At 45.5% G+C, this 144,179-nt stretch overlaps 2 protein-coding genes, 1 long non-coding RNA gene and 1 pseudogene across 3 annotated transcripts; 3 read left to right on the forward strand and 1 right to left on the reverse strand.

Annotated features, from left to right (window-relative positions):
* The first annotated feature begins 7,172 nt into the window (after window positions 1-7,172).
* LOC114770597 (double-strand-break repair protein rad21 homolog A-like) lies at window positions 7,173-22,433 on the forward strand (annotated as a pseudogene).
* LOC114770145 (rRNA-processing protein UTP23 homolog) lies at window positions 21,101-23,679 on the reverse strand. The gene is made up of 3 exons (XM_028963793.1): window positions 23,376-23,679; window positions 22,958-23,132; window positions 21,101-21,542 (listed from the first exon to the last, which is right to left on the reverse strand). Exons 1-3 carry the CDS (start codon window positions 23,651-23,653, stop codon window positions 21,135-21,137), a joined length of 861 nt encoding a protein of 286 aa, XP_028819626.1. The 5' UTR covers window positions 23,654-23,679; the 3' UTR covers window positions 21,101-21,134.
* A 246-nt stretch (window positions 23,680-23,925) lies between these two features.
* Window positions 23,926-70,700, forward strand: LOC114770186 (eukaryotic translation initiation factor 3 subunit H-B). The gene is made up of 8 exons (XM_028963887.1): window positions 23,926-24,049; window positions 31,299-31,455; window positions 51,055-51,222; window positions 55,994-56,093; window positions 57,147-57,296; window positions 62,867-62,990; window positions 67,591-67,723; window positions 70,402-70,700. The coding sequence occupies exons 1-8, from the start codon at window positions 23,969-23,971 to the stop codon at window positions 70,497-70,499; spliced, it is 1,011 nt and encodes a 336-aa protein (XP_028819720.1). The 5' UTR covers window positions 23,926-23,968; the 3' UTR covers window positions 70,500-70,700.
* Window positions 70,701-80,166: 9,466 nt separating this feature from the next.
* Window positions 80,167-96,003, forward strand: LOC114770576 (uncharacterized). The gene is made up of 3 exons (XR_003743364.1): window positions 80,167-80,196; window positions 95,766-95,862; window positions 95,981-96,003. It is a non-coding gene; the product is annotated as an uncharacterized LOC114770576 (long non-coding RNA).
* The last annotated feature ends 48,176 nt before the right edge of the window (window positions 96,004-144,179 follow it).

Consider the following 144,179-nt stretch of genomic DNA (forward strand, 5'->3'; position numbering starts at 1 on the left):
CCTGTTGTCTCTCCAGATCTGCATGGACTATTACTTCTGTTTGTAATGCATTTTCCTGATCAACAGTCTCTTGGAGTTGGCAGATCTGTTCTGCTTCTTCTCTGTTCTGACCTTCTATCTCTAATTGTTTCTCACCTTCTCGTCCCTGACTTCATTGTGAGTTTATTTATTATTTTAGTTCTTCATTTTTAAGTCTTAAATAGATTATTTTGTTCATTCAGCCTAAAGAACATAGATGTTGAAGAGCTGTTCATAATTCAATCAGCCTGCATTGAAGCTCAGGCACAAGAATCATGAAGTACAGCAGGGCTCTAGAGTGCAACAAAATGGTGGGACAACTACGACTTCCTGAACCTCGCGAGTGTTGTATGTTGTGTCTGTATTTTTTATAAAAAAATGTTTAACATTATTGGGTCTGTCAGGAAGACAGACCATTTATTATTGTGCTGAGAATGGCAAAAAAGAACATGTCTTACGTTAAAGACCGCCACGCGAAGACCGTCAAACGTAAAGAAACAACGGAGTGGTCAGGCCGAATGGGAATTCTTTGAAGTGATACTGCAGTACCACATTAAAGAATTCCCATTTTACAAATTCCATGCCCGCAGCTGTGACCAATGGCCCGGACAGACCCATCAAAATTTCCCCTGGAATTTTGGCTTCTAGTTGGGTCTGTCAGGAAGACAGACCATTTATTATTGTGCTGAGAATGGCAAAAAAGAACATTAAAGAACATTAAAGACCGCCACGCGAAGACCGTCAAACGTAAAGAAACAACGGATTTGTAAAATAAAACTTACCACAGTAAAGAAGCCCCATTTTACAAATTCCATGCCCGCAGCTGTGACCAATGCCCGGACAGACCCATCAAAATTTCCCCTGGAATTTTGGCTTCTAGTAATTATATTATAATTATATAATATATATAATAATTATATTATTAACATAAGTTTTTTTCCACACCTCATCGTTTGTTTTCGTGATCAGCAGTAGCTAGCCTCCGTTTCACCGCCTCAGCTTCCATTTTAGCTCTAATCGAAACACATCAAATAAGTTACTGCGGAAGCTCGAGATGATAATCAAGTTCAAGCCCTTAAAACACGTGCACTTTTTCTTTTTTATTGAAATAATCTAGTTGGGTCTGTCAGGAAGACAGACCATTTATTATTGTGCTGAGAATGGCAAAAATGAACATTAAAGAATGTTAAAGACCGCCACGCGAAGACCGTCAAACGTAAAGAAACAACGGAGTGGTCAGGCCGAAGGCCTGACCACTCCGCACACGGTGATATATTTTTTGTTTTGGTAGGTCGTACGGCCCGGCCACAAATCGGGTTAAAACGTGTAAAAAGTACCGTTTACCATCGTGCCGGGAACGCGTTTTTGGCTCCCTGAGGCTAACCGTTGAAGCTAGCGACCCGAAAATCGAGGCGAGGCCAAAGGCCTCGCCGAGTCTTACGATCCGACGTATGGGACGAGTCGGTGGCACCAACGGGGGTTTGGAAAACCCGGAAAAAGCGGGAAAACCGGGAAAAAGGCAATAAAAGGACACGTCTTACGTCCAAGGCCGCCACGATAAGACCGTGAAACGCACAGAAACAACGGAGTGGTCAGGCCGAAGGCCTGACCACTCCGCACACGATGATATATTTTTTGTTTTGGTAGGTCGCACGGCCCGCCCACAAATCGGGTTCAAAGCGTAAAAAGTACGGTTTACTGTTGCGCAGAGGAAGAGGTTTTCAGCTCCCTGTGACCATCCGTAAAAGCTAGAGACACGGGAGTCGAGGCGAGGCCGAAGGCCTCGCCGAGACACACGATCTGACATATTGGATGTGTTGCTACCGCCAACAGTGGTCAGGAAAACATGGGAAATAGGGAAGGAGGCCAAAAAGGCCATGTCTCGCATTTGTGGCTGCCACGCTAAGGCCGTGAGACGCACAAAAAAAACGGAGAGGTCAGGCCGAAGGCCTGACCTCTCCACACACAATAACGTATTGGTTGCTTCTTTGGGGATTACAGGAGGGCCACAAATCACGTCCAAAACATTAAAAGTGTGAAAAAAAATGGTTTCCAAGAATTTGCGATGAAACGCTTCACAGCACACACACGATTCTCGTATCAAATCGTGCGGCTTGTCGTTCCGCACGGTTTGACGTATGGCTCGGCTCGGCCGGATTTACGGTCCGCGCGCAATTAGCCAAAAAGCGTTTTCGGAACGCGTTTATTATTCTAGCCCAAAATTGGACTTTTTTGGAGTTTGTGTCCAGACGGTTTGACATACAAAGAAGATATTGATGTCGTCTCGTAGATCTCGCCATGGCCGACGATTTGACGTATGGTTTATCGCCGTCTGACTTACGGATCATGCACAAATTTGGGAAAACAAAAAAGTGTAAATGGGCGAAAAAAAAAATATTTATTTATTATTATTTATTTCGGCAATTAATGCGGGTCGTACCGAAGCACGCACACTCGCGTGCTATATATCAAAAATTAGAACTTTGTTGTGTGAGGTGTGCTATTACTTTTATAAGCGATCGGACTGGGCCTGGCCGAGCTATTAACGCTGAAACAGGGTCATTTCCCATTGGAATGTATTGATCGCTAATTTTAGCATTGGTAGCATTTGTAAAAAAAAACTTCTTTGAAGTGATACTGCAGTACCACTGTAAAGAATTCCCATTTTACAAATAACATGCCCGCAGCTGTGACCAATGCCCGGACAGACCCATCAAAATTTCCCCTGGAATTTTGGCTTCTAGTTTTGATTGCAGCTCAGTGAAACATTTTAAACACCAACATGTTTTCAGTAAATTCTTGTAGAATTCATGGGCTTCAAATAAAGAAGTTTATTAAACTCATTCTTATTTAATCATTTACAAGTCAATATTGCGCATATTGCTCCCTCAGGAATTGGTTTCACAATTCCTGGACAAACCGGTCAGGGCAGTCTGCTCTTTGCTGTCTCAGGAGATGGTTTCACCATTCCTGGACGAACCGGTCTGGGCAGTCTGCTCTTTGCCTTCTCAGGAGTTGGATTCACCATTCCTGGATGTACCGCTATGGGCAGTCTGCTCTTTGCTGTCTCAGGAATTGGTTTCACCATTCCTGGACGAACCGGTCTGGGCAGTCTGCTCTTTGCTGTCTCAGGAGTTTGTTTCACCTCCCTATTTTCAAGTCTCCTCCAGTCTTTCTTGACCTTTTCAGCCGGTTTGGTGTTCAACTCCTCAACACGAATTTCCAGATTAATCCTGGCTTGAGTATCATCGAGAACATCTTGTTTGAGTTTTTCTTCTGTTACCGAAGTTTTGATATTACAGAGTGTTTTAGGGCAACCTATTCTTAGAAGCTCGACCTCGTCTTTGTTAAATGTTTCTTTACTTTCCAGCTCAGCATGGTACTGAGCCTCCATGTTCTTTAAAACCTTCTCTAGTTTTTGCCATTTTTCTTTTTCAGCTTCCAGCTCTGTTTCAACTTTACATAATTTCTTCTTAAGTTCATCCTCCATTATGGCTATCAGGGTTTGGTTTTCCTTTTCGTGAAAAGCCTGTTGTTTCTCCAGCTCATCATGGTACTGAGCCTCCATCTTCTGTAAAACCTCTTGTTCTTGCCTGAATTCTTTTTCAGCTTCCAGCTCTGTTTCAACTTTACATATTTTCTACTTAAATTCATCCTCCATTGTGGCTATCAGTGTTTCCTTTTCGTGAAGAGCCTGTTGTTTCTCCAGCTCAGCATTGTTCTGATCCTCCATCTTCGGTAAAACCTTCTCTTGTTTTTGCTTGGTTTCTTTTTCAGCTTCCAGCTCTGTTTCAACTTTACATAATTTCTTCTTAAGTTCATCCTCCATTATGGCTATCAGGGTTTGGTTTTCCTTTTCGTGAAGAGCCTGTTGTTTCTCCAGCTCAGCATGGTACTGAGCCTCCATCTTCTGTAAAACCTCTTGTTTTTGCTTGGTTTCTTTTTCAGCTTCCAGCTCTGTTTCAACTTTACATATTGTCTTCTTAAATTCATCCTCCATTCTGGTTATCAGTGTTTCCTTTTCCTTTTCGTGGAAAGCCTGTTGTCTCTCCAGTTCTGCATGGACCATTACTTCTGTTTGTAATGCATTTTCCTGATCAACAATCTCTTGGAGTTGGCAGATCTGTTCTGCTTCTTCTCTGTTCTGTCTTTCTATCTCCAACTGTCTCTTTGGCTGTTTGCCACTGTTAAAGATTTTCTTCCACCACTTCATTGTGAGTTTAGTTATTAATTTTAGTTGTTTATAGTCTTAAATAGATTATTTTGTTCATTCAGCCTAAAGAACATTGATGTTGAAGAACTGTTCATAATTCAATCAGCCAATCACATTGAAGCTCAGGCACAAGAATCATGATGTACAGCAGGGCTTTAGAGTGCAACCAAATTGTCAATGGTGCGACCGGTGGGACTACTGGAGGGACAACTACGACTTCCTTAACCGAGTGTTGTATGTTGTGTCTGTATCTTTTATTGTCACTAGCCGAGTTCGGTGACGCATTCGCAGGCATGATTGGAGCGAGTGGAAAAGTCATCGTACTGGGAGAGGAGGGCTGGAGGCGCTTGGCCGGTGGTAGGGCGGCCGGAGGTGAGTTGGAACTGGAGTGTGGCCGTGGAAGTGCCGAAGCGTGGCGAGGAGGGAACTCTGGCTCCGTGGGGGTTAGAAGGGAAGGAGGCGAAGGAAGGAGGCTGGATGGGAGGGCGTCTGGGATGGCAGGAAGCTGGGGTAACAGGAGAGATCGTATTAGCAAAAGGAGGCAGGCAAACTCAAGGTCAAGGTTGCAGAGGCGAGGAGTGAGCTTTATGGAGGTGGGAAACGTGGAACACCGGGCTGACACGCAGCGTGTGTGGGATGGCCACCTGGTATGCCATTGGGTTGACGCGTCGGGTCACCCGGAATGGACCAATGAAGTGGCTTTCTGCTGTCTTTCTAGCTTTCTGGGGCTGAACTATATGGGCAGGCCTCGAGTCAACAATGTCGGTCTGCCTGTCGCTTCATGCACTCGGCTGTTCGGTTGAGGACCCGGTGGACTTGGGACCAGACCTTATGGAGTCGGCTTATTGGCGGAGTCGGCTGTTGACTGCCAACACCGGTCCCTCAACCATGAGCGTGGGGAACCACGTAGGTCTGAGGCCGGTGGCCACCTCGAAGGGGGAACGCTGACTGAGGAGCAGTGTTGGTTCACCCCCAGTTGTCCTCAGAAGTGATGCCAGAACCTTGCGATGAACTGGGGGCCACGGTCCGAGAGGAGGTCCATTGGTGGTCCAAACAGCCACACAACTTCCTGGATGACTATGTCGGCGGTTTGGGCTGCTGTAGGGAGTACCGGCAGGGCAATGAACTCGGCCATCTTGGAAAACTGGTCGACCAGCACCATGGTGATGGTCATACCCCTGGATCTTGGCAGTCCCGTGACAAAATCCAGTGAGACATGGCACCATGGGCGATGGGGGCGAGGCAGGGGAAGTAGAAGGCCTTGTGGTATCAGCATATCAGCCTTGTGTGACGTGCAGGTAGGGCAGGCTGTGACATATGCCTGTACATCCGCGACTAGGCCCGGCCACCAAAATATCCGACAAATATTGGCGAGGGTGCGCTGACGTCCCAGGTGCCCGGCCAGTGGGGTATCATGCCCCCATTGTAGGATGCGTGGACGGAGAGGGGGTCAACAATGTCGTGAGGTTGGTTCGTGAGGTTGGTTCGAGGTGGAGGGTGGTGTGCATGATCAGCAATTACCTCTTGCATGAGGGTCCAGTGCACAGGGGCCAGTAGAAAGGGCTGTGAGAGTATGGGAGAGGACGGATTGTCCTCTGTCTCCGGGATGTTTTGCCGGGACAGGGCATCCACCTTTGCCGGGGATATAGGACACAGTGAACTCGAACCGCGTGAAGAACAGAGCCCAACATGCTTGGCATGGGTTGAGGCGTTGGCCATTTTAGAGATACACCAGATTCTTGTGGTCGGTCAGGACTAAAAAGGGGTGGAATGCCCCCTCCAGCCAATGGCGCCACTTGTCCAGAGCCAGTTTTATTGCCAGGAGTTCCCGATTCCCGACGTCATTGCGTTGTGACAGGACTGCTCCTATCCCTAGACTAGAGGCATCGACTTTAGTCTAGGGATAGGAGCAGTTGGGCCACTTTGCTGAAGTTGCGGATGAATCAGCGGTAGAAGTTGGCGAGTCCCAGGAATTGTTGGAGGTGTCGGATGGTGGTGGGCACAGGCCAATCAGCAACTGCTGTGGTCTTGACCGGGTCTATGACGATTCCTTGGGGACTGATGTGGACCACTGATGTGGTTCTTCTTGGTTACTGCGTTCAGTTTTCTGTAGTCGATGCACGGTCACAGTCCCCCATCCTTCTTCCCCACAAAAAATAATGGGGCAGCGGCTGGAGAGGTGGAAGGACGGATTATGCCACTATCCAGGGATGCTGTAATGTAATCGTCCATCGCCTTTCGCTCCGGAAGTGAGAGCGGGTACAGTCGGCCTTGTGGTGGTAAGGCGCTGGGGAGCAAAATAATAAAAAAAATAAAGTGAAGTGATGTGATACACAGCAGCACAGCACACAGTGAAATTTGTCCTCTGCATTTAACCCATCACCCTGAGTGAGCAGTGGGCAGTCATGACAGGCACTCGGGGAGCAGTGTGTGGGGACGATGCTTTGCTCAGTGGCACCTTGGCAGATCGGGATTTGAACGGCAACGATCGAGCAGGTCGATCGGCAGGTCATAAGGCCTATGGGGGGGCTTCTCGGTCAAGTCGTCTTCAAGGGGCGTGGTTTCGATCGGTGTGCGTGGTTTGGCCATGGTTGCACCTGGAAGCATGGTTAAGGTGGGGCTGGATTAAATAGGGGCAGATTGCTGTCTGTGGGCATGGTCATTCCTTAGCTGGAATCTGGGCATGGTGGTTGCATTTGTGGACTGGGGTTTTGGGCCTAGGCAGGGAGCATGGGGAGTCGTGGTTAGGTAGAATATCATGGTTTCCACATGGTTGGGCTCGAGGCAGACAAGTAGGGGTTCGGTTTGGTAAAGTACTTGCCCTGAGCCCAACGGGCTGCCATCCAGTCCCATAACCGTGCATGGTGGATCACACCGGGAGACTGGGAGCTGGAGTCGGGTGGCCAGGTCAATGTTGATTTGGTTCATGGTATTCGCAGGCATGCTTGGAGCGAGTGGACAAGTCATCGTCCTGGGAGAGGAGGGCCGGAGGCGCTTGGCCGGTGATAGGGCGGCCGGAGGTGAGTTGGAACGGGAGTGTGGCCGTGGAAGCGCCGAAGCGCGGCGAGGAGGGAACTCTGGCTTCGTGGGGGTTAGCGGGGAAAGAGGGAAAGGAAGGAGGCTGGACGGGAGGGCGTCTGGGATGGCAGGAAGCTGGGGTAACAGGAGAGATCGTATTAGCAAAAGGGGGCAGGCAAAATCAAGGTTGATTGGCAGGCGAAGGTCGTGGTCACAATGGAGAATCCGTTTAGAGATCGTCGTCACAAGAGGGACAGGCAAAGTTCTAGGTCGGGGACAGGCAAAGGTCATGGTCATGGATTACAATCAGTCGGGTGTGGGGAAATATGGCTGGCATCTCTGGGAATAAATTCGTCAAAGAGCGGGCAGTGTCTCCTCAGTCTCACCTAGCTTTTATACTTGGCGCTGCACGCTCTCACTTCCGTTTCCGGGTTGCCGTCTCTCCGGCTGGTCTGGCACTCTCTGGTGGGCTGGAGGTGCATTGGCCGTGATATTTATAAAGAAAATGTAACATAATTAAATTATAATTAGATAATATATATAATAATTATATTATTAAGCTATGTGTTTTTCCACTTTAGTAATCAGCAGTAGCTAGCCTCTGTTTCAGCGCCTCAGCTTCCATTTTAGCTCTAATCGAAACGCATCACATCATTTACTGCGCAAGCTCGATATGATAATCCAGTTCAAGCCCTTAAAACACTTGCACTTTTTCTTTTTAGATGAATTAATGTAGTTTTGATTGCAGCTCAGTGAAACATTTTAAACACAGACACGTTTTCAGTAAATTTCAAATAAAGACGTTTATTAACCACATTCTTGTTTAATAATTTACAAGTCAACATTGCGTATATGGATATAATTTTAAAGAGAAGAAAAAGTGAACCTTTAGAATTGCATTGTTAAATGTGAACCAGGCACAGCCCTGTACAGACTGGCCACACACTGGGTCCTATCACAACGCTCTTGTCACGATCCGGTCCGAAATGGGGGTTACTCCGGTCCGGGATCCGGCCCAGAGTTTCATTGTTGTCATGTGTAATGTTCCCTAATCGTTTTCACCTGTGTTAATTGTTTAAAGCTGCCCTGTTCGTTTCTGCCAGTGCCCTGCCCAAGATCCAGTCCATGTTTTTAAAGTTTTCCCAAGCGTGACAGACTCTCGGCGGCCTACGAAAGCTACCGTGGGGTCGAGAGGATCTGTCACGCGGTCCATGTTCCCCCTGGCGATTCAGGAGGCGGGGAGTACCGACGAATCCGTGCGACCGGACCTCGATGGCCTACAAAAGCTACCGTGGGGTCGAGGAGACCGGTCGCGCAGTTCAGGTGCTCCCGGCGTTAACCGAGACGAGGGAGGTGGCGAACTTTCCAGCGGGGCGTGCCGGAGACTGACCGGAGTGACGGTGCCTGCGGACGTCGGACAGGACGCCGGCCTGACGCCGCCGGTGCAGGACTGCCGCCACTCATCCTTATGGACTTCTCCCACCCTTTCATGGACCGTTTTGTGGGCACTCCCAGGTGGTAGTGCTTTTTAGGGGGAGTACTGTCATGATCCGGACCGGCAGGGGTTACTCCGGATCCGGAGTCCGGACCGGAGTTTCATGTTCGTCTTGTGCAATGTTCCCTGATCGTGTTCACCTGCTGTCTAGTTATATAATTGTATAAAACTATCCTGTTCGTGTCTGTTCGCCATCGGGTCATTGTGCGTGTTCATGTTCCCCTGTCTTGTGAAGTTTATATTAAACCCCTGTCCTTTGATCGTTCGTCCTCCTTCACCGCCATGTCCAGCCCATCCGTGACAGTTATGTTCCGTGTTCACCAGTGTCTACGTCTCGGATGTCTCCGTGACAGCTCTATTGCATGGGACTTTTAATTTTTCAGAGCAAAGCCTTTTCTTGCTTTTACCTTCTGGACAATAAGTCTTATTATCAAGTCTATTTCAATATAGACATAAGTCTATTTCAATAATACATTTAGTATCACTCATAATCAGACTGTACCGCAGCACATTCTGATTATGAGTGATGTTAAATGTATTAGCCTTAATGTAAAAGGTATTAACCATGTCAGAAACTTCTTTCTTTTTTTCAGAAGGAGCTTCCGCCCACTTTGAACTTTGAACAAATATTTAATTAACTATTAAAAGAATACACCACCTGATTCATGCAGTTCTTATAGACCTATTAGCCTAATTGGGGTTGATGCTACGATAATTTCTAAGCTGTTGGCAAGAAGACTTGAGGTGGTTCTTTCTAACCTTATAAACCCAGACCAGACAGGCTTTATACAGAATCATTTTTCTATCACAAATATAAGGAGGCTCTTGAATGTCATACAATGTACTAGTCAACAAAAGTGTGAGACAATTCTGTATCTCCGGATGCAGAGGAGGCTTTTGACTGAGTTGAATGGGGTTACCTGTTCTAAGATGGATTCAATCTACTATTCTCCTATGTCTTGTGTTATTACTAATGGCCTGTGGTCAGATCCTTTCCCACTTGCCAGGGCCACCAGACAGGGATGCCCGCTGAGCCCTCTCTTGTTGGTGCTGGCTCTGGGTCAGTCAGAACACAGATATAAAGGGTATATCAATAAGAGGCGATGAGCACAAAATTGAACTGTATGCAGACAACGTCCTGTTGTTTTTATCATCACCTGAATAACATCTATATCAGCAACATTATCGTTATTTAATGAATTTAGTTTATTCTCAGGTTACAAAATTAACTTTAGCAAATCAGAAGCATTACCTTTAGGTAATTTTGATACTGAATATAAAATTAACTTCTCCTTTAAATGGTCGAAAATCTGGATTTTGTTAATTTTGTTCATTAATGTGCCAGTTAATTAAATAAATTATGGAAATTTAATTATGCTCCAATTATTCATACCATTAAATGAGATCTAAGTCGCTGGCAAACACTTCCTCTTTCACTGCTTGGTAGAATAAGTTTAATCATGATGAATATTCTCCCTCGACTACTGTACCCTCTTCAGATGTTACCCTTATGGTTAAGCAGGAAAATCTCTGCTCAACTGGAAAACTTACTTGTTTAGGGTAAAATAGGACATGTAGAACTACTATCAAGTGTTACCTGTCTGGCACAAAACTGTTTTCACTATAGAATTTACCTCGGAACATTCCCATGTACAATATGGACATTTCCTGGAAGGTTATAACTAAGGTTTAAAAGCTTTTGAAATTAGGTGCATTCTTAATGTAGCAATATTTAACATATAGATAGAAAAAAGGTGAACATATAAATAATATAAGTATAAACAAAACAAAACAAAACATTAAAAAGCAGGGAACAGCGACTTGGAAAAAAGTCTTTGCAGATGCAAGTGGAATTTGGTGTATTAGCTACGCCAACATCGTATATACAGGGAGTGCAGAATTATTAGGCAAGTTGTATTTTTGAGGAATAATTTTATTATTGAACAACAACCATGTTCTTAATGAACCCAAAAAACTCATTAATATCAAAGCTGAATGGTTTTGGAAGTATTTTTTAGTTTGTTTTTATTTTTAGCTATTTTAGGGGGATATCTGTGTGTGCAGGTGACTATTACTGTGCATAATTATTAGGCAACTTAACAAAAAACAAATATATACCCATTTCAATTATTTATTTTTACCAGTGAAACCAATATAACATCTCCACATTCACAATATACATTCTGACATTCAAAAACAAAACAAAAACAAATCAGCGACCAATATAGCCACCTTTCTTTGCAAGGACACTCAAAAGCCTGCCATCCATGGATTCTGTCAGTGTTTGATCTGTTCACCATCAACATTGCATGCAGCAGCAACCACAGCCTCCCAGACACTGTTCAGAGAGGTGTACTGTTTTCCCTCCTTGTAAATCTCACATTTGATGATGGACCACAGGTTCTCAATGGGGTTCAGATCAGGTGAACAAGGAGGCCATGTCATTAGTTTTTCTTCTTTTATACCCTTTCTTGCCAGCCACGCTGTGGAGTACTTGGACGCGTGTGATGGAGCATTGTCCTGCATGAAAATCCTGTTTTTCTTGAAGGATGCAGACTTCTTCCTGTACCACTGCTTGAAGGTGTTTTCCAGAAACTGGCAGTAGGACTGGGAGTTGAGCTTGACTCCATCTTCAACCCGAAAAAGGCCCCACAAGCTCATCTTTGATGATACCAGCCCACCTCCACCTTGCTGGCGTCTGAGTCGGACTGGAGCTCTCTGCCCTTTACCAATCCAGCCACGGGCCCATCAAGACTCACTCTCATTTCAGCAGTCCATAAAACCTTAGAAAAATCAGTCTTGAGATATTTCTTGGCCCAGTCTTGACGTTTCAGCTTGTGTGTCTTGTTCAGTGGTGGTCGTCTTTCAGCCTTTCTGACCTTGGCCATGTCTCTGAGTATTGCACATCTTGTGCTTTTGGGCACTCCAGTGATGTTGCAGCTCTGAAATATGGCCAAACTGGTGGCAAGTGGCATCTTAGCAGCTGCACGCTTGACTTTTCTCAGTTCATGGGCAGCTATTTTGCGCCTTGGTTTTTCCACAAGCTTCTTGCGACCCTGTTGACTATTTTGAATGAAACGCTTGATTGTTCGATGATCGCGCTTCAGAAGCTTTGCAATTTTAAGAGTGCTGCATCCCTCTGCAAGATATCTCACTATTTTTTACTTTTCTGAGCCTGTCAAGTCCTTCTTTTGACCCATTTTGCCAAAGGAAAGGAAGTTGCCTAATAATTATGCACACCTGATATAGGGTGTTGATGTCATTAGACCACACCCCTTCTCATTACAGAGATGCACATCACCTAATAAGCTTAATTGGTAGTAGGCTTTCGAGCCTATACAGCTTGGTGTAAGACAACATGCATGAAGAGGATGATGTGGACAAAATACTCATTTGCCTAATAATTCTGCACTCCCTGTATTATAACTGGGTTTGCCTCTCCAGATTCATTTGGGAATGGTTTAGGTCTTATTATGATCTGTGTCCTACTGTAGATTCCTGGGCCTGGTCCCCATTATCTTTCTGGAGCTTGTTTGCCTGTCCCCATAAATATTCAGCAAGGAAAAATCCAATACTCTATAATTCTATAGAAGTTTGGCGACAGATGTCCAGATTCTTTGGGAGAGATGAGTCTATATTTATACTGAATCCATTTTATTCTAATCGGGATCCTGGCGTGGCCTCCTGACCTCTCTTTAAAACACGGTATATGAAGGGGATTCGTGCACTAGGGGACTTATTCCAGGATGGCTCTCTAATGTCCTTCCAACAGTTACAACAGAAGTTTGATCTTCCAAATCAACATCACTTTGGATATCTGCAAATTCGGCACCATGTTATTTCAAAGCAAAATTCCATAGCACCTTCTGGACAGCTGAAGTGGAGAGCCCAATAGACGTGAAGTCATTTCTCCTGGGGAGACTTTCGCTATGGATGTCTGAAAGAGAAATTGTGGATGGGACGAGTTTCGTTTTGACCAGGAAGAATGAAATGATGTGTATTCGCGGCACATGTCCGTTCAAGATGTTAAATGTGTAGACCGCCTGCCATACACGCCATTTTGCTTGTTTTAGTCCATCACCGGGAGGAGCGGAAAATAAAACGAAATCACATTTTTAAAAAAAGGAGCGGGGCACGGGGGACCCGGTTCGAAGCATATATACATATATACATGTGATTTTTTAACACGCGCAATGAATTTCTGTCAGCAGTGTAGTGTTTTCAGCCAATAGGTCTGGGCTCATTTGCATATGGCCATTAGGGTGACATACAGTCATACACGGTATGATGTGCAGTGAAATGCTTTGGCGACTGCTACAGACCACAGTATTGCAAATATTGCAAGTGTACAATGAACCAATATGCAAATATTGCAAACATAACCAAATATTACACGTTTATGTCTTTAACATGAAATATGTGTAACAGCAAGGTATAAAGTGAAAATGTGAAAAACAAATTGTGCAAGAGTAAAAAAGTTTGTTTGTGTGTGTGTGTGTGGGGGGGGGGGGGGGGGGGGGGGGGGTCCAGAGTGAAAGTGAAAGTGCTGGAGTGTATTGGAGTTCTATGAAGTGATGTGGTTGTTGAGAGCTCGAATAGCCTGGAGAAGAAGAAGCTCCTCCTCATTCTCTCTGTGCTGGACTTCAGGAGGCTGAAGCGCTTCCCTGATCGCGACAGCGGGAACAGTCCATTGTTGGGATGGCTGAGGTCCTTCACCATCTTCCTGGACCTGGTCCACCATCGCTTGCTCTAGGTTGATTGAAGGTCAGGTAGCTTGGAACAGATAGTGCGTTCACCCTCTGTAGGGCTCGCCAGTCCTGCATGGTGCTGTTCCCGAACCAGGTCGAGATGTTAGAGTTAGTGGGCTGTTGCCTGGTAACTGGAGGTAATTGGAGCAGGCGTATTATGATCCTAGGTGGATGCCTGCCCTGTTACCCCGCTGCTGTCCTCTTGTTGTGCCGGTTCCTGATGTTAAAGGATCTGGCTAATAAAAGGATTCTCAGAGCCACTCACTGTGTCACCATCTCTTCTCTCCCCGTTACGAAGAACCACATGACACGGGCCAGAAATAACATGGAGAAAATAATCTAGAATCCGATAAATACACCGAAACGGCGGTTCTGGGGTCACAGAATATAGCGTAGCCCCTGTTTTCACGCTGCTTGCCATTGATCAGCTGTGCCGTCTCCTGTCATTTCAGATACAGTTCATGGCACTGGCCGCCAGCGCAACAATAATCGTCTTTTGCTATTTATTGACTGTCACTACTGTTTGCATTGGACTTGTAAAGTCTTAACACGTTCCTTAATCTATATTTAAGCAATACGAACATGTGCTTAATGCACGCCTTAATTATATAAATTATAATTATAATGATGGTTTAGTTTAATTTGAAAGGAGTACAAATGGCACTGCGGACATCGGGACATTTACTCCTGGGTGTGGTGCGGATCTACCACAGGAAAGCCAAGTACCTGCTTGCAGACTGTAATGAAGCTTTCATTAAGATCAAGATGGCCTTCAGGCCAGGTATGGTCTCCTGTAAATGTTTCCTAAATGGAAACGGGGTTTATGAACGGGTCAGGCTGCGAGACTCTGTTCTCAAAATCCAAAATCGTTTCTTTTCTTTTTCGCAGGCGTGGTCGACTTGCCCGAGGAGAATCGTGAAGCTGCATAAAATGCCATCACCTTGCCCGAGGAGTTCCATGATTTCGATCAGCCACTTCCTGACCTCGAGTATGCGTATCCATCTATCCATACATCCATCCATCCATCCTGCCTCTTGCAATCTCACTCCAAAGCCTTTTTGTGTTCTGAAGTACATGAATATGGCTTTGAAAATGACCAATTATAATATTTTATGCATATTTTAAAAAGTATATCATGTATGAGTAATATGGTTTGCCAGACTTATCAATAATGGCATTTATTTACAGTGATATAGACGTTGCACAGCAGTTCACTTTGAACCAGAGTCGTGTGGAGGAGATCACCATGTGACAGGAAGTGGGCGCTTTCGAAGTGGACATCATCCACGGGGCGTCGGCTTCCAACCTGCTCCTGGAGCCCGAGTCGAGCAGCGGGCAGATGGCTGACAAATCGAACCACCTCGAGTACGACCAGAACAAGGACGACTTTGGTGACAATCCCATGGAGAGTAGTGAGGGGGGCATGCTTGGTATGAATCCGTGTGACGTGTGTACAGTACATTTTTTATGAAAAAAAAATACAAAACCATTACATCTTATTATGTCCAGCTGTGAGTTATGGCTCCATCACCTAAACGCGCTGGCGATAAATAACCGCAGATATTCGAGCATAGTGATTCAATGTCCGGCTACGGCAGTTGGAAATAGCTAAAGATAATTTTATAGAGATGCTTGAATTGCCTAAAACGATGTTGGATAAAGTAATCTGTTCTGTTTGAAGTGAAAGTGAAGTGATTGTCATTGTGAAACACAGCAGCACAGCACACGGTGAAATGTGTCCTCTGCATTTAACCATCACCCTTGGTGAGCAGTGGGCAGCCATGACAGGCACCCGGAGAGCAGTGTGTGGGGACGGTGCTTTGCTCAGTGACACCTTTGCAGATACGGATTTGAACCGGCAACCTTCTGATTACAGATCCGCTTCCTTAGCCGCTAGGCCACCACCGGCGTAGCAATGAGACCTGTAGCAGGCTCTAGATAAATCGGGATTTATTAATAACTGGCCAACATTTCGGGGGGAGCCTGTTCTTTTTGGGCGAGATGGCATCCACCCCAACTGGGCCGGGCGCCACTCAGTTATCTGAAAATCTGGCTCATGGTCTTAGAACCAAAAAACATAACTGACACCGTTGCAGCATCTTATTTGGACCTGTCAACACCATTTATTCTTGTGTTGCAGCAGGTTTTTTGGCACCCTGCGGCTAACCATTGGAGCTAGCGACCCAGTCGAGACTCACAATCAAACATGTTGGATGTGTTGGTGCCACCAATGCGGGTCGGAAAAACCTGGAAAACTAGGAAGAGGTCAAAATAACCATGTGTTACGTACAAGGCCGCCATGCTAAGACCCTGCAATGCACAGAAATCATGGAGAGGCCAGGCTTTTGGTCTGATATATTGGTTGCTTTGGAGGGGCCTACTTGTTTGCTACAAAGTTGGAAAAGTCAGTAAATAACGTCGTAAGGCTTTTCTTTTCGCATGGTTTTACATATGGCTGGTGGGGTCTACGTGTTGTGTGCAATTGTGTTTATTATTTTAGTCAGAAAACTGTATTGGTAATAAGACCAACACGGATGCTATCACTCGATAACAAAAAAAAACCAGGTTTGTCGATATTACTTCGGAAAATATACAAGACCACAGATTAGAACGCTTAAGCCTCCTGACAGAGCCTGAACTAATTAAAAAGATCTCATCATCAAATCAATGTGCTTACAAATTGGATCCAAGTCCTATAAGTTTCCTACAACAAGTAGCTCCCGATGTTATAAATCCTATTAAAAATTAATCATTTGTAGCAGTCGTCAGACCCCTGATCAGAAAATCTGATCTTGATCGAACTACAGATCGATATCTAAAATTTTAGAAAGGTTGTAGCCCAGCAGCTATGCTAAACAGCAACAACATTCATGAAAATTCTAGGAGGGATTCTGACCTCAACGCTGGTTAAAGCTTGTTAATGACCTGCTGTTGGCCTCTGAGCAGGGCCAGTAATATATAGTGTGTGTGTGTGTGTGTGTGTGTGTGTGTGTGTGTATATATATATATATACATATATAAACACAAATACATACATACCGAGGATAAATGACTGCATAGTTTCTCTGTTCATTTTTCTCTACGTTTTGTTGTTTGAGGAGGATTGTTCCTGTTTTTCCTCCCAGTTGACAAGCTTCTCAGCAATGAGGATGGCGGTGGTATTTTTGACGATCCCCGGCCATCGCAGAGACTGTAATGATGGCGCCAGATCATGGTGCGGATGACGACGTGCGTTGCTATGATTTTTTTTTTTCTCACATTCTTTACTTTTTAGGCGTTGAAAAAGACTTTAATGAGAGCTGGAGGAGGCCCGGACAGCCCAGACTCGGGTCCCGTGGGGCCGCTCCCCACCATGACCGACCAAACTGAGCAGACCACTCTGGTCCACAATGAGGAAGAAGCTTTTGCTCTGGAGCCGATTGACATCACAGGTTCGTCAGCATTGTATTGTATGCTCATTGTATCATCAATCTGATGAGGTAATTTAGTAGAAAGATGAACCAGAGAAGCAATTATCTGATTTTGTTAGTTAGTAGTGCGTTAATCGTTGAAATGAGTAGGGTGGTAGTAGCCTAGTGGGTAACACACTCGCCAGAAGCCCCAGGTTCAAATCCCACTTCCTACCATTGTGTCCCTGAGCAAGACACTTAACCCTGAGTGTCTCCAGGGGGACTGTCCCTGCAACTACTGATTGTAAGTCGCTCTGGATAAGGGCGTCTGATAAATGCTAAATGTAAATGTCTGCCATGCAGGGAGCACAGAAGCGACAACCCATCATTGTTCCTCGCTCGTTGATATAAGGGGAAAGGTCACCTCCCGTTCCTCATGCTTTTTCCGCACTAAAAAAAAACAAGGCGCAAAATAACTGCCCATGAACAGAGAAAAGTCAAGCGTGCAGCTGCCAAGATGCCACTTGCCACCAGTTTGGCCATATTTCAGAGCTGCAACATTACTGGAGTGCCCAAAAGCACAAGGTGTGCAATACTCAGAGACATGGCCAAGGTCAGAAAGGCTGAACACAAGCTGAAACATCAAGACTGGGCCAAGAAATATCTCAATACTGATTTTTCTAAGGTTTTATGGACTGATGAAATGAGAGTGAGTCTTGATGGGCCAGATAGATGGGCCCGTGGCTGGCTTGGTAAAGGGCAGAGAGCTCCAGTCCGACGCAGATGCCAGCAAGGTGGAGGTGGAGTACTGGTTTGGGCTGGTATCATCAAAGATGAGCTTGTGGGGCCTTTTCGGGTTGAGGATGGAGTCAAGCTCAACTCCCAGTCCTACTGCCAGTTTCTGGAAGACACCTTCTTCAAGCAGTGGTACAGGAAGAAGTCTGCATCCTTCAAGAAAAACATGATTTTCATGCAGGACAATGCTCCATCACACGCGTCCAAGTACTCCACAGCGTGGCTGGCAAGAAAGGGTATAAAAGAAGAAAAACTAATGACATGGCCTCCTTGTTCACCTGATCTGAACCCCATTGAGAACCTGTGGTCCATCATCAAATGTGAGATTTACAAGGAGGGAAAACAGTACACCTCTCTGAACAGTGTCTGGGAGGCTGTGGTTGCTGCTGCACGCAATGTTGATGGTGAACAGATCAAAACACTGACAGAATCCATGGATGGCAGGCTTTTGAGTGTCCTTGCAAAGAAAGGTGGCTATATTGGTTGCTTTGTTTTTGTTTTGATTTTGAATGTCAGAAATGTATATTTGTGAATGTGGAGATGTTATATTGGTTTCACTGGTAAAAATAAATAATTGAAATGGGTGTATATATATTTTTTTTTGTTAAGTTGCCTAATAATTATGCACAGTAATAGTCACCTGCACACACAGATATCCCCCTAAAATAGCTAAAAATAAAAACAAACTAAAAAATACTTCCAAAACCATTCAGCTTTGATATTAATGAGTTTTTTGGGTTCATTAAGAACATGGTTGTTGTTCAATAATAAAATTATTCCTCAAAAATACAACTTGCCTAATAATTCTGCACTCCCTGTATGCACATAATTTGGAAGAACTTAAGGAACATGTTACGTTTCAGACAGATAGGTGAAAAAGGGACTTTTCTGTCAGACTTTAGTTCTAACAGATTAAAGTTTTAACGTTTTACGGATTTTAACAGTGAAGGAGACCAAGGCCAAGAGGAAGAGGAAGCTGATTGTGGACAGTGTGAAGGAGCTGGACAGCAAGACAATTCGCGCCCAGCTCAGTGACTACTCGGACATCGTGACTACCCCCACTGGTAAACCTTGGCCTCCAGTCTCCAGCTGTACTCATAAAGGGCTGGAGTGAACACATGAGTGAAGTTCACATTCACACCTCCACCTCTCTCAGACCAGACAATCCTGGAGGAGCCCAGTGTGCTCCAGCCGTCAGACATGGAGGGGAGCCGAACCATGGACGAGTCGGTCATGCCTCCTCCTTCCACCCACCGTGGCCAGAAGCGCAAGGCCCCAGAGGCGGAGCCAGCCCTGCCTGTAAGTACACAACCTCATCATGAACATTACAGGCAAGGACATGGAGATGTGCGATCAAATGTTTGTGTAACTGGCCAGCTCCTAGATGATGGAAGACTGCTCTTCCATCGTGTCCACAAGGATGCACGTGGAACCAGTGGAACTCCCCCCTGAGGAGCCGACCAGCCTCGCACAACTCATCCCTGAGCTCGACCTGCTGGGAGAGAAGGGAAAGGACAAGAAGGATGACGAGGAGGAAGAGGAGGTACAAAATCCGACCTGTTTCACAGCCCAGACGCATCTAAATAGCTCGCAAAACTTCACAGTGCCTCGTGTCTCCATTTCCATCAGGAGGAAGCGGGTCAGGGTGGAGACCAGGACCAAGAGGAAAGGAGGTGGAACAAGAGGACCCAGCAGATGCTGCATGGTCTTCAGGTACCTTTTTTGGTTGTTGTTGCTGACTTGTCGTGTTTCCGACCGTCCACACGACGCTGCGAATGCGTAACGTCATTGATTAGAAACGCAGTCCTTCCACAAAAATCCAGTTTGTTCCGTTTGTTTCATCGAAGGGGACGATTCACCTCTGTTTTTCCTGTTTTGTCAGTCCATTGGAGAAGAAGGTGTACGGTGTGAAGTCATTGCAAGTGTTGTACGTCCTTTACCGAAAATGAGCCAACTTCAAAGAAATTATTAATTGTAATTGTGAATATTTTTTTAATAAAAATGTTTATAATTTTAATTGCGTTTCTTTTGAAAAAAACAAAAAAAAAACAAAGGGTCTTTTAAATGGGTGAATTATTGTCATATTCGACTTTTTTTCTAATTCCATTTCTAAGTAACAGAGGGTCCTGGCCAAAACAGGAGCAGAATCGATCAGCCTGTTGGCCCTGTGCGAGAACAACAACAAGAAGCAGTTCTACAGCTTCCTGGTGCTGAAGAAGCAGCAGGCCGTGGCGCTCAACCAGGCCGAGCCCTACAGCGACATCATCGCCACCCCGGGTCCGCGCTTTCACATCATCTGAAGAATCGCTCCCCCCGGCCTTCGGAGTAGTCTTCTCGCTTATTTTGCTCGTGTGTGTGTGTGTGTGGCAGTGGTGGCAGTGGTGGCCTAGCGGTTAAGGAAGCTGCCCCATAATCAGAAGGTTGCTGGTTCGAATCCCGATCTGCCGAGGTGCCACTGCCCCCACACACTGCTCCCCGGGCGCCTGTCATGGTGCTCACTCAGGGTGATGGGTTAAATGCAGAGGACAAATTTCACTGTGTGCACCATGTGCTGTGCTGCTGTGTATCACGTGTGACAATCACTTCACTTTACACATAATTTGACAGTAAAGCAGGAGTTTTCACTCTTTTCACTCTAAGTGCAGTACTGGTTGAATAATAAAGATTTCTGATTCAATTACTGGCTTTTTTTTTTTTGCACTAGTTTTGAGCGTGCAGATTTTAATGCCCCTTAGGAATTATTTAACGAAATTAAATATGGTACGTTCAATCGGTGTCATGATGGTAAGCATAAATCTAGTCTGGTCATATTGTCATATCGCATGCTCCATCTATCGTTTGGTTGACTGACTACTAATAGCATTCATTGAAAGAGAGCTAGATCTGAAAACCAGACCACTCTGCGAAAAAACAATGATGATGGGATGGGGGGGGGGGTCTCCTCGTTGCCTCGGCGTACTGAACGACGTCTGTGTGCTGGAGTGGAATGTTTTAAATTATGACAGAAAAAGCAGCTTTGGGAGCCTTTGTGACAACATGACACAAGCCTTAACTCTCCCATTACACCGCAGCGTTGCGATAGTTCAACACGATTGATGGACGTAGATCCATTCCAAGCAGCTAATAACGTAATTCTTCAACCTATCATTGAGAATTGGAGATTTATGTCACGTTTTCTGCATCTTTTAATTGAAATGTGCATGTAACCTCGCCGCCCCCCCCTGACTGATTTGTATGAAACGAATAGAAACTTGATGTTGATAACTTTTTGCCAGTGAAAGCTAATCCTCACATTAAAGACCTGTAGTCTGGAAGATAAAGTACATTTTAGAATAAAATTATTTTAAAATATGTCTGTTGCTCACTATAATAAACCTACGCATGCCAAAACGGGAAAAAAAACAAAAAAAACACAAAAAATGTATAAACGACTTTAATAAAATTGGCTCTTCGAGTCCTTAGGATGCTGCACTGGGGGTGGTGGCGAGGGCAGGAGCGGCGCCTCCAGCAGGTTTGCGCTTCCTGGGTCGGTTCCTTTTCTTTTTCTCACCGTTGGACCTTTTCGGCGTCGCTGCCGCCGCCGTCACCTTCTTCTTCTTCTTCAAGCAGCTTAAAGGGTTGGGGTTGCCGGACTTGCGCTTGCGCTTCCTGCCCGGTCGCGCGGCGCCGTCTGCCCCGATGCCCTGCTCCTCCTTAAGGCTGCGGATGCACTGCTGCTGCGACGGCGTCACCATCTCTCCGGCCTGGACTGCCTGGACGTGTTTTAGCGAGCGCTGGGAGGGCTTGTCCAGCACTGTCGTGTTCTGTATGATGTAGAGCAGCGGCACGCCTGGGATTTCCTTGAGGCCTGAAGTCAACTCCTGGTCCTTTAAGACACCAAAGAGGAAAGTGAAAGTGTAAAGTGATTGTCACTTGTGATACACTGCAGCGCAGCACACGGTGACACAACGTAATGTGTCCTCTGCATTTAACCATCACTCTTGGTCAGCAGTGGGCAGCCATGACAGGCGCCCGGGGAGCAGTTGGTGGCGACGGGACCTTCATCAAGGGCACCTCAGTGGCAACCTCCTGATTACTGGGCCACTTCCTTAACCGCTAGGCCACCAAGTTTTTAAACCAACTCCCAGGGATGTAACGTTATGGTCTTTCCCCCTTTACATTAAATGTTGATTTTTTTTTTATTTGCTTTTAGTGTCCCCCAATACTGTATTTGAAGAATCTTGGTGCAGAATTACAGCCACTTTGTTCCAGTCCCACGATGAGGTTTCCCCAGGACGTGAAGTTTCGAGGAGGAGGGCGGCCTATAGAAGTTGAGCATAAAATCCAGCGAGGTTCTATGAAGAATACTGTCTGTCGAATACTGAACTCCCCACTGACTTCTACACTACATGCAACGACCGCAAACTCGAATCGAGACATCGTGAGCCAAACACCAATTTTGAACACGACATCGTCATTGTCGCCACCCTCCATACACACACATTTACATTTACGCCCTTATCCAGAGCGACTTACAACGTGCTTCCATGTTGTAAGTCGCCAAGAAGGTTACGAGTTCATCTCCACATCGAGAGGAGCCAGTTGAGGTGGTTCAGGCATCTGGTCAGGATGCCTCCTGGACGCCTCCCTGGGGAGGAGTTTCGGGCACGTCCTGCTGGCAGGAGGCCCCCGGGTCGACCCAGGACACGCTAGATAAATGATCTCCAGTCTGGTACCTTGCACAAACCTTTCACTTTATACTTTGACTTCACTCATTTGCACACCTTCACCCTACATGTTCCACACATTTTATGTTTTGTGTTAAAGACATAAAAGTGTAATATTTGGTTACGTTTGCAATATTTGCATATTGGTTTTCATTGTATACTTGCAACATTTGCAATACTGTAGCAGTCGCAAAAAGCACCGTGTATGACTGTGTATGTGACAAATAAAATGAGAATTTTATTTGAATTTTTTTGAAGGGAACGCCTTGGTCTGGGTAGTAGACTAGTGGGTAACACACTCGCCTATGAACCAGAAGACCCAGGTTCGAATTCCACTTACTACCATTGTGTCCCTGAGCAGGACACTTAACCCTGAGTAACTACTGATTGTAAGTCGCTCTGGATAAGGGTGCCTGGATAAATGCTGTAAATGTAAATGCCAGAGGAGCTGGTGAAGGTGGCTGGGGAGAGGGCCGGCCCGGATAAGCAGAGGAAGACAATCTAAATATTCTCCAAAGAGGAAGGTCTTGAGCTGCCGAGGGTAAGTTCACTCCACCACCGAGGTGGACACATACCTGCGTGGCGATGAAGTAATGGTGCGGGTTGGTCTGCTGCAGCATGGACAGCAGACACTCGGAGGCCGACACGGGCTCCTTGGCGTGCGCGCACTTGCGCGTCTGAAACCGCCGCAGGATGAACTTGGCCCCACAAAGCTCCTTCCCCAGGGACTCAAGCTCCTTCAGGGCGCAGCTGCGGAGGAACAGGGGGAGAAGTCGGGAATCCTGAGGCGGCATTTACCAGACGCCCTTATCCAGAGCGACTTACAATCAGTAGTTACAGGGACAGTCCCCCCCTGGAGACACTCAGGGTTAAGTGTCCTGCTCAGGGACACAATGGTAGTAAGTGGGATTTGAACCCGGGTCTTCTGGTTCATAGGCGAGTGTGTTACCCACTAGGCTACTACCACCCACCCCACCCGGTCCGGTCGCTCACCTGGTGGTGCAAAGTTGCACCTCTCCCATCAGGTACTTGGGCATTTGCTCTTTTATCTGGATCTTGCCCTTGAGGGCGGCCTGACAAAACGTCCCGTCGATCAGTATCTGAAAAGGCTCCCGAAAACAGAAGTTGTATTTGTAAAAACCTATGGTCTTCTTAGCCTGCTTCTGACGTTTGATCTTCATCGCGCACGTCGGGAACGCGGAACGACACGACTGTCTGAGAAATGTAGCACGAACGTATAGAATTCGGAAAGGAAACAAAAAAACACACATGCGATCCGTGTACTGACACAACACGCTTGTTCCGACGAGTGACATCCTAATATGTCCGTCAAGAAACAAAAACAAACAGAAATAAATGTGTAACCTTAGCGCTGACAAAAACGTACGCGGTATTATATTTCAGCTTTGTTTCGTATTTCAGATTCAGTTTTACAAAGCACTTGTTGATATTCGTGAGAGAGAGAGAAAAAATATTAGCCTGTTTTGGGGAACCTTTGATTTGTCTTTGCCTTGGGGGGGAGGCAGCTTGAGGTTGCACCGCCACCGGAAGTAGGGCCCTCTCCCCCGCTCCGCACGCGTGAAAAGATGGCGTCCCGCAAAGAATCCGGAGTGAGCTCCAGCAACACTTTGGATTCCCCCGTGAAGCAGATCCAGATCGAAGGCTTGGTGAGATGATGCCCGCTGCCCTCCCGCTCCGTGCGTTCGCCCAGAAACGGGTTGGGTTGGGAAGTGAACGTCGCGACGCTTTTTAACGGGGTGGCCGGCGCCGGTTCGGCTAGCTAGTTATCTGCCTAGCATGCCGTCTTCCCCGCCACACACTCGCAGATCTTGCGTCGTGAAATTGTGTTTAACGCAGTTATTCGATCCGCTGGGTTAAAATACGGGAATTCTGGTCACCTACGTCGCCTGTTCATCCAGGGCCCCATGAAATCCGTTTTCCGCATTTTGAATTACATGCTTTCTGTAATCGTTATTTCTTCACCTAAATATGCAATATGGCAAATCACATTTAATCACCGTCCGTTTACATTTACGGTATTTATCAGACGCCCTTATCCAGATGACTCACAATCAGTAGTTACAGGGACAGTCCCCCCCTGGAGACACTCAGGGTTAAGTGTCTTGCTCAGGGACACGATGGTAGTTAGTGGGGTTTGAACCTGGGTCTTCTGGTCCATAGGCGAGTGTGTTACCTGCTAGGCTACTACTACCGTCCAGCAAAGTGCTTGTTCATTTCGTGCCAAGAATTATTTCATAATATTACACATTGTCCTATTTGTAAAATAAGTGTTACGTTTGATATTAGCCTGAAAACGTGTCAAATAATTAAACATTGAGGAATACATAAAAAGGTTGTGCCCACTTGTATAATTGCATTCTAAGACCAGTTCAGACTGTGCTGCCAGAATCGGTCTTAAACATCATCGCTTCGGATTATACGCCGTTACGCCAAAGGGGCAGTGGTGGCCCAGCTAAGGAAGCGGCCCCGTAATCAGAAGGCTGCTGGTTCGAGTCGTCGAGCAAAGCACCAAAGTTCCTGTCACAGCTGCCCACTTCTCACCAAGGGTGACTGTTAAAAGCAGAGGACTTGTTTCATTGTGTCACCTTTTGCTGCGCTGCGTTGTTTCACAACGACAAACCTTACTGGCGTTTTCATGTCCTTCAGCGAATGGTGCAAAGTAATATCCTAGTGGGTAACACACTCGCCTATGAACCAAAAGACCCAGGTTCAAACCCCACTTACTACCATTGAAAGCAAGACACTTAACCCTGAGTGTCTCCAGGGGGGGACTACTTTGTTGGTCAGACAAACGCCTGTGCCCTTCAGAAGCCTTGGCCACCAACAATCTGTAGGCCCTGAGGTTTAAGTCCACTTATACATGCTGTGACTACAAATTACTCCTTTGTCAAATGTCCACCAATGTCATTTACACATTTCTAACCTTTTCTTGAATCAACAGTAATATTTGTGGCCTCTGGGGAAATCTTGACTTGGCTTCTCTGTGTTGTATGTCCTTACACTAAAGAACATGGGTTTATTTTTGCGTGGCTAAGAAGTAGTAAAAGGTTTTTACCAACAAAAAAAAACCCCTTCTGCTTATTCTGGGTATTGCTACAGCCTGGTAGGGTGACACACTTGCCTGCGAGCCTGAAGACCACAGAGTCACAGGTTCGAACCCCACTTATTACCATTGTGTCTTGGACCCTGAGGGTGTCCATGCGGGACTGTCCCTGTCACTACTGACAGCCGGGTCCTGCTGCGTTTCTACCCCCTTCGGTATGGAGCTGGCGCAGAAACAGTTGTGGGGCAGAGAGTGTGCTGAGCGCAGGGATCATTTAGTCATCTTATCCTGTGAGTGATCAGATGTATTGCATCAAAAGTTGGGCGGGCTTTTGTCATGCCGAAGGAGAGATTTCATCGTCCGTGTTCTGTCTTTCTGTGGCCAAAAGGGGGCAGAAGTGCGCTGCCTTTCTCCCCCCCCCTGACCTCTCTGTGGAACCCCCCCCCCCCCCCCCCCCCCCCCCCCCCCATTTAAAAACATATAAGTAAATGTTTACAGCATCCTGCAACTATCCACGTCTCGGTTCTTTAGTAACATATTTAAATTTCATTTGAATTCAGAATCCGGAGGCTCTTAACGGGGCAACCGGTGACTGAGGATAATGAACTCCGAGCGCGAGGCGTTCGGAGACGAACGGAGGTCATTTCACGGCCGACCTCCCGATCCGGTTTGAAATTTATCCGGGGGACGGCTCAGCTGGCGCTAGCCAAGGCCAGGGACCCTCCACTTCATTACGATGCCGGTTGCTGCGGTTTTTTTAAATCCCTCCCGCCAGCAGCATGACCAATGATTTCGAAGATTATTTCTTTATTCCCTATTCGAATAAAAAAAAAAAAAAAAAAACTGGCAGTAATTTACGGTAACGTTTACGCCCGTGAAGCGAAATTTCTTTTCGGAAGATCAAGGCATTGAACTGCATCTGCTCCACCGTTTACGTTCATGCTCTGCTGAGCCTTTTCCATCGCCTGTTATGATCTGAGGACCGCCGCCCGGTGCTGGAGGCTTCCGGCGCTCCAGCATGCCTACTTCCTGTCCGGATTTGTTGATTGAAATACAGCTTTCTCGCGGTGCGTTTGACGCCCCAAAAGAAGCCTCTGGCCGAGAAAGTTTTTGCTCAAGTTTTGTTCGAGTAAGAGCAGGATGATAAAGGAGAGCTGGTGACTCTTTGAGTAGCAGATTGATAGTCGAACGGAAGGAGTAGATTCCTCGTAAAAAAAAAGTCTATGAACTCGTGAGTCCGATATAAACGAGATTGATTGGTTGCTTTCGCAGACAGGACCCCGGAGAGGCGAGCCGGCGAGCGTTCACCGGCCAAACAGGAAATAAAGCTGAAATTGCGGCGCGTCCTTGGGCCCGGCCTGCCCCTCGTCCCCGCCCTGCAACATGACAACTGCCCATTTTATTTAATCCGGGGCCAATTAATTGTGAATTAATTTCCATAATTGTGCCAGCTGCGTCCGGCAAAAGGCGATTCCAGCTAGAAATGTGTCCACCGTCCACTTGGCAGACGCTTGTGCGCTTTTATCGACAAGAGGACGACACCAGCAATTCTCGTTCGGCTTCTATAGATTTTGAGTTCCAAAACTGAGGGCCCTGATAAGGTCGAACTTGTCAGGAAAAGAACATGCGATGGAGTTGTTAAGTGCTAGACGCAATTTTATTATTATTTTATAATGTTCAGCTGCTTCTTAAAGGTGGTGGAAGTCTCGGCTGTCCCACCAGCCAGGGACAACAAAGGAGAATAGAGTTGATTGGGACCGGAGACCCCGTGAAGAGGGAATTTTCAGTCTGGTTTCGTGTGTAGATCTGAGCGGGCCTGCAGGAGTGTATCTGGCTAGTAGTGTGTTGGTGTAAGAGGGAGAACTTCCATTTACAGCCCTGTAGGCAGCATCAAGGATTTAAACTCGATGCGAACAGCTACCGGGAGCCGATGGAGAGAGGTGAGAAGAGGCGGGACGTGGGTGTGTTTTGGCTGGTTGAAGATGAGGCGGGCTGCCACGTTTTGGACCATCTGGAGGGGTTTTACGGTGACTGCAGAGGCTCTCAGCCAGGAGAGAGTTACAGTAGTCCAGTTTAGAGATGACCGTTGCCTGGACAAGGAGCTGCATAGCCTGTTGTGGAAGAAAAGGTCTAATCTTGCGACTGTTGGAAAGGGTGAAGCTGCAGGAACTGAAGATCGCAGCAACGTGATGGTTCAGACTCAGTTTGCCATCAATCTCAAACCCCAAGGCTTTTCGCAGACGCCGTGGGTGTTAACAGTAGCGAGCCATTTTGAATTGAGTTGAGTATTTCAACACAGAACAGTCCAGCGTTACTTAGTATGTGCGGGAATCTTGGATCCAAACATGGAAACACATCTGTGATACTCAATATGTTGGGGGTCAAAAATGGGGGCGTTTTATTTTTTTTTTTAAGATCTCACATTTACTTTTAAATTTTTTTTTTTTTTTTGCTTGCCACCCTTCTAGAATTTTCTTTGCTTGTTGTGGCCTGGGTGGTGCTGTGGCTGAGCGAGAACGTTTTTGACAACGGGGACTAGCGTCCCTCAGACTCGCTGTCGCTCGGCATCTCCGCTAGCTTGAGGCCGCCGGCTCGCGGAGCCCGGCTTTACCTGTGACAGCCCCCCCTTCCTCCGTCGACACCCCCGTCTCAGCTCTGCCAAAGGGAGGATGGGGGTTTTTCTTAATTTTTTGTACTTTTTAAAAAAATTTTTTTTATTTCAGAGGACGAACTAAATCAAATCAAAGTTGACTGCCTTCCATCTAGATTCAACAATTTGGGTACTGATATACATGAGGGATGTAATTTGAGGGGTTGTTGGTTCTCTGCTCAAGCTGCTTTTCATATGTACAATGTGTACAGAGGGGCTGTCCGTGAGTTTGTCTCGTTTTTGTGGCCTTTGGCGTGTCTCAGCCAATCGGCATTAAGAGCCAGAACAAACCATTTACCATAGCATCAAAGTGACGTGATTGTCACATGTGATACACAGCAGCACAGCACATGGTGCACACCGTGAAATTTGTCCTCTGCATTTAACCCATCACCCTGAGTGAGCAGTGGGCGGCCATGACAGGCGCCCGGGGAGCAGTGTGTGGGGACACACTCAGTGGCACCTTGGCAGATCGGGATTCGAACCGGCAACCTTCTGATTACAATAAATTAGGTAAATTATTAGCACATTGATTGATTGGGCGCTTGCACTCGATTTATTTAGTGCCCTCTTCATTTTTCTCTCTCTCTATTATTGCCCTCCAAGCAACTTATAACTTCTTAAAAAAGTTTTTGTATTGTACTTTTAGTTGAACATATTGATCGAATGCTATAGGCCATGGTCTGTGTGGGATCTGGATGCGCCTCTAGGGTGCCGGAAACCGCCGTTGTACAGTGGCTACCGTTGCCGATATGACTTCTATGGCGGCACCAAGTGCAGACTACCAGCTCATTATCCATGTAAACAGAACTGCCTGGGGAGTACACACACACACACACACACACACACACACACCCCCAGAGTGCCACATATAAACACCGCCATCCCCTCGTCTCTCTTTTTATATCTGCCTCACCTTCGCTTGCTCTGCCCGTGGCTCCCTCGGGGCATTTGGCCCACCGCGATGCCTTTAAGAAGTTATTTCCTTTTTTTTTTTTATTATACTTATGCAGCTTATTATATATATACACACACACACACACACACACACACACTGTGTGTAAACAAGTCATGACAGAGGAGCCCGAGAAACCGATTACGATGAGTTAGAGAGGAGGTAGCCCGGGAGAGCGGTTTTCTTAGCTGTGGAATTTGAAGCTGGGCTTTGTGTCTTTTCTACCCGCAGATACCAGCACTTCCCAACCTGGACATTACGGTGGGGTTTTCATTCATTTTGGGGACCCTTTGCATGAGTCTTGGTGTTTGTGTCAGTGGAGTCACCTGCATTGGTCGTCTGGCATTCAAACAGTTTGGAAACCCTAGTACCCTCGCATCTCGTAAACGGTCCAGCGTCTGTGTGGCAGTTGCATAACGATGTCTGGAGTACGTAGGTCCTTAGACCAATTTTCACTTCATTGGAATTTTTTAATTATTGATTCATCTGTATTAGTGTAAATTCTATAGGCTGAAACATCTTCAGATGTTCCTCATTGGCCACTCACTCCACCTGCGCTCGGTGTCTCAGAATTTTGACTCCTTCCTGATAAGCTTGCCTGTCTGCCAAGCAGCTGGCCACCATTTGCCTGAAGCCAATTCCAATTGTGGATTCCAAGCGAGGGGAGGTGAGCGTTTCCCACGTAGCGGTCGAGCTTCTCCATCCTCTGTTTGGAGGACTGCCTCTAATGGCTGGCTCCCTTCTTGCCGTGTTATTGATAATCAGATGGCAGATCTCCAATTAGAGTCTCAATCGGGTGACCGCTGGTGGTTTTATTTGTTTGGTCAAGTGCCTTGCTGCCACAGTTTTGCACAAGTTAATGCCGTCCAAAAGTCACTCATCAGTTCTTCAATGAAGCGGTGTGACCATGTCCAGACGTCAGCAGATTGCTCGTGTAAATCTGTGTGTACGTGCCGTCCCCTTTACAGATCATGTTCTGTCTCACCCCATGTCTCGTTGGTCCCATTTAGGCAGTTTATCAATTAACTAATGGAAAGAATTGCCAGAGTAGGCAAACATTTGATTGCCTTGGCTCTATACTAGCGTCCAAGCTGGAGGGGGGGAAAAAAAAATAAAATATATATATATATATAAAACACACACACACACACACACAATCTCCAAGACATCAAAGCAGGTCTAAATGAATCCGGTCAGCTTTTCATGCTTTAGTTGTGTGAAGGGCAGGAGGCTTTTCTCTCTCTCAGATTCATGTATTAGTCATTTTTTTTGTCATTTTGGATAAGGTTGAACAGCCCATTCACACAAAATCAATGTTTTGTTTGACATAGACGTTCCTTTTGTGAAAAGGTAGTACTCTTCTTATAAATGGCATTAGGCTAGAGTGGGTTGGAACACTCTTCCAGAGATATTGGATTTTAGTAGTACATAGTTGCTGAGAAGGTGAGCCATTTCAGATGGTGGTACCTCAGCTTGCCGTATTGATTTTTCTTGTGGTTTTCCCGTCCACTGATCCAGGTCAGACCCTCTGTGCGGCATCAAACCTTTTTTTTTTTTTTTTTTTCCCCTCCAGCCCTTCCTTACCTCCACTCTTGACACACTTTCTCCTCCTCCATGTGTGGTTTCATTTAATATCTTGTTCTCTCTTCCTCGCTTTGTTTGCGGTATTTAAATTCCCCTCATTCTTTGTTGTAAACGAGACCTAGCCTGGCGGTCAGACATTAAAGGGAATCTATTATGGGTAATTTTGCTGGCGTACCGGATGCTGCAATCGATAGTGCTGGCTTAGCAGAAATGCTCCTTGGTTTTGTTTGTGTGTGTGTGTGTGTGTGTGTGTGAGAGAGATATGTGTTCATTGTGATGTTCATTCATGTGGGTTTATTTTATTTATTTATTTAAGTCTACTTTAGCCTGTGATTACTCTATCCATTCAGTTGGTCCTGTACATCCATAATGTTTTTCACAGTTGTTATGGACATTCAGAAGAACTGAATTCAGAAGATTAGGATTTGGTGGTTAGAGGCCAAGGTTGTCCCCTTGTGACTTCGTTAGGAACATCTTTAGGGAATTCCTTCAGACGTGGTCCTCATTATTCCTTTTGACTCATCGATTTAGGCTTTACACAATTTTCAGATGGTATACCTTTTATGTGTCTGGTTTATCTTGGCCAAAGTCATTACTGCTTTTGAGCTCGCTCAGCATTCAACTGTCTCCCTTGTCCGCCCTTGTTTCCTCTCTGGATCTCAGGTGGTGCTGAAGATCATTAAGCACTACCAGGAAGAGGGCCAGGGCAGTGAGGTGGTGCAGGGCGTGCTGCTGGGATTGGTGGTCGAGGACCGGCTGGAAATCACCAACTGTTTCCCCTTCCCGCAGCACACTGAGGAAGATGCCGACTTTGACGAAGGTGAGTGGCCGTGGGGGACTTCTTCTTCTCTTTGGGCCAGAAATTGTCTTGTACATAATGTCCTCCTGAGCTGTTTCCATTTAGCCATCGTTGTTAAGTGCATGACTAACGTCCAAGTTGCACTGGCATTCTGGTCATATCATGGCCTTTCAGAGTGCTCTATGAACGTGTATGTCAGTGAAATGACTGTCTTATAGGCTAGCTTTTCGCGCCTTTGGTGTTTTTCTTCAGGTGCATGTGGGGCTGGCCGATTTATACAATCTTGATCACCGCTATATCTCTGTGATCTGCCTTCATTTTTCACGTTCGATAACATGGTAGAAATTGGCATATTTTCAAGGAATCAGGGTTCAAGGAAACATGGTAGAAATTAGCATATTTTCAAGGAATCAGGGTTTCTGTGACTCCTTAAATCAATCAATAAATCTAGCGGTTAAGGAAGCGGCCCCGTAATCAGAAGGTTGCCGGTTCGAATCCCGATCCGCCAAGGTGCCACTGAGCAAAGCACTGCTCCCCACACACTGCTCCCCGGGCGCACTCAGGGTGATGGGTTAAATGCAGAGGACCCATTTCACTGTGTGCACCGTGTGCTTTGCTGCTGTGTATCACAAGTGACAATCACTTTACTTTACTCAATGTGTCAGCAATCCGTTGGTCAATGTAAATGACCAGGGGCGATTGGAGCCGATTCATGTATATGAATTGGTCCATATCAAAAACCGCCATGGCAGTGGTCCCCTAGTGGCTTTCAGCAGTACAGGTAAAATGAGGGTTAATATTGTTATTTTTTAAGCCTATATCAATTTCAAAGGAATCTAATTATATCAAATAATAATATATTACTTTGGATAAGTTTATATTAATGAATTAATATTGAGTGTTTTCCGAGAAAAACGTATTCTGATGAATGTGGGCTTAAAAAAGGTCTTAAGTCTTAAATTTGGCTTCCTTAAAGCTGCAGAAACCCTGTCCACCATCCTGATTGGTTTACTTTACAAAGTTTCAGTATGTGTGGGCTTTTATTTGGAGGTTATAACTTTAAAATCTGTTAACTGTTATTGCGACAGTGGACCATAATGAGCCTGAACCTGAATTTCACAAGTTTAATTTCAGCAAGCTGAATAATATTACACCACTCACAGTAAGTTAGGGATATTGTTACTTACATGAGGGCTTTTCCTATTTGCTCTGTATTTAATGAAATAAGTAAGTGTCCTTTGATACTTGTAATAATGTATGAAAAGAAACATAATTTTCATTATTTAATATTTATTACCCCACAAATTTAGAAAAATAACAGGGAAAGCCTGTATAGCTAAGTATATCCGGATCAGTTTTTTGCCGTATTGCCCAGCCCCAGTTACACTGTATAGACAGAAATCCTCTTTGTGAAATACATTCAATCGTGATGAGCTTAATGGCTCATATTTATGGAACTTTGCTGTAATTCTAATTGCAGACACGTGAAGTGATTGTCATTGTTGAAACACTGCAACACACGGTGCACACAACTGAATGAAGGGACTGCTCTCTCCTCGCGGCATCTCTGGCAACCGCGCTTGATAACTGCACAAGCCGGGTTGGCAATGGCTAAACGAAGAGAGCCTATGGAGAGCGCTTCTGACGTAAGCTGGCGCACTGGGATCAATTGGTCCATTTTTTTGCAGCGCTGAGCTCGAGTGTGTGTGGAGTAATATCTGTATGAGGCAATTGTGATGATGAGATCAGGCCTGGTTTCTCCTTCCGGCGGCGATTTGTCCAGCACAGGTGGGTATCTTTCTCTCAACAATGATGCACCGAGGTTGTGTGCAGTTGTCATTACGTGAGCCTTGAGAGGACAATGTCAACCCTTGTTAGGAGAAACTGAAATAAATCCCAGATCTCAAAATGACAGATTCCCAAGTGGCTATTTTAAGATCACAAATTGTGGAGTTTTTTTGGGTCTGTGATGCTGAATCAAGGCCAGTTCAGAGGCAGCTCATCTGGAGGAACCCGCTTCCGCAAAGCTTGACGCCCTTTTCCTGCAAAATGCACACTTGCTTGAGTGCCAAGCAAATTCATTGCTGGAAATCTTTCCAGACGGGGGGGGGGAATCATCAATCTTGTGAGTCTTCCTCACTGCAGGAGGAGAGGTAGAAAACCCACCATCCAACGTGTCATTACAGCTCGAGATGGGCCGGGTGGGGAAAGAAAGAGAGCAGGAATGAAGGGATTAAGACTTCCTGTCATCTGAACAGTAGTGCCCAAGCCTGCCGGAAGATGAGAAATGAGTAGACTTGGAACACTGGCAAGCCCCATCTCTCTACACACACACACAAACACACATAAAACGAATGGGTCTCTTGTGAGCACGTTTGAAAGTTTACTTCTGGAAGTGCTACACACCTTGTGGAGACTTAAGAATCAGGAGCGAAGGCTTCGATTTCCCGAAATCCTGCATCCTCTTCTTTCTTTCCAACGTCCCTGGTCAACCAGTGCAGGAAATTCATATGGTGGAGCAGTTTTTCCTTCCCTTGAATCCATCCACTCGTAGTCCAGTTAGTGGTTTTTTTTTCCCCCCCAACTCTTAACAACTCCTTGCACCTTCGTGCATTTTATGCAAGCGGTGGTATGTGGAGGTGAGCGCACATTAAAGCGAATGAAAGTGCGTGATGAAATCCTAAGCAAGGATATGTAAGCGTAACTGTCCCGTACTCTGCAAAGCCGAATGTCCGGTTGCATCACCATTCCAACCCCGTGGCCATACACCCACTGGCCACAACATTAAAACCAACTTGCCTAATGTCGTCTGTCCACCTCGTTGTCAAAATCTGACCTCTCAATAGATGTCCAAGATATTGGCATTTTCCATAGCTTCAAGTGTGTAAGCCAAATTGAATAAAATTTATTTTTATTTTTTTTTAGAAACTTTTAAGTCCTAGACTGTGGGTGGTAGTAGCCTAGTGGGTAACACACTCGCCTATGAACCAGAAGACCCAGGTTCAAATCCTGCTTACTACCATTGTGTCCCTGAGCAAGACAAGCTCCAGGGGGACTGTCCCTGTAACTACTGATTGTAAGTCGCTCTGGATAAGGGCGTCTGATAAATGCTGTAAATGTGTAAATGTAGACTAAAAGGACTTTTGCAGACCGTGACTAGGCTTCATCCACAAACCGGAGCCTCCTTTTTCTGCACAGTATGGTGCATTGTTCTGCTGAAAGAAGCCAACACTCTTACCAAGAATTGACCCTCAACTATCTTTTTAGTAGGTGTCAAAAGTACTTGTTAATACATAAATTCAGTAAAGAGAAAAGTGATTGTCACATGGTCGCTTCCTTAACCGCTAGGCCACCACTGCCCCGTGGTGAAATGCCTAAAGTTTTACTACTGGGCATCTGTCCATTTGACTTCTTAGCTGTTTAAGCGCATTTGTAGGGGAAAACGATAATTTTGCGCCACGCATTCAGCCGTATTAGCACAATTCTGGAGTCATCAGAGTCTCAGGTGGAGTTTTCACACCTTCGGTTCCATCCCTGCGGGGCGACTGCTGCCGGAGCTGAGCGGGGAGGGGACGGATGCAGGCAGTGAAGGATATGGATTGATGCAATCAAAGGTGTTATGCCAGACGGTGTTGACAATTGAGAAATGAAAAGCCATTTCATCCCCACCTCTCATTGAAGGGATGAGCAATAAAGAGGTGTTGTGCGATGCCGGGAGAAAATTGATGCCGCGTGACAAACGGGTTTTTTGTGCATTGCGTGTTGAGGTCCAAAATAAAAACAAGCCAGCTATTTTCTCTCTCCGTTTTCAGTCATTTGAGTGACAGCCTTTCAGACACGAAGTTTTCGTGAAACGTGTCCCCACCTCAGACATCTTTCACTACAAACTGGGTTTCCTGAGGGTTGAGCGCAATAAAACAAACTTGTAATACTGCGGTGGCAGTAAACTGACACAATCCTTATGGTACCTGTAATGGAGGAGAACATATATATCCCGGAACACCATGAGCTCACCCCACCACGATGCGGCGTGTCCTCGTTGCCCGTTAATGGAGGCTGCGGGCAACGGGTTTCCAGGTTTATTCTGCTTTTATGGCTCCCCGAGCCTGTCGCCGGAGCAGAAGCTAGCAATGCATCAGATGGGAAGGACACTGAAGGGTGTTATTAAAACCGTAATGGGCTGCGGTGGTGCCGAGTGCCGACGCATCAGTAAAAAGAAGAGGCCTGCGCATCGGACCCGTTCCCTTTTTCTTCCCAGATAACAAAAAAACAAAAAACTGCAGAAACATAAACAAGATGGCTGTTACTGTTTTTGACATCAGGCATGGCTAATCAATGTTAATATCCTCTGTACAATCTATAACATTTTGTAATTCCATAATTATTTTTAATTTTTTTTTGAAAAAATGCAGCACCTAAATTACTCATAGGGGGGCGGTGGTGGCCTAGCGTTTAAGGAAGCGGCCCCGTAATCAGAAGGTTGCCAGTTCGAATCCCGATACGCCGAGGTGCCACTGAGCAAAGCACCGTCCCCACACACTGCTCCCCGGGCGCCTGTCATGGCTGCCCACTGCTCACTCAGGGGGATGGGTTAAATGCAGAGGACAAATTTCACTGTGTACACCGTGTGCTGTGCTGCAGTGTTTCACAATGACAATCACTTCATTTTAATGGATGTTTAAACACACTATATACAGAGTTAAACAGATTTTTTTAATTTTTTTTTTTTTAATGAGCTGACACCTTGCTTTGCTGACACATTTACGGCATTTACCAGACGTCCTGGTCCAGAGCGACTTACAACGTGCTTCCATGTTACCATCTATGAAGTGATGGTAACATGACTAACATGGAACATGGGGTAGTAGTAGCCTAGTGGGTAACACACTCGCCTATGACCCAGAAGACCCGGGTTCAAATCCCACTTACTACCATTGTGTCCCTGAGCAAGACACTTAACCCTAACTTGCTCCAGGGAGACTGTCCCTGTAACTACTGATTGTAAGTCGCTCTGGATAAGGGCGTCTGGTAAATGCTGTAAATGTAAATGATCAGTTCTGACCATGACACTGACTACATCCTGGACTTCTCCAAACCTACAACTGTAGGACTTATTATATCATCAACCCTGCACTGACACAATTTTCAGGCTCACTCTACCCTGGAAGGGGGTCCCTCTCTGTATCACTGAGTTTTTCCTTGTGTGCAGAAGGGTCAAGTGTGGGGGGGTGTCAACTGTAGGGCCTGTCAAAGCCCATTGAGACATACTGTATGTGGTTTTGGGCTATATAAGAAATAAATGTTGTTGGTTCACTTGGACCCCCAACTATGAATACAACCATTTTATTCACTCTTTTGTAGTTTCTATATAGAAGTTTTTAAACTAGCGAGTCAAACCAACTCTGGCTCGGTTTTTGCTTTTAATGAACGTTTTAACTTTGCATGATAACGAAGCCCCTCTGTGACCCAATAGGCCACATCTCACTTGCATCGTGCAGCATTTTCTTTGGAGACCCGGCTCAGCCAGATCAGTGTGTGTGTCTCTTTAGTCTTTCTGGCAACGCTGGAAATGGCAGGGGTTTGGACACAACACACTTTGGACACGTTAGTTACCTGCCTGATTGCTGGAAACACTTGCACCAGGAGTTTATTAGCATTCCTGTCATGCGAGGGTTTCAATTTGAACGGGCCTGCAGCGCCCCTTTCACTTTTTGTGCAGACGTTGCTACATGCCCAGTCATCGGCACCTGACTAGGGTCCTTGGGTCATTCGGCGAGTCCAGCCTCTGCACACGTGCGGCCCATCTCGCAGTCGCTGTGGAATTCACCTCCTCCCCACCTTCATCCCGGAGCAGCTGAGGAGTTGGGTTTATATTATAAAGGAGCACCTGCTCCTGATGTGTGTGTGTGTGTGTGTGTGTGTGTGTGTGTGTGTGTGTTAAAGCTCACCGACGCCGCTTGTTTATGGCTCTGCTGCCTCTAATTATGGTCTCCAGCTCGGGCAGGGCAGGTAGCAGCTGCTTCTGGCTTTCTGTCTCCATCTTCCTTTTTCTTCCGTTCATTTTTCACTTCCCTTCCCTCTACCCCCATCTTTCAGTTTTGCTCTTGTCAAGCATAGGAGTCGTACTTCAGAGGAGGCGGTGGCAGCCATTTTTTCTTCTCCCCTCTTCTTCCCCACTCATAATTTGAATTATTGCCCTTATTTTTGTTCAGTTGCTACATTACACAACAAAATGTGTCGTCTGCATTTAACCCATCATCTTTTTGAGCAGCGGGCAGCCGTGAAAGGTCCCCGTGGAGCAGTGTGTGGGTTTGAACCGGCAAACCCTTCTGTTATGATGAGCGTCTCGGAACGATTGTGGCTCCGTGGTGACGTCGTGCCCAAGCAGATAAAACCGATGAGTCCACCTACTCCGTGTTTCTGCCATGGCACACCGGGAGCTTCTGTTTCTTCCATTCTCCCCATCGCCACGTCCTCACCACCAGTATATTGCAGGAAGGTTCTCCGCTGGTCTTGATCCCGCTGTCTTTTTCATTAGTCAGATTTATGGCCATTGGTAATTACAGAATGCACTTAAACCCCCCCCAGTTGCTGCCATTCCCCCGAGTGCGGGCTTAATTAGCGCCTTCTAATAGACGCTCTCCAGTCGTAAATGTGCTAGAAAGTCATACTTGTGCATAATATTTCTCTCAGAAGCACAGACTTTAGCCACAGATAGTTCTGTGACGTGAAGACACATTTTCACAGCAGCCTTGGCTGAATTTGGCACTGTCGTCAGCGGTGGGTTGCAATCGCTGTGTTGCTTGGGTACGGTGCTTTGTCCACCAGTAGATGGCAGCATTGCACCACTCAGGACTGGACAGACGATGCAGGGGCGGCTCTGATAAACACACAAATAATACAGATCGCAGCTTCCTGCTCTCGAACAGTGAATCCCAATATTTTCTTCATATCTTCCTATTGGGGGTGAAGTCCTTGTAGAAATTTTCTTGCAGATTAACGTGTGCTTGACAGGTTTTTTTTTTTTTTGGCTTTGTGTCTAGTGTTGCCTCTGTGGCAATGGAAGTGAAAACCACAGGATCTGCATTTGATTCAAATGTCATTGCATGAGCTTTGGGAGGAAGGACCTGGGTTTCATTGGTTTTAATTTGCTGATTACTACTACACTCCCGTAGCCAATTGAGTATTTTAATAGCCTGATTTGATCAGCCTGTTGGCTGTAAGGTGACCCATCGTTACCCAAATTGCCGAACGACCCTTCCTGTCCAAAAGTGCCTCGGCTTCATGTCTGCTGGCCCAGTACCATGTAGACTAATAGTCTAAAATAGACATATATTTTCTGAATTCTCCCTCCAAATGCACCATTTAAGGGCACTTTCACACCTTTAGTGTGTGTGTTTGTTTTTATCCGAATAGGTCAGCGAGAACAGTAGTGAATACAGTACGTAGCTATTCTGTTGTGGATTACTACATGTTTATGGGAAATTGTGCATATATGTATATAGTCATCAGACCAATAACTACATTTAATTATACCTATAATTCCTTTTTCAAATCGTGCTTTTGTGACATTTGGTCCTGTCTTTCACCAGGCGGACCGCACAGTTTGATTCGAATTGAGATCACCTTTTTTTTTTTTTTTTTTTTGGTGGCCAAACTTGAGTTTGATTCAAATGGACTAAAGCCTGTGGGTGTGAAAGCCTCTTATATACCTGCCATGTTTGAAACTCCAGCCCTCACTGGCTTTATTTGCACACTGTAACTCATCGCTACTGCAATACCCCTCGTTGTCCCGCAATTTCTTTCGTACATCTACCAGTACAGCATGCCTGTGGTTGTTGGTGAAGATTGGTTAGGTAGTTCTACCGCCTGAATCTTCTTGTAAGTCTTGTAGCTACAATGTAAACGGATCAGCTTGTCAGTGCAGGTTGGGCGATGGACCGGCCAAGTGGCATTTGGCACCGAGCCCACCGCAGCATTGTGAAAGGGCAGCAGAGACGGGCGCCACACCTGATGGCCGGCGAAGATGTCGCTCTGCAGTTTTTTTTTGCTTTTTGTCGGGTAGAAGTTGAACCTCTCTGAACGATTTCAGCTCCTTCGGGTCAGCCCTCTCGGTGCCCTCTGTAACGTCAGCTATGAGAATGTTTTGTTTGTTTGTTTGCACTCGAACGCCTCGGGTCAACTTTGCGCCGAAGGCGTTCCAGTGTCAACCAACGTTACGGTGTCACCCTGTCTGTTGGCATTTAAAGCTTGTGCGGCCCACCCTATGTGACTGCGAGACCTTTTGACCCGTGGCATAGGCGGTTTTCTGGGACGAGGGAGTTCATGCAATGCCCTCTGGCTGCGTGTTTAAAGCCACACTTCTCCAGTTAGATCAGATCACTGCTGTTTCTACTTCCCTTAGGGGGGCTCCGCCTCTCCTAGCTAGCATCTTGCCTCCTCCACCAGTGTACCACACCCTCCAACACCAAGGCCGTAACAGAAATATTAGTCCAGTCCAGTCCTGGTGTGCACATAAGATAAACCTTTATTAGTCCCACAAGTGGGAAATTTGCATTGTCCTACCGCGCACTGCCTACCGCGGTGCAAACTCATTTTTATTTTGCTCTCCGCTTCTCCAGTACTCCCCCAGGCACTCTCTCTCCTCTCCTGTATCCTCCAAATTCCTCAGTCTGCCTATTCTGTTGTGTCTGTGCGGCTGGAGGACAATGGGTTTAATGAGGGTCCCTGCAGTTCGCCTCAGCGCCTGGATGCCACGCTCAACTGGCCAGCCTGCAGTCCGTAGGGCTACTGCTGAGATTTCTGGTAGAGTGCGCACACACGTGTAGTTATACTGGATATTAAAGGTGTCTGATATGTCCAAAAATGCTCTATTAATCAATATCTGTGGAATACAGCACCACGACACGTTGGCAAGGCGTGGCCAAGCAGTTTGTTGATTGAGGAAAAATAGAGGTATTATATTAACGGTGGTACTCTATAGTGTATTTGATGCTACAGGGGGAGAATAAAACACAGGACTTTTTTTTTTTTTTTTTTTTTTAAATGAGTATTTCTGGATAATTCAAGTTAGTAGTTTACACATGCACTAGGACTATTCACTACGTGATGCACGGGACATTTTTATAACACAAGTTACTTTATCCCCATAACTAGTGGTCTATGAACAAGTCTGACATGCATGTAGTACCATGCTGTGCCTTATTATTGGGCCGTCATGGCCTAGTGGTTCAGGAAGCGACCCCGTCTGAGCAAAGCACTGTTCCCACACACTGCTCACCGGGCGCCCTTTATGGCTGTGTGCCCCATGTGCTGTGCTGCAGTGTATCACAATGACAATCACTTTAATTAATTTTAGTTCAATGTAAAATTGACAAATGCCACACAAGCAGTTTGAAAGCTTGCCATGTGATGGACAAGACATAGAAAACCAGTCTCACTTGTTAAAATGAACTTCCGCCATAAAATCTTGTGAACTCTGAAATATTTGCTGCAATAATTTAGTATATTTATAATGTGTAATGGGTGTCAAAATAATGTTTATGTAATACCAATATATGCAGCTAAAATGACAAAGGTGGTGTGCACGGGACTAATGTCACTGGTCTAAAAGCTACACGAGTGCTCATAAGTTTAACATACGATAGCCCGTACTAAGAGTTAAAATGCTTTGCGTTGTATGGATCTTTTAATTAAGCCTGATTCACTATTCAATATAACATATATTATCTGAAATTGAAGTGTCTTGGTTTTGATAATAATTGGTCTTAGTAATTAGTAGGAATTAGTACATTTACATTGTGAGATTTAAAAAAAAAAAAATACATTAAATAAATATTATTAAATATTCCACATTATCTGAGTACCCATCTTAAATATTAGGACTAGTAAAAGTGCAAGTATTACGGAAATTTCTTATGCGTTTTGGTTTCATATTCAAGAGAATAGTCCCCTATATGAATATATAAAGTGTTTTTGTCCGCTGCCATGTTTTAAGTGTGTCTCTCATGTAAACAGTGATCCTTCAAATTTAAAACTGGAATTTTAGGTATTGAAGTGAAAGTGAAGTGATTGTCACACGTGATACACAGCAGCACAGCACACGGTGCACACAGTGAAATTTGTCCTCTGCATTTAACCCATCACCCTGAGTGAGCAGTGGGCAGCCAAGGCAGGCGCCCGGGGAGCAGTGTGTGGGGACGGTGCTTTGCTCAGTGGCACCTCAGTGGTACCTTGGCGGATCGGGATTCGAACCAGCAACCTTCTGATTACGGGGCCGCTTCCTTAACCGCTAGGCCACCACTGCCCCACTGATACCAGTGCTATATGGTATTGTAAAAAAGGACTGTATTTAAACTCATCTGATGTTACCTGGACATACAGAAGCTCGGCACGTGTAAATATTGCATGTTAAATGGTACCAATATTACAGAAAATTCCAAATTAAGCAGAGAAAGAGAGAGACAGGGGAGAAACTCCCCGGGTGGAAGGCCCCCCAATGGAGAAGGAAAAGAAGAGAGTGAAGCCTACAAGAGAAACTGTTATTCTCCGGACTGTGGTAACCTTTTTGGGAGACCAATGCAATCATATTGTCCTTTTCACCTTTTTGACTTGTCCAAACAGGTACAGAAAGCTAGTGGAGGCCACAACTTAATAAAGAAACCAGCAGTGGTCTTCATTAAAGATAAGCATAACATGTCATGGACCTGGAATTTCCTATCTTACTGTATGTAATTGGTACTTAACTGTATCAATTAAACAGTTAATTGAAAGTTCACCTGGCCGCACACACAGGTATACAATGGGATACAAAAATTGCACAGATATTTGTGCTCGTTGTCCATGTTTAGCTATTGGAACAGTCATGCTTGGTGTAAATGTGCAGTCATTGTAGGCATTGTTTCATTGTTTGTAACGTAACACGACTGAAAGAACAGTATCACTTCAGCAGAGCTTATACACCTGCTTAATTGACTTCCTCTTTTGCTTCGAGGGGTTCGGTGTGTGTTGTGTGAGCGCATACACACACTTGAAGGTATTCGGCTGGACCGAGACCTGAGCGTGTCGGTCTGTGTGCATGTCTGTGTAAGAAGATAAACTTATCGCCGTTTGACACACATTGCACTTTTTTTCCCCTATGTGTGGCTTTGGTAGAGCACAGTGTGCTGGTTTGTGCTTTGCTAGTGTGTGTGTTTGTGGCACATGCTGTTGCCTTAGCTAACGGGGTTCATTTTGCACAGAAGCTACAAAGAGGACGACCACACTAATGCCGCTAATGACTTTCCTCGCGCTCTACCCTACTCTCCGTCGGCACGGCAACTGAGACAAAGCTGTTCTCGAGCGATTGTTGCTCGGGAGTCGACATGGCAACGGAGAGATGGGCAGACGCCGTCGCATCTGTCTTAATCAAAAGAGATTTGCTGAATCATCCTCCTCATTCCTGTGTGCTGGGATATTTCATATGCACTGCAATAATCTGCTTTCGGCAGCAGCGGTTTGTTTTGATCAAGCGCGCCGGTGACTGTCACGATGTTCGCTGTTACTTTCTGCATGAATGGCCTCCTCGGAGTTAAAATAGTCCCCTATAAATGAACCCAGGAAGTATCCTTAAAGGCTTCGTTTCAAGGATACGGCATCATTGTATCCTGCCAAAGGACCATTCTGAAATCTAGAACACTTCAGATTCTTCCAAGAGACATTTTTTTTTTTTTTTTAGTTTTTGCGAAAATACCTATGGACAAAGGACTTGAAACCTCTATACTGTTCAGTTCGTTTTCAGGCAATAACTTGTATAGCTTAAGAATCGCCAATATTTTAACATCCGTTTTTATGTAGTGCAGAAAAGATATTAGAAAGGAGTTATGGGTAATAGATTGCTTGTTGTCTAGTTGTTAACGTTACTGTTTTATTAGCCATCGCGCTAGCTGCTACCGTAACAATAAGTTCAGCTAGCTAATGTGGTTCATTGCTAATGATGAAATGGCTGATGCCTTTGTGTTTTGGCAACCCTGTTTTGTATCATTTGTTAGGAGTCTTGGCACCTGGAAGTTGCCTGTATACTGAGGAATTGATGGTGTCGATTAGGCGATTGGGGTTATTGAAGGGTATCGGTAGTAGCTTTAGCAGCATTGTCAGTCAGTCTTTTGCAGAAGGTCTCATGCTGATTGCACCCGGCATGTCAGAGGGACTAATTAACGCTGCCGCCAAGCAGCTTTTTACAGTCACCCTGCAAGCCTCTTCAAGACGCCTTCTTGCTAATGCTGTGTCAATGGCTAATTACCTGCTAACAATGTGCTAATGGGCTGCTGGATTTCCAAATGGGGCTGGAAATAATTTTGAGAGTTGAATGGTTTATTTTGCCTTCCTCAAAACACTTTCAGGTCTGTGGTTCATGGGTGTGAGCTAGTTCGTATTTGCAGGGGTGTTACTTCCCAGTTAAAGCTGCCAGAACAAAGCTCCTGTAGATGACACACAGACTTTCGGTCTCTTTCACGTTCGCTCAATGCCAGGCCGGCTCACTGGAGCGCTGTGTTGTATTGCCTGGCGTGTGTCGAGACTTGGGCTTTGTGTTAGGTGATTGACTCTGTGTCCAACTTTTTGCAACACTGTCCAGGTGAGAAGGTTCCAAAGAAGCCACTGTAGTCCTGTGGCACGACACTCTTATCGATCCAGCTGGGGAGTGTGTGTGTGTGTGTGTGGGGGGGGGAAGAACACACTCGCCTATGAACCAGAAGACCCAGGTTCAAACCCCACTTACTTGTGTAAGACTATCCCTGTAACTAAGTCGCTCTGGATAAGGGCATGTGATAAATGCCATAAATGTAATCATATCCCCGTGTACAGTCATTGTTTGGTGAATGCGAATTTATCTAAATGAGATGGCCAGATTTTCTTTGACCTCTTTATTTGACCCTTGTTTATATACATTTCCCTCACAGCCACCTTCATGGCGGCTCCTCCTCCTCCTCTTTGCGTGCTGGGTGAGGCGGGCGTGATTGACGCGTAATGGGCTTTAACCGCTGCTAGCAGCGCTGCTCGGCGTCACAGAGCTCGCTTAATTGGCCCGTGCTCTGTGTTTAGCTGCACACTGGCTTTGGGGCATATCATTTAATTGACTGAATTTCTGAATGCCATCTCTTTTAGACACACACACACACACACACACACACACACACACACACACACACACACACACACACAGACACAGCCAGCCCTTCATTTAGGGCCGATTTGGCATTGAAATCCCACATCATAGAGTCTTTAAAAGCACAATAGTTAACGGATCAAACAATCGGCTGATTGAGAGTGGGGCGCGGGAGAGAAATGCGGGCGAAGCGCCCCGCCTGAGTAACACACAGGAATGTTCTTTGAGCTTCGGCGGCGGCAGCGGCGGCTCTAATGGATGCGGAGTTGGTGAGAGTCTGGGCTAGCATACAGAGGAGCGAGGGATTGAACAGAACGCGCACACACACACACACCTCCCTTTCCTGTCCGCCCGCACATCATGGGCTTCCAGAGACCACCAGGGAGGAGATTCGGCCTCCTCCCACCTCCTGAGGTTGCGAGACACGCCCCGGCACTCGACTGCAAGATGAGTGACGGGCCGCCGCGGCGCGATTAAGACCGGGGGGAGCGTGCGGAGGAGAAGGCTGAAGGAGAAATAAAACCCTCCGGTTCCCCGCGCCCCCCCCCTCGGACGCGTGCTTACACCGGCTCAGCCTCCCGAATGGAGAGCGAGAGCAAAAACACCGGCGGGATGAGCCGGCCTCCGGGTTTTTCGAAAGCCCACATCTTCTGATCTAAGCCCCTCCCTCTTTTCCGAAAAACCTTCGTCAAGCTTCCAACTGTAATCGGCACCATTTTGGCTTCGCGTTATTTTGCCCCATGCTGCTACGTGACCACCTACTTGGTCCACCTTCAGCAAAAACCAAAGAAGAAGAGAAAATAGGAGGGGGTAAAAAAAGCGTGTTGGGCTCGTTCCTCTTTCATGTGCACGCTTGTGGACACTGCTACCGCTCGTCCATGCAAATGTCCTCCGTCTTGACAGGAGATCCAAGCACTAGATGGCACCATAGTGCTTTGGTAGAGGAAAGAAGAAAATGGTGGATTTCAGTGGCATTAACTGTAAGCCACGGAATGGAGAGCAGTCGGGTTTGCAGTCAACAGGTTCTCCACCGGCCGATCTTGCGCGAGTGGCGGTCACGTGTTTTCACTGCTGCTGCGTTTGATAAAGTAAAAAGGAAAAAAAAAAAATCTCAGCAACATTATCTACCTGTTACACATTTTATGTTTTAGGTTGAAGACATAAAAGTGTAATATTTGGTTATATTTGCATATTGGTAGTACTGCATTAATAATAAGCATTTCACTGCATATCATACCGTGTACGTGACGAGTAAAATTAGAAATTTAATACCAAGGTTTAGTATCGGTCCATAGTTTAATACCTTTTGTCCTGGTCTGGAGTAATGCAGAGAATGGTGGAAATGACAAACAATATGGTTAAAAAACAGTGAAAGTTATTTTAGTGAAGCCAGAGAAAAAGCATTTCTTAAAGGCGACTCTCTTCTGATTGGAGATCCAGCAAGACTGCCCATGTACACATCCGCATAATGTGTAGATTATCCGCCAGAAGCATCAAGGCAACCTTGGTGAGGTAAGGCAACTTGAACTTTTAGGCCTAGCGGTTAAGGAAGCCGACTGGTGGTCTGGTAATGGGTGGTAGTAGCCTAGTGGGTAACACACTCGCCTACGAACCAGAAGACCTGGGTTCGAATCCCACTTACTACCATTGTGTCCCTGAGCAAGACACTTAACCTTAAGTTGCTCCAGGGAGACTGTCCCTGTAATACTGATTGTAAGTCGCTCTGGATAAGGGCGTCTGATAAATGCTGTAAATGTAAATGTCTGAAGGTTCAAATCCCGAGCTGCCGAGGTCCCAGTCCTCACACGCTGCTCTCCGGGCGCCTTTCATCGGTGACAATCATTTACTTTCCACGCGTCGTCCGCCAGGCAATCCTGCCCGAAGCGGGCGTTCGCGTGTCTGTTTTCCCTCAAGCAATAAACCCTACAAGGCCGATGTTCTGCAACAAGTCCATCTTCCCAGCCCAGGCACATTAATGCGGAACTAATGCGCCCAATTGGACGTAATTTGCTTATTTCTAAGTGGTTAAGCGCTCCGTGCCGCGGCGTATGGCTGTCCGGCGTCGTTCCTCGGAATGCAACCGCCCGCACTCCGGGCCTGACCGGGCGTGGCGGATCACCGTTCGGCGCCGGAGATGAAATATTTATTCCGCACTGACACAACAGCCGTTCGGTGTGGCGAGCGCGGCATCGACGTTTTTCTAACCGAATCCTGCACTCCTGTCAAGTTTGACCCGGGAGCTCCGTCAAATTTTTTCTTCTCCGTTGTCGTCTTCTTGTTCTTCTTCTTCGTAATTGAATCACAAGTCTTTTAGCTGGAGAGTGTGTGTGTGTGTGTTGTATAGACACATGTATAGTATGTGATTTCTATGTAGGAGTTTTTTTGAGGGGGGGGGGGCACAAAATCAGATTCTCCACCCAGAGCGGGGAGAAGACGACCATTTTCAGGTCCATAACGAGCTGTCACCGACCAGACTGGGTCTCTCTCCTTATTCCCTCCTGCCTTTTTGTCCCTGTAGAAGGCTGGTGGTGGGCATGCCAACCCAAAAGATTTCCGAAGGTGAGAAGCTCGTATCCGTAGCCGGTGTCATTAGCCAGCCCTGGTTCCGGGACCGAGATGGAAGCCTGGTTGTTTTAAAGGGGAGGGAGGGAGAGAGAGAGAGAGAGACATCTGAAGTGGCCAGGCCGCTCCGAAGACATCAGGTAGTGATTTGTCCAGACAGAGGCTGGTGATTAGCGGTAAGACCCGGCTGTCTATTTGCATCTCGCTCTTTTTATTATTCCTCCACGAGGGAAACTCAACACACACATGCAGATGTCCTTCAGCGGCGTAAATGAGGGTGGCAGCGTGCTACCCCCCGCTCTCTCTCTCTCGCCCTTTCGTTCACCCCCCACCCTTCAGTGTACTGGGCTGACGGTGTAGCTGAGCCGATGAGATGTGGGGATCTATACACGGTCCATCTTGGTACGGTGGCTGGTCCATTGGCCATGTTTTCTTTATAGGGATCGATTTTAGCTGAAATTTTAATGTATACCACACGAAACCCTGCCACACAACTCGAAGGCGCAATGGCTTGTTATTCCGAATCGTGGAAGAGCAAGTTCTGTGAAGGTCTGGCCTTCGTGAACCGCACTTTCTAAAAGCTGCAGCCTGCTAGCCTTGATAAAGGAGGTGGTCGAACCTGTGGATTTATTGCTCCATCTCCAGGTTTTGAGTCGTGAAGCACCACCCCCTTAAAAATTGTAAGGGAACTTTCAATTGAGCATAAGTTTCTGAAGTGTTTCCCTTGCTGACCTTTGCTTTGCAGCATCAGCCATGTTGTGAACCATTAAGTTTTTATGAGATGACTCCTTCATGGCCTGGCAATAGAAATAGATATTTTATCGCATATAGAATTGCATATTTCCAAAATGTGTGGTTTTTAAATATCTTTTTTATTTATTTATTTATTTTATTTATTTTTTTGACCGCCTTAGTTTGGATTCCCAGACTATTTATTTTCCATTTGAACATTTATATTATACAGTTGGCACATTCTCTATGCTATTTTAATTTTTTTTTTTGCTGCTCTAATCTTCTGCTGTCCACATTCTGCCATGACCGTGTAAATTTCCCACTTGTGGGACTAATAAAGGATCTTATTTTATCTTAAAAATACAGCAGGGAAATGCTAATTGATATCTATTGGCCTTGAAGGGTCCTGGTGAAAGTGGGGGTGTTTTGCATAGATGTCGGCATTTATACGCCATTTTTAGATCAATGCACAGAAGCCAACCAGCCATTGTGTCGGACCAAAGCTGCACTGCTTCACTTCTATCTTCATAAAAGGGTTCCGAACGGGGTCCGACTTCCCCACAGCAAGGGGGGGGGATCAACGCGAGAGGGATCGACGCGATGCTTCGTTGCTGTCTAGCTCTCCGCGGTGGTCCTGAGGGGGGCTTGGGTTCAGATCGTGCCGACTTATCAGAAATTATAGCTCAGGCTTCGCCGTCCCTCCCCCTTTACAACTGTCACTTCCAAAGCCCGCTCAGTCCATAAAACCGCGCTGCGCGCACGAAGAGAGGCGTAGTCAGACCTCAAAATGTCTTTTGCAAATCTCTAGGAGGAAAAGAGAGGCCGGTTGCTTTTATGCAGAATCCAGCGGATTTGGCTTCCGTCCTCGTCTCTCCTTTTTTCTTTACAGATGGTGTTTGCTCCTTCAGAATGTCCCCAAATTACAGGATGTGTCGGGCTAGACTCTCATTATCTTATTTTTTGTGTTGTTGTTTCAAATGTTTTAGTGGCTTTTTGGTTTTTGCGATCTTTCTTTTCTCTTTTTTTTTTTTTTTTTTTTTCTCTCTCTCTCTCCCTTTTTGTAGTCTGCGCGCCAGCGTGCATCTCACTCGTCCTTGAGAAATCTGGCCTGCGGTTTAACATGGCGCTGGAATGTGCGGCGCGCATTCGTTCCCCTCCGACGTTCCGATGCGCCTCGCATTTTGAGGAGCACATTGTCTCCTTGTTCTTTTGTCACTTTTACTCTTTGCAAACATCCGCAGATCGGCTGAAGCTCCAGAGGCAGGCGTGAGTCACCCCGGTCCTCGTTTGATGCCCCACTTTAGCCGTTGATTTCATTCCAGTCACCAGACACCGTGTAACCTGCTTTGTCTTGGACCATGTGCTTCAAGTAGTCCCCGTCACAATGAAAGAAAAGAACTGAGAGAGATGTCGTCTGTCTCATTTTTATATATATAAATACACACACACACACTGACAGTGACTGAACGCAGATAGAGAACTCGCGTTAATCAACACTCGTCAAACTGTGCATTGAGCTCTGTGATCGTGGATGTACGATCTGTCGGTCACCACTATTAGCTCCTCCCATTTTAAATTTTGTTTAACGAAACGTCATAAAAGTGTGTTTTCTAGGTGTCAAGAGTAACTCCACGCCAACAAAAAAGGATCGGGTGGCAAGTTCCCTTTCAGCATAAAGATACCTAGCTTGCTCTCTCTCTCTATGTATATGTATATATATATATGTATGTATATGTGTCAGCTTGGTTGTGGCAAGACTCTAAGACCTTTATTTCAATATAATATACAGAATAAATGTAACCAGTACCACTGAACGGGCAGCATCGTGATACCATCTTCATTGCCTGTAATAGGGCAGGATTCCCCACCCCTTGTACTTATGTGCGTTTAAAAGAAAGAGGTCATATCTGTGCACTCGGCGGTCTGCAGGGCAATTTACGGACCTGTTTTCAGGGATGTCTGCGTTGGCGGGCGCAGGCTCGATGAGACCACACTCCTAAAATATATCTCATCCCTCACTTCTCCGTGCCTCCCTTATATGGCCGACGGTCTCAGTAAGCCCAGGGTCCAGAAAACTGACACGCTGCTAGATACTGTGTACCCACAGATTCCAACATCCTCATGCAAGATGCACTTTCGTGACATGACTAGGATGAATGCAAACTGGAATCTTCATGCAATGTAATTAAAAAGGGTTCATATAAATGCTCTACATTTATAAAGGGGCAGTGGTGGCCTAGTGGTTAAGGAAGCGGCCCCGTAATCAGAAGGTTGCCGGTTCTAATCCCGATCCGCCAAGGTACCACTGAGGTGCCACTGAGCAAAGCACCGTCCCCACACACTGCTCCCCGGGCGCCGGTCATGGCTGCCCACTGCTCCCTCAGGGTGATGGGTTAAATGCAGAGGACACATTTCACTGTGTGCTGTGTATCACATGTGACAATCACTTCACTTTAAAGAGGTTATTTCTGTAAATACCCTTAAAATACCCTTATTTCTAGATATTTTTCTACCAGTATCTTTTTTTTTTTTTTTTTGGTGCAAGTTATAAATGAGATGATGTACTGTGGATTGCTTGAGGTTTTTCCTGTTACCATAGCTCATTTCAGAAGGATGATCACTAAGGACGTTTTTTTCTTTTCTTTGTGCCGTATTCAGTTACTCTGACCCAGTATAACATGTCTGATTTCTAATGTCGGAACATTGTTCTCTTTATTGTGATAGAAATATTTTACTTATAGACCTTTTAATTTGCTGGGTTGCTCTCAAGCAGGGTCAGTCTATGGCACCTCTCACCAGGCTGCCTGCCGTTACGGTCGGCCTGTAGCAATGCTGTGTGTGTTTGTGTGTCCATGTCTAGATGCTTGGTGTTTTGCTTGGGCTGCCGGTGGTAAACTGGTTGACTGGTTTTGATTAGTGCCGGTTAGTGGTGCTGTTTTACAGTTTCTGGTCTCTTTGAAACGCCTTTGTGTGCAACCCTAATAAGACTCTTCACCATGTGAGAGAAAAAATTCAAGCGACGTCGCATCAGATACGGATTTCTTTGATAGATCAGCCAACCACAGACCAGAAAAATAGCCAAAGTTGGCCACTTCCTCCCACATGTTCGATAAACAAGAGGAGTCTTTGTCAGAACGCAGCGAAATGTTTCTTTATTCCCCCTTCTCCTCTCTGCCCTACAGTCCAGTACCAGATGGAGATGATGCGCAGCCTCCGCCACGTCAACATCGACCACTTGCACGTTGGCTGGTACCAGTCCACCTTCTACGGCTCGTTCGTGAGCCGGGCGCTGCTCGACTCCCAGTTCAGCTACCAGCACGCCATCGAGGAATCGGTGGTGCTCATCTACGGTACGAATCCACCCTGCACTCCCAACACGCCCATTTTCCATCTCTCCCATTATGTTGCTTTATTACGTAATACTCTGCTGCCCTTATTTATTTTATTTGTTCCGTCATCCTTTTACTTAAGAATTTTAAAAATACATTTACATTTACAGCATTTATCAGACGCTCTTATCCAGAGCGACTTACAATCAGTATTTACAGGGACAGTCTCCCTGGAGCAACTCAGGGTTGCTCAGGGACACAATGGTAGTAAGTGGGATTCGAACCCAGGTCTTCTGGTTCATAGGCGAGTGTGTTACCCACTAGGCTACTACCACCCAAAAATAACTTTAGCATGGCTAACATTAGCCATAAGTTTGGGGGTCCTATTAAAAATGACCTACGTTTTTACATATTTCACACAAAGACATCAGACAGTTACCTCCAAACTACATTTACGGCATTTACCAGACGCCCTTATGCAGAGCGACTTACAATCAGTAGTTACAGGGACAGTCCCCCCCCCTGGAGACACTCAGGGTTCCTAAGTGTCTTGCTCAGGGGACACAATGGAGGTAAGTGGGATTTGAACTTGGGTCTTCTGTAACACACTAGGCTACTTACCACCCTACCAAACTAAAGGTGAAAACCATTCCCACTACACCCCTACTCATGCTTGGTGCTGATTTGGTCAAACCTCTGTCCATAACGCCCCCTGATCAGGAGGAAAAAAAACGCCGTTCTAACTGCAGCATTCTTTCTCGATCATTTTTTCTTGGCACTTTTACGCCCCATGGTTAACTTTGCGGTGAGCTACCGATTTAGAACCCCGTCAGTGTAGCAGCTACACTATATGTATTTGTATTGATGGCAGAAAGAAGAACACATTTCTACTGCATTGAGCAGCCAGCGGCGCACAATGCAACACTCCACGAGCCTCTGCAGACTCTGCGGTCCAAGTGGAATGTTATTGAACTTTGACCTCTGTACATTCTGACTAATGCGTGCCCAATAGGAACAAAGCATTAAAGGCGCTCAAACCAAGATGGAGGAGAGGTTCAACCATATTTTGCGACAGGAAAGTGCAAGTTTGTCATTGTGAAACACTGCAGCACAATGCACGGTGTCCTCTGCTTTTAACCATCACCCTTGGTGAGCGGTGGGCAGCCATGACAGGCACCGGGGGAGATGTGTGGGGACGGTACCTTCATCAAGAGGGACCTCAGTGGCCCCTCAGGGATTTGAACCGGCAACCTTCTGATTACGGGCCCCTGAAAAATGCTGTAGTTCTGCCACATGATGGGTTAGTGAGCATTTCTGGTGGGATCATGAGGGTGGCTCCCTCCGCCTGTAGTAGCCTACAGAAGCCTGAGGTTATATGGTGAGTTTGTTTTGGACGTCCCGTTTTTTCGGCGACAATTACATTTCTGCCTGACCGTCACTCAGAATTTGATGGCTTTAATGGTTTTTGTGGACTCCAAAAGCGTTACCTGATGTGAAATCAAAGAGTGGAAATGAGTTCCCGTGATAGCATGTGGTGGCAAAAAGGGACGTATGGTCATATCTCTGGTCCAACCCCCCACCCCCCGTCTCTCTCTCTCTCTCTCTCTCACTTTTTGGCCGTGTTTTAAGCAGTCCCCCTTGTGTAAATAGCAGGTCGGCGTGCGTAGCAGCCCCAGCAGCAGCTCCGTCTAGACAGGGTTTCCTCCGCTCTGTTTATTTTGCCTGCTATTGGAGCGCTGATGTGTACCTTCAGGAATGCCTGAGGGGGCCGATGACGGCCCATCCGGCTCGTCCGCCGCGGATCCCGTCCAGATGTCTGCACCGGCCTCGTCCCAGCCACCCTCGTCTCCAGGCTGCCCAGACAGGGGTGGGTGGACGGCGATACGCGCCCGTCCATGTCTGCAAAAAGCCCCCACGCCCCTCCCGATGATCACTACGCCCTGCCAGCTGTGACTCCCCAAACCCCCACTTATCCCCCAATGGTCTCTGATTACAGTACACATCTGCTGATGGGGGGGGGGGCATGAGCACAAAACCTTAACTGTTAAACCTTCGCCCCCTCCACTCCTCCCCGTTCAGCCAGTAAGTTTCCTTTCTGTCTTGCCAGATGTGACTCCCCTATCAGTGTTGGGTCACCCACATCTTTCCAACCCGCCCCATCCCTGTCTAAATCCAGAAGTCGTGAGTTACGGTTAGAAAACACGTATCGTATGGCTGCCACCGAGCAACCCCGACCCCTCCGTCCAAACCGCGCTCCTCCAGGACAATGAGGCCTTTCACTGCCGGGCCGGGTGCAGTAACTCCGGGGGCAGTATTGGCACGAAAAGACCCGCACACCTCCACAAACTCCCTGTCGGCCGCCGCCAAGTTGGCCGCTTAAATTAGGCCTGGTCTGCTCATAAGGGAGGACCGCTTATGTCGTCTGGCCGCTTGTATATTTGTGATGGCGGCATGTTTTAAGACGCACCGCGCTACTATCACCGTGCGGAAGTGTCAGTCACCTCTGGAGGTTTGGCACTTGCTTTGGCTTCTGATTGGCAGGTTGGCGTTGGCGGCGGACGGTTGGCCAAGATGGTGACCCGCTTGGCCTAGTTTTGGAGCGGATAAGGCGGGGTGGGATTCGTGACTGAAACTGAGGTCACAACTTTTGCTGCTTTTGGGGAATATTTCACTTTTCACACCATTTTGTTTTGTTCTTTGTAGTCATATATCTTTATCTCTTAAACATTTTTTTTTTTTTAATGTTTATTGAAAATATCAAGCAGCCTTATCCAGGGACAGTCCCCCCCACTGGAGACCCTCAGGCTTAAGTGTCTTGTTCATGGACAATGGTGGCATGTGGGGTTTGAACCTTTGATTTCGTGGTCTTCAGGTTCATAGATGTGAGAGTCTTAATTGTGCGCATACACTGTGCATATTTACTTATTTGGTCCATTTTGAGGCAATTTTGCACTTGTACAGTTATTTTGGTGGTAGCCTAGTGGGTAACACACTCGCCAAATCCCACTTACTACCATTGTGTCCATGAGCAAGACACTTAACCCTGAGTGTCTCCAGGGGGGACTGATTGTAAGTCGCTCTGGATGAGGGCATCTGGTAAGTCTGGCCGAATTGCAGCGTCGATTCACCCCTTCCTACAAGCAGACCATATATACGAGCTGGGTGTTTACCAAATGTCAAGAAATGACAGTGACAAAATCTGGGATGTTTGACATCCCCTTTTAATTTACATTTTAGTCTTCCATTACTTCAATCTTTTCAAAAAATGTTTATACAAGTTTCTGCAAGACCAGATAAAACTAGTCCTATAGCTAGTTGATCAGCAATGTGGTTGGATGGAATATCACTGGACATCTGACTAGTAACTTTACTTTTGCAAAAATAGCCAGAAATGTTTTTGTACAAAGCACATCTGACATCAAAGATTGGAACACTACACCCCCTATTATCAATTTTGCCCAATGATGTAAGAATGAACTCACCATACTGTTAACGGTTTACTTCCTGTGTGGGTATGACCAATGACACAGATGCAAAATACGTATTATTTATTTATTTATTTTAATCAATTGACTAATATGCCCTGTTGCATTGGAATGGTGTCGCCAAGTTGCCTGTAGAGTGTAAATTATTTCATTTCGACCTTGAAATGGAGTCTGTTTACCCATGAAATAAACATGTCAGGCGGAAACAGTCCTCCGAGCCCGTGTCTTCCCACTTGCCTCCAGAGACTCAAAGCTTATACACTTCTGTGTATGCTTTTCTCCCATTCCGTGAACATCCGGAAATAGATCCTTCAGGTTGCCCGTCCTAAAGGCAGGTTCGGCGCCGATCCGAATTTGATTTTAAAGGGAGAAAAAGAGATGGAACATGAAGCAAGCGGCCCAGGGAGAATCACAAAGGCCGGTGACTGACGGGCAACTTCTCTGGGCCTAGCTGGGAGGTTAATAAAGCCTTTTTAGACAGGAAATGTCCTTCTCCCGACAGTTGAATTAATCCACAACTCACCCACAGGTCCTCACACTTTTTTTTACTCTCTCCATCTGCTCCTCGTGTTATTGTGCCGCCTGCAAGGCCCGATGCTGCACGTTTGAAAGATTTTTTTTTTTTTTTTATTCTTTTTTTTGCAGTTCCGTATAGGTTGTTTGCCTGCGTTTTCAGGAGGACTGATGGGGAGTAGGGAGTGTGAGTAATATTCACCCCACCAGAAAGTAGCTTGAAAGGGATTAAGGTTGTGAGAACGTTGAGGAATCATTACACGCTCAGTTTAGCTCTTGCTGGGGCTGAACCGCTCGGCGTGGGCATAAAGTGGAGAAAACAAACATACAAGGGGATTTGCAGGCGGGCAAAAGATTAAAGGGAAACTATATAAAGAACCTCATGAAGGTTTTAGGCACCTTTAGTGAACCTTTTTAAGATTTGAAGGTCGTGTCGTATATGATTTACCTTATTTATGTAAAATTAATGTAATCAGCTTTGCATTGATCTTCAGCGATGAGCAAAGAATCCTTTAAATCCTTCTCAACTCATTCATTCTTTTTTTCCAGCAAACACCTCTTCTCAATACTGATCCACAGTGCTGAATCCCCTCCGTGTATAACTTCCCACGTCACGAAAGGCTCTTTCTGTTGAAACAAACTGTGACCTTGCCGTTTCACTGAACAATCAAACGGTGTGACTTCTCTGATATGGAATGTTGGAGCGCTAGACGAGAGTTTATTTAATGTTGTCATGCATTCATTTAAATATTTTTTCTTCTTTTATTCTGGTTTACCCATCTCCGCTACTCAAGATCCCATCAAGACAGCCCAAGGCTCGCTGTCTCTCAAAGCCTACAGACTCACCCCAAAACTCATGGAAATCTGCAAAGAAAAAGACTTCTCTGCAGAAGGGTAAGGCAGTATATTCATCATGGTATAAAAATTTTTTTTGTGCACTTAATGTCCCTTTTGTGAGGGGGGTTATGGCCTAAAATGTCTTATTTACAATAACATTTGAAATATCTTAAAATAACATTTTAGGCCATAACCCCCCTCAAAAGGGACATTAAGTGCATTAGGTCATGTCCATGATACGACACGACCTTCAAATCGCCGGTTTACGGAAATTTATTTCCGTAAAACGTTTTTGCCAACTTGAGTGAAAATAGTAAAAAAAATGAATAATCAACTGCTTAATACTAAAACTGCTGTCCGCGGTGATTGGCCATGCTTTGCAATTATGCCTTTTCGTCGCATTTTTTAAAAAAGGTTACATTTGATTGGACATAATAGCAAGTTGGTAAGTTGAATTTACGTTAATTGCTTGGATGGCGACATCGCGGAATTTGTGACCCACACATTCTTTTGAAAATCTCATTTAGGAAATGCTAAAACAAACCAGCTAATTTCTCTCCCCTTGGAGACTCTCCTTGACTGATTGGCCAGAATAACAGATTATGGATGTGCAAAAGCAGTGAAATCACAGGTCTTTTTGAAGTCAGAACCAGGCCCTTCCCATCCACGCATGGACCGACCCGATTCGCCAGACTGTTTTTGGTTTTTAAATGTCTTGAGTACAACTCAGAAGGGGGTGGAACACTATCTTTTTCCATTTTTCAATTATTTTCACAAGCCCGTTACCCTTAGGCTCCCTCTTCAAAACGCAGAAGAACTTTTAAATCAATTCACCTCCCTGCAACCTTTATACAAGACACACTTCTGCTGATTTTTGAAGGGCGCCATCACCTCTTCGTGCAAATCATTTGCAAATTCCCCTCTTCCCATACCCCCGCCACTACTCTCTTTACTTCAAACAGAAAGTAGGCTGATGCGAGGCGTGCTGCTCAGTTTCAGGTGAAGGTGTAGACACTTGGTCAAAAAGGAAGCAGGTTTTAGAACGCTATCAGTAACAGAGGCGCCGGAAAAGCTCCCGCCGTGCTGTAATCTCTCCCTCCACGGCTCCAGGTTGAAGAAGGCAGCTGTGGGCTATGAGAACATGTTCGAGGAGGTGCCCATCGTCATCAAGAACTCGCACCTGATCAGCGTCCTGCTGTGGGAGCTGGAGGAGAAGTCCACGGTGCCCAGTAAACACGAGCTGCTCAGCCTCTCCAGCAGGTTAGTGTCTTTTTAATCACGTACACCAGCAACAGTTACTGATACTTATATTCCCCACCTTTTTCTAAAATAACCCCCTTTAGTAGTATTACACTCACTTAGTTATGCCATAATCCCCCTTGGAATTATATGGATCTCAACCCCCTCCCTGCAAGGCTCAGTTAATGCAAATAATAAAGCAGCACATTCCTTTAGTCCAATACAGTGCAATTTAGCAATCAAAGATTAATGCAATCAGTTGGGACATAGTTGCTTTTATGTGAATTTATTTCTTTATCCACTTGCACATTCAGGTTTGTAGACTGCTCGTTTTTTTGTAAAGGCCAAGAAAAAAAAAAAAAAAAAAAAATCACATTTTAAAAAGTCACTATTAAGGTCATTAGTGCATGAAGCATTTAAATGCCATACTCTAAATAATAATTAAAATGACATTATTATAATCACCACCACAGCAAGATAATTAGCGACCCAGCTCGAGCTGAACCGAGGTCCTGGAACGTCTTCAGTCAGATCTTTTATTCTTGCCAGTGCGTGGTTGTGTGCGAATCCATTTATCCCCCCTGTTCAGAATGGCATGGTTGAGCTTGGACCATGATCCATGCCGAATAGGATTTGAGGTCTATGTTGAAGGCTCGAGGGCGGTCAAAAAAGCAATCTTTCAAAAAGTTTCACGTTCCAAAACCATTCAAGGCTTTACAAGTACTCTTGCCAAATTAGAATTAATTAGCATTAAAGTTATCAATAATAACTATTACGGGCATTGTTGTGGACTTGAATGAGACTGACTTGGCATGTGTATTGGCAAGGATCTCACAATAACATACACGGGACACAATACGATTACGATCTGGGTGGATCATATTCCATTAGTAATTCAGCCAAAACAGTTTAACTACGAACTGAATTTGAACTTTATTGTCTTTGCATTTTAACACACCGAAGTAGTGGACACCAAAAATTTTAAGATGAAACGTTAGGATAGAGGCCTGAGCCAGCACCATAAGTATCGATATTTAATGTCCTTGTGTCGATACAATACCACCACGTAAAATATCGCAATATTATTATCGATTTTTTTTTTTTTTTTTTTTCCCCAACAACCCCCAAGGCTGACATTGATACATGATATATAATTATTATTATTTTTTTATTCAATACTTTTTAACAATTAGATTCTTTTTTGCCTAGTGGTTTAGACCTTATCTCTGAATAAAAAATAAAAATAAAAAAATTAGTTTGCTTTTTATATGTATTTTACAGCATTTGTGATATGTGGCCCAGCCATAGTTTATTCACAGTAAGTTGCAGGTGAAGGCTCCAGAGCTCCAAAGGCTCCAGAGCCTTTTTTCAGAAGTTGTTAGCGCTGCTGCAGTGTTGGCAGGCCCGTGGCCGCTGCCCGTAAAGCCGCAGCGACCTGCCAAGTCCAAACAGCAGAGCGTCTGAGCAACGGCAGCACGCTCGCGCCCAAATGGCACCGTCTGCAGCTCGGGCCGCCAAGATAACCACGAAGCTGGGGTCGACATTACGTGATCAGTGACTGTGCAGATAGCCGCCCCTATCAATCTCTTTTTTTTTTTTTTTTTTTTTTTTTTTTTTCCCCCAAGTTCATTCTCTCATTCAGAAATTTTTTCTCTCTCTGAATTTGTCAATACATATTTTCTGTTCAAACTGAGCAAAAACAGAATAACCCAAGTTCATAATCCACTATTAAACATTCATAATCATGGTTGCCCAGTCAAAACAGGCAGGTTTGGTGATCTGATTCGCTTGATCTTATCATCTGATCAGTGGCTCATCATGTTGAAGGTGAGTTTGTGTTGGAATTACGGACCTGAAATGACCGGCATCAATACCGAAAGGCATTTTCTTTAGAGCTGTGTAACGTGCGATCACACACTTTTTTTTTATTTTTTCCACACTTGACATTAATATTCAGCCTGACCCTGGTTTGAGGTGATTTTGTGGAACAGAAATTTTAATTTTCCCGATATCCCCCACCCGTTTCTACCGATTGTCAAAGGTTCATGGAGGTTTGAAGGTCCCTTCCAGCTGACAAGAAAGGGAATTTTATCTTTTTAATTTGTCTCTCTTAATTCATTGGCCTGTCAGACGTGCGTTCGGCAGATGAAAGCAGAAACTTTCGATGTACTGTTTAGCACATGAAAGAATACATTCCCAATTACTTCCCCTTCTGCAAGGAAATGTGCGCGCTCACACGCACGTGCACACACCCGTACCCACATAGAGAAATACACACGACACCATCGCGGGCACGTTGACCCCACCCCCCTCTGCAGTTTTAGTTCAAGAGTTGGCCATAGTGCCATTGGCTCACTTCCACTCTTCAGTGTCGAATAGCTTCACACGCATCAACGCCCTTGATTTAATGTCACGATTCACAACAATTTAAAGAACATTTACAACTTTGATAAATATGAGAGTTAAGCAGTGAAGATGTGGGGGATGTGTAGGGAATCCTGATTTCGACTGCGTCTTTATTTTTTAAAATCGCCCCACCTCCTGGTCCCCAAAAACGGTCCGTTCTGTTGAAGACAAACCTCATGAGGAGCATGTGAGTAGTTTAAATGCAGTACAAAAATGCGTATTATATATCAGTATTATTTTCAGATGCTATGGCTATGCAGTATGCTTTATATCATTTAACCATTCGAAAAAAATTAATTACGCGTGCAGAGACGGCGTGTTGCTCTCAGTTTAATCTCAGTGGGGAGTTGAAAGGGTTATCGGTATGAACTTTGCATTTTTTTATTATTTTTTTTCCCCTATTTTTTGGCCTCTGTCTGGGCGTGCACCGCCTTCGAAACGGAAAGACATGGCAGACACGTCAGTGGCTTTTTCTGTCTCTCCCGGCTCTTTTTATCCCTCCCTGCGCCGGTTTCTCCCCACACATCTGTTTAAGTTATCTCTTCGCAGTCTGGCGTTACCCTAGAAACCAAAGCAAACACGCAGCCGCTGCAGCCTCCATAGTACAATACCTCCCTGTCTTTCTCCTCCGCCCCCCTCCAAGTCCACCAACCCAAAGGGGTTTCACCACGAATCCGCTCTCTTCATCTGGAGGGGGCTAAATTGGGGGGAATGAAGAAATAGGGGGAGCTATGAGTTTTATAGTGTGTTGGGGCTTCACTGGGAATCTGCAGAGCCTCCTCCAGTGGGGGGGGGATAAAACGCGGCCTTGTTTTCTGGCGGCGGCGGCGCGGCGCGAATACTAAATGCAGTCGACTCGCACGGAGGCTCTGGCTTTCCTCCGGCCTCCACCCCATCGTGTGGGAACATGGCCGTATCCGCTGCAAAGCCCACCAAGGCCCCCGTGGACGCCCCGTAGCTATCGGCCGTCCGCAGAGGGACCAGAGGAGGGGGTGACTTCAGACGTCATCTGATGAGTTAAAGGCTGCCGCCAGCTTGAGGAACAGGCACGCCTTTTACCCCCCTCCTCTGTGATGTGGTCGACCACCCCTTTCTTTGGGTTAGTTGTGCCTGACTTGAGTGCAGTCTTCTCTTAAAATAAAAAATTTAAAAAAGCACTTAAAAGGATGGCGGTTTGTCTCCTGCTATCTCGTCCTCTCTCATTTCTTAAAGTGACGTGGAGAGTTGCCGTCGACACACACACACACACACACACACACACACACCGTCCAGGTGGGCATTGCATATACATTAAATTAGATCCACACCACAAATATTATAAATATGCCATGTAGTGAGGAGGACAGGTTTTTGGTCTCCTTTAAAAGGTCCAGTATGAAATCGGTTGCCCCGGAGTAAACGTTCCTTCAGGAACTGCGCAGTTCTTTATCCTTAGTCAAAACCATTCCTGTGTGTGTGTGTGTGTGTGTGTGTGTGTGTGTGTATATATATATATATTTTTTTTTCCCTGGTGTCCCTCTTGTCTGGCCATGTGTTTTTAACTTAAGTTGACTCTTTAATTGCTCTTGAAAGTGTTCTTGGGTCCCTTTTGTCCATACTTGTGCACATTTGCTAAAGATAAAGCAGTATAGTTCTAGAATTACAACTCTGTTGATGGACGGTTGGCCCTCTAGTGGCGGGGGGTGGTAGTAGCTCAGTCATTTAGACCCTCGCCTGAGGATCGGTAGATCACAAAGTCACAGCTTCAAACCCCACTTTGTGTCCCTGAGCAAGACACCTAACCCTGAGTGTCTCTAGGGGGACTGTCCCTGTAATCAGTCGCTTTGGTTAATGCCGTAAATGTAATGGACCAATTTGAATGAAGTATAGAAGTGAAAGAGAAGTGATGCACAGCACACGCTGCACACAAAACACGTGTCCTCTGCTTCTAACCATTGCCCTTGGTGAGCAGTGGGCAGCCATGACAGGAGCCCGGGGAGCAGTGTGAGGGGACGGTGCTTTGCTCAGTGGCACCTTTGGTGTATTGTGATTTACGGGGCCTCTTCCTTAACCGCTATGTCTTTCTCCTCCACCCCGCTTCAAGTCTTCCATCCCAAAAGGGTTTCACCACGAATCCACTCTCTTCATCTGGAGGGGGCTCAATTTAAATAAATGTAAAAATAAATAATAATTATGAGAATTTTATAGTGTTTGGGCTTCACTGGGAATCGTTCGGTGGTCCTCGTGGACTTTCGGTTGGACGTCCCTACTTTTTTATCTTAGAGAAATATTAACAAGGCCTAGATTGATGAGAAATTACCCATATTTTAAAAAGTGCAAGTCCCGGAATTTGACAAGATAACTGTTAATCAGATTATTAATTCCTCTTATTAGTCGCTATTTCACCGGTAAGGAGAGCTTCCCGTTTTTTTTTTTTTTTTTTTTCCTTCTCTTTTCTTCACGGCTTGTCAGACGTGCCCTATACCTGCAGTCACTGCTGTGCCAGACCAGTGCGTTCTCTTTTAATGAGTCCTCGGTCCCTTTCTCGGGAACATTTTCTAGCTCCATCCAACACCCGTGGCATCAGTGGGGAAGGTGTTGTGATATATATATTTGTAAAGCTAGCCTTTTCTAGCCTACAGTGGTAGATGACTTTGATTCGGTTTTGTAGCCTGAACTTTTTTTGAATACCGTGAAGTTAATAAAACAGTGTGTTGGATAAGGGAGCGGTTTATATGAAATAGGATTTTTTCTTTTTTTTTTTAAAGATCATATTCAGAATTCCATCACAGAGCCACCCTCAGTGCACAGGAAATGTCAGCCTAAAAATGTTGTGCACACAATAATCACCCTATTGGCTATGATAACTCATTTTATTTATCCCAATTTATTCATCACAAAAGTACAGTGTGTGTGTGTGTATATAAAGGCTTTTTAAAATTTATTTAATTTATTTTTACACCTACTGTTATTTCACGGTTATGTAATGTTTTCATTTATGCTTTTTATTTGTCTATTGGATTGTGACATCCTGGTTTTCACTTATTTGCTGGCTATTCCAAATGATTTTTGTCTTTCTTTATCTGACTTCATGACATCATGAGCATTGAGGCAGTTTTAGCAAACAGTGTAATTTATGTAATATCTGTATTTTGTGTAATTCACAGCAACGCTGCGCTCACACGTGTCCTTTTTCTGTCATACAGCAGTTCACATCTGGAGAAGAGCCTGCAGATGTTAATGGACCGAGTGGATGACATGAGCCAGGACATTGTCAAGTTCAACACATTCAGCCGCAACACGAGTAAACAGCAGCAGCAGAAGCACCAGGTACATTTACATCTAGAGCATTTACCAGACGCCCTTATCCAGAGCGACTTACAATCAGTAGTTACAGGGACAGTCCCCCCACTTGAGCAACTTAGGGTTAAGTGTCTTGCTCAGGGACACAATGGTCGTAAGTGGTATTTGAACCTGGGTCTCCTGGTTCATAGGCGTGCGTGTTACCCACTAGGCAACTACCACCCAGTAGAGGTAGAGGCACTACTGTTGTCAATTTGCCATTTTCTTTTTGTATGTATAATTATACTCATCAACTCTTAAAGTCGTATCTGGAATTTGTCACTTGCCCACTTGTTGGTAAATCTATTTCAAGCTACAAAGTTGAAAAGCGCTGGGAGGTGAAGGGGGGGGGAAAGAGTTATCAACCTAAAGCACATCGTGAATATTTATTGTGTTCAACCACCTTCCCGCAACTTTTTATTTTTTTTCCAAAAGCAGTTTGTTCATTGTGCATGTGTGGAAGGGCAATTACTTCACCTTGTTAAAAGCCTTTTAACAACTCGTCGACAGGTTTTTACACAGATACGTCTTAATTCTTTTTTTGTGTCATTTCAACTATTCTATTTAAATGTGTTGTCAAAAAGCTAGTATTGTCATTTTATAGATTACTGTTCGTTCATGGACAGAATATGTTGCAGGACTAGCTTGATTGTGCATCAGTGGCCGTTATACAGCCATCCCATGTGGAAAGATGATAAGCTACGTGCGCATCAGTGTGCAGGTTAATGTTAGTCGCCAACGTTTTGCTGGATTTGTGCGTGTCATCTGGCCTTCGAACATGCAAATTCTAATGCTTTGTGATGTACATGCATAGATTAAAGTTGGTGCGTTGGTGAGCACACAAACGGCCTTCACAGACCGAACGCGTTCAGCCCAGCAGGACGTGCACACAAAGCAGCAACAGAAAGTGGACTTCACAGTGATTATGAGTGGATTATTCAGCCATATCTCACCACGGGGAAGGAGGGAAATTTTTGGGTGCTGTAGTTCTGTCAACTGTGTTCTGGATGTTGGCAGCGTAGAAATGTCATGTGATGCCTATCGAGTTTGAAAATGAGGTATAGTTATAAAACACGTTATGTGGCTGGATCGTGAGGTTGGAGATGGCATTAACCACGCCTACTTTGCCTGCAGTACAGCTTTTTTTTTTTTTTTTTTTTTTTAGTCTGCGCTCATAATGTGACAGTTTAATAGCCTAATGGTAATTCGAAATTGTCTGCAGATTGGCGAGTTTTCCCTGCCATCACCGCTAAAAAGGTATAATGGTTGAGCAATTTTGCCAGAAACTGTCTTGAGACCGTAGCAGCGCAGAGGGAGATGAAAACAATTCCGTATGAATCGGCCCAGAAGCTGCCTGTCGCTACATTATGTGAACGGTCTGCAGCCTGTGTCACTGTACCATGGTGCCTCCTGTTTATCTCTCCTCATTCAGTTAGTCTTCTGTCCTCCGGTGTCCCCAAACTGCTGTGTCCCTCTACTGCTCTACAATGCTCTTTGATTTTTGGTGCGTGGCATGGAAGGGTCTTGCAACGCACCGTTGTACATCTGGTCCCTCTGTCCAAGCTTGGACACGCACTTTCTTTCCCTCCATTTTTATTCCTTCAAACTGGCCTTTCATTCTGAAAATGTCATTGCAGAGTTCAGCCACGGTGTCCGTGTCCTTATCACGTGGTTTTGTCCGTGTGAACTCTCTAATGCAAGGAATTCAAATTCTTCTCCTGGTTTTATTCTTCGGCACTTTTTTTTTTTTTTTTTTTTTTTTTTTTAACATTCCTTTTCCCCTCCAACTGTGTCTGGATAAAGGGTAATGTCATTTTAAATCAGCTCTGCAAGAGTGCGATTGCTTAAAGCGATCCAAAAGATTGTAGATCACAGCAGGTCTGTCGAGTTGTGGATCAATAGCTCGTTCAGCGCTCAGTCGAATGAATAAAAAGTATTTTACGTTACGTGTTTCTTTTTTTCTTTTTTTTTATTTCTATTGACACTTTTCTTTGATAGAGGAACAAACTTTAATGCCAAAATGCTGAAAAGTTTTTTTTTTATATTATTATTTTTTATTTATTTATTTATTTATTTTTTTACTTTGAGGGAAAAAGAAACCAGAAAAAAAATCCTGCTGCATTTGAAAACGAATCATATCTGGCACTTTTCCCCTCTCTGTCCATTGCCACTTGTAGTCTACATGGAAGAGCATAATTAAACTCTTCACATAAATGTGTTATTTAATGTCCTGACGTTTCAGTGCAATTTTTGCACTTACTGTTTTTTATAGACATGACTTCAATATCTTCAATTTTCAATATATCTGAAATATATATATATATATTTTTTACATTTAGGGCATTTACCAGATGCCCTTATCCAGTAGTTACAGGGACAGTCCCCCCCTGGTTAAGTGCCTTGCTCAGGGACACAGTGGGATTTGAACCTGGGTCTTCTGGTTCATAGGGTAGTGCGTTACCCGCTAGGCTACTACCACCTTTTTGTCCTCCTTTGACCTTATTTCGTCCTCCACTCATAGACATTTCTACTTGATGCACACAGACAGTGTGGCGGTGTTGAAACATCAGGTTCCCCACCACTCAGGGGCGGGGCGATGGTGAAGTGAGCGAGCGCCTTGCCAATAGAGCGTTAATTACGCGAGGGCCTGCTAATGAAGGTGATGAGGATGCTATTGATTGGTTGGCTGTTATGAACGAGAGCCATAATTTGAGTAGATATGAGCAGTGTTTCTCAGCAAGATGTTAATGATTCTTGTAAATTGCGGATCAGGGGAGTCGTTGCTCTCGCTGTTTATTTGCTCGTCTCTTGTTCTGCTGCGATGGGTTCGAGGTGAAGTGGATGTGATTTAAAATGTTGTTCAGATTATTGCACCTTGGTGTGTGTGGACATTCTTTGGAGATGTTTTCAACATTTTAATGAGACAAATGCATTGAAATTTTAGTGCCTTGCATTATTCATATCCAGCTCAGGCCCCCACCCTCTGGTGCTTACCATAAGCTACTTAAAATAATATATTTTAAAATAAAATCTTCTATATTAAATTAGAAATTCTAGCCACAAAGGCCTCAAGCTTATTGGCTTTGAACAAGACGCCAGGTGCTGGTTCAGTCCGTTGATCTTCACTTTTTTCGGAAAGTACGCAGTGAACCTGCTGCAATAAAAGCAATGGCTGGTTATCATTTCCATAAGCTTTCATTCATTTCATCCAGTTAACCTTGGTTACATTTGCATATTAATCATGAATACTCATGATTTATTCATCCAGACTTGTGATTCATCAGTTACAAGTCGGTCCGCTCTACAAAATTCAGGGGTCGCCACAACGGATCAGCCGGCCTGTGAAAGGTTTTACCCCGGGAGCCCTCGCTGAAGGAACCTTCCCGGGCTTGGTGCCGGCACCAAGAACCTCACCTGCGTCCCCAGTGGTTTGGTTTCTGTATAAACTAGTTAATAAACGGACTCAATAATGAGCGTGGGCTCGACCCCCCGGTCCTGTAATGTACACGAGGGCTTTGTCGCACTTTATACCGCAGTCGCTATATGAACATATGAACCCTTCAGCAAGACTGTCCCAGTAACCACTGATTGTAAGTCACTTTGGAAAAGACCTTCTGGTAAATGTCGTAAATGTCATTGCACTATTTTCCCATTACAATGATTATACTATTAGGTATTTTATGCAGTTTTTAGTAAACTGAAAATGATCAGAGACAGTAAAAGGTACCGTTTATTCAATTAGTATCAGCAATCCCAGGTCCGACTAGCTGGTCTACCTCCATGTACCACGACCGATCTTCAACTTTCTCCCACACCGCCCCTCTGCTACGTTCCCTCCACTGGCTCCCAGTAGCTGCACGCATCAGGTTCAAAATACTGATGCTGGCCTACAAAGCCAGACATGGAGTAGCACCATCCTACCTCACAGCCCTTATTACACCTCGCACTGCACCTCGTATACTCCGAGCCTCCAGTACTGCTCGCCTGGTCCCTCCATCTCTGAAGGTAAAAGGAAGACGTTCATCTAGACTCTTCTCCATCTTGGCCCCTCGGTGGTGGAATGAACTTCCAGCTCAGTCACTGAGCACCTTCACACGGCAGCTCAAGACCTTCCTCTTTAGAGAAGATTTAGATGAACTTGTGACCTTCTTCTTGTCTGACTTCTGTATAGAAACTAGAACAGAGTGAATAAAAAGATTCATAGTTGGGGGTCCTGGTGAACCAGAACTGACCACTTCATCCATGGTAACATGGAAGCACGTTGTAAATGTAAATGTAGACTTTGACTCCTTGGCTCTTATTTTTGGCACGTTAATTTTCGGTATAAACGTTTTCTTTAACATCTGACAGTGTATCACCCCATGCAGGCTTCCGCCTCCCTCCTCTTCAGGTTCTCGGGTTCTTCTTATTTATAATTTTTTCCCTTCCCTGTCCGCCACTGGTTAATCACCGTTGTTTCTCTTTCCTCCCAAATTACTTCAGCCCCAGGGCACAGTTAGGTTAATGACCAGAGATGTCCGCTTTGCGCTAACAGCCCGCTCACGTATCTCCTCCACCCCCCCCACCCCACCCCACCCCACCCCCACAGTACATCCAGAGGCGCCAGCAGGAGAACACTCAGAGGCAGAGTCGCGGGGAGCCGCCGCTGCCCGAGGAGGACATCAGCAAGATGTTCAAGCCCCCGCAGCCGCCGCCCCGCATGGACACGCTGCTCATCGCAGGTGGGTTAAGTGTCGTGCTGGACAAACATCTTATCCAGTGCGACTTCAGAACGTTGCTAATCAGACGGTATTGCTGGTTTGTACCGGAGTTTGAAGGAAGGATTTTTTTTTTTTTTGCTCATCCACCAAATAAACTAGCCCCTCCCACATTAACGATTAAATAAATCACATCCATGTTTACCATGAATTTTGACCTAATTGCACATTGCATACATATGTTTGGGGTAGGTATCATTACTACACCGGCCATCAAATTAACATGAATCCTCTGTTCAAAACATGAATTGGCGTTTAGGATATGAAAAGGGGGCGGGGCTTGTGTGTCTGTGTGGGATGAATGAGCCTAGAAAGTTTTCATGGCAAATGTTAATGACGTTGATGTTAATTTTCAAATACTTTAAATTAGAATGCTTGGAGGCTCTTAATTAGTCAGCACATTGTGGAACCAGTCATTTCACTGCGGTGTTACACTATAAAGGAATGGCTGTAAAGATGACCTCCGTTACCACAATTCACACACATGCACTTTTAAATGCACATATTATAAAGAAATACATACATATAAAGCAAATTATTTGATTTTTGGTGAGCTTGGTCTCAACGAGGATCCATTTTTCTCAACCGCAAGGAACTTTCTTCTAAATCCTGAGGGAGTGGGAACCCCAGGCACCATTAATCGCTGCCTCTTAACATTGTTTTTTTTTTTTTGACTCCAAATTGTGCGTTGTTAATTTGTGCTTGCAATATTCCCCCTGGAAGTTGCGGAGACTGTCTGCCTGCCGGGGTAATTTATGCCCTTTATTTTAAATATCGAGACCCTGGCCTGATTATTAAAATAATATGTTAGAAATCTGGCCGCCCGCGTCTGCCGGGCCCCCGAGACCAGTTCCATCGCAGCTCACGTTTTTTCCCGCCGTAAATTAGCCCCGTAATATCACGTCCTGTTGGAGCAGGTGAGAGTGATAAAAGTAATGGCCCTGATCAAATTGTGGAGGGCGTCTAAAACTTTTTTTTTTTTTTATCCCGAAACGATAGGAAGTGCTCAAGCACGTCAAATATTTCGTACCGCATATGTTGAACTGGATGTGGAGACGAGTGTATATCCAGGCACCCAGATCATTACAATTAAAAGCAAATAAGCAGGAAAGAAATAATAAACCTTGTATTAAAATGCCATAGAACAAAACCTAATATCGTTTTGAGCATCTTTTTTTTTTCCTCACCAGTGTTCAGGGCAAATCACATTCAAATGAATTATCAATACAGACATTACCGTATCCATACTTGTATTACGCAGAGTATAATAACGCCACATCCTGATATCGATTTGTTGGGCGCAGCCTCGGCCGAAGGGTGTGGCTCTATGCTCTGCTGATTGACTAGTTCGTTACGGTTAGGGGCATTATTGAAGATTGAAGATTAGAACAAGGAAGGCCCTGCAGAGCCGGCGGTCTTTAACATCGATCCGTTCCACCCATTAGTATTCTTTGCCAGGAAGCGGCGGGCTAAAATCCCACCGTATCGGCGTGGTATGACAGATGGTACAGACCACCTTTTATGTCCAGTAGGGCTCTCCATTATTTTCTATATCTGTGATTGTGTGATACATATATCTAAAATCAAAAATAACAACAACATGCTCGACCAGTCAAAAGATTGGACGTCCCCACTGTGGCGGTTATGGAGCCATTTTGATCCAATGCAAGAAACATATTTAGCATTTGTTGGATCAGTATGTTTTTCCATCTTCTTACCTTCATGGCTGCTTTGGTCGCTATTGCGATCATTAAACTCTGCTTGATTTTAGATGCTCATTAACATGAGTGAAGGATAAGACGGTGTTCAGAATAAACCTTCAGGACAGTTTGAAACAGTCCCCGTCGTCCATCTTAAGGTGGTGGCAAGAAGACGAGTGTGACATTCTACCATCCCGGCAAAAGCTCCCTGATTTGGAGAGACGCAAATTTTTTTGCCCGGTTTTGTTTATTGCATAACTTCACATGCATGTTTAGTAGAAGTATAGTATGTGTATATATAAAATATATTAATATATAAGTTTAATATCAATTAATTGCAAAGTTTGCATATTTGAAATTGACTAAGGCAATTGTGGGGAAGAGGCTCAGATGGGACGATCTGTTCATTTTTAAATATTTAACTTCCTACAGTCTTTGAGAGAATACCCAAACCATCTTTATACTGTATATGGTGAACTGTAGAGGGGAACAAAAAGTTCGTTTTTTTTTTTTTTTTGTTTTTTTTTTGTCCACCCGTGTCCAAATGAATCACTATAGTTAATACCGGCTGTACACGTGGTGCTAAAATAAAATAATTATTTTTTAAGGAGGGCATGGAGGTCTCTGGGGGCAACGAGTACACTGGAGTTTAACCGTTTTAAACTGTCAGCTGGTAGAGGCGGGGTGTCTGCTTTTCTGCAAGTGATGGAGTGGGGTCTATGGGGTCGGTAGGGGAACCCTCATTCCTCACTGTCTCTTAAAGAGCTTTTAAATCCGGCCGCACGCCCACCCCTCCACTCCACCGAGCAGAAAGCCAATCACGCGGGCCGCAGGCACCCCGCCTCCACCACATAACGGAGCTCACGAAGGGCGTGTCGCTTGGGCTGTCCTGTCCTTCATAGCACCCGAAGCTCACCTCGCCCCTCTTCTCACCACCTGCAGGTCAGATCAACACCTACTGCCAGACTGTGAAGGAGTTTACATCTCAGAACCTGGGCAAGCTCTTCATGGCCGAGGCTTTGCAGGGCCACAACAGCTAGAGGAGCCTGAGGGGACCACAGGGAACATCAGAAGAACCGGAGCAGAACCGTGCACACAGACGCTAAATTTATTGCTATTTTTTTTTTTTTTTTTTTTTTTTTATATGTAATTTTTTCTGTGCAGCAAAACTTTGAATTTGGCTTTAAAGTGATTTCTATTAACAAGATCTTAATAGATTATTAATAAACTGTGTTCTGCTCCTCCTGCTGTCTGGTTTGTATTTTTTTTCACTCCAGAACAACAGTCTGCATTTTAGGTCTTTAAAGACAGCGATTCTTCTTACTAGGTGTGGGTTTACAAAGTTGGGGCTCATTGGTAGTAGTTTGTAGATGGACATTCTCTTTACATACATACTCACACACACACACACCCTTTTGTTGAGAAGTGCAATTTAAAGCGACTACAGAGGGCACAGGGAAGTTTTCATGCCATTTGTGTCTAATTCTAATTTTATTGCAGTGCATCAGAAATTGTTTAAACGACTCTGACACTCACTACTAACTTTTTTTATTATTATTATTGTTTTTTTTTATTTCTAAGTCTGTGATTGCGTATATATGCACTGCTCAATAAAGCAAGACAATGCTAGACCTCATGTGACGAAGACATTGATGGACTGTCCCGCCCATTCCCCAGACCTGAATCCAATAGAGCATAATAATATTCTTAAATATTATGAATATTTCATTCAGATCTAGGTTTTTTTTTATTTTTAATAACAATATTGAGACATACACTCTACCAAGTTTGGATATCCCCACTCTGGCAGTTATGGAGAGTAAGATGGATCCATTTCGAAGAATCCCATGCAAGAAATATATTTAGTATTTTTTTTTTTTTTAACCTTCACTACTGCTTTGTTCACTTTTTTTTTTAATAAAAAAAATCACTTTATGCTTTTTTTTTTTTTTTTTTTTTTTGTGTTTCACCCTCGACTTCCTTTTTTTTTTTTTTTCCCTGTATGGCTTGAGGGGGTCAAATCACATACACCGTGACAATAAACCTCCGGGACTCTTAATCAGCCATTGGATTCGTTCTGAGAAGCAGAGTGCGGCGCCTGTGAAAGGAGAATATTTGCTCCCTGTTTTTTTTTTTTTTTTTTTGCGCTTCTGGGCCCTCTCACCCCTTGCAGGTGCATTAGAGCAATCGCACCCCTGCGGTCCCTCGGCCTCCCTACCGCAATTAAAACGGCGCATGCGAACGATTGTCCATTTGGAAGGTGTGTCGACGGGAGATAAAAGCCTTGAGTGCTGGTAGTGTAAACACGGGCGCGCAAGCGTTGGCCGTGAGTGCTTCAAGGTGCGTCCTCTCTTTCCCCTCGCGTCCTTTTTTCCTCTTGGACCAGTAGGAATGTGCAGCAGGTTTCTGTCAGACTTTGGGCTTATTGTTTCACTCCAGCGTAATCCCATTTAAAAGGCCAGATTTGCAAGCATCGCTTCGCTCTCCGACACATGCCCACATGCAGCTTGGGATATTTAAAATAAAAAAAAAAAATAATAAAAAATTGGTTGTACTAATTATAATCTGGACCCGTAATTGGAAAGTTGCCGGTTCGAATCCCTAGCCGCTAAGGTGCCACTGAGCAAAGCGCCGTAACCCCCCCGGTCATGGCTGCCCAGTGGATCGATAGAAAAAGGTGATGTGATCAGATCAGGCCAGACTGACCCTGTTCCAGAGTAATGCGTCTGTCATGCGTCGTCCCTACCGTACAGGAGTCAGTGTTGTGATCTATGGTGGCTTCGCTTGGTCAGGTCTGGGTTCAGCAACGTCATGAGGAAATAAAAACTCTGCTGCTTGGCGCTGAAATTAATTTTGTGACTTCACACGACTTCTTAAACCGTGAATGCATTTTTTTTTTTTAATCAAAGCCAAAGGTGCTTCCATCTGAATATAAAGAACATGGTGCCCATCAGAAATACGAAGATATATGTGTCTGTCACTCGGGCTGTGGCGCGACTGGCGAGGTGACAGGAGCGAGTGACAGGTGACCAGTCAGCACCGCGGCCAGCGGCTGCCCATCGCAGCTCAGCGCTCGGGCGCCTGCCATCCCCACAGCGACACGATTCCGTGGCCACGTAGCGCCCGGGACGGGGGCTGATAAGAGCGCACCTGGTGCCACTCGTCCCCTTGTTCCAGCCGCCCAGCTGAGACCAGGCAGCCACTCGAATTAGCATTTTTAAAAATAGACCCACTCCTCTATCTTTGCAAAGCGCACATCACAAGAGAAGCAAAAAAAAAAAAAAACCCCACATTCACATCCCGACATCTCTCGTCAGTTAACAATACGACACTGTAGTCCAGGAATAATAAATACTGATCACCCATCTGATATTGGCGGTCAGACACCTACCGAACCCCGGACTGGCGCACAACGCTCTGGCTCTTCTCTGTTTGGAACATATTACCTCGCATTTGGCACAGCAGCACTACGTTTGCACTTCATCTGGCCCGGTTTGTCTCTGCCGCACACGTGTGCTTTGCCAGTCAGCAGCTTTGTTTACATTTACAGCATTTACCAGACGCCCTTATCCAGAGCGATTTACAGTCAGTAGATACAGGGACAGTCCCCCCCCTGGAGACACTCAGGGTTAAGTGTCTTGCTCAGGGACACGATGGTTTGAACCTGGGTCTTCTGGTTCATAGGCGAGTGTGTTACCCACTAGGCCACTACCACCTTATCCAGAGCGACTTACAAAAGGCCCAACTAGCATCACACTTTGGTACTTGTCACTGTGTTATACTCCTAACCTGAGCTAGAGGTCTAAGAAATGTGACAAGGGTGTGGAGAGGAGGACGTCCACTGGTTCATACCCAACCAAACGAAGCATACCAACAGTGAGCTAACCGGTACAATAAAACAGCGGACTCAGCACAGCTAACCAACATCAGTACAGCCTAAAGGAAGGGACGGTCCAGCAGGGACAACTCAAACGCGCACAAAAGTTAACGAAAAGGGCACGTAAAACTAACAGGCTAACACAGGCTAGCAACGCAACAAGACACACAAATGAGATCCCCAACGAAGCTCCTTGTAGATCTCCGTTGACCCTGGGGACCTCCCAGAAGAGTAAGGGCCTAGCAGACCCTGGGGACATCCTGAAGACCATCCGAAGTCTCTTTATATAGGTGGAGGTGACCAATAGGCAGATGGTAGGTGGAGCTAGAAGGCTTCAACTCCTCCCACAAAGTCCACCTAAAAGAGAGAGGACACGTGGGAGCGTACGTCCGGGGACTGACGTACTGAACATTTTATGTCAGACTAAAAAGTCCCTTCTTTTCTGTGTTCTCTTTTAATCATAATTTTTGCTGCGTTTAATATTTGTGTTAATGTTTTATTTCCTTTATATATATATATATACCGCTCTCTTCCTTTGCAGGGCTGCGTTGCCAGACTGTTTGAGCTCAAAATAATTCAGCGGGACCTAATAAGTAACGTCTTCGAGGGCTCATTGTACTATTGTTCCTTCACAAGTGGATTCCTCTGTAATTGCTTCTCAGCAGAAACAGTGCCGGTGGGGGAGTGGAGGGGAGAGGGGGGGTGGCGCTTGGGGGCACTATAACCACACCAGAAATAGCAGAAATAGCACCCCAAGATACAAGGGGTTTATTCCTAATTTGACTTTTTTTCAACAATATCTTTGATTAATTAGAAAGAAAAAAAAACTAGAATTAATATTAAATAATATTTAAAAATGTCCCCAAGACTTTATGAATGTCCACATCTGCAGTCGACAATTGAGAGTGAAGATACCGTAGAAGATGCCAGTGGTCTTTGTCTGACAAAATGCGGCACATATGCCCGAAGGTATCCACAGTTTGGAGCTTAATTGAGAACTTTATTCATGTAATAAAATATATATTGGGATTTTGGCACGACCCTAACCGGCTAGACCACATGATACTGCACATCTGAGCTGAGATGGACCAGAAAGAGAACTGGGTCAACTCACAACATGAGTTCCCTTTCTGTTGGTCCTCTGTTTGGACTGACTTCGGTGCCTTTAAACACCTTTAAACAACAACTTGTTCTCCTGCTGAGTAACATTCCCGGTGTGGCTGTAACCAGATCGTCAGCACTTGTGTCTTCACCTATACGTGGTGGTCATGTTTTCTCCTAAAACTTTCGCTATAAATCGCAGTCCTTGACATTCTCCAATACGTGCATCCTGTTTTTTTTATTCTTTTCTTTTCAATTTCTGCACCGTCCTCTGCTTCCTAGATGACGTCCCCTCAGGAAGACCTTCACAGCTTCTTCCTCCCCCGTTCTCCTCTGTCATCCACGTTCTTTGTTCGCTCCTGCCGTTTGTGCGAGGCCTTGAGCTCAAGGTTGCAGCGAGCCCTCGGAGAGTCGTGATGAAGCAGATGTGAGGGAACCCGTCCATTGTGCAACAACAGGAAATGGCTCCTCCGCTTTGGCACGCGCTTACGAACGAGCTCGGCGCAGTGGCCATTTTCAGCGTTTGCATTTTGTGAAGTGACCTGTTTTCACCTGAACTTACGTACTGATCCACGGGCACCGCTGCACTAAGTTCAGGTTCAGGGAATTTCTATTGCCGCACGTATTCCTAACAAAGATGCTATTTCACAGCAAAAAAATCGCTGGATGATGACTGTACTAACTATGCTGCGTTTCGACTCAACAGCCGTGTACAGTAATCTGCCAGCGCACCACTAGGGGGAGCCTGAGTAACACCAGTTTGAGAACCAAGGCTGTGGCTATATTTTATATATGTCACGATAATATTAAACATTCATTAAGACCACACCACTTGACTTTTTGAGTTTTATGAACTTGGTTATTCATGGTTTTAGTAGCATACCGTTTTGTGAGGTTTGAGTCAATTATGCCCATATTTCTGGTTTTGAGAATCTCTCTGTCTCTATCTGAATTGAATACGTATTTCTACGTCAACGCATCTGCTGTGTGGCCATTATCAATCCATGAGACAGCAAGCAGTCATTATTCATCAGCAAGATGGGCATTAATCAAATGCACAAGACTGTTATTTTTAGATATAAAATAAGATATAAGATATAAAATAAAATGGTAGTAGCCTAGTGGGTAAGACACTTGCCTATGAACCAGAAGACCCAGGTTCAAATCCCACGTACTACCATTGTGTCCCTGAGCAAGACACTTAACCCTGAGTGTCTCCAGGGGGGGACTGTCCCTGTAACTACTAATTGTAAGTCGCTCTGGATAAGGGCGTCTGATAAATGCTGTAAATGTAAAATGAAGTTCTAGCAATAGTGATTATCCCATTATAGTCCTAGTTAATGGAAGTTGCCATGTGAGATGAAGATTTTAACAGTTATTCGCGAGAAGTTGACGGCGTCCTTGACAGTGTACCTGGTGGCCGAGTGACATCCTCACCCCCACTGTCCTTTTCACCTGACGGGAGTGTTCTGTCGCTCTCTCTCTCTGTCTCCTTCTCCTCCTCTTCCTCCTCCTCCTCTCCATTTCTCTTCCCCTGGTTCCAGTGGCTGCTCTCGGCAGCCCAGGTGCTTCTGCCCTCTGTCTGGCCTTGGCTCCTCAGCATGTCCTCCCACCCGTGTCGAGGAGCGTGTGAGCAGAATCCTCCTCGCGAGAGACTGATGTGCCGCCCTGCACTAAATGGTAACGTTTCTCCTCCTGGCATCTCGGAACTGGACGACTGCATCCAGCCGATCAGCCATTGAATTCAGCACGTGGTCGTTATGCAACGAATTTAACGCGAGTTAGCGGTGCAAATATGGGCCATTTAAATATGTAAAACGCACGATGATGGTGGTGAGAACCCTTTTTTTGCTGTCACCAGTCAGAGGTACCAGTGGAAAAGAAAACGGCCATCAACCCGATCGTACATGTACACAAACATCACACGGGGGCAATGGGGGCGGACGGGTCAGGGAGATACGGGATATGGAAAGAACAGAGAAAGCGGAAACACATGGTGAGAGAGGAGGAGGAGGAGGAGGATAATAATAATAATTTAAAAAAATGCTGAAAAAACGTCACTATACACAACATTAAAAGTCTCTCTGCGACAGAGGAGGGGAGTGGGTGCGAACTCAGCACAGCGCCAAACTGCCATCCGGTCCTGCGGCCACCGGAGGCGCCGGTCAACAGACTCGCCAGTACCAAGCTGACGGAGGCGTTCAAGTATATTTGACATGAATCGTGTTTGCTGGCATTGTCCTGTGCATTTGTGGATTTTGGTGTTTTCTGCTTCCATAATAAAATAATCCCTTTATTGTGAACGTTCTTTAAATGAAAATAATTATATTGATTTGCGCACACACACACACACACACACACACACACACACACACCGTACACACGTGTACTCACAGAGTCGCCAGTTCAGAGACTTCAGAGTTTCACCTTGTGTACATGCACCTGGGCGGCAGGAGGAAACCGGAGCGTGCAAACCAGGTCTGAACCAGGATTCAATCTCACAGCCCCACAATATGAGGATGCTTAAAATCAGCAGAGGAAAATCTATGCATGCAAACATCTATGTTCATTTCTTTTATCTTTTATCTTCACATCTTATCCTAGATGTATGAATTTTTCAGAATGTTCCACAGTAACCTAGTGGGTAACACACCTCGCCTATGAACCAGAAGACCCAGGTTCAAACCCCACTTACTACCATCGTGTCCCTGAGCAGGACACTTAACCCTGAGTGTCTCCAGGGGGGGGACTGTCCCTGTAACTACTGACTGTAAGTCGCTCTGGTTGAGGACTTCTGGTAAATGCTGTAAATGTAAATGTAAATGTAAGCATGTTTAGCCCTGATCAGTGATCATTGGCGTAAATTGTAGCTATTTTTTTCTTTTTTAATGTCTTATTTGTTTGCGACTGTTTGCAGGTTCTCAGCTGCTGCTCTCTCCTCGACTATCAGATGAAGTGCCTCGCACCCACAGCGTGTACACATGTAAACAGAGGACTGACATTTCAGCTCAGAAGGTTTTGCACGCTCGCGCTTCTCGCCTCCTTCAGCTTGAAATCCATCGCAGTCCTCCTTCGCATGTAACGGGGTTCCGCTCAATCAATTTTGTCAGTGGATGTTGACACATTTTTCTCAATTCCGAGGAGCAGGTTGAAATCGTGCCCTGCAATTAACAGGCCGCAATAATCTTCTCAGACACTTCACTGCTGTTACAGATCTTTGCGTTGTCTTTTCTAATGGCATTGTCTCGTTTATTTATTACTTATTCGTCAAATCGCATCAAATTTCAACTTTCAATTTCCATCTGTTAGACCTAAGGCCCCCGGTTTCTAAAAAACTTGCGTCCAAACGGGAGCATTTTCTGAAACGTTGTCATCCACACGGAGACGCAGGGGACGGCTTGAACGCAGTTTAAACCCCGCCCCTCTCATCTGTATGTGGCGCTCTAACGTTTTCCAACTGCAGTATTTATACTACTGTAGTTATAACATTTACAGCATTTACCAGACTCCCTTATCCAGAGTGACTTACAATCAGTAGTTACAGGGACAGTCCCCCCCTGGAGACACTCAGGGTTAAGTGTCCTGCTCGGGGACACGATGGTAGTAAGATTCCTTTCAAAGTGTTTGAGGAACAGAAAACAAAAGACAGGAACGTCTCTCTGAATGTTCTTGTGCAACGTTTGTATTGCACTCTGTTGCACCCTCACGCCAGTTCTAGTGTCTCAAAATTTAAATATAAAAAATAAACTGTGCTAATCTACACATTCTCACCCTCACCGGTCTTTATATTCAACAGCGTAATGAGTAATGCACCGAACGTGAAGGGATGACCTTAGCTGTGCGGGAAGGGCAGAATTGGCCGTGCAGGGGGCCGCATGGGCGCGGCAGAAATTGCAGGGCCGGTTGGATGGGCACGAGGAGCCCTGCGTTCAGGGACGTCAGCTGGGTGGGGTTCTGATATTGATGATGGCTTGTGGCGAAGAGGTGGGCTTAGTGACACGGGTTTTAGCGCAGGCCAGGGGGATTGACTAATGAAGACTTATGTGCAGAGGTGCAGAAAGCATTGCTCCGGATCAATTTCGGCCGAGAACAAGGCCAGATAACCTTGATTCCCGAGCTTGCTGGGAGGCCGTAAATTCTTTGTCCACAGAGCCATTTAATTCCCATTACAGGTAGAAAATAAAGTTAACAGTGTTGATATTGAAATAAGGACCATCCATTTGCACTAAGAGAATGACATGAGGAAATCTAGCATTTGAACCTGGCACCATTTGATTCTACGCATTTCTTTGCTATAAAAGTCTTTGCTATAAAATTTTGATTTGATTTCTTAACAGGGTAAGAAATTGGATTTCGATTATTAGTAGAAAAATCTGTTGAAATTATTATTTGCAGCACACTGGCAGGTTAGATGATCAGCAAACACTTCATTTTACACACAAATTTTGAATTTTGTCCGTGATAATGACACTTTTCTCGTAACGGATGGTCCCAAAGTCCTTCATGTGGCCCAAAAAGTTTTCTAGCGAGCCAAGAGACTCTGTGTAAACTCATGAATACTTCTAATGCCTTGCAGAAAAATTGCCATGGCAACAGCCTGATGTGAAGTACTGTGCAGGAGGACTGTGTAATTATTCTGTAAATATCCTGTAATCTACACAGACGTGCAGGTGTGTATAGTATAATGTAATATAAAATAATGTAATATAATATTTAGGTCATGTTATATCTTCATTTTAGCCCCATGTTATAATCCCATTCTTTCTTTATATTGATGAAATTGTACGAAGGACAAAATGCTGCACGTCAGTCAGATGGGAATCGGATCTAATTTAATGAGGTGGATGAAAGTGGCTCCATTTCATGTTTCCAGGTAAGTTCAAAAGGACATTCTTTATGTCAGAGACGTGCACGGATCATATAGCAATCATGCAGGATTCATCGCTGGAGAACTGAGAGGGCTTTTAGGGCACAGTTGTCACCAGCCTCCCACGCCTCACATGAACATGCTGAAGGACAAGGTGGGGGGAAAGCCACTCATTATCCTCTCTTTCTCTCGGCTTCTTTGACTTTGAAGGTTTCAAATCCGAGCCTCGCTGCCGCTGATTTCTATCCCGTCGGTCTGGGCTAATTGGATTCCACCTCCGTGAAAAAGAACAGCGGCGATGTGATGCGCTGGGTGGCGAGGGTCACTGCTCGCTTGGCGTTGAAGGCTAGTGGCTAGTTGACACGAATCCACGGCCCCACCTCCCTTCATCAGAGCTCCGTTAGTGACAAATGCGCCCCAGATATGCACAAGAGGCCATTTTGATCCTATGGTTTCATGCAGTTACCTAAATTCTATGATTGTAATCTCTAATGCACGTAAAGATTTTAATTCAGAAAGGAGTCTGCAGCATTTTTTATTAGATCTCTGGTTAGAATTTAGGCAGTGATACATTACCAATATGAACGCTTATAACGGACTGTGAAACTTTCTAACCTTAATAAATTTGTTTTGCATTCTTGATAGATATTTCTTTATATTCTTTATAGATTTTTTTTTTTACATTTCAGCCAACAGTGAGAAAATAACTTTGGTGGTGACATGGCTGATTTGACATGGCAAAGGAAGGAGATCCGGAACAATGGCTGGACATGGCGAGGAAGGAGGACACACACGCACGACGAACGTGGTGAACAGGACAGCGAAACATCAAGTAACAACGACCCAATGGCGAACAGACACAAACAGGGCAGCTTTATACAATCAGACACAGGTGAACACAATAAGGAAACATAATTTCTCCTGCCGGACCAGAACCTGACAAGTGGTATACAATACATTCAATATTCAAATACTGGTTCAGTTGTTAAAGATGATATTTCCCAGATTTTCCCCCCTTAATTGTAAACACTAAATCAATCAGTAAATTCAACATGGAATTAATTGAATCCAACTATGTATTCAAAATGAAGCTTAAAGTTTTTCTTAGTGTGATATATAGTGTGAGATATCTCTCTCTCTCTCTCTCTCTCTCTCTATATATATATATATATATATATATAGATAGATAGATAGATAGATAGACAGATAATGGTAGATTGAGTGTTTGTACTAGGTTCATAAGAAAAGTCATGTTGGTTGCTGAGGAACAAATATAAAAGTTGGTAACCAGTGTTGGACTGAATATTTAGGATTTCCTAACCTGACGTAAGGTGCATGATTATTAAAAATAGTTAGGACTTGCCACTACAAAGGCGAAATTGTAAAATCTTATCTCATACCTTCTATTTTAAGAATTTAAGCTTTCGAACTTTTAGAATTAAGACCTTGAATTTTATCGTGTTGGTCACATATGCCGGATGAATGCAGGTGGGCAGATTTTCGGTGGCTTGTCGATGCCAGCGCCACACTGACTCCCCACCAGCCCCTCCTCAAGGCGAAGCGTGGCTCGATGGCGGCGGCGGCTCTAAATTCTGGTTGCGCTCTCGGCTGCGTCTGGTCTTTATCTCTGTAATCCGTACACGCCGCAGTACACATACGCATTTTTTCCGCAAGGGCGTTTGCCAAATGGGCCCGGGCCATGCCAAGTCCCTGTGGAAACTATTTTATCACCCATTACAATCAATCTCGCAGGTACGGCACGCCGCTCGGCAGGCCACCGGGGGTCCCGTGACGGGCTGACGGCCCTGTCCAAGCACGCTTATGGATTGGGTGTTACCGGTGACCTTCGGCGCCGCATTACTTGGTGTTTCCATGATGCCCGTGCAGTACTGTAGACCGGCATCGCCGCGAGGGCCAATCAGCATGCCGCTCGGCATTCAATCTCACAGGATAAGAATGCCGTGCGGCGGCCAAATGTGTGTCGCGCCTCGCTTCTGTCCTTTCCGACGATTGCAGTGACACTGACATGTGACCTCACCCAAGCCGGCCTGGAGTTGTTTAAATTTGCTTAACTTTTATTCATCAAAATATAAAGTTGGCATCTTAGTAAGTAAATCCTCTCTTTGGTGATTTCTGCTGCTGTATACAGTTTTGTAGCCAAAGCCTTCATTGCAGCAGGATATTAATTTTGGTATGAATTAAAATGACTTTGGAACTATAATTAAGTATATTCTACGGAGATGTACAATAATGTATTTATTTAACTGTTTTATAAGGTTATTGTAATCTAATTGTTGTAATCAATTTCAGTGAATTCAGAGGAAGAACTTGTGCTGTCCATGGCTGGCTGTAGGTCATTTTCGGGGGGCCTCGGTGTACCTTGAATGTCCACAGTTTGCACGGTCCAAATCGGTCGGTGCGTCGGGGTAAATCCCGCTGCTACCTAAATAACCTCGCACGAGATGGTGCCGTACAAACCTCCGCCTTGGCAAACAAACTTTTGTTTGCGCCTGTCAGTCGTCCGTTCGCTTTTCCCATATGTGATGAGCCACGGTGGTGGGTAATTCCCGACTTTCTTGCTTCTTCCCGTTCTTCTTTAAATAAACCCGCTACGGGTGCTTAAAATGGTCCGACTGCTGTTTTTTCTTTTTTTTTTGTTGGTTCGAGCATGTTGTAGTGTACTGATTTATTATTATACAGTGGAGTTTAATGTCGAGTTGGGGGCCATGAAGCCCTGTGTTTCATGTTATCTTCCATCTTACAGATGGCTGTGGTGAAGGTATAAAATGGAGGAGCAGCGGGTTTGCCGTGAAGGAAAAACAAAAAAGTCCTGGCAACTTTTCACTGTTGTGCGATTAATTAAGACGTTGATCCCCAGCGGAGAAATGAGGAGCCTAGCGGGTAACACACTCGCCTATGAACCAGAAGACCCGGGTTCAAACCCCACTTACTACCATCGTGTCCCCGAGCAGGACACTTAACCCTGAGTGTGTCCAGGGGGGGACTGTCCCTTTAACTACTGGTTGTAAGTCGCTCTGGATAAGAGCGTCTGGTAAATGCTGTAAATGTGAATGTAAATTTACACACACACACACACACACACACACACACACACACACACACACACACACACACACACACACACACACATATATATATATATATAATGTCTGCAAAGCCTCTTAAAAAGCACCTAATGAAAGTGAAGTGATTGCCATTGTGAAACACTGCAGTGCAGCACATGGTGACACAACTAAATGTGTCCTCTGCATTTAACCCATCACCCTGAGTGAGCAGTGGGCAGCCATGACAGGCGCCCGGGGAGCAGTGTGTGGGGACGGTGCTTTGCTCAGTGGCACCTCAGTGGCACTCAGTCTTGGGATTCGATCCGGCAACCTTCTGATTATGGGTCCACGTCCTTAACTGCTAGGCCACCACATGGCCTTTATATTAAGACACATGATAACATTTCGAAAGGCACCTTTACACAAATATATATGTACAGTTCAAGGTAAATTAAAATATTGTGTAAAAGTTTTATCATGTGCCCTTGAGTGGACATGTGCAGGAGCTGCATCCATGACTGAAGGTTCCTCAGATCTGAACATTTCCACTGTTTTTTAAAGCAACATGATGCGCTTTATCTGTGTTTTAACTGTTCCTTGCTGCCATAAAAAATAAAACTCACTGGGAATCAGTTACGCACCAAAGGAAACATCACGACATATTGCTGTATTCATTTTTTTGTCCTATCTCCATTGCACACAATCTTTTCATATCTAAGCACAGTGCTGGTGCTTCAAATGAAAGGGCCGGCATGCTAACTTTGCATCCGCTGCGTGACACCCACCAGGCATCGATATGCGTTGCGCTCCTTATCACTTCTCGTTTCTGTGCTGCTTTGAAGATTTGCCTCGTCCATTATCGTGACCGGACGCTCCCTGCTTTTTATGTGAAAAACCGAGCTCGCGAAATTCCGCGTCCCGCCGTGGAACGGAAGCGTGCGACGTGCGAGCCGCCCGCTGAGCAATTGAGGCCATTACATCCAAATGGCATTCAGCAGTGGGGCAGGATCCATAAAAACCATAATGATCGGGGAGGGCGCTTATTTATTTGCTCGTTCTGTCAACGGGCGCCTTTTGTAAGTGGAAGCCCGCCGTAACGAATGATGGCTCCGGTCAAGCCGCAGAATGGGCTGAAAGAGGTGCGGTCTACCTATCGGAGTAAACAGAGGGCCGCGGAGGGGGAGTGGGCTTTTCACCGTCGCTTGACAAACTCCGCAGCATCGCGTGGGCCCTCAGTTCGCCTTCCTGATGAGTTTAACTGCACTTAGGCCTCCTATTATGCCGGGGAGAAATGGATCCATTGCGTTTCATTTCAAATTCACCAGAAACGTCGGGTCAAATTCAGTGGCATCATTAATAAACATCCTTGCATGCTCCTCAACGGCGACATTCTGGCGGCAATTTTCAGGTTTTCATTCATTGCATTTCAGTCTTTTTGTCCAAATTGTCACACTCCTCTCCACACACTTTCTGAACTTTGAACAAGAAGTCCAGTGCTTTGCAAGATCACGATCGCAACACTTTATGCAAATGCTGCGCGACCTTCCAATTTTGGCCGATCACCACAACCTTTCAATGAGGAATGTGTATGCAGGCGCATGCCAGCCTGGCACAGGTCCTCGGACACGCAAATGGTGCATCTTCATAAAGTGATCCGCAGTGTTTATAATGCACACACAGATTGACACAAATGTCTTGCATTTATCGAGAATCTCAATGGAACAAACGGTTAAATTATAAGGAAGAAAAACGCAGTCTTGCAACTTCCACAAACGTCCCCAATTTTTTTTTGTCAGTTAGACTAGCACCAAAAATTGCATAAAAATAGTTTTCTGTATTACATTTACATTTTACACCATTTACCAGACGCCCTTATCCAGAGCGACTTACAATCAGTATTTATAGGGACAGTCCCCCCCTGGAGACACTCAGGGTTAAGTGTCCTGCTCAGGGACACGATGGTAGTAAGAGGGGTTTGAACCCGGGTCTTCTGGTTCATAGGCGAGTGTGTTACCCGCTAGGCTACTACCACGTATTTGTAAGTAGCAGGATAGCTAGCGGCATGATGCCATCGTGAGAATCCAAGTTAGACCATGATGTCATCTAATGATGTTCAGCTACTTCCTGTAGGAGATGATTGGCAACCCTTTTTATGCATTTTACGCTGTCACAACCCCAGAATAGCCAATGAAATCCTGTTAGAGGTGGACAGACCCTTCTCTCCTATCTAATTTTTGCGTGTCAAGCAATCTCAAGCGAGAGCAAAAAAAGAATAAAGTGCAAATGGGGCAGATTGACACACAACAAGAACAACAACGACAAAAAGGAAAATCACAAAGACAACAAGAGGCAGCGGTGGCACATTGTAATTCAGCGGTGGGCCCCTGAATTTGGCCGCTTCCCGCTCTTGCAGAAAACTGATTAGAAGCCGCCCGGGCCCCGGGCCGCGGTGTGATGCCTTTTCAGCGGGCGACAGCCTTGTTCAAAGGCGCCGCAACCACGGCGGCAACGACAACGGTGGCCCCATTGTCACGGGCCCTGGCCCTTTCTCTGGACGCTGCTGCTGATGTCAGCGTTTCTGGCTCGCTTTTATTCCCGGAGATTGCATGGCCTTTCTCCGGCGCTTCGTCCCCCCCCCCCCCCCACCACGGAATGATTTATCTGCTATTTAGTGAGCAGGGGGAGATTAAAAACCAGATGAAGGCCTGCGGAGTTCAGTGGCATTACTTTGTAAGGGCCCCGTCTGACCGTTGCCAACAGCATAAAAATAAAAAGTAAAAAATCCCATCAGCAATATGGAGATGGTTTGCATTCTAATACTGAGGTTGATACTGAAAAATTGGACAGCATTCTGTCTGATGCAGCAACTGTTGCAAATAAGAAAACTTTGTTGCACTATTACAAAAATGACACGCGTCTGAACTTTTCTTATTCGGCCGGTGAAAGTGAGCATGTTAGTAGTTGCGATTAATTAAAAAGGTTTTTACAATAAGCTGCTCATGCACAATTCTCACACGTGTCTCTGTCATAGTTTTGTAGTAAATTTTAATCTCAAGAATGTGTCAGGATTAAGCAGAGTTAATTCATCGCAAAGTGTGCGATTGACCAGCCATTGACCAGACTTCATTCCACATATTCAATATTCATTCCATATATTTAGGTTTCATTCCATATATTCAGTTCCCTGTCAATATTATATATTTTTTATTTCCTGTTTGGCTTGCCATTATATATATATATATATATACACACATACATACGTACATACACACACACACACACACACACACATATATGTATTTAAAAAGGCCATTTCATGTTCTGTCGACTGCTCATATGCAACGCTTGCTGCTGCAGTAACCTTGAGCAGGCAGTACAAGGCTTCTGTCTGATGGGCGGGTCGGGCTTTTACAAGACCGGGTCACATCGGGTCAAATTACCTTATTTTCCCACCAACGGAGACAAAAAAAAAAAAAAAAAAAAAAAAAAAAGCAGCAGAATCAGCTTTTGTTCCAGCCGCGCCGAAAAACCGAGAGAATTGTGCACGCTGGAAAATACGAACGCTGCCAAACCTTGAGCCGACCAGGTCTGGTCACAGGAGAGCCTTTGTCTCGTGCTCGCGAGTGCACCTGGTGCGTGTGTGTGTGTGTGTGTGTGTGTGTGCACGTGCAGGGTAGGAGAAGCGGGGACCTCGAGATAAACGAGGCAGCACACACACCCCCTCATTAGCCGCGCTCCTGGGACCGGCGAGTTACCTGTAATCACTCAGCGCGCAAAGGCCGCGAGTCCGTCTGCCATTCCTCCAAACTTGCCGTGGAACCTGTGAGAAACGAGACTTTGACATGCCAGGGGTTCTAGCAGTAACACTAAAATTCTATAAAATATGTAGAATTGTGGGGAGGAGGGTGGAGGCGGGCGGAGTAACGGCCTAAAGGTCATTTCTCTCTCGTCTCCACGGCCGAGAAGCAGCCCTGCCCTACGTCTTTCCCCAATCCAAGGCCCAACACGCCGGACCAGAGTGCATGGTCCTCATCATCAGCCGAAAATAAGAAATAAACGCACGCGAGCAAATCCGAGCGGCCTCCGCATCCGTCCGAGCGATTCTGACACAGCAGCCCCGACAGCGTGGGGGTGCAGGCGACTGCCCATCCAAATAAATGCACAGATCTTCCAAACCAAAACCCACTTCGCTTCACAGCACAAATCCACATTCGGAATTGTATTTTTTCTTCCTGCAGTGATCGTGGATTGTTAATTATAAATAATGGTAAACGGTAAAAAGAGACATTAAGGGCATTATTTTGTGGATAATTGTCCTATTTACACTGAGGTGCTGCATCGTTTTAAAATGAAGGCTGCAGTTGAGGCTGATATACGTTGGTACGTTATTAAAAAAAAAATTATAAAAAATAAAAGCCAAAAAGTTTCATGAAAATTTGAAATGGTCACTACAGACTGTACTTTGGGATCCTACTTTAAAAGGTTATTATTGACAGTGTCAGAAAAACATAGTGTGATACCCTTCTTCACAATAGGAAATAATATTTACATACATTTAACGTTACTCATGGCATTCTTATTCTGTATATGGATGTTTTTTCAAACTGCAATAAAAAAAAAAAAAAGCTTTGTGCAATTTGGTCTGTATCCTTCTTCGGACTCGGGCTGCTCACACAAAGGCCCATTATTTAAAAAAAAAAAAGGGCCGCAGGGAAATAATTGGCCCTTTCTGCAAATAAGCGGGCCGAATCAAGCCACAGGCCCCCGTAAAATATATTGACCGGGGTGCGTAGCGTGTTGCTTTCCCGCGGCCGCCCCCTCTCCATGATGAAGTATATAGATTTGCAATTTCCACGGCCGCAGACAAGCCCAATAAACTTGATAATAAAGTGTGCAGGTTAACAGAGGGGTTATTTTCACCTGGCCCTCCATAACTATAAATACTGGAGCTAACAGGCGCGGCGGTCGGGCGGGGAAATGTATTTATTGCCTGGCCCATCCGCATGATGGGCCCCGTCCCTGCAGACAGGGTGCGCTGCTTTATATACATATATATATAGTTATATATGTGTGAATATTTGGATTTATTTTGCCACCGTCCTTTTTTAAGTTTATATTGTCTTTGTTCTATCGCTAATCGATACATGCATATTGAAAGCATAGATCACGGCCGTAACTCGCCGAGTCCGGCCACGCTTGACGCGAGACAGATTGGCCGATCTGTTTCCGTAATAGAAAACAGGAGGGATGCCTTTTTTTTCCCAGCTTACGGAGGACACTCGATTATGAAAAGGCGGCTGCGGCGATAAAAAAAAAACCCAACAGCAACATAAACACTCGGGTCCCAGCCGAAAAGGAAATAAATAAATGAATCCAAAAGCCTCGTGTGAACCTTTGAACTCCTCCCGAGCTTCTCGAGGAGAGTTGAGACGTGTTCGCCGGGCCGTTCGTCAAAGAGGCTGGCGCAGCGGGGGTGAATTGTTATGGCCCCTGTTTGCCTGTTTGGGTCGTGTAGCTATTGGGGATTAAGCGAGTGGATGAGGATGATGAAATCGTATAAAGGGGAGGGCTGGAGGAGGGAGGAGTGGAGGAAACATAGGATGGAATGGGTCAGTGTAGCTTGTTTCATTTTGCAGAGACAGTTAGTTTATTATCTATAATAATATATCTCTCATTCAACGTGATTTTTTTCTTTTCATGACCATTTACGTTGGTAGATTCTCACTGAAGGCATCAAAACTATGAATGAACACATGTGGAGTTCTGTACTTAACAAAAAGTGGAGACCTGACCTCCACAGTCACCGGACCTGAACCCAGTCCAGATGGTTTGGGGTGAGCTGGACCCCAACAAGTGCTAAACACCTCTGGGAACTCCTTCAAGACTGTTGGAGAAGCATTTCAGGTGACGACCTCTTGAAGCTCATCGAGAGAATGCCAAGAGTGTGCAAAGCAGCAATCAGAGCAAAGAAACTAGAATATAAAACATGTTTTCACCTTTTTTAGTTAAGTACAGAACTCCACATGTGTTCATTCATAGTTTTGGTGCCTTCAGTGAGAATCTACCAACGTAGATACAAATTTATATTCTTTTGTGGTTGTGCATTTTCATGCGACCAAAAAGTCACTCTCTGAGGAGTCTGATGAGCAGGCCACAAAGCACTTAGCTGAGCCAGATGGACCGGATGGACAGCTGAGGGACACGTGATGTGCTCTTTACGCCCCTGGACTGCTAAAGAACAGTTGGGCAAGAGCGCGGGATCTAAAGGACGATTTGAACACACTCCCATTGGACAGATAGACTAGTAAAGAACATGAAGCTTCAACTAGCTGATCCCATGAAGTGTTTCATCCTATCGGCACAATCCACTTGGGCCAGAGAGATTACTGAAGAACGTGAAGCATCAAAGATGGCAAACTTGAAATTGGTCAAGAACGTGCCACGTTCTTCGCATGTGCAGAACAAATCGCCCTTTACAGCAGAACCGACGGTGCCGACACGCCCCCATACGACACCGCGAATCCGCAAAGCACCCGAACATCCGACAAAACTCCACGGGTTCTTTACCCCTCTGTCAAAGCACAGTTTTAAACCCTTCTATTTAAGTAGATAGACGAATGAAGAACTTTACTGATCCACAGACCCTTATACAGGGTCAGAAAGAAGTATTTTAATGGACAGCGACAAAAAAGACATAGAGGACACATTACTCGATGCGCTTGTAGCCTTCACACGCTCCTTTATACTGAAACAAGTAATCGACACTATAGATAAGGAAAGAAAGAAAAGGAAAAATGCCCGAGTAGCAAGAACCCCCCGGAACAACGTTAATTGATTAATTGACCGTCTGTTAATATCACACCGAATAAGTTCGGCCGGGATTTTTATTAATGCAGAAACGCTCGGGCCAGGCAAACCTGGTTCCCATAAGGTTTTCGACGGCCTCCTCTAAAAGGAAAAAAGAACCCCTCGGCCGCAGTTTAGGGGAGAGAGAGAGGGGCGGTGTGGGGGGGTTGTGAATAATGGTACATTTGTGTGCGCCGGATAGAATAATATGTTTATTATACTGGCAACGGAGTGGCCCTGCCAGGAAATACATAATACGCCGAGCGATGTATAGGAATATATTACTCATCCCGTGCGCGGCGTGGCCTGGAGGCAGGTAATGGATACAGCACATGGGTTTGGAAGCGCTCCTCCGCGACCTCCTGCGCGCCAAAAGGCCGCCTTGATTGAGTGGTGAAGCCCCCCGCCGTAAGTGAATGATGCGCCCCCCCCCCCCTTTTTTTTTTCTGGTCTTCGGGTATTTTCGCCCCTTTCCCTGGCGCGCCGAGAACAGAGAGATGTGCACGATATCGCTTTTATTTACTCTGCTGGAGCGGGGCCTGCGGATCTGATTTACGGACGGGAAATGTTAGGACGTGCCGGAGGGGGCTCAGCACAAGCTCGCCTCCGCCGGCCCTGGCCGGTCGCCAGATGCCGAGGTCACGTGACCTGCAGGGTGCGTGATGCGGCCTTTTGGAGGCCGGGCGGAGTCGATAAGCGTAGCCACCCTCGTGCATTTTGTAAGTAACGATCCCACGGACCCATCCGGCAACCGAGGCTCCGCACTTCCTGCTCTTCCTTCGCTATTCACCTCCCTCTTGTTTTTTTTATTCCACTTCTCTGCTGTTCCAGAGTCAAACGTTTGTCTCTCTAAATGAGGGAAGCAGCGGCTGGAATTTAAATCTGTTTATATCTGGCCTTTCGTGGCGTCTGCTGACGTGTCACTTATCATTTGAGTACTTTTTCGAGGCAGATTTAGCACCTCATTTCGAGTTCGCGTGACTCGGTCGTCCCCATGTGCTTTTGATTGTTACTGTCATGTTTTTGGATTTTGGTTAAAAAAAAAAAAATCGTTGAAAAGCACACAAAGTAATTGTGACTGCTGTGTCATCTACATTAGAAAAACGTATGCATCACATTTATAGTAAGTGTGTGTGTGGGTGTGTGTGTGTGTAGATGTAAATATAGAACTAAAAACAAGAAAAACACAAACTTAGATGACAAAAACAAAAAAAATGAAACGACAGGGGAATATAATGATAAAATACTGTGTTCAATGTGTCTAAAGATTATTTGCATAATCTAAAAACTATGCACAAATTGTTTAGTGCTTAATTAACTTGTAATAAGTAGTCATAAGTTTTCATGTGATATTTTATATATATGTAGAATAATATAATTTTTTTCTTTCATTTATATCAAATGAATACTATATTGAATTTTGGATTCCCCAGTATAAGCATTGTTAATGCATTTGAAGACAATTAGGAGAAACAGCAAAAACTCACAATTTCTTTCTTTATTCTGTTGAATTCAATTGTGTTACTGTTTTGAATGTGTCATTATTGCCCTTGTTCAGGACTAGTGCATAACAATTTTGCTATGCATTATGGGTAATCAACATCCAGTAAATCCAAATTTTACTAGTGAAATACAACAACGAATGCAGACACTAAATTGTTCTTGTTTTTGTGCGCCAGCAAGGTGCAATGCCTGATGGGTATTTTTCCTTCCCGCAAGATTATTGCCTAATGAACCAGGATCCCTTTGAACCCAAGTCTGCATCATTTTAAAGTGCAAGTGAATAAAAATGAATGCACCTACGAGCTACCAAGTTTAGACTGTTTTAGAATTGCCCCGCCCCTTATCACAGTGCCACTCCCTACTAACAGAGCAGGGCCGGTGGGGGCCTAGCGGTTAAGGAAGCGGCCCCGTAATCAGAAGGTTGCAGTTTCGGATGCCGATCCGCCAAGATGCCACTGAGGTGCCACTGAGCAAAGCACCGTCCCCACACACTGCTCCCCGGGCGCCTGTCATGGTGCCCACTGCTCACTCAGGGTGATGGTTAAATGCAGAGCAGCAGCATTAGCTGTGGGCCGCATGTAGAATCAAAATCAGAATCAGAATCGTGTTTATTGGCCAAGTATTTGCGATGATGGTGTCTCTCAAGTACAGAGTAGAAGAAGACAACAACAGCAGCAATTTGTGCAAGTTGTAGAATATGTTTATATTGTTTATAAATATATATACTGAATATAAATATATGTATGAATGTACATAGGTCTGTGTATAGTGTGTATAAATGAACAATGAACAGTACAATATAATAGACCATCTAAATCTTACAAACAGAGTGTACATAAAGTGCAGTGCAGGGCCATCATTCCTTCCACACATTTGGATTCAGTTTTCTTCCATATATATATGTGTGTGTTTTATGTGTGCTTTTATTAATGAGGGTCCTCAAATGGAAAGCTCGCTTGGGTTTTAAACTCATGTGCACTGCGCTTTCCTACGAATGTTTTTGTCTACTTATACACTATTCCCCCCCTCTCCTGAGGTCTCTGTTCTCCCTTTTCGTCTCTCGTGTGTTTTTCCCCTCTAGGGTTTTTCTTTGTTTTAAGGGAGCGTGATGACGTGAGTGTGCTGTGAATAGCCAACGTGAAGAGGGTCACCCCATTATCCCTCCTCTGTTTGTCTGGCTAACAGATTCGGTCACAGGTGGTGAGTCAGAGCACATGGCCGGAAGGGATGGACTGTTATTTTTCTCTTTCATTTTATTCTTTTTTTTTTTTTTACGTTGCTGTCGCTGCTGCTGTTATTTCTTTGCGCTCCGAGACCCCCTGGACAGCCAGCAGGCAGGGGCGCCCTGCTGCACGCCCCTGTCAACCCCCTCACCAAGAAGAACCCCCATGGGGGCCTGAAACACGGACACCTTGTCTGGGAAAGTTTTGCAAGGCCCTGCCCTGGCCGGCCACCAGGGGGCGATAGCGATAAACTGCTGCGTGCATGTGCAGCAGGACCAGACAGACGCGTGTGTGACCTGATGCCCCTGACCTCGTTTGGACCCTTTAATGTCCCCACATGCCCTTTTTTGGCAGGGGCAAATATAGGCCTGACACAGGCAGACCGGAAAACGGAGAAACGGACGAGAAGGAAGCCGAAGTGACCCAGGCTTACAGTGTGCTTCACTCCACATATTCATGTCAGGTTTTTTTTTTTACGCTGCATATGTTTTAAAATATTACCGTCGTGTGTTGTGCCACAGTTGCGCGTGAGAGCGCGGGAAAAAAATCCACAAATACACAACCAGCCATCATGATAGGGGATACCTGACATTTACATTTACTTTACTTTGCTTTACTTTACTTTATTTAGCAGACGCTTTTATCCAAAGCGACTTACAAGAGGAAGACACCAGCAATTCTCATTCAATTTCTATAGAATATTGAGTTTACAAACTAAGAGCACTGATAAGTCTCAGACTTGTCAGTGAAGAGCATGCTCAGAGATTGTTAGGTGCTAGACGAAGAAAATTTATAATGTATTTATACATTTTTGTATTGTTTGTGCAATGTGTACGCATGTGCGTGTGTAAGTGTTAGATTTGTCTGTAACAGCGTTTTTACAGCGTTTACCAGACGCCCTTATCCAGAGCGACTTACAGTCAGTAGTTACAGGGACAGTCCCCCCCTGGAGACACTCAGGGTTAAGTGTCCTGCTCAGGGACATGATGGTAGTAAGTGGGGTTTGAACCTGAGTGCAAAACCATGCAAAAATACAAGATCATGCAAAACAATTGACCTCTGTGTAAAACAAAACTGGACGATGTTACACGCGTCACAGAACCGGGCGTCAACGATCAGTGGAAAATTCGACAGATGAGCAACACAAGCACCATCGGTACATTCTGTAAATACGTCTACGTCACCATGGCCGTCTGTCTGCCAGTTCACGTCCGAACCTCGTAAAAAAAGACGTTTCACATTTTATTTTTTATATTTTATATATATGAGCTCTCCATCCACGTGGAACATTTTACACACACGCACACGTTTTACTGAGCACAAACGGCAAATCGGAAAAGCCTGCAACAAAACGCGGTTAGCGACAGGACAAGCGCGCATTTATTTCGTTATTTATTGCATTATTTAAAAACAAAAAAATACAAAATGGCGGCGGGCTGGAAGCGTGCCTGCAGATCCAGGCCGCCGCCATCTGGACGTGACAGGCGCTCGTAGCACCGGTGGCTCGGTGGCGGCGCCGCTGCTGCCGCTGCGGTTCTGTCAGCCGGCTGCAGAGGTGGACATTTTCAGGTGCAAAAAAAAAAAAAAAAAAAAAACGGCAAGAGCCCGGCAAAACCGACTACTCTGGCCTTTTCTTTTTCGAACCAAAAATGTCCACCTCTCTCCAGGCGAACCTTGAAATAAGCATTTTATCAACTTCTTTTTTGTGAACGCCATTTAAAATGGGCGGAGTCCTACCTCGTCGTCCCTGTCAGTTCATCTCGTGCATGTAATGCCGCAAAATATGGGGAAAAAATACAGAGGCCAAATTGAAAAGAGCCTTTTTAACGCTTATTTCCCAGTCGACGGTGTTGTGTCTTCTGTACGTGTCAAAAACCGAAAACTAAACAAAAAAGGGATGATACGGTAAAGCGAACTTTAACTTTTCAACAGCCCAACCAGGAGAAAAGAGGAGGATGAGTGGTTCTCAGAACAATCATCAGACATTTATGGCTATTGGTCTCATGTATATTCCTAACCTCCCAGAGCTGCATGCAAATATACCGTACGTGTGTGTGTGAGTGTGTGTGTGTGTGTGTGTGCCTGCGATCTGTCTGCAGAGTGTGCTGCAGCTCTTGTTGTTCGCGTTCCGAACAGGTTCCCGGTCCCTCGGCAGATTCGGAACCGCGCCCGCCTCTGATGCCAGCGCCTAATTAAATGAAACAGAAAATTAAACAGCATTTTGTAGCGTCTCCAGCAACATTACATCATTGATGAGACTGGGACTGTGTGTGTGTGTGTGTGTGTGTGTGTGTGTTTCAGGTACGGGGTGATAATGCAAAGTAAACATTGCCAGAGCTGCAGTCCTTTGGGTTCACTCGTACCCGGTGCATACCCCAATTCAAAATAGCCTGGCGTTTCCTTTTAGTTTTCAAAGCAGTGTTTCCTGTGTGTGTGTGCGTGTGTGTGTGAGAGAGAGAGAGAGAGAGAAAGAGAGAAGGTGGAAGAAAGATTTATTAGGCCAAGTGCTTCTCTCTGGCCAGTCTGTTTAGAGTCCCTGTTTAGCCTGGGCTTCGTTTGTGTGTGTGTGTGTGTGTGTGTGTGAGCGTGTGCATACCAAAAGAATTACCAAGTGAACTTAAGAGTGCGAGTATATCACTTTAGTCACGCTGGTACATCATTCTACCATTTCTGGACATCTTTATTTAAGCAAGTGTGTGTGTGTTTGTGTGTGTGTGTGTGTGTGTGTGTGTGTGAGAGAGAGAGAGAGAGAGAGAGAGAGAGAGAGAGAGAGGTCCATCTGAATATAGTCCTGACATTAAGCAGGGTGGCGTGAGGAGGGTGTTAATCTACGGGCCCGATATTTAATCAGAAGGGCGCGTCCCTCTTGTTGTCGTTCCCCCGCCGCTGGCACGCCGCGACGTGACGCTGACATGTTCTCACGCCAGCGTCGGGGCATCAGCACGTCTTTAACGTCCCTCCCGGGCTCCGTCATTGCTCTGCGAGCGACTCGCCGTTCGGGTCGAGGGGACGTGCGGGCGGAATGAGGACAGAAGTGGGAATCCGTAACACGTCCAACCTGCATATGGTGCGGAACAACGTGTGATGCGATCTCCGCGCCTGCAGCATTAATGCGTAGAAAAAAACCCATCAGAACTGCTGGCCCAAATCTGCCCATAATGTTTAAGGGCTCAATTTCCAAGATGGCGCCGAGCAGAGCTTGTTTGCTAGTGAAGCGTCATCAGCATTTGTGGAAGCAAACAGATAAATAAAGCAGGAAACATGATCTTTAACGGTGAAAGTGAAGCGACTGTGACTTGTGATACACCGCAGCACAGCACACAGTGAAATTTGTCCTCTGAGTTTAAGCCGTCACCCTTGGTGAGCTGTGGGCGGCCATGACAGGCGCCCGGGGAGCAGCGTGTGGGGGGGGATTCGAACCGGCAACCTTCTGATTAGCGCTTCCTTAACCACTAGGCCACCACTGCCCCAATGATGCTTGCGCAGGTCATGCGTTAACGGCGTGGGTGTAAATCGCGAAGAATGAGCAACTATGATCTGGCTCCTCCCACTTTAAGCTCGGTTAATAAGAAAAGCGGAAGTGGCGGTGAAACACTGTCCTCTGTATTTAACCGTCGCCCTTGGCGAGCAGTGGGCGGCCATGACAGGCGCCCGGGGAGCCTTGATCAAGGGGACCTCAGTAGCACCTCGGCGGGTCGGGATTCGAACCCGCAACCCATTGATTGCATTCTGGGTGACAGATGCAATCATAGTTTCTTCTTTTTTTTGTATCTGTTGTGTAAATAACATTCTTATCTCTGAGACATAATTCATTCGTTTTCAAGTTTTCAGAAATGAAGAATGCAGCACGAACAGATCGAAGATGCTCAGATGTTTATACGGCCAAACTGTCATCATACCAGCAACTTTATATAACTTTATGTAAGTTTATATGAGCAACTTTTCAAATTGAGTATTTTATTCACTTTATAACACTTTTTAAATGCCATAATTATGAAATATTTTCTCTATAAGAATGTTTATTCTCTATATTTGTCAGGATTGCCTGCAGCTGGGCTCCACACCTGAATCCAATCCTGACGCCCCATAAATGCCGGAAGTTTCCGCCCGTTCGGGGTCGCTGGCATTTTCGTGAACTCGCTGCACGAACTTGACCTAGTTTTGTTTCATGTGTTTTGAGTTCTGGCAATCGCCACACGCCTACGGGTTAGTTTGTGTTTTTTCCCTTTTATTTCCCGTTTTCGGCCACCGCGCCATTGTTTATTTGTATTTGTTTATATATATATGAATAAAACCCCTTCCCAACATGTCAGACCTCTGCGCTTCCTTCCCCCGATCTTCGGCATGTCGAGCCAAGAACTCTGCGCTCTGCTGGCAAGGCTCCCCGTGGACTGGGACGACACGGACGACGACGAGAGCACGGGAGACGAGAGTTGGGCTCCGCCCATCGCGCCAGTCTGCGATCGGCGCAAGGTCCGTGGGGACCCACGTCACTTCCAGGGGGGTGAGAAGCGGCAAAAACAACGGCGGCGTTCCTCCAGCGAGGAGGTGGGCAGCCTCCAGCCCGAATGGCCAGAGTACTGCCCATGGGAGCTTATCGCGCCATGGGTCCAGGATGTCCGCAGGGTGGACGACCCTTGGAGTCACCGGTGGGAGGACACGGATGACGAAAGCGATGATGACGTGGATTTTCGGTGGGCGGTCGGTGCCGGGATGGCTCCGCCCAGCGTGCGCGTCCGAGATCATCGCGGCGTCCGTGATGACCCATGTGACTTCCGGGGGTACGAGGTTGACACGGACGACGACCAGGATGACGCCGTTTGGGCAGTCGGTGCCGGGATGGCTCCGCCCATCGCGCCCATCCAGGATCGTCACGAGGTCCGTGGAAACCCACGTCCCTCCCAGCAGTGTGAGGAAAGCTGGTGGAAGAGGGCGACGGGAGGTCGCCAGCCAGCAACTGCGCTGCCGGGACTGCCTCGCAGGGAATCCTCCATTCCTGCTCCAGTCGCCGACCCGCCTTCCCTCTGCCCGGACGTTCCCCAGCGAAATGGCAGCGCAGCACCAGCGTCCACACCTGCTGGAGAAGACGTCCACCCCCCTCCACACCACACACCTACCACCATCTCCAGCGACGTGACCAGCCCCGTGTGGGACAGCCCAATTGTCCCGGGACCCTTCAGTGGGGCAGCAGACACTGATAAGACCACCACCATCCTCACGTGTCTGCTTGGGTCAGCATGGGGCTGGAGCGCAGCCCTCTGGCAGCAGGGAGAGACAGACAGCAGTTTTCGGGACTTCCAGCAGAGACTGAGGGCGGAGTTTGATCGGCCAGAGCCTGAGCCAGGGATCGAACTCTGCCCCTCCACCACGTCCAGCGCCAGTCAGGATCCGGGGCAAGAAGACCAAGCACTGGCGGGCGACGAGAAGGTCGCGCCTCCCGAGATCCTGGCTGTGCCCCCTGAGGAGGTCCCGGAGTGCTCAGAGAGGGAACTAGACGACCCTCTCTTCTGTCTGTCTCTGTCTGTGTGTGTGTGCGTGGCATATGTGTCCGTATGTCGCCCCCACTTCCCCTCTTTGTGTCCACCAGATGGCGACCCAGCCGCGGAGCCGAACCCCAGGGAGGAGGTTCCTGACCCGAATGTGCTGGTCCAAGGTGAGGTGGACAAGCCCCAAGGTACCCCTAAGTCCAGCCGGGGGGGGTGCTCCCCCAAAGAATTTTTTGGGGGGGTGCAGTTCGGGTTGGGGACTCCTCCTGAGGGGAGGGGAGGTGGGGAAGCGATGGAGCTGGGTCCTCCGGTAGCCAGTGAGGAGGGCGGGCCAGGCATGGGCCTGCGTCTGCCTCCAGAGGGGTGGAGCGCCATAGAGCCCCCGGGTAGGCATGAGGACCCAGCTGGGACAGGCAGGAAGAGGGCCTGCTTGTCCCAACGGACGCAGAAGGGGCTAGCCGGATGGTCTGGCAATGCCCCCCCCTTGGCACCAGGGCCGTGCAGCGAGAGGGGCTGCATAGTCCCAGAAGGCACCAGCCTGGGGTGCCTGGAACAGTCGCCGGAGGCTCTGGGACAATCTCCCTGCGCGGTGCAGGGGGTGACACAAGACGTGTCAGAGGGGACATGTGGAGACAGGGCCCACACGTACCCAGATGGATCGGCCCTGATTATTGTGGGCAGGTACGGGAGTCCGGGGCCGCCATGCGGGACCACGCCGGGGAGCCAGGCCGAGGGTCCGGGGCCGCCATGCGGGACCACGCCGGGGAGCCAGGCCGAGGGTCCGGGGGCCGCCAGCGGGACCACGCCGGGGAGCCAGGCCGAGGGGTCCGGGGCCGCCAAGCGGGACCACGCCGGGGAGCCCAGGCCGAGGGGTCCGGGGCCGCCAACGGGACCACGCCGGGGAGCCAGGCCGAGGGTCCGGGGCCGCCAAGCGGGACCACGCCGGGGAGCCAGCCCGAGCACCGGGGCCGCCACGCCTGGAAAACGCCGGGGAGCCAGCCCGAGGCACCGGGGCCGCCACGCCTGACCACGCCGGGGAGCCAGCCCGAGGGACCGGGGCCGCCACGCCTGACCAGCGCCGGGGGAGCCAGCCCGAGGGACCGGGGCCGCCACGCTGACCACGCCGGTGAGTCCAGCCCGAGGGACCGGGGCCGCCACGCCTGACCACGCCGGGGAGCCAGCCCGAGGGACCGGGGCCGCCACGCCTGACCACGCCGGGGAGCCAGCCCGAGGGACCGGGTCCTCCAAGGGGAGGATACAGCAGGGCAGGAGCCCTGTGGTTGCCGCCGTCCGCCCCGCCGCCTCCACTGATGGTACTGTTGGGGCTCCGAGGACGTAGCCCTTGGAGGGGGGGCTCTGTCAGGATTGCCTGCAGCTGGGCTCCACACCTGAATCCAATCCTGACGCCCCATAAATGCCGGAAGTTTCTGCCCGTTCGGGGTCGCTGGCATTTTCGTGAACTCGCTGCACGAACTTCACCTGGTTTTGTTTCATGTGTTTTGAGTTCTGGCAATCGCCACACGCCTACGGGTTAGTTTGTGTTTTTTCCCTTTTATTTCCCGTTTTTGGCCACCGCGCCATTGTTTATTTGTATTTGTTTATATATATATGAATAAAACCCCTTCCCAACATGTCAGACCTCTGCGCTTCCTTCCCCCGTAAGTCCGTAGTCGTGACAATATTTCACGACTTCGTTGGCCCGGTTATGTTTTATGCACTTTAAAATTGCTGCCTTATGCTTTCTGGAATTATTCACTTGTTGAGGAGTCTCACGGCATTCCAAGAAAGACGGTATACGGTATTATCAATAAATATAACTGTACTACCTGTACCAAATCACAATTTTCATTAAGAGTACAACATGTGTGACCTGAATCAAGAATTACGAAACAATATCAGATAAATCGTACATGTCCAGTTGGATCCGTAAAAAAAATCAGAAGACAGTGGTGGGTGGAACCAGAAGGTCTGTTGTGGAGCATCTCGTGTGCTGTGGACGTGGTTGGTGTTCCCGCCGATATCTCTTACAGTGGGGGCCGAGTGGAGAAAAAAAAACCCGCGCTGGAACGCATTAGAAGCGTTCGGTGCGAACGGGCCGCCTGTGAAATTGAATTACGGCGCCGGGGAAGCGGGGGTTTGGGACGTTTGGAGAGGCGCAGCGATCGGCGTGCCACAACGCTTGTAGAGTTGGGAGGGGAAAAAAACACTTTAAAAGACGTTCGTGGATTCACGAAGCGTCTCAGCTTCAAGGGAAGTTTTTGTGTTTCCCAACGTGAGGACTCTTTGGAAAATGGCACGGCGAACTCAGACGACAGGGCAAACCTCTGCACCTTGACTGATGCTCCATCTTCTGTATTTGTTAAAAAAAAAAAAAAAATGTCATTTGCAGAGAGAGTTCATCTGTTATTGGGTTTATTTTGCTGGGGTCATTTCGACGCCCGAGGTAGGCCCATTTCGGCGGTCCTGCGGGATGCCCGCCCTCGCGCTTTATCTTATTTTGCTTCAATTAGATCCAACTCATTTGGTGGCTGGAAGTGCTGGATGGCGCTAAGTGTGCCCGGAGGCTCTCCAAAACAGATTCCAACCTCCTGAGTGAGATTTGTCAATCAGCCAGATTAGGCGTTAATGGTGGCCGCTCCGTCCTCGGGAGCCGGTGCAGGGGCCACTGGATTTGAGTGGTGTCTCAATCATCTGCCACATGACGCACATCCTCCGCCAATCTTGCAAATGGACAGGACTTTTTAAACATCCCATTTGCAAAAAGCATTTACAATTACGCCATTATCCAGAGCGACTTCCAATCAGTAGTTACAGGGACAGTCCCCCCCTGGAGACACTCAGGGTTAAGTGTCTTGCTCAGGGACACGATGGTAGTAAGCGGGATCTGGTTCTGGTTCATAGGCGAGACTCTAGTCTCTGGCGATTAGGTTTTGGTTGCAATGTCTTGGGTGTGGGACAACTTTGACCAAGACGTTAATAAAAGTATAAACGACATATTCTTGACGAAGTGTGAACCGGAAGACCACCAAGTCACAGATTCACACCCCACTTACGTGTCCCTGAGTGGGACACTTAGCCCTGAGTGTCTCCAGGAGGACTGTCCCTGTAACTACTGAATGTAAGTCACTCTGAATAATGCCACAAACGTAAATGTCTTGTGGAATTAAAAAACAGAGATTTCCAGAGCGGAGGATGTGCGTCATGTGGCAGATGATTGACCCCTCAGTGACCCCTGCACTGGCTTCGGAAGATGGAGCGTATGTTAATGAGTCGTGGCAGTTCTCGGTAGAGCAGGTGTGTTTTTTTTATTATTGATATGGACTCCTATCATTTTAGGTGGATTATATACAGTAAAACATCCTTTAAGTCAATCCTAAAGACACAGCAACAAAAATGTCCTCTTCAAAAAAAAAAAAAAAAAAAAAAAAAAAAAATATATATATATATATATATATATATATACACACACACACACACACACACACACACACACACACACACACACACACACACACACACACTCTTCAGGAGCCAATATATATATATTTTGGCTCCTGAAGATGCATTTGACTGTATGCTAGTGAACAAGCCCCCACGCACAACGTCTATTATCTACTACTACTTTGAAAATAGGGCCCGTAGGCTTTGCTCTGTGCTGAAGTATATTTGCCAGGGTGAAGGTTTGAACGGGTTTTTTTTTTTGTTTCTTAGTAAATGGCACTTCCTGCTTATCCCTAAAGCTCGCTACCATGACAACTGGGGTTATTCAAAGTGCTCTATGGATATGGAATTATTTTTATTATTATTTTTTTAAGTGAAGTCTCACATCAGAGGCACGCTCGAGAGCGTCATTAAACCCTGTCGTCTCTGTCAGCGTACACACGAACGAAGACGACCGTGCCGTTCGGGTTGGTTAGCCCTGACGACCATGACCTACAACAAATAAAAGCAACGTGATGAATATCCGAGGTCCTGTGATTTATTTGCATGGGTTCATCTAATTGCCACCGCTACACACCAGCACAGAAACAGTCAAGTGACAGTCGTGACATTAATAAGAGGTTTGATTTAAGTATTATTGAGCTAACATTTGTTCAACATCTCTCTTTAGTGGCGCTCTCCCGTCACGAAGCGGCATTCAGCATAAATAATAAACCGAGCACGTTGAACCCTGACTTCCCTCTGAAAGGGGACGTGCCAGCGCATTCATATGAAGAACAGCAACTCACTCCAAGTGTATTAGCAGGCACATCTGAAACAGACCCGCATGACCCGAACCCGCGGCGTCACCCGGGGTCAACGTGAAAGGTGGCCTGCAAGTGACTCCGTGTCCCCGTCACGTGACCGCTGTGTGAAAAACAACCCTGACACAAATTAGGGGCAGAGCCACGGGGCTTTTTTTTTTCTTCAGATTCTGTGATGAGGCTGGGCACTGCCCTGTTGGCGGAGGTTAAAAGGCGAGTGCTCGGCAGGGTGGCTCGGATGCCACAGAACATTCTGGCAAAAGCACCCTCATTCTCATGAAAGTTTCACTTGAAGAAAAAAATACAATCTAAGTGTAATGGTCATGAAAAGGAAGGAGAGAGAGAGAGAGAGAGAGATAGTCTTATTAAACAAAGCTACAGAAGAAAGTTGGCTCATGTATGGAGAGTAAGTGCATTTATACAGTACAGGCCAAAAGTCTGGACACACCTTCCCATTCAATGTGTTTTCTTTATTTTCGTGACCATTTACGTTGGTAGATTCTCACTGAAGGCATCAAAACTATGAATGAACACATGTGGAGTTCTGTTCATGGTAGTAAGTGGGATTTGAACCTGGGTCTTCTGGTTCATAGGCGAGTGTGTTAGCCACTAGGCTACTACCACCCACCCTGATTCCTACACAGACCAAAACACACCATACTAATACTAATAAGCCATTCAGTTGCTTGATCCACATCAGGGTCACAGATGCCCGATGGTAATTCCGGGAAGTTGGAATCACCGTTCACCTTCAACACATTCAAACCGGAGAACCAGGAGGAAACCCACACCGACATGGGGAGAGCACGCAAACACAAATTCAAACGAATTACATTCAGGGCGTGGGGCCTGCCAAGCCACCGCCTGGTCTTCGAAGCCAGTTCCAGTGAATGCAACATCTCAAAAACACACTGAAGGAATTGAGGGCCTTCGGAGCAAATGTTCACATCGCAGTAGACGGACCACAGAACTCCAATGGCCAAGGTCACATTCCTGTGCATGCGATCCGTAAGGAGGCCCCGTGGGAATTTCTGCGGATTTGGCACGCGTGCTCATTGATCGAACCGATTAGATTTTCTTGGTGAGCGGTCAAGATGTCAGCCACTGCTGGGGCAGGGTCGCAATGGCACAGAAACAAGGGGGTCACTTTAATTCTACTTCAGGGAACATCTGCTCCGTAAGCTTGGCTCAGGGTGGCAGGGAATTCTCACCTAAACCATCAGCTCCTGCAGAGGCGCATATATATTTAAAAAAATCGAATTATGAATTTTTTTCCTCTCATTTAGTCACAGCAGCTGGATTAACAATGTCGGATTATTGAGTGTAAAATTGCGATGCGAGAAATGTCCCAACGCCGCTGTGCTGTGTGTCCTTGTTAAAGATCTAAACGCAATGAAGTCTTGTGCTTTGTTACTTTATGTTCCGTATGGTTACAGGTGTGGAACTCGGAACAGGGGGTCATGTGTGACTGTGGCATGTTTGCTGATTTGTGCTCCGTCTAGAACGCCCACACCCACCCCTTCCTCCCCCTCGCGTGGAGCGTTTACGGGAACCAGGCATCATATGGAAAGAGGGGCGGGCAGCTTTTTTTGGCAGCGGAAGGCGCTTAACTAAATCACTGTCTCGAGACGCTGACGGCCGTGCCCTCGCTGTCCCCGTCACGGCGGAACATGGACTTCTTCACGTCCAGGGCCTTGCGTCCTAATTTGGGCACGAAGCTCTTTCGCGCTTGATCAGATAAGGAGCGAGCCGCCGTTCTTCTCTGCTTACCTGACAATTCTGCTGTTACACTGAAGATAAATTGTCCACATTTGCAACTTACAAGACTGTTTAGAATATGTACAATCATATCTAAATACATTTACAATACACCTGCTGCCTAATTAAAATATAGAAATATGATATTCTCAGTATATTATTCAAAATGCTTTCATGTTGATGCTGATACGCCAGTTAGCTGGGATGTCCCTCGTGTACTTTGACTGTGACCCTACTAACACACTGAATTAGTCATAAAACCCATGTGCATTTCTGTTTTGCGCCCTCAAATATGGATCTGCACAACAGTCGTGTATAAATAATTTCTGTCCTGATATTTTATTCATGTTGATATGCAAAAAGGCGTGTTCACCACCCAGAGGCAATGCAAAAAGAAAAACCAGCAAATAATGATCCAGCACAGATATGTATTCTAAAAGTATTCTGAATACATTACTTTTTATGCATTGTAATGGTGTACAATGCTGAATACATTTATGGACTCAGAATTCAGTATTCAGCCAGATTTCTCAGTATTTTGCTGACAGGTTGACATTGTCCGTGTAAGATTCTGTTTAATGGCAGCAAGGACGTACTCCTGGATGTCTACGTACGTTCATCTCAGCAACTTAGATCATGGGATGTCGTCTCTAGCTGCTGGCTGGTTCCTGACTCCGTCGTAATGCGCCGGTGGAGTGGGGAGTTGGGGTGAGGACGGAGAGAGCTCTCCTCCGATAGACCTGAGGACGGAGCCGCCAACTCCCGACCAGATGGCCCCTCTGTTTATTCTCATGTACATATTTAGCGATCCTTTCAAGTCGGGCAGATTTGCATGTTAGTTTTTTTTTTTTTTACCAAACTAACGAACAAGTTTTCCATTTTATTTCATTTATGTTCTTTTTCTCAAGTCCTCTTTTTTTTCCGGAGGTGCTTAATCACTACCAGAAGACAGATCAGATGTCCTCCGTTGACCCTTAATTATTCCAACAAGCGTCAGGGCCACGTCTCCTTCCAGCCAGCTTCATTAAGCGCCCTGCCTGCCTGTTTTATTGGAATCAAGAGACCGAGCCCCTTGCAGGGGTCGTCCGCCGCCGCCGCCGCCACGCCATGCAGAGCCCAAACCGCCTGTGCCGTTTTTTTTTGGACGTCTGCTTAGGTTGCAGAGTAGGCGTTACGCACAGACGAATATGAAGTTGTGCTAATCCTGCGGTCATTAATCTTTGATGCCGCTCGATCTGGCATCGCTGCTGAGAGCTTAAGAGGCCATTTTCTTGTTGTTCTTCATTAGCATATTTTAATTGCAATGTCACTCAGGTGGGTTTTTTTTTTTTTTTAGGTGTGTAGTGATATCCCGCTCCGGGTTTGTCTTGAAAATGCCTTGAAACCATGACACAGCATGGCAGCAAGGAAATTAATTCCTCCTTCCCGTGTATTTCGGATATTAGCACATATTAGCTTGATCTACTTCAGTCTGTATAATAGGTTTTACAGAAAATTATTATTTCTGATATTTCTGATGAATACAGATTTATTTACAGGTTAATTCATTTATTTTCTCTTCCATCTCATTGTGAGATTTATTTGATTATTGCAAAATACTTTTGGAACTGATGCATGGTTGCACATGCACAGCTGCAGTTCATTTGGAAAAATAAACAAAGATACTTTTGATCATTTTTATTTGCCTGCTTTAATAAAGTGAACTGCAGCTAAAATGAACTATTGTAATTTCTGGACAATTTTTTTTATTCAGTACCCGAAAAATGTATAGTGATGAAGGTAAGCTAGCACACAATGTTCATCAAAAGGAATAGTATTCTATGCATCTAATTTTAACACATAGACTAGAAATAACACAAAACAATAGGAATATGAAATAGGAATTCTCTCTTTTACATTCAATTCTACTCACCTTTACCACTTAGTACTGTTCCTTAGGGCTGCGGCCGCCGGACCCCATCCTGGGACACTGAGTACAGGGCCGTGACTCACCCAGGGCGTGGCACCAGCCCACCGCGGGGCACACACACACACACACCTTTCACCCACACACTCACGCTAACGGAGTCCCCAATCCACCTAGTGTGCATGCGTTGGACGGCAGGAGGAAACCGGAGAAACCGGAGGAAACCCACACTGACACAGGGAGAGCATGCAGACTCAGCACACACACACACACACACACACACACAGGTCCAAGCCAGGATTCGAACTGACCACTACGGAGGTGTTAGGCCACAATGCTAACCACCACGCCACCATGCGGCATTGCGTTTACTTCTAATTAATAACATTTTTTCGTGTCATCGCCATATTTTAATCCAAGATCCCTAAACACGTCTGGCTTTAACTGCGGAAACCTGTCTGTCCCCCGTCTGGGGAGGCTGGAGGGGGGCTGATGGCCGATTGCTTACTGCCCCCTGCTCTGCCGGGATAATTGCCTGTTAAAGTGTCTGAAAAGCAGGTGCAGGTCGCGCCGCCGCCCCTGCCCCGGCCCCAGCGGCCCGGAGCCCCCCCCGCCCTCCCCGGCCCGGAGCCGGCCCGTCAATGGAGGCCTTGTTCCGGGCACAGTGGGCCGCTGTGGAAAGCCGGCGCTTGCGAAAATACGAGAGGTTTTCATACGCGTGTGCCGAGAATTAGAGTCGGGAAGGGGCGGCTCAGAGGTGAGCGGTTAGCGGCCGTTATTCATGCCAGCGAGCAATTTGTCGGGGGGGGGGGGGGGGGGGGGGGGGCGAATAATAACGCCTCGGTCTGACGTCGACGCCCCGAGACCGGCGATACGGAACCACCTGCGGATCCTGATCACCGACGCACGCAGTTGTACATTTACATTTCTACATTTACAGAATTTATCAGACGCCCTTATCCAGAGCGACTTACAATCAGTAGTTACAGGGACAGTCTCCCTGGAGCAATTTAGGGTTAAGTGTCTTGCTCAGGGACACAATGGTAGTGAGTGGGATTTGAACCTGGGTCTTCTGGTTCATAGGCGAGTGTGTTACCCACTAGGCTACTACCACCCTCGTTGTAAACGTGGTCACAGGCGGAAACCCGAGCCAAGTCCGAGTCCCGTCGTGTCGTATTGATAAACTGGTCACTCCAACGGTGTCGGGGCGCTTCGATGGACTTTGCAGATGTGACGTCCGCCATCTTTAATTCGCGGCCCGGCACGGCACGCCCGAGAGGCCCAGGCTGGCGAGCGGGCTGTGATTATGGTGTCCGGTGTCATCTCACGTTTTCACTTTCCCAGTCACTGCCAACAACGTCCGCCGGACGATTGAGCTGATGGGATCCCGACAGCAACCATTACTTACCGAAGCACTGAAAAAGACGACAAAAAGACTTCACTGAAAACCACTTTTATAAAGAGATACAGTAAACGAACGTAAACAGACGGCTCTGTGCCTTTCTGTGTCATTTTCATGACACAGAAGCACTTTTTTTAAAAGCACTTTTTTGTGACGCATAACATTAGCCGCGCCCGACTGATTCGGCTGGTAGTAGCCTAGCGGGTAACACACTCGCCTGTGAACCAGAAGAGCCAGGTTCAAATCCCACTTACTACCATTGTGTCCCTGAGCAAGACACTTAACCCTAAGTTGCTCCACGGGGGGACTGTCTCTAAATGTCCCTGTAAATGTTCTAAATGTAAATCTAAAGGATTCACTATTAAAATGTTGGAAATCCGGAAACAGCCCCGTCACCAATCAGCCGATCTGTTTCAGACATTTTAAAAGGGCTTTACATTGGCTGCTTGAGCAAGGCCTTTCAAGCATTCTTTAAGTTACATGCATGAAAGTCTTTGTCCCCCTTCAGTTTCAAATGAACATATGACACCACCCCGCAAGGCACCAAATTACACTGAACGGCAAAAAAAAAAAACAAAACCAAAAAAACCACCGACTGTAAAACAAAAGAAAAAGGCAACATATGCAGCGCGCATTGATATACTCCAATTTTGCCTGTCGCTGGTAATAAATACATTAGAGCGGGCCTTTACAGGAGCCTTCTGGTTCCACTTAGGGAGTTTATTTACTGTTTCTTCGTGCAGTACTCTGCGATGTCCACCGTAACGCAATAGGGTGCCCTCATAAATACTCCATCCCGAGTCGGTAGGCCTTGGCCTTAATGTAATACGTCGCATTTGGTTATGTCAGAAATAACCCTTGCGCGGGATATTTATTTTATCATGTTCCCGTTTTTAACGTTTCATGGGCCGGGCTCGCTGTTTTATTGCAGCTGCACGTCAGAAGTTGCACAGACGCTTTAACTTGTTTTTGTGTCCTGCCATTCTAAATTATCGGCTAAAATATAAAGCTGACAAGGTATTTGGTGTGTGTGTGTGTATATATACATATATATATATTATGTGGTTATATATTACTATAATGTGGTTTCTTTAAAAACCACATGTTAAATCATTATATATATATATATACATATATACACATATACATATATATATTAAATAACTAATAAATATATATAATATATTTTAAAAATTTGACTAGTTCAAAGACTGTTTCTGTTTGTTGCTCTGAGGTCCCCTGTGCTGAAAATAATGACATTTTGGACAGAGTTGTTGTCTCTATCGTTCAGAATAAAAATGAAAAGGGACTTTGCTGCCATAAGTGAAATTTGAACACACATCGGCCAGACCGAGCTTCTTGTTCTAACTGCCGTCGGATTTTCTGATATCCGCAGTATTCCACGGTTATTCCAAAACAGTTGTCCCATCCAACAGGTGACTGGATGGGTCACTTCCTCTCTTTATTTACCTGTTCTATAGAGGGCATGAGATGTATGATTTATGCATTTCTCAAATTTGCGCTTTGCTTTTCTGTGCTTGTATTATGTTTATCACAGTGATTTAAGGTGGCACAGCGGTGGCCCAAGCACCATCCCCCCACACACTGCTCCCCGAGCGCCTGTCATGGCTGCCCACTGAAAGTGAAGTGATTGTGACTTGTGATACACAGCAGCACAGCACACGGTGCACACAGTGAAATTTGTCCTCTGCATTTAACACATCACCCAGCCATGACAGGCGTATGGGGAGCAAGGGTGATGGTCACAATGAGAATTTAATTTCATTAATGCCATGAACTAACATCATAAGGAGCTGAGTCGCGCCTTCGATCTGTGAATACTGTTATTTCTGTGTTGGGCTTAAAATCAAATATCAGTCTATTAAATGCAAGTGTCATCAACACAGTTGAGGATACAAATAGAAAGAAAATCTCGGCCCGACTGTGACTTTCGGTCAGACTTCCGCCGTGGGTAAACACACCGACGTGACGTTGCTCGGGGAATTGCGCGCTGGCGCAGGTTGTCCTCGCCCTCGGCCTCTCCAGCCGAGGCCAGCCGGCGTCGACAGCGTCCAGCCGCCTCGCGCCTTCCCAGCGGCCGTGTTAGTGTGGCCGTGCACCATCTTACACTGCCAGGGCCCAGCTGCTTTATTGGGCCTGTAAACGTGGCCACGCCCTCAGGCCCGGGCCGGCAGGCGACCGTGCAGTCTGGCTCTATAAGAGCAGAGAACGCATGGCTCAGGACGTAAAAAAAAATGATTTTAATCGGGGCCAGAGATACTAGTGGCGATTGGCTGGATTTCCCTGGTAACGTTCCACGCGGCCTCGGCCTTTTTCGGTCCACTCGCAAACAAGCACAGGGCGAATTTTGAGCGTGTGCTTGTTTCTGCTTTATTCGTTTTTTTTTTTTGTTTTTTTTTATTATTTATTCATTTTCTGCCCATTTCACATTTGGCACCGTTATTCTACGCCGTGCGTTGTGAAAGTCGGAGTTTCATTTATCAGTCTAATGCGAGTGGGCGCACTGTTTCCATTACCCAGCCATCTGCTGGAGTTTCCAGACGACACATACGGAACAGAACAGAACGGAAATAAATAAATAAGTAAAGCCGCGCCGAAAACGCACAGCGTTTAGCATACAGTCGGAAAAAAAAAAAAACGGCCGAAAAACAAATCTTGTTTGGCGTGTTAAAGAACAATTGGAGAGACGGCGGAGAAATGACCTCTACACGACCCCCCCTTCTCACACACACATTCCCCCGGATCAATCAGCGCGCCGGGCGGCTACGCCGACGGAATTTTATTTCCGCGCCTGCCGGACGCCGAATCACAACCCCGTCGGTTTATTTATTGTGCCAGAGTGGACTGATGGGCCGAAAAGCCGCCCTGTCGTGTGTGACTAATTACCGGCATATGGCCGATCCTTTATTAATTTCACTCCTAATAGCGCTGATAACAATAATGCAGCCATTATGCGTGATTAGCGGCCACAGTCATCCATGCTAATGATCTGATTAGTATGGAGAACGAATGCCGTGTCCGTTCTCTCTCGGACTGGTGTGTTGGGCCCCCTGAGTGGCCCGGTGGAGCAGGTGGGGGTCAGGAAGGGTCACCAGTCTGTTTGGCTGTTCTCAAGATTGAGACATTAATCTATAATCTAATAGTAGACATATAAAGACAACGTAGAATTAACGCAAAAAAGTATAAAGGATTTAAATATGTTGGAGACACACGAGTGTCTGATACAGCATCTCTACAGATACAAAGATGGTGGAATTACAGACCAACAGAAAGGGCAGCTGAGCACGTGTCCTTTGACATTATCACTTGCAAACAAGCCCCCTGCAATAGAGACGCGTAGTGTCACTTTAAAAACGGCACCCTTAATAAGTTCAATGAAGTGATTGTCACATGTGATACACGGCAACGTGTAAGCGGAACCATTTGGGAGTGCATCACGTAGGCCGAGACCTAATTATACGCCCATTCGAAGTCCGTGTTTAGTCCGACGGTCAGGAGTGAAATCGCCCGTATCGTCTTGTTTCAGTCCCCGTGTATCCAGATGCCAGGCTCGACCGTGCAAGGTGCATTATGAATAATGCAGGGCTCTCTCTCTCTCTCTCTCTCTCTCTCTCTCCTCTCTCGCTCTCCTCTTTCCTACAAGTCTCCTTCCGTGTTAACGCGGGGCGCAGCCATTCGGCGCCATAAATACTAGATCCGGGCGCGCAAACAGAGTTGGCCGGGGATTTTATGTGCGAATGGACGCCCTCACGGTGGCTGCTCCAGAGGAAACATTTTACGTTTCGGGTAAAATATGCGCGTAGACAAAGTTTACATGTAGCCCAGATATCAACAGCTGAATTAGAGCCCCCCAGTTCTGTGTAACACATAACAAAATGAAAGGTTATTTGCTTCCGTGAGTTTCCCACACGTTATTTTTTATTTTACACGTATCAGTGACACGTGTATGTTGTTGGTTATGAAAATCATAGGGAGTATCCAGTACGCCTCCAGTACTGCTCGCCTGGTCCCTCCATCTCTGAAGGTAAAAGGAAGACGCTCATCTAGACTCTTCTCCATCTTGGCCCCTCGGTGGTGGAATGAACTTCCAGCTCAGTCACTGAGCACCTTCACACGGCAGCTCAAGACCTTCCTCTTTAGAGAAGATTTAGATGAACTTGTAACCTTCTTGTCATCTGACTTCTGTATAGAAACTAGAACAGAGTGAATAAAAAGATTGTATTCATAGTTGGGGGGTCCTAGTAAACCGGAATTGATCTCTTCATCCATGGTAAGTCTTCATCTGGATAAGGGCATCTGCCAAATGCCGTAAATGTAAATGTAAATGAGTATTGGGTCTGGGCTTCTTTACTACTTAAACTCTTTTGAATATTATGGCACCACGGTGTGGTTGTAAATGAACATTTTTTGTTTCTTTGTACAAAAACGAAAATATGAGGCATCATCCCATCATTTATACGAGCTAACTTGGGTGGCAACTGCGGCGCAGGCCTTCGGCCACGGGCGGGGCCCCCGAACACCACTCCGATGGCGACGGCGTTATCGCCAGCTCTGTTCTGGAGGAACATCTGAATCTCCGTGACCGTGCATCAAGGCGTGTGTCACATCGTCCCTCTCGATCGGGTCGGGGCACCCAGTGTTTTTTTTGCTGAGCCGCTTTTGTTATTTGGCGGGCGATGAAAGAGAAAAATCTGTCAGAACCACGAAGAACGCATAGAAACGCGACCGATAGCTTCCCAAATCGGCTCCGACGCAGCTTTGCCGCGCACACGCCTCGGCGAGATCCAGATTATTGCACAGCTTATATTATTATTATTATTCCCTTCGAAATCCATTGTGAGTGTGCAACTTTTTTTTTATAGGTTAGTGCACAATTTCTCCTTTTTTTCGTATGTATTTAGGGAAAAAGAGAGGGGAAAAAAACGTTGTAAATGACTCGCCTAGACTTTGCATGTCATTCGAGATGCACCGACAAAATGTGTGCTTTTCCTCTGGAGAAAGAAGACGACGATGATGAAGAAAAAAAAAAGGGGGGGGGGGGGTAAAAGAATGTTATCATCAAAAAGCAAACTCTTTTCCTGGGGGACTCTCAGACTTCGTCAGTGGCGCCTCATTGTTGCATTTCCATTTTCTCGGTTTTGAAGATACAATAAAGGCTTATGCTTGACGCCGTGTGATGTGGTTTTGTCCGAGAGCAAAACAAGCCTTTATTTTTTAAAAGGAAAAAAAAACCCATATTCCCAAATGAATTGATAATTACAAACAGGATTGACGGGATCTGCGGCCTGCGCCGGGCCCTGAGAAATGGGCCCTGAGAACATGCTTTATGAGCTGGGGAGGGGAAGATCGTTACAAATCCGTACGACGGACGACCTTCCCGCTCCGCTTTTTGTAAAAGTTGAGATTAGGAACCGCAATGCGCGTACTGTTGGGGTCCGTGAGCGCAGGCACTGAAGCAGCGGAGATACGGCTGAGGTTTCCTGGGCCGGCGGGGTGGTGAATCCCTCCTGCGGACCGCAGATTTATGGGAAAGACGGGGTGCGCGAGGTCGGTTCGTAATAACGCCGGATGCTGCAGAACCCGTTACCGGCAGACTGTCCTTCGGTGCAAGACCGCAACTTTGGTCTGAGATGAGATATGTGAACACAAAAGCTTTTTATTTTTTTTCTTTAAAAAGTCGATAGCCTGAAAATAATGCGATTTTAATGAAACATTCAGATTGATATTTTAGGGAAATGTTTTGCTCGCAAAGCAATAAAAAGGGGGGAGATAAAGTTTTTCTTTTCAGGAAACGCTTTAGGAAATGTTTAAAATTGGATGTTCATTCTAAATCTGTTGGAAAGTATATATAGGTGGCTGTGCGTGTGAAGTACTGTATATACTTTTCATGCCACCACTGGACACATTGCACAGCCATTGATTGATGCAGGAATTGAAAGTGAAGTGCTTGTCATTGTGAAGCAAGCACAGCACACCACGAAATGTGTCCTCTGTATTTAACCATCGCCCTTGGTGAGCAATAGGCCACCACTGCCTCAGCGGGCATGGTGATGCAGGCCACAGCAAATGTTATACTTCAAACAAACTTATTCCATTGTACATTTCACTACAAATTTAGGGCACAGCCTTTGTGGGTAATACTGGTATTCCTGACCTCTAGAAAGAATCTCCAGACTACCAGAGCATGCTTTGAATGATTCTGATTGTACAGTGTACCGTGTACATATGACAGAAACGCTTTTAACCTTGAGCCACGTGGGTTCGTCATTTGAAACAATGACAACTTCATCAAAAGCATAAAAATTGGACCGTTGCAGAACTTCCAAAATTGGATTACCCTCCAGTGCAATGTTCCACATACGGATCCCCATACAGACGGTAGGGCTGTAGGGGTTATTGAAACAGAGAGAGTCTTCTCCTTCTTTCCCTTGATCACGTGGGGAAACCCTAACGCTTCATGTACCTCGCACGGATCCTATGTCACCATGATGAGCTGCGACTGACGCTGTAGCACGTAAAAGCTCCTCACTGAGCACGACTCAAGTCTCACAAGTCACAAAAACAGTTATTTTTGCATGTATCCAGGGGATAAAATGTGACGCGATTTGACAAATGCCTTTTTTCCCACTCCAGTGAAGTCATTTGCGGTTGTCTTTTCGGGGTGTTGACTTTTACATTAATCTCAGATCAAATTAATTCGTTTTTTTCTGAAGGCGGCCTACATCTACAAGGTGTAACTTAAACAAATATTACAGACATTGCAAAGATGCTTTTATGGATTCCTAAGCAAGTTATTATCTTTGGGCCGTGTTGTCCCTGATGTCATATGCTGGAGATGAGGAATTAACTTTCCACCCGAACCAGAAAAACAACGCAAATTAGGTTTTTGGACTTGCACTTACTGTTTAAACCGTCACAAATCCTCCTTTCCCTCCATTTTCAACCCTTTCTAGTGCTCTCTAAATGCTGTGGTCATCTCAGGACTACAGCCACCACCAACTCAGACATGCAAATTGAGATTTTGTTCAAGAATTCCAAAGCAAGGGAACATCCCTCATGCAATGTGGGCCCTATTTTCAAACTACGGTCTGAAGTCAAAAGCATTCTCACGATTGAAATAGATAAATCAAGAAAGAAGCATTTGGTGTTTATCTGTATATCTTATCATATTACATGATGAGATATACAGATAACTTCGGATGATTTAAGCAGACCCCTTTCAATATGTCACGCACAAAAACATTATAAACATGAGACGTTGTGTAGATCTCTCATTAGCGACCCAAGGTTCAAGGCTCAAGCACAGCGGCAGTTTATTGTCTTATATAGCGCCTCCAACAATATTCGTCTGTGTTTGTAGCGATTTGTACGCAGCATTACCGAGTGACGTATGCAGCATCTCAGCAGCATCTCGGCGGCCTCTAACCTCCGTCTCTCTCCGTGTCACCGCCGTCCGCGGAGAGGTGCCGCCCCAGCGCCCCGCTTCGTTCTAATTTAACACCCCGCCGCTGCAGCCAAGGGCACTGATGGATGCGCTCTGCCATCCTCGTCGACAGAACTAATCTGCACCAGCGCTCCGGATTCCCCAAGGAGTTCATCCAGACCCCTGACCCTCCCCGCCAGGCCCTCGCGCCCACCCTTCATCTGGCCTCTCTGTCCCACCTGTCCTACCGGTTGCGCGAGTGGCAGCAGGGGCCGCTGTCACATAATATATGTCACCATCTAAGTGAAAATCACTGTGGCCTCCTGGTCTCCAGCCAAGCTGAGCTTAGAGAATGTGATGGGTCCATTTGTCATCTTTCTGTCAGGGTTCCCAGAGGATGGTGTGGGGACTAAGGGTACGGGGAGGGACGGCATGTTGGAGGGATAGGTGGCGGCTCCGGAATGCACTTGCTAAATCTTTTACGCGGACCCCGGCCCAAGTAATTGTTCCTATCAGAGATGGGAAGCCATGTCGAATTTAGACACATACTTTCTGTACTTTCTGCATTTTTATAACAGGCTCATTACTTGCTACACCTCATATCTTCACACTTTCTTTTCTTTCATTGCACACAATCCGAACATCAAGACCCATTTGAACTCGAAGACAATCCCATTGGTGTTTCCATCTATGCACACGGCGAATAAGGAGATGATGCGAATAAGCAACAAGGCCTAGAAGCATAATGGAGCATTATGTAGTATATATGTATAAAAGTATATCATAGAATAAAAGAAGCGTATAGAATGTTTTTCTCTGCGCTGATCATGCTTCGTTCGGTCACTTTTTCCACCGTGTCTGTGTGAGGAATGAGGAGTGTTGTGGAGTGCATGCTGCTATGAAATGATATTGATTGTGAAGCTTCGGTGCACGTTTCAGTAGAGTCAGGAGCTGAGGTGATTGCTATATTTATTTTATTTGATTTATTTGAACAATAATGGCCGGTTCCTTGTTTTCGGGGCCCTTTGCTCGGCCTGTAATTTAAAGCGAAACTCGAAAACTCATCGCTGCCTCTCGAATAAGCGCTGAATCAGAGCTGAGAGGACAGTACCGCGGTAAATCCTGCGGACCCCCAGCCCTTTCCTCACCGTCGTAATGAATGTCGAGCACAGATGCGGGCCCCCCGCAGTGCGGCAGCGGCTTAATTGCCGGGTCGGTGCCCGGACGCGGGGCCCCGACATGCGGCAGGGCCCGCTGAATAAATCCCCCCTGACAGTGTTTGCATGTTTGCGAGTAAACAACTCGGCTGTGGGTCCCCTCTTTTGCATATTGTTAATTTATCGGCGCCCCCCCCCCCCCCCACCTTGGCAGTGCCACTCTCGCCGCCCTTGTCAGTCGTCACGACAACATTCCTCGCCTGAACCGTCCCGCCCCGCTGACACGTTAGCATTTGTCTCAGTAAATGCCAGGCAGCGGATGTGACACGGGGCCCCGCGGACCCCTCCTGCCGTTGATGGAGGTGAGGTGCGTGTGTCAGTCGCCGGCGCCGAAATCTCCCTCCAATCAGGCGCCGTCGGGACGCCGCGGAGGCTGCAGCTTTTGTAAATGAAAATATATGTGCCGCGTTCGATTTAGCGGATGCCTTTCCGATGGTGTCAGACCATAGGTGGGGGTGACGGGAGAAATGAGGCAACCTGTCAATCACCTGACAGAGGCCTGCTGCGTACCTGCTCCTGATACAGGTCACACGCATCATCTGCACTCCCCTTTTATAATCTGTTGTGCAATACCTCCGTTTTCTCGTATATTTAGCTTCATTTATGCCAAAAAGTTTGTTTGTAGCCTTTAAACTATGTAATTGAGAATAAAAGTAAAATAAGTCAAATATAGTGTACGTACATAATGTTCAAACGCATAATTAAGCAATTCTAATATACATAGCCATACTAATAATAGCAATTAGCCATGAGAGGCTAAACATGAATTTAGAACTTTTGAGGACCATGGGTATGCAAAATGACCAAAATATTACTATTAACAAAGTCATGCACGTCAACGGTTGCCTAGCAACTCATCAGCAAAAGTTAAAAAAACATTTTTGCGAGAATTATATATTCGGTTATGGTTAAGCATATGAGTGGTCTGGTGGCTCAGCCGGTCAGATTTTGTTTAACAGGAGGTAGGTAGACAAGTAAAAAGTTCTGTCTCGACTTTTAATGTTTAATACACTTAAGTCGCTATTTTCAAACTGGCACTGAGTATGAAGTGTGTGGTGTGGCCAGGTGTGAAGGTTTTCCCTCGGCCTCGTTTAACCGGGTGATTAATTTTGCTGCTGTTGAGGTGCACTGCTGTGTTATCTTGGCTCTAAATAAGAACAAAAGTAATCAATAAAAAAAAAAAAAAAAAAGCACATCAGTAAGCTAAAAATTAGGTCTGAACAAAAGGGCCTCTGTACGAAAACTTCACAGCTCTGGACCTGGAACAGTTCTCTGACGTTTATTGCAGTTTGGTTTTACAATTTTTGGAACAGAGAAGCATGTTAACAGTGTCTGTGGCCCGACAAAAAAACAATGTCTGCTGATGTCTCCTTATTCACGTTGTAAATCAGCAAAAGAGGCTCCGCATTCTGTGATATTTGGAACCATTTCATTTTTTTTAAATCATGAATTTAGAATAAGAGAAGTATAAAAGCGGAGGAAAACCAATTGAATGTTTGCAAAATTGGCCTATTTAGTCCCATATTTAAGTGTTTTGTAAAGCTGTCGTACATAACAGGGAGCAATTTCTGAAATTTGCTGCATCGAGGGAAAATGAGAGCGAGCAGCCCTCTTCAGTTTGTTCATTCACGGGAATGAGAGCTCTTTCATCACCTTTCACGTCACAGTTTTTTTTATAAGGAGCGAATTTGATTAATTATCAGTGAGGACCAAAATCACAATAACGTTAAAACAACCATGGAAACCAAATGACTTCAAAGCATTCAAAAAGAACTAAATTAGCCGTAACCATAGAGAATATTGGCTCCATAGGAGTATTGATATTGGCTCCTTTTATTAGTTAGTTAGTTTGTGGAATGCAACCAATGGGACTGAGTGTGTTGTGCAGGGGGAAGAGGGAGACGAGGGCCCAGCAATCTGCGGAGCTGTTGCTTTGAGCATCCCAATCTGGCCACAAAGTGCAATAAAAGTGGTTTAAGCAAATATGTGGTTGCCATTGGAATTTTTTTTTCTCCATATTTTCGGTCACCGCAACACATTTGAATATACGGAGCCCATGCCAACAGATGAGCCCAGAGCTTATCGGTACTCGGCCTGGCCACACGCTCAAAGATCCCAGTAAGATTTTTCCCGCCGTCAGCTCGCTCGCGCATTAGCCTAATTGAATCCAGCAAAGATCACTGAAACAATAGGAACGGTTTGGGTGCAAGTATTTTTTTACATTTTTTATTTCACCACGGCGCAAACAGTCTCATTTATAACAGCCCTCCTAACGAGACATCAGTATGGGAGCCGGCACCGGGCCTATTGTTTTTCCCAAAGATTTTTTTATGCCGCTTGAACTTTTCCCGGCGCCCGACGGCGGACGAGTTCGAACAATGGGTGACTTATTACCAAACTTGAATGAACCTCTGCTGCAGCCACTGTAACGTCTTCATCTTACAATAATTCTGAGTAGCGTATCGAGGCACGAGAACCATATGGGGTGTACATATCAAAAATATTTTCTTACACACAGAGGCAGTTAGGGCCAAAAATGTGGGAAAATTTTTTATTGAATACAATATTAAATATTGTTCACTTTTTTATACTGTCATTATTTTTCTTTTAATCTTTTAAGAATTTATTTATTTAAGTTTTAGCTTTCCTGTAAAGTTGTCAAAATGTCATTTACGCCCATGTGGTTGTCACCCCTTGATATATTTAATAACTAAGTCATGTGCCAATTAAGACGTGTGCAAACACGTAAAAAGTGGAGAATTCGCTGACTTTGGACGAGGCAATATTTTGCACTCCATGACAGATCGAAATTACAGACGAGGTTCTGAACTTCACCGTCGCAGAGCCTCGGCTTGCGGACACTCCTAACCTCATCTGTATGTACCGACGACGTTCTGATCCGAAAAAGAACTCACTGAGACCTGTGGCCCAGTTCTGCCGACGTCAGCCTTTTCTCCCCATGTCCATTACTTAAGAATGACTTTTAAAAGCAAATATGAAGAAACAAAGGCCGCTGTACACGCAATATACATAATAGATCTAAAGGACGCTGAGACCCTGTCTAATCGTGAAAATTCCGAGCTCTGAGATTCTCTTGAAATTTTATTCCCTCAACTTGCTAAATGTCAGAGAGAATGTCAAGCAGTTTCGCAGCACATGCAGTTTTTCCCTCAAAATCATCGTCATTATGTTTCTGACTCGTGATTTGTCAAAGCTGAGCCCAGATTTAAAAAAAAAATATATATATATATATATATAGTGAGTGAGTTTTTGTGTGACTATGAAAATGCGGTGAAAGTGACATGAGGGACTCGAATGCAGTATCCAGCCATCTAAAAATAAACTCCCCGTTTTTTTTGTCTTTTTAAATATGACTGCGCATCAGCTATCAATTTTCGCTCTCGAGCCAGGATGCTGGATTGACGTCTGAAGAGAACAAAGCGCTGCTTAAAAAAGAGGAAAAAAAAGGAGCCACCCCGTCAGATGTGTGTTTAATGGATACAGATTGCCTGGGATTAAATCGCAGCTTCAACCACATGGCATGAGATAGACAGGTTCTTTGAACGTCTTAAATTGAAACAGTCGTAAAAAAACGCTACGGAAGACGCCGGGAGCGGCGGAGCAGTCGCGTAGCTCCGTCAGGAAGGGGGCCCGGCACGCTCGGGAGACGTCTCTTTTTATTTTCATCCGTCGCAAAACGCAGTGTGCGGTGATGGCGAGGATCAATCACCGCCCGGAGAACTATCTAGTGGGTCGCACAGGCGCGCACAGGCGGCCTTTTTTTTACGCGGTGAACATTGTGTGCGCCAACACCTGCTGAACCCATTAAAGCCCTGGAGATGATGCCGCTCCAACGTTCAAAAAATCTGACGATTTAATAGCGAGCAATAAAAGTGCAATGAGTGGTGCTCATGGCAGGGGAGAGGCCCGGGCCCGGGCCGCCAGACGTACTGGGTCACGTACTGGCCGCCGGAGACCTGGGGTGCTGGGACCGCTGCCTGTCTGGCGAGCTGGTTGGTTGGCGAGGGCCGGCGTCCGCTGGCGGGATGACAGGCTCGCTCTGCACTGACCTGTTGCTCTTCTGCAGTGGCTCTGGCTGCCTGGCTGTGCATACATAATACAGATTCGAATGTGCTTGTGTGGTCAACACATTTTAGCAACGCTACGTAACATTGCTAGTAACATTGTTTTTTTTTTTTTTGCTTTTTTTGCCTCTCTTTTCAGTAACAGCAACTAAATTGGAAGAATACACCCTGGAAATATGTGTGGATGGCAGGATGGGCCTGTATGTTTAACTAGCAAAAAATCTTTATCATACATTATAACACGCACGTTGAAACCTTAACGCAATTTTAAACACATTAGCGTTTACAGCACTAGTATTTACATTTGCTTTCCTACCATTGAGCAAGTGAGCAAGGCACCTAACCTGAAATGGTCTGCTAAATGCCATACATCTAAATGAGAATGATATAGAGGAAAATATTGGTTTGTGGGTTATGTACATTTTTTGAAGCATTCATCATTTAATATTTAAAAAAAAAACCATCTTGACTCCACCCATCTTGCTGAATTAAAGTAAACACAGCTATATATTTCAGATTTTAAAAAAATACCACAATTAAACTGCAATAACATACAAAAGACAGCTATACTTATGGTAATGCAGTGGATTACATCAATGAGGCCATCATTAGGATAGAAATCCTATTGGCAGAGCAATCCTGATTATGGCCTAAGGCTTTGGTGATGTTTGAAGAACTTTCTGAATGGACGTTACTGCATAGTGACTTTCATTGATTAGCTGTAGAGGTAAATTGGTCGGTAAGGTTGCAGTTCGACCTGGCTGTTAAACGGGACTATTGACGGTGTCCACTGGACACGCAGGACAGAAATAAGTGTATTGACAGATCGCACGTCCGACTGAACTATGATAGGTGGCGAGACGCTTGTTTGAATTGCTTTTTTTTTTACGGTTGACTTATTACAAACACAATTTAGCTGTCTGCAAATGCATGTATAAATGCTGTATAGCCTCACTTGTCGTTAGAAGTCAAGGGATTGGGGAGCACTCTCAGAAGGCGTAGTCCAGTTTGGGTCCAATTAACCGTACATTACTAGCTTCACAACTGACTGATTGGTTATTAGTTAGATTTTTTTGTTTAGCAATATTTCAGTCAGGTGCCGTTAAAAAAAATCGGTCTAATACACTAACTTGATTTTTTATGATGTCATGTAAATGACACGAGTGCAAAAATTGGTTTCGTTTAATATCTGTGCAAAGATTCTCTTTGGACACAAACGTTGGCGTAACTCTTGAATGGAATTCTCCAGCGCTACTTTATTAGCGCTCGACTATATTGTTGCCTAAACAGAGGAGGAACTCATTAGACCATGCGTACCAGAATCTAGATTCTTCATAAACGCCCGAAGAACGCGCAATCTCATCTGATCTCGGAAGCTAAGAAGGGCTGGGCCTGGTTAGTACTTGGATGGGAGACTGCCTGGGAATACCAGGTGCTGTAAGCTAGCGGTTAAGGAAGCGGCCCCGTAATCAGAAGGTTGCCGGTTCGAATCCCGATCCGCCAAGGTGCCACTGAGGTGCAACTGAGCAAAGCACCGTCCCCACACACTGCTCCCCGGGCGCCTGTCATGGCTGCCCACTGCTCACCAAGGGTGATGGGTTAAATGCAGAGGACAAATTTCACTGTGTGCACCGTGTGTCACATGTGACAATCACTTCACTTCATAAACAGCAGTGCAGTTTACGGGCAATTAAAACATGCACGGTGGCCAAAACATTCTTGTCTTTGCTGGCCTGCCTGTTGTTCTGTTGTGTGTTTGTGCCTTGTCAATTTTTTTTTAGTGCCTGACAGCTGGAGAGACAATCAATAGCATGAATAAATGAGTTGTCAATATGATGCGAGAAAAAAAAAGAAAGAAAGAAAGCCGGATAAAATCCGGCGGGTTCTTGAAAGCGGCCAAAACTTTTTGAAGAATGCCTGTTGTGTGCCAGCGAGGGCGGGTGAGATTTGTTCGGCTGGTGTGTGCCGTTCTTTACGAGTATCAGATTGTGCCCCGCCATCTATGCATCATTATTATCCCGGAATTCACAATCATCTTTGCTCACTGCCGAAAGCTTACACAGCCCATAAACGATTTTAACGGCAGTTTTTAATGTGGGTATAAATCCCCTTTAATGCAGTGCATCTAGTTTTTACAAAACACTCTGTTGTCTGCTTTTTTTGGGGGGGCTCAACCCCCCCCCCCCCCGATGGACGACTATCATATTGATTTGTCTGTTGTCTAAACGAAAGATGAGACCCCGTCGCCCGTTCATCAGCGGATCAATTTCGCTCTAAGCCGCCGGAGCATTACTCAAGCTGGTAATGGCCACGGGACGGCGAGAGGCTACCAACCCTTCTTCCTCTTGAGGCGGCGCCCACGAAGTACTGGAGCTCATTAGGTCCTCAGCGGGATTAATTAGCAGGAGAGCTGCGCAAAGTGAATAATTACGACCGAAGGACCAGGCTTCCTGGTGTTTACCGTTAATTGAGAATTCGTTGACTTCTTTTTTTTTTTGGATGTTTGAAGCCTGACTTAGCAATGAGGAGCAGGTTCATTAATCTTCCAGACTAGTTAGGTAGCCTTACATTTATTCTGTTTTTTTTTTCTTTTTTTTACAGGTTCAATTCCCAAGCAGCAAAACGTGCTTTAATATGTTGATCAGAGAAACAGTGGTGGTGATGTGTTCTTCTTTACCTTTGAATGTTAACAGACAAGGCATGGAGGGCTAGAGGTTGCACGTGAAAGGAAGGAGACGTTGAATAAAACGATGGTCTGGGCATAGGGGGTGAAAGAGCCATTACAAGAAAAAAAAAGAAAAAAATATTAAAAAAAATTTTTTTACACGCATAGGGCCCTGTTTTCATGGTGCAATATAAAGTGTAGTGCACAGTGAGTGTTTTTTAATATATACAGAAATTGACTGATAGAATCAAGAATGGACCGTTTCTTTACATCTGCATCATAGAGAGGAGGAAGTAATTGCCAGTGCAATGATCTCTGAAGCCTCAATGACAAATCATGACGCAAAACTCTTTTTTCCAAGGAGAGCTGTCCCTATAACTACTGATTGTAAGTTTCTCTGAATAAGGGCGTCTGATAAATGCCATAAAAGTAGACATTCTTCATTCCGGAAAATTTTAAGCTCCTCCTGATCGTTTCTTTCAGATCTCTATCACATCAAACATGCAGATCAACTGTAAATTGCCGATTTAGTAAATCTGATGCTCAAGAACGTTGATTTACTGATATGCCACTGCCAAAACTATCTCCTGTGCGTTTATGTGTTCTGCATGCTAGTTTACATTTACGTTTACAGCATTTACCAGACGCCCTTATCCAGAGCGACTTACAATCAGTAGTTACAGGGACAGTCCCCCCCTGGAGACACTCAGGGACACAATGGTAGTAAGTGGGGTTTGAACCTGGATCTTCTGGTTCATAGGCGAGTGTGTTACCCACTAGGCTCCTGCCACCCTTTGGTGCTTACCTTGTTCTGTGCACCGTCCCTTGTCTTTTAGCCCAAACCTGGCAGTGGGAGTACCACCACCACCCCCACCGCCCCCTCAACAGGCGATAGTTTCCTATGCACTGCTTTGACTAGGCCTTCAAATGCCTTTTGAGGGATGTCACAAATAACATTTGACCGCCGTGGTACCGCGGCGACTGGAAAAATTCGCCAGTTTCCTCTGCGGTGCGCCCGTCAGATGGTCCGTGCATGTGCGTGGGTGCCCATATTAGTAAATGGCAGCGCGACATGGTAAGGTATGTTTATTAGAGTTCGAATAAAAGAGTTTTTTTTTTTTTTACCACCCCATTAAAAATGAACGCAACCCAGCCACGTTTGCCGGGCTGTCAGTATATGTTCTCATACAGCGTTTATGAGGCACTGACAAAGTGCCACCACCAGGCAGCTCTGCACATGGCTGCCGCATGATGTTGTATTAATACCCCTTGCTGGAAGGGAGGAAATGGGCCTTGCTCCATTTTTTTGCCGGTTGCATGTCGTCACGGAAATGACTTTTGACTTTCCGTGAGACAGTTCCACGGCGGGAATTTCGCTCTCTCAACCTGGAGTCGTGTGGCGCCGCTCGGCCGTCAGGCTTTGGTCTCGGCTCTGCCGTACAAGTGGGAGACAGATAAGGACTGGGACTCATTTCTGCTGTCCTGTGGGACCGTATAGTCAACGCCTTCATGTGCAGCCCAGCTACTTCACAAGGGACTGTGGGAAAGCGACTGCAGCTGCTGTTAGCCTTGCCATACAGCGATTAAAGGAACGTGCGTTCACCCAAGATGTCATGTTCGGCCGCATGACATATTGATGTAACTGTACGACTGGATTAGTCGAGAAACTACTTTGTTGGGACAGTTTGGAGCTCTGCTCCGGTTCCACTTGCGCTGAAGACAGTAGCTACATCCAGGATGTCGACATTGAATGTCCTACAGCACACTCTTGCTTTTTTTTTTTTTATTATATATTCTAGAAAAGAATGACATGTCAGCTCTTCATATAGGTGTCATAACGATGGACTTAAGCACGGTGAGGTGCCAGATTCAATGCTAGATATTCAGACCATCGAACAAGCAAACAACAATGTGGCTGAGCTCGTGGGCCAGGGGTGGCCTTGCGGTTAAGGAAACGGCCCCGTTATCAGAAGGTCGCCGGTTCGAATCCCGATCTGCCGACGTGCCACTGAGCTGAGCACCGTCCTCACACACTGCTCCCCAGGCACCTGTCATGGTCACTGCTCACCAAGGGTGATGGTTAAATTCAGGGTCAAAATGACCACAATGGTGAACGTGACGTGATTGACATTGTGAAACACCGCAGCACAGCACACGGTGGCACAACGAGATGCATTTTATTTTTATTTACGGGCCACCACTGCCCCTTAACCCCTTTCACCCCGTCAGCTTGAAGGTGAAGGTGTACATCTGAAGGTGTTGGGCCAAAAGTGGCTGGAATTTGGAAGTGATTGTTGTTCCTTCCACCATGACAATGTCACAAAAAACTAAAGAATAAAACTGGCACCACCATGCTTCACTGTGCGTATGGTGGGTTTTTCGTGATGCAAAGTGTTGTGTTTTCAAACTCACCTTTTTTAAAAATATGTAAACCATCGTCATGACACCAAAACAAAATGAACATCTTTGGTGTTAATTTCTCCTGTCATGATGCAGGGGCTGGAGAAGGTCTGAGCTTTTCAAGGTTTCATCTTTTTTTTCTCTTATGGGCTAAATAAGAAGTTAATGTTATTGTTGGCGATTCCTCTCATTCATCACCTGCCTGAAGTTTCCATCCATGCCGACAGTTACTGCAATCTCACTGCAGTCACTCACGTTCTTCATCACCACTCACCATGTTTGTTTGAATGGGATTGATGGATACCACCTACGTCGCCATGTCTTATCTGCACGAACGTACAAAAAGAACGTCACCCTTATTTTCATGAACACGATACAGGATTCAATGCCTCGACTCGGTTAAAGCCAGTCACCCGCAGATATATCGGCCACACTGGCACCGGCACAGACGGTTACGCTGGCACGGAATAGTGCGCTCTGTCTTAAGCAGGCATCGTAAATTAACTCCAGCCGAGCTCAGCGTTTCATTATCTTTGAAGATTTGTGGATGCATGTGAATGCATTTACAACAAATAGGATATTAAAACAAATAAACATCTATTGACAAAAACAAAAAAAATGTTATATATATAAACAGCAAAAGAAGTTAATTATTGACCACACATGAAAACAAACGGTGCGTCCATTCGTAAACATAAAACATTTGAACAAATCTGTGAACTCTGCGGCTATAAAAAAAAACAAAAAAGCTCACAGTATAAGGAGATAAATGGCGTGAGAGATTTTACGGACTCGCATTTTTATTGCTGTTCACTCTTTAAATTATGAAGATTTTTGGGTGTTCAAAAAATGTGAAAAGGCTCTTACACCAAAACTGCCATAACTTATGATTATTGTTAATCATATTGCTAATATTACAACAGATGTGTTAAAAATTCAGCTTTTTTTTTTGTTTATTTTTTTTAACGATCACTTTTATAAAAACTGCAAAGTCTCAAATATGATGTTATACACACATTAATAAATTGGTTCTGAGCAAATTACACGAATAGACGTTGTTACACCACTGGTTACACAATATTTGAGGGATGTGGCAGAATGAATTCAGTGCTGCCATTTGTGTGTGTGTGAGTGTGTGTGTGAGTGTGTGTGTGTGCAAGTAAATTCTACAGACTCAAGGTGGTGCAGCGTGCCCTGACAGCGCCGAGTCGCCGCAGAGAGCCAGATTCTTCTCCCTTTTTTCCTTTTTACTTGTGGGTTAAATCAAAAGACACATAAATTCTTGGCCCTCGCCCCCCCCCCCCCCCCCCCCTCATGTCCCGGGGCCCGTGGCACGGGGCCGTAATGTGACAGCCGGAGCCGGTGATTGAAAATCGAAGGAGATGCTTCCCTGTGCTGCGGGCCCCCGGCCTGAAATATTAAGTAGTTATGAATGTCCCCGGGCGGGGCGTTTCATCACGCCGCCCTTTTGACTTGAGAATGATGGGAATATTTTTCTGGAACAAGGCGAAGAAGCCAAAGCGGCGGCGGGGAAAAAAAAAAAAAAAAAAAAAGAAGTGGCACAAAGAGGCGATTGTCCGCTTCATTAAGTTAACTTGTCTTCCATTTTGCCACGAATGAATTCTGCTTCTAGTTACGGTGAGGTAATGTTTATGTACCGCTACGCCTCGCCACTTACAGGGACGAGACGGAGCACAATAGACATATTCACACGCCGTTCCTCTCCGCGCGCAGAACCGAACCTTATATTCCTGCCTCTAATAGGCGCAATTATATTGCTGATATGGTAATGCGGGGCCGACCCGCCCAGTCTGGTGGAGGGGAACAAAGGAGCGGTTGTCAGGCGTCCCGCGAAATCAGATGTTAATGATATTTCAGGACTTTGTTGAGTCTGGAACGAGAGGCTGGAGCACCTACAGGGGAAATGACTACCATGCCGAGTCCGAGTGATACTGGAGAAAGGGGCTCCAGGGTGGAGGGGGGGGTTGGACTCCCCGTTAAACATAAATACATGCGTTTTTTTTTTTTCTTTCTCTTTCTTTAAGGTCCGGACAAGGTGTGAAGTAAAGGCTGGCAAGGCCCTAACTCAAAAGGCGCCTTTATTCTTTGCAGCCGTTACGGGATTTCACGGTTTACAGGTCGATTGCTTATTTATTTGTTTTCTCTCTTCGAACTTCGATTGCTCTCGAGTCAAATGATTTGGTCATTTTTCTTTTCTTTTTTGCTCCTTTTTCCAAGATCCTTTGCACTTGGCACACCGTCATTAGGGGGCCAGCAAACGGCAAATGGATTTTCCACAGTGCGTGCGCTGGACACGTCACGCCGCAGACAAAATACAGTGTGATTTTTCATTATGATTTTTTTTTTTGTTATTCTGCGCCACAAGGGCACCAGTGTTTTTTTCTTCTTCTTCTTCTTTTTTGTTTTTTTTGGGGAAGGGGGGGCAGGCCAATTCCCAACAAACAGGGAAATGGCAAAAAATAATGACGAGGCCCTTTGCCAATGCCAATGTTTATGCTAATGTTTTTTTATAAATCTGATTTTATGAAAAAAAAAAATACAGTCCAGGGTAAACACCCCATAAATCAGGGTGTGGTTTGTACTTTAAGTTACTATGAATGTCAGATTGTCACAGGAACGTCTGGAGAGAACATTTTAATGTAACTCATTGAGTAAATTATTCTTTTGATGTAAAAATCAACGCTCTGTTGACACTTGAGCTGAGTTTCGGTATTTTTATACCCCCCCCCCCCCCCCCCCCCAACCCTCATTGTTTAATATGCACTCATTCGTGAAATGAGGACGTTTAATTTCATTACATTTTTAGGTCTGCACAGATAACACAGAGCATAAATAATTCAAGCAGGCGCTTAAAAGAAAAAAAAAAGAAAAAATACAAAATGCAATTATTTTCAGATCAAAGTCAGAACAAAATGAACTTTTTATTCCTAATTTTAGGGACATGTGAGGAAAGACTAACGGTTTCTGCGGTTGTATTTTTATTTTGCCAAAGGTTGTGTCTCATTTTAGAAAGCTATTAAGTGTATTTTGGGGGGTTTGGGGGTGCTTCTTGCTCTGATTCACATGGTAATTCATGTGATAAAAAAAAAATGACGATGGACTGAGTGCCTTACCTGATATAATAATTTAAACCAACAAGCAACTGTCATCTAAGGGCCATGTTGGATGACTTGGTGGACAGTGATCAGCCGCAACAATAAAACCACCTAGAAGGCTGAAGCATGGACTCCAACCTCAAGACCGCTGTGGGCCAAGGATGCTAAAAGTAAAGGGGAGCTTAAAAAAAGTAAAGGGGATTTGCTTGTTGTTCCAGCATGTCCCATAGATGATTGAGACACACCTTTCTACCATGACCAGGGTCGTTAGGGTTTTCTACATGCCTTGGATTCCCATGAAGCCGTCACTGCCATGGATAGGCTCAAATCACTCCATACTGGAGTAACTGGAAGACCTGCAGTATTCGAGATGTTCTGACCCAGTCATCTGCGCGTCATTTGTAGATTGTCATTGTAATCAGTTCAAATTTCTTCACCATTTGTTCAAAACACGTGACAGATGATGCATGGGAGTCTGGTCTTTAGTGGGCACCCGATTAATTGCAAATTCATTGGATTTCAATATGTTGTTTGCTAAAGGCTGCAATGAATTAAAGACTTGGTCTTGGCCTATAAAGTCTGACAAGTTTGGCACATAGCAAGAATCCCTAAAATCAGTGGAATAAAGAAAAGTGTGAAATTAGGAGAAAACTGGACTTAATATCAGAGTTAGTTTGTTAGAGTGTAACAAAGCATGCACTTAAAATAAATTGTGAAAGCAATTGCTATGCATACTTTATGTTACCATAAAGTCTTCTTCTTTGTCCTACTTTGCATGCTTGTTTTCTGCATGGGGCTTTTTTATTTTCGGTGCACAAGGCAGTTAACATGAATTATGTTAATGTTCTATATTATGTGAGTGTTTATGTTCATGAGTCTTTTTAATAAAAAAAAGTATTTACACAAAACGTAATACAAAACCACATATGGGCTGTTTAATGCGCCTTGGAAGGCATGGCTATGGCTGCTATGCCGGTTTTATAACAGCCGCTAATTAAAACATCGACTTCCATGAAAGAACACCCTTGAGTCAATATGCTGGCTTAATTAATGAAGTCATTTTGGAACGGTGTCAAAGTGTTTGGAATGATATTAACCATTACTTTTCATCATTGTGAAGTTGTGGTGGTTTGCCATCATTTTTTTTTACATCTTCTAAAAACTAAAAATTATTTTATTTTTTTTGTGCTAAAGCTGTCTATATTCACCAAGTGAGCCACAACATTATGACCATCTGTCTAATACTGAGTAAAACAGCCCCTACCCCTTGACGGATCCTTGGATTCCTTGGATCACATTTTGGTAGACACACGGCATACAGGAACATCCCACAAGACCCAGCTGACCAGTCATAATTATTTCGTCCTTCTCATACTCGCTGGCCATTTTTTGATGGACAAAATGTTTACTTGCTCCCTAACATACTGCCGCATGACACTGTAACATGATTTACCTGTAATGGTGTGGGCATTATGGTTATGGCAATTTGGTGTATCTTAAACAATCATTCAGGTGGAAAACCTTTCCTAGAAGGAAGGTTTCCAAGAAGTTTCCACACATGGCTGTGTGCTTTTCATCTATTTTACAGCAGGACGCTGGTGACAGCGTGTTTCCACACGTGGCTGTTGTAATGACCCCGAGCCTGGCTCTTCACGGTACAGTAGATGTTACTAAACAGGCCATCTCACCCGCTCACCGACTCCGAGGCTGGAGGCGCTGGGTCCGACACGGTGTTGGGAGATCCCGTCACTTCACGTTCCCGCCTACACTGCAGCCCCAGAGCGCTGGCTTTTCGGTTCCTATCCCATAACAAAGGGGCTTGGGAACCGTCTGGGTACCGCGGTGCCTACCGACGTAACTTTGACCGTCTCGTTAGAACAGGTTGACGCTTCTACGTTACCTTTCTACACCGTAACTTCCACCATTATGTAGGAGTAGCAGCTGTAAAATTTAACGATTTATGCAACGGCGGGTGCTAAATGTCGCCCCCCAATCTCTCCGATGTGTGGTAATAAAATCAGTAATTGAAAAATTATCTGCGTTGTTGAAGCCCGCTGGAGGGTGGAATCATATCAGAAAGGTTGGGATTTTTGTTTACCTGCAGCTAATTGAAATGAATGGATTCTGCTATTCCCTTTTGAAGATCCCCCAGGCCGAGCTTAAGAATAAAAAAAAAAAAAAAAAAAAAAATCTGGGATGGGCATTAGCAAGCGGACAGTGCTGATCCGTACATTCGTTCCTATAGCGACTCTGCCTTTAGTTTTTAGCCACGGAGCTTTTCATGTGGAATATTTGTCAAATGATCCTGGGGAGTGGAAGTGCATCACTCCACACGCTGCTGCTGTAATTCATTAGTGCGGCGTCTGCTTCAAAGTGTTGCTGCAGACTGAGCCTCCGACTGGAAAGTATCAGACGTGCTACATTTTTTATAGATGAATATAAAATGAATATTACATAAATTTGATTTGATCTGGTTCTTCCCTGCACGATGACAGGGATATTGGACGGATTCATTAAGGGCCCATAAAACTGTGATCTTATGGGCCTTTTGTGAGAAACACATCCGTCTCTGATTTTATTTACTGCATTTTCTACATTTATGTGATAGCATATGTGCATGTTTGCATTTATTTATTTTTTTGTTGCGTGCCTTTTTTTTTTCGTGATTCATTTTCTCTTCTCTTTCCCGCGTTTCGAAGCAGCATTATGAATATTGCCTGTGAGAAGTTCCTAAGCTGCAAACATCAGCACTAGGATCTGTGAATAATTTATTACGCACCTAAGCGTAACAGTCTGTCAGTGGTTTCGTGCATGACCGTGCATTTTTTTATATTTTTATTTCTTTTCCTTTTTTTTTTTGGCTGAAGGTGCCGCCGGTGAAGAGAAAAAGGAAGCAGCCGCGGTATGAGGGGGGTAGATAAAGAATCGCCGTACTGTTTAATCAGCCAGCGAAATGCATGAACGCAGCAGAATGCAGACAGCTATGCCTGTGGCCTATTGTTTCTTTTCTTTTTTTCGGTGCTTTTTCTGCTTGAGGGCTTTGTAGTGTGTGTGTGTGTGTGTGTGCACTTATTACTCTTATATAATATGATGTGTGTGAGTGTTATAAATTATTGCACACGGTGTATTGCACTTGCGGCACTTCTCCGGTGGCCCGAGTGAACAGAGGGTCTCCTGAGACCGAGGCGGTGGGAGAGGAGCAGGTGATGAAGGCCTTTAATGCTACTGCGGCTGCACTGTTGTTTTTTTTATCACGAGCCTGGAAAATTCGGGAAAAGAAGCCATTTTGGAAGGAGATAAATTGTACAGCTTGGTGCCATTAGTCACATTTCCATTTACAGATTTGCACAAAACTAAAGTCACAAAACCGGTGTTCTCTCCTCTTGCTGTAAGTCCTTTCAAGAATGATCAGAATGGCAACCGCACTAGCTTTCGCTGGACACTATTTTCAAAATGGCTCTAGGCACGGCACTACATGCTAACCGCGGGGTCACATGCAAGCTCAGGATTTACATAAATGGATGAAACAAGAAAGAACCGCTCGGTATCCGTTCGTATCGTATGGAAAGGATAACGAACAACCTTTTTTTTTGGCGTCTAGTTGACAGCTCTGACACACGCTACTTCCTCAATCTACATGATTTAAAGTAGAGAACTTTTTCTAGTGGTGGGCAGTGGTGGCCTAGCGGTTAAAGAAGCGGCCCCGTAATCAGAAGGTTGCCAAGGTGCCACTGAGGTGCCACTGAGCAAAGCACCGTCCCCACACACTGCTCCCCGGGCGCCTGTCATGGCTGCCCACTGCTCACTCAGGGTGATGGTTAAATACAGAGGACAAATTTCACTGTGTGCACCGTGTGCTGTGCTGCTGTGTAAGTGACAATCACTTCACTTCACTTTTTTCGTCTTATCATGTTAATCCTGAGGATGCAAGAACCCAGTCTGAGAATAGTGCCCATTGCATCAGGAAGGCCAATTGTGGAATGTCACATGACCTGGGTGGCAGTAGCCTAGCGGGTAACACACTCGCCTATGAACAACAAAGTCACAGGTTCGAACCCCACTTACTACCATTGCATCCCTGAGCAGGACACTTAACCCTGAGTGTCTCCAGGGGGGGGACTGTCCCTGTAACTACTGATTTTAAGGTGTAAAAAATGTCAACCTTAAAATACTATTTTTGTGACTGTGAAAACTTTTTTTGTCAGTTGCTCTAGAAACAGGTGCAGGGAATGGCCGCAAGAGAATGGCAACCACGTATAAACGTCTGTCAATATTTGCACGTCAACTATTCCACCTTTTTTCTCCCCCAGCAGAGCTCTTCGCGGAGGCAGATACGGCTGTTGAGGAACTTTTCCTCCTCGGCAGTGGGGAACAACGCCACGTGACTCGAGATTAAAAAAGGCTGTCAAGAAAGAGATGTGCCGCTGCAGACGCACCTGCAGGAAAGCAGAAGAGATCACTCGGCTCTCGAGCAGTGTCAGCTGTCTGCCATTTCCTGGGATCCTCCTTCCCTCGACACCCTTCGTTGTATTTTTAGCCCCCTCGCGCACACGCAAGCCGATGCGTAACTAGAAGACCCATCAGGCGAAGCTCCAAAATGGCTGAACAGTGAAGGTGACACGTTTGAAATTGAACTATTACAGGAAGCGGCATCGTCGGCCTGAAAACGAATTGCAATTTGATGGTTGGTGATGTTTGAAAGAATGTTAACACCTGTGGGGTGTGCCCGAGGAGCATTCGTGGCGATCGCGAATAGTCGGCTGAAATTATGAGGAAAAGTCAGCTAACTGCTTTGCATAAATCAACCATCCCATATATATTTTTCCCAAGTCTACCAACTGATGCTGAGGTCACAAGAAGTTATATGTTCTCATCACCAGAGAGCAGTCGATCCCATATTTGCCCCACACTAGTGAACTGTTTGCACAAGCTGCTCTATAGAAACCGAACGAGAATTGTAAGTAAGTCGCTTTGGATAAAAGCGTCTGTTAAGTAAAGTAAAGTAAAGTAAAGTTGGTGCACCGTGATCATATAGTTAATACTTTTTTAGGTTTTTGGGGCAGTGGTTGGCCTAGCGGGTAAGAAAATGCACCAGTAATCAGAAGGTCGCCGGTTCGATAACCACAAAATCACCGCCCCCACGCACTGCTCCTCGCATTTCGTTGTGTCACCGTGTGCTGTTGTGTCAAATGGCCACGCCCATTTGGCCTTTACTAAATTTCGAACAACATCCAGAAGAGGTGAGTCTCTTTTTCAAGTGATTTTTGATGAACAGATAAGGATGGGGCTGCTCTGATAGATGCTAGGTCATTTCCCCACTTTGAAAAAACTCATTGGTTGGATCTCTTGGTTAATCAATCAACAATTAATTCATTAAAATTAATCACGACTTATTCTTAAGTCTAAAGCTAAAACAATTAATTAATTAAAATTAATTACGACTTATCCTTAAGTCTAAAGCTAAAACGGAAGCTATTAAAGAGACAAGTTTTGGAAAGAGACTCCTCCCATTGATTTTGAATAGGATGTCATGTGCTGCAGAACCGAATTGTGGGTCCATTTTTAGTGAAGCGCCAGCCAATCAGATGCGATTTCATGCTATTTTGTGGAACACAAGCCCGTTGGCCAATCGGTGTTAATTGCAGGCTTCACGCCTTCACGCCTTGTTGGCCCACCTGACTGCGAGCATACAGTAAAGCAACTGTGTAAGAAATGTGTAAAATATTTCCAATTAAGGAAGATGCATGTTGCATTTTCTTCTCCAGGCCGATTTCCATTCACCGTTGCGTAGGGGACATGGGGTTGAATTTGTTATTGTGGGAGATCCGGTCTAACACTAACACTCCACATCTGTTTAGTCTGTTCAGCAGCACAGAGTTCAGAAAACGTTGTGTTTGTGTGTCCAGTGCAATGTTTCTGATGTCCTTTGTGATCTTGCTCTTGTGGAAACAATCATGGAACACCATTAAATATTCCTCATTTATTGCACAACCCTGAGGCCTGCAGAAGAACAGACGACAAGGGTAACTTCCTGGTCTCGTTTCCACAGTGCGGCAGCTTTACGTTTACCGTAATTACTCACGGGACGGTCATGATAGCATCACAAGCGTTCACGCCACCATTGCAAATGGCTCCGTTTGGAAAGGCATAAAACCGAATCAAATGAGAGCTGTTCATACACGACACGGCAGATTTTGGCTTTCTGGTGTCAGCGCTGGCATATGGGAATGTTCTATTCAGAAACAACGTCTCCCCCAACGATAAAGAGTCGGTCTTCATTCCTGCCAGAAATGAAACACTTTTATGTCTCAACAAGGCAAAAAAAGAAAAAGTCTACGGGAAAAAAGAAGAAGCGCGCCTTCAGTGCGTCCCCGACACTGGCTCGTCTGTGTGCGTCTTTTCGGCATGTGTGTCCTATTTGCACCATACAGTAACATGCCATCTGTAGTTGGGGTTGTAATTGTGTGATTAATACTCGGAGGAACATCACAGACATCTCACTGAGGGATTTGGGCCGCAGTATCAGCATGAATCCCCTCTCGGCATGCGCTTTGATGTATGGGCCTGCAAATTGAATCCAAATGGTCTAATGATGTGTTTTTTTGAAATAATTCTTATCTTTCATATGTTGTTATTGTCTGAAAACAATGGGCGTTCTTGTGAGGGACTTCCTCCCCCCTTTTCTTTTATTCTCTTCTCTTCTTTTCCACGCACAGTTGTCTGAAAACAGACATTCATAGCAAAGAAACTCAGGGCTGGTTCTTCTTAGCAGGACTGTCATCCATAATCAATAGGATTATGATCTGTAATGGTCTCTGAAAGGTCACGTTGAGGGTCTTGAGATCGTTTTTTTCGCTTGTTGTAAAGGTCCTGCTGGGTATAAAATGTTTTCATCAACTGTTCCAGAGGATAATGTCCAACGTCGATGGACTATTATGTGCTTAAGTCATGGAACAGACACTGCGCCGCTACGATAAAAGACAAGCAATACATTTCATGGGGCAACAAGAGCTCTTTAAAAGGCTTAAGTCACTTGGCTTCTTGAGTTGGGAATCATGCACGTAGTCACTGCTGAAACAAGTGAGGCAAACACCCAAACAGGAAAGACAAGAAAAAAAAACACCTAGGGGTGCAAATGTGACTAACTCAGTACCAAACCTCCTTGCTGAGTGTGCGTTCCTGCCAACGCATTTCAAATTAAAGCTTGTTTGTGTTGGGGATCGGTGAGAATTTGGTAAAAATGCACTCTAGACCGACATGCGTACGTCTGTAACTTTTGTGAAAGACAGAAGGCGGCAACAATGCCTGGACACACAGACAGCAGGATAGACTTGAGAGAAAGTGATTGAAGTGTCATCTATGAAACACTGCAGCACAGCACACGTTGCACACAAATGAACGGGTCCTCAGCATTTAACCCATCACCTTGGCGATCAGCAGGGACGGTGCTTTGCTCAGTGGTTGTGCTTTGCTCAACCTTCACGATTACGGGTCCACTTTCTTGCCAGCTGGGCCACCACTGCCCTAAAAACTGAGGAGTTTAGAGCAGAGAGTTTCCAGACCAGAACGGCAACCTTGCCCACCTTTTTCAGAGGTATCAGCGCTAGCTAGTGGTGGGACGAAAAAAATTATAAACCTAGTCATACATTGTTGATGCACTGGTATTTTTAGTGTTTTCACACCATACATCTGCAATTTCATATTTTAAATAAAATAAAAATTTGGGGGAAAAAAAATGGTTCACTTTTTAAACAATTGGAAATGGTCCATTGAGATATAATGAGGCATATATTAGGTACATATTATGAATGGAGAAAATCAAAGGAAAATCAAGCCTGGCACGAGGGCCGAACAGAACTCAAAAGGACAAAATAAAACAAACCCGCAGGCGTGTGTCGATAGACAGGAACTGGAACCAAACATATGGTATGTCTCAGCAGAAAAACACACCCACCGGGCGCTTCCGAACTGTTTTTAAGGAGTCCTGAGTCCTGAGTAATCATGCTTCACTGGCTTCAGCTGAGATTACTCAAGACTCCTTAAATAGGTGCCTCAGCGCCGGCTGTGATCATCCAATAGCCCGGGGCATCACAGTATCATAGAACATCAGTTGTGCTCGGCTCACCATATAGCATAAATGTAGGAAAAATGAATTTTGAATGAATAAAAGAACATAAGTAGTCTAGCAGACGCTTGGAGATGGGCGTATAGGGTAGATGGAGTGCTACGCCCTGCGGTACTTTGAGATCGGAAGCGCTTTACCCCTCGGTGTACCGAAGTTGAGGCACGAGGATGATAATTAGAACCCTCCCCATCTAATGAAGGACAATATTCAAGTTTTCTCTTTTCTTCTCTGTGGGTTGCGTAATGACAGCCTCGAAGAAAAGAGCTAATTTCCATTTTTCCCCCCATTTCATGTATGGCCAGCAGCAGCATTGAGCAGAGAGAAGCGCTTTGCATTCCCAACTTAAAACGCATCATCTCAGTGCTGGATGACAATTAATCGAATTGGGTTGAGAAATTATGTCGTTGTGTATTGTGGCACATTGTGGTCCGACTTGCTCTTTGGGTTTCCAAAATGCATTGTGGAATGAGAGCTCAACTATTCGCCCCCCATTCTCTGGTCCCGCGGCTTTGTTCTGCGGCTTTGTACGGGCCCCGTGTTCGGAGTAGGCAGCGCTGGAAGTGCCGCTGGGTGGGTGGGGGTTTGCCGATTTCACAGGCGTTTCCAAGAGACCTCAAAGAACATCTAAAGCATCCTCTCGCGTCCTCCCTCTCTTCCCTTCCCTCTGTGTTTCCCCGGGGTGCTCCCTGTGTCTCTTTTCCACCCCGCCTCACTCCCTGGAGAATCTTCTCTCTTGTGTGTTCCTGACCTTGACAGGGTCTTCGTAGGCTATTCTGCCTGGGATAAATTATAACAGTGTGTTGGATTTTCCATAAATGGACAGGGTGTCTTATCTAACTTTAGGTTGCATCATTATACCAGGTATTTTTCCCTAGGGTGGGCTACAGTGGCCACCTACAGTGGAAGATGTAAACTTGGTTGGACCAGGCACTATACTGAACTTCATCTACTCAGCTTCCAGGACAAAATCAATGCAAGGTATGATTGGCCAGTTTATATCGATAGATGATTTGAAGTAACCAAGAGACCGGCTATGAAATGCAACAGGTAACTTGGTGTTCATCTGAACAACAAACTGGATTGCACTCACAACTCTGATGCCCTCTACAGAAAAGGGCAGAGCAGGCTGTACCTGCTGCAGAGTCTCGGGTCTTTTGGGGTGAAGGGTCCACTCTTGAAGACCTTTTATGACTTTGTGGTGACCTCAGGCATCTTTTATGGTGTGGTCTGCTCGGGAGGTAGCACCTCTGCTGGGGACAGAAAGAGTCTCATCCTGTTCTAGGATGCCTTCTGGACGGTGGGTGACAGGAGAATGGTGGCCAATTGGTCATCCTCGTTGGACAACATCTCCCACAGCTCATTCAGTGGCAGGCTGCGGCACCAACAATGTTGGACGGAGAGATCTTTTCTGCCAACTGCTATCAGTTTTCACATCAACTGACCACTCACACAGACATAGACTTACAAACACACACATCCAGTACACCATTTCCATTTTCACATCCACTGTTTTTTTCCAGACTATTTATTTGTATAGATTATACAGTCTGCATATTTTTTTGTCTTGCTGCTCTTATCTTGTATTGCCCACTTTCTGCCATGACAATGTACATTTCCCACTTGTGGGACTAATAAAGGATCATCTTATCTTATCTCTCTGACTTACTCATTCTGAGTACTGGGCCGCCACAGGGTGCACACACAACGTTCACTCACACACTCACACCTACGGGCAATTCAGAGTCACTAATTCACCTTACACGTGTTTGGACGGCAGGAGGAAATCGGCAAACCCAGGGAAAACCCACACCAACATGGGGAGAGCATGAAGTATGAAGCTGATATCTTGCCTTAAGATGGCATCTAAGAATCTTCCATCAACAGGAGACCAGAAAAGTGTCTCCTCCTCCTGTGTTAGCAAGTGGTCCTGTGCTTAGCAAGTGGTCCTGTTCTTCCCTAGATCTTTAAGAAACCATCCAAGGACTACAGACCTGTAACTTGGATGTCTGCAGTTGTGAAATCCTTTGAACGACGGGGCTGGCCCTCCAGAAGAACATCACAGGGCACCTGCTGGACCCCCCGTAGTTTGCCTGGCAAGTAAACCGATCGATGGTGGGGAGGCCCGAGGGAAGCCACTTCTGGTATAAGAACAGTCGGCGTTGGAGCACCCCAGGGATGCTTCCCTCTAAATCAATGACTCCACCTCCAAGAGCCCAGCTATTACAGTCTGAAAATGACACTCATTGGAGGTGTGGGCTCATCCAAGACTGGATTTGAACACATTGAACACACAAAGACTGTAGATGACAGGTGACTTCATTAGGCCCCAGGTACTGCTCCCTTTTTGCTCAGACATTTTAGTTTTTGGAGGAGTTATATGACGCATATGTTGTCAGTAAATAATGTATTCATTTTCTGTGTATTGTCTGAATTATTTCAGAAACACAAATATCCTCCTTTTCATTTCTGTGTCAACACACTTGGCGAAGAAAATCCATTCCAAAAAGTGCCTATAATAAAGAGCCACACATAAATTGAAGGCCTCTCTACTTTTATCTTGGCCTATTTTATTTTGGTCTTCTCCATATACATTACTATTAGCTCCCTAAAACTTCAATTCTCCTGGAAATTTTCCCCCCACTTATAATAAATCGAGCTTCGCCCAGCCAATGCAGCGGATCTAGGCGAGATCAACAATTTCATTAGAGAAGTTCAACAAGCCCATCAGAGGCCTGGAAGTTTATATAGGGTATGCTAGTTAACCATCTGCAGAAAAAAATCTTCTCTCTCGTCAGTGCTCTGCTGATTGGGGTCGGGGACCAAGAATGAAAAAGATATACAGAAAATATGCAGAATGCTGTAATAATGAACAAAAAGCAAAATTTCCCTTCACTTTTTCTTTTTGTGTGAATAAAGTGCGACGTGGGAACCATTATCTTGCTGCAAATGTGTGACGCCTGGCAAGGGGAGATGACTACGAACTGTCCTTCTACTTAGAGTTATTGATGTATCAGTTCTCTCATTAACTTTCCGTGGAGATGTTTAACCTGAAATGACCTGCACATCTCCAGCCATTATCACTGGCTCGTAACACACAGCGTTATAGGCATTAAAGTGTCTCTGTCTGTCCTTGATAGGGTTACGCAATTCTACAGCTCAGAAATTAGAAACCGGTGGTGAGTAATGCCGCTTCCACCACGCCAATGGCATGCTTGTTGACCTGTTCTCAAACATTTGACTGATAAATAACTTTTCAGTTACTCAGTTTTGGACAAAATTAAGATGCCACAGCAATTAATCTACACAATGGATGTCATAAAATTAGCTTATGATGAAAAAAGGAACACGTCATAATTTCTTTCATAAAGGTAAACTTTCAACCCTCCAACCAAGTATTAACTCTACAAATAAAGTTCTTTTCAGATGTCAGACATCTGCGTTGTTAGTTATGATTGCTTGATGCCAAATCTTTCTCTCCTTTCGCATATCAATTTAACATCCTGTTCGTTGCAGTGCACGGCTGTAAGGGACCAACATTTATACAGGACGTGGGTTCATTAAGATTACCTCTTTCCCAATGTCCCTATATATATTGCTCCAGTAACTTTGTCATTCGTTGCGTTGTCCCTAAATGTGCATTATCTGCACATACTCCAATATTCTGCTTGCTTTTTCTGTGTTGTTTATTGCTCTTGCTGTGTGACGGAGGAGGAGCACGGAGGCCAATAAATGCTGACATGACTGTACAGACGTCTCGTGCACCAGTGATTGGCTTGAAGGCCAAAGCCTGACATGAAGATCACAAACTTTTGCCTCAATGGAAATGGCCGTATGCTCTGGAGATGCTTGATTTTTAGTATTGAAGTATGCTATTCAAAAAAATGAAAATTAATGAAGGGATCTAAAAGGATTTGTACCTTTCCCCCATATGATAGATGGGCATGGGCGTTGGGTATGCACACAAATCGTCGTTTTCTTGGTATGCAATTTCAGATCCCTTCCCAGCAACAAATTTAAATGCTAATAGGCTGAAATCATATATTTGTTTGTTTGGCCACACTGATCCGCCCCGTAATGAGGGCAAGGGGGAAGCCAATAATAAAAAAAGCCGGCCCATGTACCCGCCGCTCTGATGGACAATGGCCGACCCCAGGTGTGCTGAATCGGCTGGATATTCGGTGACGTTCTGCATGCAAATTGCCGCGTAGTTCTTGAAAGACCCTCCTCTCTAGCTAATGGAAACAACACATTAGCAAAGCAGTGGAGGAGCAGCTGTATGTATTCGGGGCCTTTGAACCGAGCAGTGCTGATGAATTGAATAGACACTTGGCTGCACACAGGTAACCCGGGGTTATTTTGATATTTGCCGGTGAAGCATGGGCTAAATGAATCCTCGGTGACCTTCAGAGGACACTGGGAGTGACAGTCAGTAACCCGACAGGTTTCCATCAGGTTTGGGAAGCGCATTGAATCAGGCGTCATTGTTTTAACAGTTAACCAAACAACATATCAGATTTTACTTTTTTTTTTTTTTTTTAAGTGTAATATTTTGTGCATAAAGCCTCGTTCGCTGCCTCAAATGGCTTTCTGGCTCCGCCTCAGGGCGTTTATTTAGCATGGGCCTGTTTTGCAGAGAAAGTCTGTATTTCTGTAGACACACTCGACTCCCATCCACACTCAGGAGTCAGGGTGCAGAGCAGTCGGCACGGCGACAATGAGAGAGGAGAGCGCCAGTCTATAAATGTCCCTGGGTGCTGATGGGACCTGCACCTCTTGCCGACTCTGATTAAAGATCCCTCAGTCCACACTTATTCATTTCTCTGATTTATGTTGTGCCTCGGCACCGCCAGATCCTTATTTCTCTTCCAGTTGGGGAAATGTGAGTTCGTTTGAGGACCTCAGCGTCCCCGTCGCCTACGGGCTTCACTACTCCACGCCCTTCCTCTGTAATGCTAACGACAGCATTCCCAAACTGCCTCTTTCTGAGCAAACCTGGGGTCAGGATTATGATATTTAACCACACACAGTTTGCGACCGGTCTAAAGCATTTTCATAACATTACAAATCCTCTATGTTACTATGACAACTGTTCTATGGTGTAGTTTCCTCACTGCCAAAAAGAAAAGAAACAGTCTTCCTCGTTCACATGAGATGAATGAAATATACACCAGCACTGTGGGTTTTCTTTTGGAAACTTCAATTGTTAGAAAAAAGCTGCTTTGCTTTTTGATGGCATATCCAAGAGCTTCAGTCATTCATACGAGCTAAATTGGACAAATTAGTTCGAACCTCAGAAAACCTCAGTAGGTTTTGCTATGTTCCAGCCTCTTCTCATACCTTACATATGATGCTTTGTGCATATGCTTGACCTTTTCATGGCAAGTGTGCAATGTGAAGCAATGTGGATACAGAGAAGCGCAACTGTTCAGCTTCAATCACAAATCAGCTGCAGCACAGTTCCAAAATCCACATGTGCAGCACTGACTACTCAAACCCAAATGAGTATTTAAATGAATTCAAGCCACCCAGAGATGGACCTGCTTGAACTTACATCTAAAAATATCTAAGAATATGGAAGGAAAAAGATGGAGATAAAGAGCCCTAGAGAAGAAAGTGTCCCCAAATGACATGACGGTACTCTGAGGGACACTATCATTGTTTTCTGGCCTTGTTTCATCTTTAGATTCTACACTAAGTCTGAGGATGAGGGAGGAAGCTCTCGTAGCTCTCGCTGCGTTGCCAGCATCCAGAGCCCTGCTTCCGATTGCTTGGCTGAAATGGTAATGAAAGGAGCCGCAGCAATCACGCCATCACGATCCGGTCACAGCGGGGATTCGGGCTTATCACACACTTCAGTGTCAGCAGGCTGCTTGGGAAACCTTGTAGGGAAAGTAGCACATCCACTTGTTCTTCTGCTTTGACCCTGGAGCGTCGGTAACCATCAGTCCCACGACAGTAACAGTGTCCGGTGGGCCTCTGATGGAAGGCTGCAGCGTTCCCGCGCCTGCCGAGATCAAAGCCAGCGTCTTTTGTCACCAGCGCTGTGTTAAATGTCCCAGGTAAGGACTGGGGACGCTGGAGAGATGCCGAAAGCTCTTAACCCCCCCATCCCTCAGCCCAAACCCCCATCCAGCTTGGTGTTTGGCCCGTTCCATATTTCATTTTCTGTGCTCCGTGGATGAAAGGGAATCGGAAGCACCGGCAGGAATTGCTTTTTCGCAAAGGCCCTCAGAAGATGTCTGTTTCTGACCTCGACCAGGTTGATGTAGGATCTGTGTAGATGGCAATGCTTTTTCCACAATTAATACATTACATGTTACTATGATACACAAATTGATACACAAATTCCATAAAGACTTAATTTTTCCTCAAAAAATTATAATATAATGATTATATGACATAATGATTGCAATATGAAATATATGACATAATGATTGCATGGGGTATTGCTGTGGATCTTATTGATCTATTTAGAAAATTTAATATACAAAAAATTCTAATACCCAAACATGCCCATATATACACCAATTTCCAAATGTCCTTAAAAACACAAAAAAATCAGTTTGAATATAGAACAATACAAAATGTAATTCAAAAATAGTCAATGGCAAATTCGAAAATATTTTATTGCATCAATTTATCAGTGCAATTTTTTTTTTTTTAGCTTGCATTGGAGAACAAAGCCTTTCACTAGAACTCAAGACTAATTGTTGCTGATCAAGTTCCTCTCTACATGTATGCAGATATTCCATCCCTAACATCCCTGACGTTTAAGGTGCAGTTGTGGCCTAGCGGGTCAGGACCGCAGGGTTGTGGCTTCAAATCCCGAGTCACCAAGGTGACCTTGAGCAAGGTACTGTCCCCACACACTGCTCCCTGTTGTGTGCATACACAATGACAATCACTTCAGGTTCACATTTCGCAGCTACCAGAGTCCTTTACAACCTCAACTCATTTATCAATGAGTTTGAGATTATTTTTGATGGATGAAAGAATACATTTCAATCAAAAACAAAAACATTTCCCAAAATTCTTGTATTTATTCTGGCCAATATGTCATATATGTACTTTATAGTTATTGTGTATGTGTATCATCTGTATATGTCGTCATCATCACAGATTTCCTCATGTTTAAGAGACGAAAGCATTAGGACACAGTGGCCGTGCTCCTCTAATTTAATTGACTGCAATCTCAAACAGAGAACTCTGGTGAAAGGTTAGAAAGCTCATTACGCCGCGAAATATCAAGCTTTTAACATGCGTGCAGGAAAAAGCCGGCGCTATAAGCAGTGAGAAAATGGAATGCATCGAGAGGCCTCATTCTGCGTGTTAAGAGAAGTGAGGCCGATTGCTAAAATGAACATAATTTGTTTTTGACTGTGTACAGCCAGGGAGGGAGAGAGATGGGGGCGTTCAATTAACCGGTGATGGACGCTGAACTCTCACATCGCTCTCATAATGCAACGCTCGGTTAAAAGAGTCTCGCCACCACGGGAGTGGGATTTTTATTAAGTTATTATTTTTTTTTTTTTCCGTGTAATCCCTCCATTTGTGTAATTTACATTTCACTGCGTGTGAGTGTTGTATGCATCCTCATCCTCATCCTCAGGACTGTGCACGAGGGCAGCGGAGGGCCTTTTAAACGGCGATGAACAGACGAGACATAATGCTGTGAAACAATTAATGCCATATTACTGTAATTGTTATAGCCGGCAGCTTTTAGAGCCCTCGATGGCCTGAAATGTGCAGTTCCGGTGCACATTTTTTTTGACACAGTTTGCTCTAAACACTTTCACCGTAACCAGTCATTATGGCAATTAGACCAAAATTAAAAGTGCCATGGGTTATGTGAATTTTGTCATATTTGTAGAACACGCTCGGCATTAAAGATAAATACAACTTCTATACCTTCAGTTTGTCAGAGGTGCCAGACGTGGGCCACAGAACGACCCTGAATCCCACTGTTCAGCTGAAGAAACTTATTCAAAAAGCATTTAACAAAAAAAGGCCTTTTTGTCAACCACAGGCCTTTGTCCTTAGTCAATATAAAATTTTCTCCACTAATTACCACAATTTGAGCCAGCCAAGTTTCAGCAGTTTGTGCCTGCGGAGGCCTAGCGAAAATGGCAGACCATTACACCCGAATACCTGATGCTTTCATCAGGACAGCGGGGCCTTCATTTCCCTCAAAGAAACACACGGCATCTGTCACAATAAAAGCAACACTTAGGCCCAGGTACCTCGGGCTGTTTCACGGCCCTCTCGGTTTTATTTTTCAGAAAGCTATTATGTGTCGCTGCGTTTGATTTAAAGTTTTCCAAAAGAAAGAAGAAGGTAAAAAAATAAAAAAATACAAATAAAAAATGCATCTCCGCGTGAGTTAGGTCTGT

The sequence above is a fragment of the Denticeps clupeoides genome, chromosome 20 (assembly GCF_900700375.1).
Source record: "Denticeps clupeoides chromosome 20, fDenClu1.1, whole genome shotgun sequence".
In the NCBI taxonomy this organism is placed as follows: Eukaryota; Metazoa; Chordata; class Actinopteri; order Clupeiformes; family Denticipitidae; genus Denticeps; species Denticeps clupeoides.

Bases quoted from the DNA above. Each gene is read 5' to 3' on its own strand.
- LOC114770186 (XM_028963887.1), top strand. From the start codon at position 23,969: ATGGCGTCCCGCAAAGAATCCGGAGTGAGCTCCAGCAACACTTTGGAT. The intron at 24,050-31,298 runs GTGAGATGATGC...TCTGGATCTCAG, and splicing joins AGATCCAGATCGAAGGCTTG to GTGGTGCTGAAGATCATTAA. The intron at 56,094-57,146 runs GTAAGGCAGTAT...CCACGGCTCCAG, and splicing joins AAAGACTTCTCTGCAGAAGG to GTTGAAGAAGGCAGCTGTGG.
- LOC114770145 (XM_028963793.1), bottom strand. From the start codon at position 23,653: ATGTGTGTTTTTTTGTTTCCTTTCCGAATTCTATACGTTCGTGCTACA. The intron at 23,133-23,375 runs GTGAGCGACCGG...GTTCCTCCGCAG, and splicing joins GTGCAACTTTGCACCACCAG to CTGCGCCCTGAAGGAGCTTG. The intron at 21,543-22,957 runs GTATGTGTCCAC...GGTGTCTTAAAG, and splicing joins ATTACTTCATCGCCACGCAG to GACCAGGAGTTGACTTCAGG.